Source organism: Balaenoptera borealis (assembly GCF_965194805.1).
Source record: "Balaenoptera borealis genome assembly, chromosome: 7".
NCBI lineage: Eukaryota > Metazoa > Chordata > Mammalia > Artiodactyla > Balaenopteridae > Balaenoptera > Balaenoptera borealis.
In genome coordinates, this window is record NC_138864.1 from 27,235,470 (window position 1) to 27,367,622 (window position 132,153).

The 132,153-nt window shown below is 37.0% G+C and overlaps 1 protein-coding gene across 1 annotated transcript; it reads right to left on the bottom strand.

The window, feature by feature from the left end:
- Positions 1–49,567: 49,567 nt before the first annotated feature.
- Positions 49,568–121,598, bottom strand: LOC309632661 (guanine nucleotide-binding protein G(t) subunit alpha-3-like). Its single transcript, XM_082400420.1, is given in 11 exon segments — positions 49,568–52,120; positions 52,123–52,269; positions 54,039–54,081; positions 54,442–54,552; positions 54,749–54,808; positions 54,812–54,828; positions 54,831–54,877; positions 64,467–64,595; positions 68,811–68,968; positions 106,378–120,742; positions 121,052–121,598. Coding segments are annotated over 10 exon segments (897 nt in total). The 5' UTR covers positions 106,528–120,742; positions 121,052–121,598; the 3' UTR covers positions 49,568–52,085.
- Between the last annotated feature and the right edge of the window lie 10,555 nt (positions 121,599–132,153).

Consider the following 132,153-nt stretch of genomic DNA (forward strand, 5'->3'; position numbering starts at 1 on the left):
TGCCTTTTCATCTTGTTTATCTTTCTGTGAATGTGGTTTTTGTCCACAGGCTGCAAGATTGTAGTTCTTCTTGCTTCTGTTATCTGCCCTCTGGTGGATGAGGCTATCTAAGAGGCTTGTGCAAGTTTCCTGATGGGAGGGACTGGTGGTAGGTAGAGCTGCGTGTTGCTCTGGTGGGCAGAGCTCAATAAAACTTATTCTGCTTGTCTGCTTATGGTTGGGACTGGGTTCCCTCCCTGTTGGTTGTTTGAGTTGAGGCGACCCAACACTGGAACCTACCCAGGCTCTTTGCTGGGGCTAATGGCAGACTGTGGGAAGGCTCACACCAAGGACTACTTTCCAGAACTTCTGCTGCTGGTGTCCTTGTCCTCACAGTGAGCCACAGCCACCCTTTGCCTTTGCAGGAGACCCTCCAACACTAGCATGTAGGTCTGGTTCAGTCTCCTATAGGGTGACTGCTCCTTCCCCTGGGTCCCAATGTGCACATTACTTTGTGTGTGCCCTCTAAGAGTGGAGTCTCTGTTTCCCCAGTCCTGTCGAAGTCCTGTAGTCAAGTACTGCTAGCCTTTAAAGTTTCATTCTCTAGGAATTCCTCCTCCTGTTGCTGGACCCCTAGGTTGGAAAGCCTGACGTGGAGCTCAGAACATTTACTCCAGTCGGTGCATTCTGGGGTATAAGTGTGCTCCAGTTTGGTAGTCACCCACCCAGTAGTTATGGGATTTGATTTTATTTTTATTGCACCCCTCCTACCATCTCATTGTGGCTTTTCCTTTGTTTTTGAATGTGGGGTATCTTTTTTGGTGAGTTCCAGTGTCTTCCTTTTGATTATTGTTCAGCCGTTAGTTGTGATTCCAGTGCTCTCACAAGAGGGAGTCCAAATTCACAAAGATTTATACCTATGTTTTCTTCTAAGTGTTTAGAAGATGCAAGAAGCATTCTTATATTTAGACATTTGACCGTTTTTGAGTTAATTTTTTACATATGATGTGAAGAAGAGATACCCCTTTATTCTTTTGGTTGTGGCTATTTCATTGTCCTAGCACCTTTTGTTGAAAAGATTATTTTTCCTCATTTAATTTTCTTCGCCTCTTTGTCAGAAATTGAGTCTTTAGAAATTTGGAGGCATTGATATAGTATTGTCGATTCTAGTGTAAACCTTCAGAATTCCCACACCACTTTTATATTCTATATTTTATATTTGGTTTTTTTTTCCCCTTCCAGAAACTTCTGAAATATATATAAATATTAAATGTTTTGAAATTTTACTATCAATGCTTTGGTGTAGGAAATTTTACACTCCTTATGCAAGGCCTTTATTCTGACATTCAAGCACGTGGCAGTTTTATCTGCAAATCTTTGACACACCTCTAAGAGAGAAGTGGGGATCTGTGTCTCATCTTCATGAATCTGGGCTAGATTTAGTCTCTTGTTTATAACCAATAGCTGCATTGGAAATGATGTGTGACCTTCCAAGGTTATGTCACAAAAGGTGATGGATCTTCTATATTGCATGCTGAAGTGCTCAGACTGGTGGCTTGAGCAACCATATAAGAAATTTCATTACCTTGTAACTTCCATTCTGTGTGAGAGGCCTCTCTACCTGGAGAGGCCAGATGTAGTTCATATGGACTCAGCTGAGGTCACAGGTGTTAAGCCAGCACCAGTCGCCAGATATATGCATGAAAATGGCTCCAAATGATTCCAGCACACGACCATTCAGTCACCCCAAGCCATCAAGTGTTCCCCAGGAGAGGGTCCAGGAACTGTGGAAAAGAGACAGGACATTCTCACTGTTCCTGTCGAAATTCATAATCCCTGAAGCCATGAGCACAATTAAACGGTTATTTAAAGCAGCTAAATGCTAGGGTATTTTGTTGACAATAGTATCCAGAACATAAGTCTTTCAATTCCAGAGAATAATAATTTTTTGCCTTTCTTCTCTCTTTCTGAAACTGTTTTTAGTTGGATGTTGGCCCACCTGGAATGATCCTCTAATTTTCTTACCTGTTTTTCTCCAATGATACATTGCTTTGTCTTTTTTTGGTGGTGGTGGTTTTCTCTCTGTGTGTTTGTGTATAGGGAGATTTTCCCTATATTTGTCAAAATTTTTGTTGAATTTTTAAAATATCTGCTATCTTATTATTAATTTGCAACAGCTTTTTCCTGTTCTTTTCTGCCTTTTTACTATATCTTCATTTTTTTGCCTTCGTATATTATTCTGTGTTCCTTTCCTAAGGGTATTAATTTTGGAATTTTTATATTCTCTCTGGCTTCCTCAATTCCTTTTCTTCTCCTTGTTTAGTTTGGTCTTTTTTTTTTCCAGGTTGGAAGCATACTTCATTTTCCTGCTGACCCTTGGCTATCTGTTTATATTTGAGTGAATTTGAAGCTACATGCGCATAGTAGTGTTTGCTGACTTCTGGGCTTCCAGTTAGATAATGTTTTTATTTGGGTACCACCTAATCCCTATATTCATATATCACATTTTCTGGTGCCATTCCATTTTCCTAGAGAAGAATCTATGACCTCCTGCCTATAGAACAGGTTCAGGTAGTGTCCACTTTACTGGAGCTCATACTAGAAATCGTCTAGGAATGGGGCCTTTAACGGTTTCGGCATTCAATTAGTTCCCCTAATTTTAGCCTCTTACCTCCTGCTACTCTCCTATTTCTCCTACACTAGTCTAGAAGCTCTGATTCAATTATTCTGTACAATGGAACCTTAGGGTCTTTGGGGGTCATTGGAGGAATGTAGTCATTTGCGGACCAGATCTGGAGACTAACTACATTAATGTAGAATTTCAATAAATCTCCTTGTATCTACTCCATATCTCACATTACCTTTTTCAATATTTTGCACTCCTAGGATCTATGAAAAAATGAAACCCTTTTTCGCCAGGACGTTCCTCTAAAGGGGCCCAGGTTTTAGCTTTCTCTGCTCTAAAATGTCAGTTTCCCACTTATCTGCATGCTTTCAATCTTCCAAAATGTGTTGAAATTTCTCATCTCTATTGTTTCCTTTTCTTTCCTCTTTGTGATTGTTCTGTTATATATATATATTAAAAATATTTTTATTCTTATTTTACTAGCATTTGGCAAGAAATAGTTTTAGCCATGTTTAAAATTTTACAATTAAAAAAATTAGTAAATTAGTTTTTAGAACACAGAGCACGTTATATAGTAGTAATAATGATTGTTTATAGTAATATAAATATGATATATTTAATATAATGGAACTTCTGTGACATCCGGAATTGTATTGTAACATCTATGGGTGCTTTTATTTTCTTTGCACCATATTCTTCGGAAAAATATAATGTACACATTTCTCCAAATCACATTTCATGTTTTAAATCACACCTCTATTTCAGAATATGTGAAGGTAGGTTTTCATGTTTCCTAGAGAGGTTGGAATCTAGCTGTTGATAAAGGAGGAATTGGGCAGTTGTTTCAGTCACAATGCTTTGGGCATGACTAGCCAATTAATTACAGCATTTTCTGTCTCCAGCACACTTGGGGAATTTATTTAGATCTACTCTCAGAGCTGACTTCCCAAGAGGATGCAAGTCAATTATGGTTCGAGTTCTTCCTGTCTCATTAGTTATTTGAATAATAATATATTTGAATGATGGCCCAGGAGACTAGAATTAGGAACTGCTTGTCTCAGTCCCAAATGAGTTGCTTAGTCTGATAATCCTAAGTGTCCATTATTAGTTCAAGCTGTGCCATATGACTGACTCTGGGATGTTCTACTGACTTCCAGAAAAACTGGTGGGGTATATAGCTTTATATTCTTTTTAATATATAAAGATCCAATTGTACTAGACATCTGTAGCTTGGCAAATTACTTTTCAAGTCACCAAAACTGCTTCTAAATCAAGAGATCTAAATAGTGTGTCAGTTTTGCTTATTTTCCACTTATTAAAAAAATGTAAGTATTGTGTTATAAAAGAGTTAAGTTTTTAAGATTTTTAAAAAAATGGCTGTGTAATTGTAACCAAAAATAACACCCAGTGCAAAATTATGTTGTTTTACTCTCATGGTCAGCCATCCTTTGATGCATAGAGTGTAAATAAGATGTGGACCAATCTATAAAATTCCACAAATGATCATAACCTTGGTCATTATTTAAGAAAAATTATTATTATGAACTGTTTTCCAAATGTTTGAAAAAATAAGGGTGAAGTATTATAAATACAGTATGACTGAAGTAAGAATATATAAAGGAAAAACATAAACCATGTGATAACAATGAACAACAGTCCCAGGAAAAATATGATTGTTCTTTTACAAGTTTTATTTTTAAGTGTCTGTGTATGTGAAACTAAAAATATCAGTTAGCCTTTGAGCTAATCTTTATAACAACCTAGGGACCGTCATATAGAAGGTCAAAACCCAGCACTGCTTCTCAGACCTGAAGGAAAAGGTATTTCCTGTGTGATTAGTGCTTCACTTTGATAATGTATTTAGCTGATCTGAAGTGTCATTCCTTACTTGTGGTAATAACTCATCTCTCATCCTATGAAATACTGATCCTAACTATTTGGAACATTAATGTTTTTTCCTTAGAAACCTCAGAATTTACAGGTAACATGAACATGATAGTTCTCTAATTCTATCAAAATTCTGTTTTATTATTAAATCCTTCCTATTGTATATTAATACAAGACCTTCTCTTACATAGACAGTAATACTAGAAAGGCCTGGACTTCTTACAAGGATTTCTTCTTACTTTTTGTCCACAGATTTCGTACATGTTTTATATATGTTATGTACATTTTCTTACATAGTATCTCATATTGACTGTATAGTTGATTTTATGACTTGATAGATTGCTCCATGAATGTGAAATGACTACATTATGGGTGAGGCAAAAATTTATATTGGTTCTCTGTAGATAGGTGAGGATTACCACATAAGCGGTTACCTGTGGTGACCAACATTGATCAGCAAAAAAACAAGGAATTTAACATGCATTTTTGCATATTCAGTGACCAAATGAAAACCTAACTTCAATGAACACATCTCATTTTAGGCATAAAGATCCCAACTAAAATGGAGAAAAGATTACTTAATAAAGGATTATCATCCTTCTATGATGAAATATATTTAACTCATCTTCCTGGTTGCCTGCCTTGGGGGATAATATTTGTAGGCAAATTGGGCTTACTACAACTATTATTAAAAAATGAAGAAACTTTCCTAATAAATGTTTTAAGTAGATCCCTAATAGTAAACATCCCAACATAGCAGATAGCCCTCCTCCACTAATCTGTTTCTTTTCATAGTTGGAAAACAAAGATCTTGGTCTATGGAACTGAATGTGTTCTCATATTAATATAAGGATCTAACTATTTTCATTAGAGAAAAAAATTTGCCATATGTATTATTCCTGGACTTCTGCTCACTTGACTACTCTGAAAGCATGCTGCATATTCTTCAAAGTATGATGACAATTCTTTGTAATTGGATTAGACAGTTGCTATGAACTGTCCCTGCAAAATTTATATGTTAAAGCCCTAACATGTAATGTGACTGTATTAAAGATAGGGTCTTTAGGACATAATTAAGGTTAAATGAGGTCATAAGAGTGGGGCCTTAATCTGATAGGACTGTAGCCTTAGAAGGCAGCTGTCTGCAAGCCAGAAAGACAGCTGTCACCAGAAGCTGAACACTGTCAGACCTTGATTTTGGACTTTCCAGCATCTCTAACTCTGAGAAAATAAATGTCTGTTTAAGGTACTCGGTCTACATTTTCTTTAGGTAGTCCAAGCTGACTAATACAGCAGTTTATAATTAGTGTGCTTTGATAGAAGGGCTTCTGGTGTATTGAACAAGCTTCACTCCAGATTTTAAAACAAACTGATTACTTATGAATTGTATTTAATTGGACAATAGCCTCAGGCAAAAATCAACACTTTTTCTTAGAATTATAAGGCAAAAAAATATTTTATAATGTCACTGCTTATTTAATAAAGGCTCTAAAATAGTACACTTATTATATGTATGTCTACAAGAATCTTGTAATACTTGTAACAGCAGTTACAAATCCTAAGTTTGATAGTATATAATACTAAAGATACCTTCTATTTATTGAGCACTTATTATGTTGTAGGAGACATATTATTTAAACCTCACAGTATATGTTAGATACTGTTATTTTTCCCATTTCACAGATGATGAAATTGACCACAGGCCTGTAAATAATGAGAATACTGGGGTTTCACTGGATGCTGTCAATGCTTCATTAAACTTGGATGCTGTTAATGCTTCATTAAACCATGGTACCCAATGGTACACTTTCACTATATATATATATATATATATATATATATATATATATATATATATATATATATATATATGCCATATAGAATGTCTATGGGACAAGGTACCCCTGAAAAGATGCTGGCAATATCATGCCAGTTTTCTCTTTTTGTAGATGGGTTTTAGAAAAATTTCCTTTCATGAACACATTTCTTAATTCAGACAGAGAAAAAAATTGACCAAGATAAGAACTTCTTCATTTACAATCACTTTTCAGTCTTGCATCCTTGAGCTTATACTCAGGATTGGTTTTATTGAATTCTTATGTCATCTCTTGAAAAGGCTAAACCTACTTTTTACATGTTGAATCTTTCTAATTTATTCTCAGAGTAACCATATTTTCAGTTTTGACAGTACCTTATTCTTTGTCTATAGAGAAAAAGCAAAAATAATAATAATAATAAAAAACAGGGAGAGGTCCATCTGTGTCTCCCTATTTCAGGCAATATACAGAATGAATCAAATATTTCCCCTTTTCTTAGATTCTCTTTCTCCATTGGTCCAGGCCCACAGAAAGTTTCTGAAAATTTATAGAAGCCACTGAATAGGTACATCAATGACTTATAGAAATGCTTATCGGGATAACCTCCTGTCTATCCAGCTTCCCCTAGACCATCAAAATGAAGGGAGGGAGATGAGTCACGCACCGAGAAAATTTTCCCATGGACCCAAGAAAAAGGAGGACCAACTTGCTAATAAATACATTAGCAGGAAGAAAATGTTGAAATGGTAGCACTTCCCTGTGCTTCCTGCCATGAACCTCTATTAGGAGGATCAGTACCACCTGGTCCCTCTGTATCCAGACATCAGTGTCTTAACCAAAACAGGCTGTTAACACATTTCTCCAAGGCTAATATTTATGTATGTCACAGAACAGACATTAAACAAATAAAAACAAAAGCTCATTATATAAGGAAATAGATGTATAGCATCCAATGATAAAACATCTACATCGAGGGAATAATTTTCCCTATGAGAAAAAACCTGTTATTGTTAAGGGCTGGTTATTACAGGGACTTGTGGAAACCATTCCTTGAAAGGATAGGATATCCATTTAGAGATTTAGAGCAGTAGCTGCATGGACAGCTGAGTCAGAGGAGGCTTCCCAGTTCCCTGACTTGTGGTGTGGACTTTATCCATTTGCCTAACCTATGGCCATAATCACTGTGACTATCATAAAACAATGTATTTAAAACATTGGGAGAAAAAATAAATATGGAAAGTTGAACTAAATTAACAAATGGAAAGCAGATAGTAAAAAGGGATGAAAACTGAGAAATAGGTACAAATAATAAAAGCGTATTTAAAGAAGTAATATGTGATTTAAAAATGAAAGAACTGGAATCAGAAAAATAAAAATCTATTTGTAAAAAATAGAAATACATTAATACAATATAAAGAATGCTGGAAGATAAAAAGTTTATAATGTATAAAAATAAAACATCTCACAGAAAGTTATAAACATACAAATAGTTTGGATTGTAGAATGAGAGTAAAAATTAAGACCTAAAAATATTGAGTGTAGGTTACAATACGTAAATTAGGACAATAAACACGGTGAAGAAAGACTGCAAGAAAAAAGTTAATGATGATTAGACAACTAGATAATGAAATTTAAGAGTTGTACAAAAACCAAATGAAACATCATAGATCAAGACAATAACTAAAAGCATTTCAAGGTATTAATCTAAATTCCAGCAAAGTGTGAAGCCTTGCCAGTGTTCTGATAGGGATCAACAAACACAATGGCATGAGTGTAGTTTGGCAGTCAAAAAATTACAGCAGAAATTAATCAGCCTATGAAGAAAGAAACAAGTCTACACCGGTCTCAATACACTTACCAGTCTATATTTGAGAGACTAGCATTTTGGACTACATAGAAAAAACATTATGAACTGTTTCTAATAGGTGGAAGGGAAAACATTTCCATTTTAGTATAAGCTGAAGTACGTATGTATGATTATCCATGTCAAGATAAGCTCTTAGGTTGGGCATATTTCTTTGTGAATCTGTTTTGGAATCCAAGAATAATCTTTAAGAGACAGAATAATGAACTCTATGAATCAGATAGTTCAGCAATTTTACCAAGTGGTGGCCTTTTAAAGTCTGTTTGGTGTTGATAGTGGTGTGATGCCCTTTTCTGGATAAAGAATAAATAGACCTGCTCGGTAGTTTTTGAATTCCATATTTAGCCTTCCTTTGGTTTGGAGTTCACTAGTAGAGCATGATGTGGCAAATAGCCCTGAGACGGTAGGGTAATGAGGCTGCATGAGCTAGTGATGCCTACATTAGTTTGTCCATACAAAAGAGAGTTGAAACCAGAGAGAAAGCAAGGGGAACAGTAGGTTGAGTCACAGGTGAAGCAGCTCTGGGCTGTTGTGAAGGGCAGAGGATGAGAAGATGTCTGAAAGATGAGATGCATAGATCTAAGAACTGTAATTGGGAAACTTTAATATTGTCCTATAAAAGTAGAAAGGTTGTAGATTAAGATGCTTTTTCTTATACCTTACTCGTCCCATCAAAGACAAATCCCTTAGAGAGACATCAGTGAGGACAGAGTTTGGCTTCGGCATCATCCCTATTTCCCTTGGCTCAGGCCAGCTGAGGGTGCGCTCTCTCCTGTGCTCCTGGCTCAGTGTCCTCTTACTGTCCAACACCCCTGAGGCACCAAGAACCCACACATGACCACCTTCTGTGCTCCCTTTAAAGCACCCTGTGCTAAACCTTTTAGCTCCATTCAGATTGGCAATCTCATATTGAATCTGATGTCAGCTGGATCTGAAAAGAAAGCAATTAGATTATACTAACTGATACCCAAAGTATGAATAGCTGATAACCCACATCCACTTCCAAATCCTTTGAGAAAAATTTGAATTTTAAAATAAGACACTTTAACCTCAATAAATATTCAGTTGATGATAATTCAGTCACTATGAGAAAGTGAAAAAAGGGAAGGAAATAAAGGGGACGGTGAGAAACTTTGGGGGGAGAGGGCATATTTAATGACTTCTGTAAGGCTCACAATATAATTTGGGGTTTGGACATAAAGTACATAGCCATTCTTGAAACACTGGTATTTGCTAATTAGTGCCTGATCACGTTTCCTGTGATTGTGCCCACTTTTGCATATATTAATTCATGTAATGTTTTAGGCACAAGATTCGTCTTGGTTATTTACTTGATGAAATTTCTGGTGTTTATTGGCAACACAAATTATAAGCATAATCCTTGTCATGCTCTAGTTTCTTTCCAGGCCATGATAATTGAATTTCTGTTCATTAGAGTAGTGAGTTTTTGTTTTTGGTAGAACACGTTCTATTTTGTTGAAAGGACAGCTATAAACAGAAGCAAAATGACCTCTGTAGATAAAACAACAAAAATCAACAGAGCTACCAGCACAGTCAGAAAGAGATCTGCTTATATATCTTCCATTGACTAAAGGTTATGATGTACAGGTATTTAATACACGTATTTATTCCTTGTCTTTTCCATGACCTTGAACATCTCCCATTAAATTATGAAGAAACTGTGTGTAGGTAGCAGAACTGTGCTATGGAGATTTGTATGTTTTTTGCTAGCATTTCTTGTTCTCCAAGTTTCTCTTCTTTTTGCTGTCTGTAAAGGCACAGTCTAGAGTGTCAAGTCCAAGGAAAGTGACAAAAAAATTGGGAAGTTGCCATTTTCTGAGTTTGAAGTGCATCTGGGAAAAAAAGCCCTGTAGAGAAAAAGTGAGACTGGGCAAAGAGATAATGGAAGTAGTCTGAAGAGAATCCCAGCAGCAGAGAGCTGTAGATTCAAAGTGAACAGTACACATTTCCCACATGGTTCTTTGTTTCTGTGAGTATATCAGAGAAAATAAAAGAAGATGAATCACTGACTCTGACAGACTTAGGCCTGAATTCTAATTCTGGTCCTTATTCAAATGTGAATTTGGATGAGTAATTTTTAACTCTCTATGGCTTGATTTCCTAATGTGTAAAAATAGGGTTAAATATGTCTACTCTGTTAATTTTACATTGTCGCTGGAAGAATCAAAAAGATAGTAGATGTGAAACTTCTTTATGCTATTAACTTATTTAAGACCAAGGTTGTCATTCCTTCATAGAATTTCTCTCAAGAAACAAATTTTAATAGCAATAATACTTAAATTAATAAATGTTCATACTTGACAGTATAGTTTTCTATATCAATAGGAACTGCCAACTCAAGCACAAATGATACATAATAGAATATTCATTTTAGTAATAATTCAATAAATATGATTTACTGAATCCATTTGGTAGATGAATATATGGTCATTCAGTTAATGAAATAGCATGCTTGTACTAACAAGGAATATTTTACAAATATACTTTTCTGCAAACTGTTTTTATAAATTATATGTTGTCATTATGGACTGAATGTTTGTGTCCCCCCAAAATTCATATGTCGAAGCCCTAACCCCCAATGTGGTGGAATTTGTAGATGGGGTCTTCGGGAGGTAATCAGGGTTAGATGAGGTCATGAGGGTGGGTGGGGTCCTCATGAGGGGATTAGTGTCCTTTAAGAAGTGACATCAGAGAGCTTGCTCTCTCTTTCCCCATGGGTGCCCGAAGAAGAGGTCATGAGGAGCCCATAGGGAGATGGTGGTTGCCTATAAGCCAAGAGAAGAGGCCTCAGAACAAAACCTAACTTGCAGGTATCTTGATCTTAGACTTCCCATCCTCCAGACGTGAAAAATAAATTTCTATTGTTGAAGACACCTAGTCCATGGTATTTTGTTATGGCAGCCTGAGCTAAGATAGTTATATAAACCTATTTTGTTAAAAATCCTAATATGTGTATAAGGGAAGAAAATGAAAGAAGAGGCAGCAAACACTTAACAGTAGGTAGCACTGGAATTTAAAATTTGGGGTTTCTCATGTTTCACTGTATAAATTTGTACATTATCTGACTGTTTTCTAATGTGTGTGTATTATCCTTCTGATTTGAAAAAAGAAAAAGAAAGATTCTTTTATCTAAAAAGTAAATCATAATTAAAATTTTAGGAGGAATACTTGAGTTTAGCATCAAAAGAACTGATATTATTCCCGATCATGTTAATTATTAAGCACATACCTTAGGCAAGCTTTCTGCTTACTCAAGCTTTCTAAACCTCAGTCCCTTCATTTGTAAACTATGTATAGTAATGTATGCCCTACCCAAGATCTGGAAATTTTGTAGGGGGAAAATGGAGATGAAGCATAGGAAAACTTTGAGAAATCAAAAAATACTTTTCATGTGTACAGTATATCATAAGTAACTTTGTCATTAAATACATTAAGAAAACATATTTCTGAATAAGAAGGAAGGAGAAAAATATTTAGACATAAGAACTTTAAGAATTAGCAATATACAAAGATTCTTTTTTTAAAAAGTTAATCATATAAAAGGGAGTGAAAATTGAAACTGTTACCATCACCAACCATATCAGGGAAAAAAGAACACTTTTCCTATTATTCTGAGATGTCACATATTTCCAGTGATATGGTTCTTATCTTTTTTAAAAAAAATTTTTAATTTAATTTTATTTATCTTTTTATACAGTAGGTTCTCATTAGTCATCAATTTTATACACATCAGTGTATACATGTCAATTCCAATCACCCAATTAATCACACCACCACCCCCCCCCCACAACTTTCCCCCTTTGGTGTCCATACATTTGTTCTCTACATCTGTGTCTCAATTTCTGCCCTGAAAACCGGTTCATCTGTACCATTTTTCTAGGTTCCATGTATATGCGTTAATATACGATATTTTTATTTCTCTTTCTGACTTACTTCACTCTGTATGACAGTCTCTAGATCCATCCACGTCTCAACAAATGACTCAGTTTCGTTCCTTTTTATGGCTGAGTAATATTCCATTGTATATATGTACCACATCTTCTTTATCCATTCGTCTGTCGATGGGCATTTAGGTTGCTTCCATGACCTGGCTATTGTAAATAGTGAGGCAATGAACATTGGGGTGTATGTGTCTTTTTGAATTATGGTTTTCTCTGGGTATATGTCCAGTAGTGGGATTGCTGGGTCATATGGTAATTCTATTTTTAGTTTTTAAAGGAACCTCCATACTGTTCTCCATAGTGGCTATATCAATTTACATTCCCACCAACAGTGCAAGAGGGTTCCATTTTCTCCACACCCTCTCTAGCATTTGTTGTTTGTAGATTTCCTGATGATGCCTATTCTAACTGGTGTGAGGTGACACCTCATTGTAGTTTGATTTGCATTTCTCTAATAATTAGTGATGTTGAGCAGATTTTCATGTGCTTCTTGGCAATCTGTATGTCTTCTTTGGAGAAACGTCTATTTAGGTCTTCTGCCCATTTTGGATTGGGTTGTTTGTTTCTTAAGATTGAGCTGCATGAGCTGTTAATATATTTTGGAGATTAATCCTTTGTCTGTTGATTTCTTTGCAAATATTTTCTCCCATTCTGAGGGTTGTCTTTTCATCTTGTTTATGGTCTCCTTTGCTGTGGAAAAGCTTTTAAGTTTCATTAGGCCCCATTTGTTTATTTTTGTTTTTATTTCCATTACTTTAGGAGGTGGATCAAAAGAGATCTTGCTGTGATTTATTTCAAAGAGTGTTCTTCCTAAGTTTTCCTCTAAGAGTTTTATAGTGTCTGGTCTTACATTTAGGTCTCTAATCCATTTTGAGTTTATTTTTGTGTATGGTGTTAGGGAGTGTTCTAATTTCATTCTTTTACATGTAGCTGTCCAGTTTTCCCAGCACCACATATTGAAGAGACTGTCTTTCCTCCATTGTATATCCTTGCCTCCTTTGTCATAGATTAGTTGACCATAAGTGCGTGGATTTATCTCTGGGGTTTCTATCTTGTTCCATTGATCTATGTTTCTGTTTTTTGTTCCAATACCATAGTGGCTTGATTACTGTAGCTTTATAGTATAGTCTGAAGTCATGGAGTCTGATTCCTCCAGCTCCATTTTTTTCCCTCAAGACTGCTTTGGCTCTTCAGGATCTTTTGTGTCTCCATACAAATTTTAAGATTTTTTGTTCTAGTTCTGTAAAAAATGTCATTGGTAATTTGATAGGGATTGCATCAAATCTGTAGATTGCTTTGGATAGTATACTCATTTTCACAATATTGATTCTTCCAATCCAAGAACATGGTATATCTCTCCATCTGTTGGTATCATCTTTAATTTCTTTCATCAGTGGCTTATAGTTTCCTGCATACACGTCTTTTGTCTCCCTACGTAGGTTTATTCCTAGGTATTTTATTCTATTTGTTGCAATGGTAAATGGGAGTGTTTCCTTAATTTCTGTTTCAGATTTTTCATCCTTAGTGCATAGGAATGCAAGAGATTTGTCTGCATTAATTTTGTATCCTGCAACTTTACCAAATTCATTGATTAGCTCTAGTAGTTTTCTGGTGGCATTTTTAGGGTTCTCTATGTATGTTATCATGTCATCTGTAAACAGTGACAGTTTTACTTCTTCTTCTCCAATTTGTATTCCTTTTATTTCTTTTTCCTTTTCTGATTGCCATGGCTAGGACTTCCAAAATTATGTTGAATAATAGTGGTGAGAGTGGACATCCTTGTCTTGTTCCTGATCTTAGAGGAAATACTTTCAGTTTTTCACCATTGAGAATGATGTTTGCTGTGGGTTTGTCATATATGGCCTTTATTATATTGAGGTAGGTTCCCCCTATGCCCACTTTCTGGAGAGTTTTTATCATAAATGGGTGTTGAATTTTGTCAAAAGCTTTTTCTGCATCTATTGAGATGATCATATGGTTTTTATTCTTCAGTTTGTTAATATGGTGTATCACATTGATTGATTTGCATATATTGAAGAATCCTTGCACCCCTGGGATAAATCCCAATTGATCATGGTGTATGATCCTTTTAATATATTGTTGGATTCTGTTTGCTAGTATTTTCTTGAGGATTTTTGCATCTATATTCATCAGTGATATTGCTCTGTAATTTTCTTTTTTTCTAGTGTCTTTGTCTGGTTCTGGTTTCAGGGTGATGGTGGCTTCATAGAATGAGTTTGGGAGTGTTCCTTCCTCTGCAATTTTTTGGAAGAGTTTGAGAAGGATGGGTGTTAGCTCTTCTCTAAATGTTTAATAGAATTCACCTGTGAAGCCATCTGGTCCTGGACTTTTGTTTGTTGGAAGATTTTTAATCACAGTTTCAATTTCATTACTTGTGATTGATCTGTTCATATTTTCAATTTCTTCCTGGTTCAGTCTTGGAAGGTTATACCTTTCTAAGAATTTGTCCATTTCTTCCAGGTTGTCCATTTATTGGCATAGAGTTGCTTGTAGTAGTCTCTTAGGATGCTTTGTATTTCTGTGGGGTCTTTTGTACCTTCTCCTTTTTCATTTCTAATTTTATGGATTTGAGTCCTCTCCCTCTTTTTCTTGATGATTCTGACTAATGGTTTATCAATTTTGTTTATCTTCTCAAAGAACCAGCTTTTAGTTTCATTGATGTTTGCTGTTGTTTTCTTTGTTTCTATTTCATTTATTTCTGCTCTGATCTTTATGATTTCTTTCCTTCTGCTAACTTTGAGTTTTGTTTGTTCTTCTTTCTCTAGTTCCTTTAAGTGTAAGGTTAGATTGTTTATTTGAGATTTTTCTTGTTTCTTGAGGTAGGCTTGTATAGCTATAAACTTCCCTCTTAGAACTGCTTTTGCTACATCCCATAGGTTTTGGATCGTCGTGTTTTCATTGTCATTTGTCTCTAGGTATTTTTTGATTTCCTCTTTGATTTCTTCAGTGATCTCTTGGTTATTTAGTAACGTATTGTTTAGTCTCCATGTGTTTGTGTTTCTTACGTTTTTTTCCCTGTAATTGATTTCTAATCTCATAACGTTGTGGTCAGAAAAGATGCTTGATATGATTTCAATTTTCTTAAATTTGCTGAGGCTTGATTTGTGACCCAAGATGTGATCTATCCTGGAGAATGTTCCATGTGCACTTGAGAAGAAAGTGTAATCTGTTTTTGGATGGAATGTCCTATAAATATCAATTAAATCTATCTGGTCTATTGTGTCATTTAAAGCTTCTGTTTCCTTATTTATTTTCATTTTGGATGATCTGTCCATTGGTGTAAGTGAGGTGATAAAATCCCCCACTATTATTGTGTTACTGTCGATTTCCTCTTTTATAGCTGTTAGCAGTTGCCTTATGTATTGAGGTGCTCCTATGTTGGGTGCATATATGTTTATAATTGTTATATCTTCTTCTTGGATTGATCCCATGATCATTATGTAGTGTCCTTGCTTGTCTCTTGTAACATTCTTTATTTTAAAGTCTATTTTATCTCATATGAGTATTGCTACTCCAGCTTTATTTTGATTTCCATTTGCATGGAATATCTTTTTCCATCCCCTTACTTTCAGTCTGTATGTGTCCCTAGGTCTGAAGTGGGTCTCTTGTAGACCGCATATATATGGGTCTTGTTTTTGTATATATTCAGCAAGCCTATGTCTTTTGGTTGGAGCATTTCATCCATTCACGTTTAAGGTAATTATCGATATGTATGTTCCTATGATTATTATCTTAATTGTTTTGGGTTTGTTTTTGTACGTCCTTTTCTTCTCTTGTGTTTCCCACTTATAGAAGTTCCTTTAGCATTTGTTGTAGAGCTGGTTTGGTGGTGCTGAATTCTCTTAGCTTTTGCTTGTCTGTAAAGCTTTTGATTTCTCCATCGAATCTGAATGAGATCATTGCTGGGTAGGGTAACCTTGGTTGTAGGTTCTTCCCTTTCATCACTTTAAGTATATCATGCCACTCCCTTCTGGCTTGTAGAGTTTCTGCTGAGAAATCAGCTGTTAACCCTATGGGAGTTCCCTTGTATGTTATTTGTTGTTTTTCCCTTGCTGATTTCAATAATTTTTCTTTGTCTTTAATTTTTGCCAATTTGATTACTATGTATCTTGGCATGTTACTCCTTGGGTTTATCCTGTATGGGATCTGTGCGCTCCCTGGACTTGGGTGGCTATTTCCTTTCCCATGTTAGGGAAGTTTTCGACTATAATCTCTTCAAATATTTTCTCTGGTCCTTTCTCTCTCTCTTCTCCTTCTGGGACCCCCAAAATGCGAATGTTGTTGTGTTTAATGTTGTCCCAGAAGTCTCTTAGGCTGTCTTCATTTCTTTTCATTCTTTTTTCTTTCTTCTGTTCCACCACAGTGAATTCCACCATTCTGCCTTCCAGGTCACTTATCCGTTCTTCTGCCTCAGTTATTCTGCTATTGATTCCTTCTAGTGTAGTTTTCATTTCAGTTATTGTATTGTTTATCTCTGTTTGTTTGTTCTTTAATTCTTCTAGGTCTTTGTTAAACATTTCTTGCATCTTCTCGATCTTTGCCTCCATTCTTTTTACAAGGTCCTGGATCATCTTCACTATCATTATTCTGAATTCTTTTTCTGGAAGGTTGCCTATCTCCATTTCATTTAATTGTTTTTCTGGGGTTTTATCCTGTTCCTTCATCTGGTACATAGCCCTCTGCCTTTTCATCTTGTCTGTCTTTCTTTGAATGTGGTTTTTGTTCCACAGGCTGCAGGATTGTAGTTCTTCTTGCTTCTGCTGTCTGCCCTATGGTGGATGAGGCTATCTAAGAGGCTTGTGTAAGTTTCCTGATGGGAGGGATTGGTGGTGGGTAGAACTGACTGTTGCCTGAGTGGGCAGAGCTCAGTAAAACTTTAATCTGCTTCTCTGCTGATGGGTGGGGCTGGGTTCCCTCCCTGTTAGTTGTTTGGCCTGAGGCAACCCAACTCTGGAGCCTACCTGGGCTCTTTGGTGGGGCTAATGACAGACTCTGGGAGGGCTCACACCAGGGAGTACCTCCCATAACCTCAGCTGCCAGTGTCCCTGTCCCCATGGTGAGCTACAGCCACCCCCTGCCTCTGCAGGAGACCCTCAAACACCAGCAGGTACGTCTGGTTCAGTCTCCCCTGGGGTCGCTGCTTCTTCCCCTTGGTCCCGATGCGCACACTACTTTCTGTGTGCCCTCCAAGAGTGGAGTCTCTGTTTCCCCCAGTCCTGTCGAAGTCCTGCAATCAAATGCCACTAGCCTTCAATGTCTGATCTCTAAGAGTTCCTCCTCCCGTTGCTGGACCACCAGGTTGGGAAGCCTGACGTGGGGCTCAGAACCTTCACTCCAGTGGGTAGACTTCTGTGGTATAAGTGTTCTCCAGTCTGTGAGTCACCCACCTAGCAGTTATGGGATTTGGTTTTACTGTGATTGCTCCCCTCCTACCGTCTCATTGTGGCTTCTCCTTTGTCTTTGGATGTGGGGTATCTTTTTTGGTGAGTTCCAGTGTCTTCCTCTCGACACTTGTCCAGCAGCTAGTTGTGATGCTGTCGTTCTCACAAGAGGGAGTGAGAGCACGTCCTTCTACACCGCCATCTTCTCGTTGCTAATCTTCTTTTTTTTTTTTTTAAGATAAGTTATTCTCTGTCTGCTAAGCTTGTCTTACTTTCTCCCTTTGAATCTCTCTGCATTTCAGTCTTTCAATGTGTATTTCAAGAAACAGAGTTAACATTCTTAGTTCTAATCTGATTACATTAATCAAGATCTGTGAATCCTCATCACCTTCAATAGTTCAATAGGATCAAGTAACAGAAAACAATACTGTGGATTTTCCTATGAAAAGTAATATGTGCATTAAAAAAGCCAAAAAACCCCAGACCTGTCCTTTCTATCTTGAGTGATGCTGAATTAACTTGAGCAGTGGGTATAGTAAGATATTAAAAACAAGCTAAGTTTGATGTTGATCATCTTCACTTTGTGTTTGACAGATAATTCACTCTGAAAAAAGTGGCCCCATTTTCCTGTCACTTATTTTCATTTGATTGCAGGAGTAAAACACTTGGTGAAACAAAGGTCATACATGGCATAAAAAAAAAAAAAAAAAAACCAAAAAAACCCCTGACTTTGCTTCCTTAGAGGACAAATTTTCTGCAGAATAACTGCCATCCACAGCTAAAAATAATCTGTCCTTAGTATCATGTTTTACTCAACAACTAGATACATGACCTTGTTGGAAGACATATGGATACTCCATATGTATGTAGTCATAGACATCCAAAACGTCATATTTTCCATTTGCAAATTAGAAGGATTGAAAATTTAGCAATAAAGAAAACTCAAGGTTACAGGCTTTGAGTTGTCACTGCAGATTGAAAAAAATTATGCACTGTTTCCACATTAAGTAGAATGAATCTGGTATTCTATTAATTTCCTTAGTCTGTGCTTTCTTAGAAAACAGTAAATAAAGATAGAATTCTCTCTCTAGGTTCAAAGACTGCCTGATTAACTAGATAAGAAATAGATACATAAAACACAGGAAGATGTGATAATGGAATTAATTCAGAAACACTTTCAAAATGAAAATGCTTTATTCTAAGGAAAAACAAGTTTCTAAAAGGTCACTTGGATGCTTATTAGTGATTTACTTGTGTGTGTATTTAACTTCAGTAGCTTTATTGAGACATAATTCACATACCAAACAAGTCACCCATGTAAAGAGTACGCTACAGTATTTTTAGAATATTCACATGATTGTGCAGCCATTACCACGATCTAATTTTAGTATATTTTCTTCTCTCCTAAAAGAAGCTATGGACTCATTAGCAGTTAATCAGCTCTTGCATTCCCCAACTCTGATCAACTGTTAATCTGCATTCTGTCTCCATAGATTTGCCGAGTCTAAATGTGTCATACGTAAGGAATGATATGTGGCCTTTTGTGACTGACTTCTTTCACTTAGCGTAATGTTTTCAATGTTTGTCTATATTGTTGCATGTATCAATACTTCAGTTCTTTTTATTGTGAAATAATACTCCGTTGTATGGATTTTATATTTTATTTTCATATTAGCATTATATGGTATCATATTTTATTTATACATTCATCAGTTGTTGGATATTTGGTTTGTTTATACTTTTTGGCTATTATGAATAATGCTGCTGTGACCATATATGTTCCAGTTTTTGTGTGGATGCATGTTTTCTCTTGGGTATACAAATAGGAGTAGAATTGTTGAGTTATATGGTATGTGTGATGAAATATTGCTGGGAATGGTGGATTTGAGACTCATTCACGGAGGGATGATGAGTGATAAGAGAATATGAAAATAAAGATAAGATCATTCACATTACAGAGCAAAAAGGAAAGAGGCAAAATGCTGATTCAAGGACATGTCCACAATTCAGCAGTCAATGGGTTGGTGAAATTGAAGAAAAGGAGTAAAACAGAGCTGTGTTCTGAAACTGAAGAAGAAACCATGTCAGTGCTACAAATAGTTCATGCAGAGCAAGAATAGGGATATGGATACTTGGATACTAAATGTGGCAAAAAGGAGATCAAACATTGGTGACCTTGCAGAGAAGAGTTTTGGTAGGTTGTGAAAAGTAGTACTGTACAACGAAGGTTTAAGGAGTAACAGGGAGGTGGCCAATATAGAGTAATATTTAGTAATTTTGATTTGAAAGGGAAGACTCTGATAAGGTTATAGGTCAAAGTAGGAAAGCATGTTTTTAATCGGAGAAGAAAACTCAGTACAAAGAAAAGAAACTCTAAGACAGGGAATCATTAATGGAGAAAAGCAGCAAGTGAAGTGATAGAGCATAAGACAAAGAATACTAGTGTAGGGTGGAACCTTTGACAGAAGGAAACACCTTTCTAATTGATAGATGTTGAGGTAGGGAGGGAAGTTGCTTTTGGAGAAATTTTTTAGTTGCAGAAAATGCGCAGCTCATTAAATGATTGTCGTTCTTTGGCATTTATTAAGCATGTATTTTTTCTCAGAAACTCTGTTAGGTGCTTTATGTGTGGAATTTAATTCTAACAGCGATGTTATGGAGTAACATTATTAATCACAATTTACAGATGCTAAAACTGAGTTTTAACATGTAGGATCAGGTCACAGAACAATGATGGTATGATTTAGACCCAGGCTTGTATAACTCTGCTTCTAACAAGTATATCAGCCTTTCTATTATGTTGGCCTTAATCTTTTCCGTAAATTGGAAGAGGCTATCAATTGCTGGCATTCTGAGTGTGATGTGTGTTTGACTAGATACATGGCCTGTTTTAATGACTAGGAATATAAATCTAGAGTGGACATGAAATATGAAAGCTTAAGTAAGTGTTCTGATTCCTAAATGTCTATTGTTACTGAACCCAGGTTTGGCTGTTTGTTGCTCATAAGCCAGTAATTGGAGAGGCAAGTGCCAGTAGAAAAAGAAAAAGGTGATCTGGTTAGGAAAGCTAGCAATCTGGGAGAAGGTGGACTCATGTCCGGAGGCCAACTCCAAAGATTCTGCTCAACCATGACAGTTTTTAAAGGGAAAAATGGGCATTGCGGTGACAGAGAATCTCAGTGAATCATCAAGGCAGGAGGTTGGGTTCTGCATCATTGTCCAGTGAGTGCACACCGGCTGACTCTTTATTCAGATGTTATACTGCCCACATGATCTGCCTTCAGGATTGCTAAAGGAGCTGTTGGGAGTAGAGAGCTAGTCATTTTCTAACTGCTTAATTCTTCATTCTTCTTTTTATGTAGGAAAAGAATCAACAGGTTAGGCAAGGCGTGGTGTGCATTCAGGGGAGAGTAAGTCAGGAGTTAGTTTCAATTGCTTAGTGACCTCATTCCTATAATTAGGTTCTTTTAAAGTTAGAGGGGAACAGAAATGGGCAAACAGGAAAGGAGCAAAAGAGCTGCTTTCACTGTCTTTATCAGAGGTGAGAAAACAATGATACGTAGGCTTCTTGAGGCAATACCCCATTCCTGAATACACAGCTTTGCCCTTCTCCTGTAGGGCGCAGCACACAGCAACACACACAGACATTCACTGTCCCGGCAAGCAAACATTACAAGTAAGACAAAGACCTTCCCACTGTACAAAGGTAGTGAAAAACTGAACCTATAACAATAAGGTCCTACCTTGAGAAGGCAGTTTGTGACATACATAAATTAGCGTTTTGCTCCTTATTATATTATATATTCATTAGTTAAAGGAGTTGTGTTGTCAATTCTGTTTGAGAGTCATGAAAAAGCTTCTTAGAAATAGAACTGATTATAAATAAAATCAAGATCAAAAAAATTTTAATTTAAAATTGAACATAAACATAAATTCTGAACTCAGAATAATAAGAGAAATTTTACAAAATAAATGCTTGGAAACTGATGCATTTAAGATTTTCCAGCACCTAAAATTTTGGGGTATGAGTAAGAAAGTAATATCAGTTACTGCCTGTAGGAAAGAGAACATGATGCTACTACAAGATGGAATTTACTTCCGTATTTAGAAGGCCACTTGAATAGTTGGGTTTTTGTTATAAGTATGACATATCCTTTGTTTGCTATTTTATTAATTGGGTTCAAATCTGCTATTTCATCAGATGCTTTGTTTTAAAAAATTGTTTTTTGAGTTTGATGGTATAATTATTAAATGTACAGAAGAAAGATCGTGATTGTTTGCTGAGGACACAGGAATTTTAGAAATAGAAGAGAAATTCAAACCACCTAGTGAGTAATCTTTTTGGTTAAAGATAAAGAAATATTATGTTTCAAGGCAATCTTTTATATTTACCTTAATAAACACAAAATTTTATTTTATTTTATTTTTTATTTATTTGTTTTTTTGGCTGTGTTGGGTCTTCATTGCTGCGTGCGGGCTTTCTCTAGTTGCGGTGAGCAGGGGCTACTTTTTGTTGCGGTGCACGAGCTTCTCATTTTGGTGGCTTCTCTTGTTGTGGAGCATGGGTTCTAGGCATGCAGGCTTCAGTTGTTGTGGCACGTGGGCTCAGTAGTTGTGGCTTGCGGGCTCTAGAGCGCAGGCTCAGTAGTTGTGGCACACGGGCTTAGTTGCTCTGTGGCATGCGGGATCTTCCCAGACCAGGGCTCGAACCCGTGTCCTCTGCATTGGCAGGCAGATTCTCAACCACTGCGCCACCAGGGAAGCCCCTGATTTTTTTTTTGAAAGCCTCTAGATAACTACAGGATAGGGGCTGGTTATCAAGGGAACCAACTGTGTAATCAGAGGGTTGAAACTTTCAACCCTGTCCCTACCTTCAAGATGAGGAGAGGGGCTGGAGGTTGACCATTAATACCAGTTGTCAGTGATTCAATTAGTTATTACTATGTAATAAAGCCTTCATAAAAACCCAAAAGGATGAGATGGAGAGAGATGCCGGGTTGGTGAACATGTGGAGGTGCGGGGAGAGTGGTGTGTGTGGAGAGGGCATGGAAGCTCGTACCCCTTCCCACATCCCTCGCCCTAGGCATCTCTCCCATATGGCTGTTCCTGAGTTGTGTCCTTTTATAATAATCTGATAAGTAAATGGTTTTCCTGAGCTACGTGAGCCATTCTAGCAAATGATGGAACTGGAGAAAGGGGATCAGGAGCCTCTGGTTTATACTGGGCTGGTCAGAAGCATAGACCGCAGCCTGGGAATTGCAATTGGCATCTGAAGTGGGGGGAGTCTTGTGGGACTGAGCCCTTAACCTATGGGATCTGATGCTCTCTCCAGATAGTTACTGTCAGAATTGAATTAAGTTATAGGACACTCAGCTGGTGTCCAGAGAACCAGAGAGTTGCACAGTGTGGCAAAAAACTGACATCTGGTGTCAGAAGTGAAGTGTTGAGAACAGTAATAGAGTAGTAGACAGAAAACAGGGGTTGTTTTTTTACACCCTTGCAATCCATCTGTTACTCCATTCCTGTCCCCAGGCAACCGTTGATTTACTTTTGGTCAATATAGATTTGTTTATAAGATCTTGAATTTATATTAATGGAATTATACTATTGTAGATACTATATGAATGATCAATAAAAGTATGAAAAGATGTTCAACCTTTCTTCATCAGGGAAAAGTAAATGAAAACTATAGTGATTTACTGATACATATTTATTTGGCTAAAATGAATAAGATTAGTCTTTTCAAGTGTTGGCAAGGATGTAAAGCAACTGGAACTCTTTATACTGGCAAGAGGATATAAAATGGTACAACCACTGTGGAAAAGCAGCTTGACAGTTTCTTAAAGTTGAGCTATATGATCCAGCCATTCTATCTCTAGGTATTTACCCAAGAGAACTGAAGGCATATGTCCACACCAAGACTTGTACATGTTCACTCAAAGCAGCTTTATTTGTAACAGCCCCAGACTTGAAAAACAACTCAAGGGTTCCTCACTATGTGGGTGGATAAACAAATTATGGTATATCTATACAGTGGAATATCACTTGGCAATAAAAAGAATGAACTGTTGATATATGCAACAACATGGCATTTATATGGGGTTACATTTTTGAAGGCACTGTCTGCCTTTGAGGGATTCTCAGTAAAGAAGAGAGAAAGGGAGAAGGGAGATCTGGCCTTAATTTAATCATCTGAAGATTTTTTTTTTCCCCCTTAAATATCCACATGAGATAGCTTCCTTGGAGTGTATCAGACAAGGTGTGGGGTTCAAGGTGGCGAGTGGAAGAGAAGTTAAAATGTTAACGACACCTTTCTCTGTCTCCCCTGTCTCTGTTTTTCAGGGAAATTTCAAACATGATAATAGTATTGAACTTTCTTGGCATGTTTTTAGTCAAACTACATAGCCTCAGATTTTCTCAGGCAGAGTTAACTTCATTATCAACAGTGTGAAAATATCTGTCATTTTAAAGCCTTTCCCCCCAAAAAACATAGGTTTATGAGGAATGACAGACATATAGGGAAAGCCACTGGAGCATTTAGATCTACTTGAGTTTCCAAGGCTCAGGTAAAGACTCAGCAAAATCCTGAGAGCAAGGGTGCATTTTATTTGAGTAATACTACTTCAGATTTGTTCTACTTTGAGGAAGCACATCATGAGTTAAAACATAATATGAGTTATTTAAGAGGTTAGCACAATCACTCTATTCCTTTTAAGGCTCTTACTTCCCCATAGCCTAATTTATTTTATAGTTTGTCAGCCGTTCATAAAGCTCTTCTCATTTGATAACCTCTTACTATGTATTCAGCCATAAGCTCTCTTTGTATTATTCATATTGAATCAAATGGCTGCTTTCCATGTTATGAAAAATTCTTCATTGTGGATTTTGGTATGGTCTGTTTGTCTAGAGGCTTCCAGTTGGCTCATGGGTACTGGACATTTGTTTGTTCTCCTTAAGAGTAATCCCCTACTCCTCTCTTAGGTTTTCAATTAGAGATGTTAAAAAAGCTTAGTTTTTTCTTTACCCTTTAATTTCTTTTGCTTTGTTCCAGTAGACAAACCATATGCTTATTTCTCAAGCTGTTAGAATGGTACATATTCAGTGAATCCCACGTCTCTATACATGACCCTGGCCAGGGTCACCTTGCTTCAAACTGATTTGTCACATTTGCATGCATCCTATGTGTCCAGTTTCTACATTTTTCTTTTCTCTGGTTTTGTAATTGCTCTCATCCTCTCTTGCACAGGAAGACTCTGTCATATTAATTGAAAGCAATCTTCTACTAGGATCAGCTATGCCAATATATGATAGGGGAAAGTCTCCTAGATAACAACAGGATCAGAATCTTCATCGAAACTTAGAGAAGGTGGATGATTCGTAAAGCCTTGATCGGCCTGCACCTGTCACAAACTGAAAGGCATGCTAGTAACTGTAAAATTTTTACTAAAAGTAAAGGGAAAATAGACAACTTCACAAACTTTCCAATTGATAAGAATATAATTACATCCTGCATTCTTTTTAATATGGTAAACATTTTTAATCTGATTGAGACTGTTTACTTCTGTTCAAACATATCCTCCCACAAAATTGTAATTTAGAGTTCAAAATATAATCATTAAGTTTTTAAATATCTGTAATCAAATCAAATGCACTTCAGATTAAAGAATTTAAATATGTTTCACATACAGTTTGTCTTAAACTGAGTTTCTCAGAGAGCAGACCCTCAAAGAAAGGATTCATTATAGGTGATGAATTTGGGAAGTGGCCCCGGGGAGCAGGGATGAGAGATAGGAGAAGTGAGAACTGGCACGAGAGAAACTCAATGCAAGGACGCACCTTTGAGTTGATTGTTGCGAGGTGCTCCATCCCTTGGGATTTTTGAGGAGTTGTCTCTCCAGAGAGGACAAAAGCAGAAAGCATTATCAATAAGCTTCTGATCTCCTTTGATGGTACTTGGCCCTGTGGGTGTGTTAACTACCCCGACTTCCTGGTTGCACTTGTCTGAATGCCCACTGGGCTCCTGAGGGTGTCCCCACGCCACAGGATTGGAGGAGGTCCTGATCAGGGAAAGCACGTTGCATGGCCCAGACTAGGCACTGTAGAGATTCACCGGAGTAACGTTGTTGAAACACTGGCTGACGTAAGAGAGAAGGCCAAGAGATGTGAGGAGGGGTGATGCATAGCCATTGATGTAAATGTCAGTATTACTGTTAGCAGATAATAGAGTTTAATAGCTATTTGCCTAAAATGTAAATGCTAGAAGGTAGAATTGCTAGTGATTACAATATAAGCTAGTTTGTAGGAACTCCATAAATTCAATTAGTCAAATCCCTATGAACTCAAGGCCACCAGATTCAGTCTCTGCCATTTTCTTGCTTTTTCTCAAAATGTGAATCAAATGTCAGGTGGTTCAAAAAATACTGATTCCTTAACATTTTATTTATTATACAAGTAATATTATAATGACATTAGTGAGATTCCAGCTGGTGCAGAAATTGAACCACCTTACCAGATCTCCTAAATTGTTACATATAGCTTTCTGGTCTTTATACTAGCACATTTTTACCATACTTGTATTAGTGTTAGGAGTTATTTTTAAATTATTGTTGAATTAACAGCTGATACTAATTCTTGACATTATACCTTGTTGCTTTACATTTCACATCTTTGAATATTGCAGAAAATATTTTGACTTTGCTCATTGTATTAGCTCCTTATTCCTAAAAATAACAACAAACTTAGTGACTTGAAACAATACAATTTTATTATCTTAAAATTTCTCGGGCTTCCCTGGTGGTGCAGTGGTTGAGAGTCTGCCTGCCGATGCAGGGGACACGGGTTCGAGCCCTGGTCTGGGAGGATCCCACATGCCGCGGAGCAACTGGGCCCGTGAGCCACAATTACTGAGCCTGCGCGACTGGAGCCTGTGCTCCGCAACAAGAGAGGCCGCAACAGTGAGAGGCCCGCGCACCGCGATGAAGAGTGGCCCCCACTTGCCGCAACTAGAGAAAAGCCCTCGCACAGAAACGAAGACCCAACACAGCCAAAATAAATAAATAAATTTATTTAAAAAAAAAAAAAAAAAATTTCTCTGGATCAGGAGTCCAGGTATTGGTGAGATGGCTTTTCTACTCAGTGTCTCACCAGGTTGAAATCAAGGTATCAGCCAGGATTCCAATCTCATCTAAGGCTTGGGGTGTTCTCTTGCAAACTCAGATAGTTTTTGGCAGAATTCAGCCCCTAATGGCTGTGTGACTGAGGTCCTTGTTTTCCTGCTGGCTGTCAGCTCCTAGAGACCATAGATCCCTGACCCACCCATAGGTCCCCTCACAACGCTATAATTCACTTCATCTTTGGGGCCCACAGGAGAGCTCACCTGATTAGGACAGGCCCACCGAGTATCCTATCCCTTTTGATTAATTCAAAATCTAATCACAGGAGTGATAGCCTATCATATTCACGGTCTTGCTCACACTTGAAGGGAGGAGATTTTACGAGATGTGTACACCAGTGGGCAGGAATCTTGGGGCCATCTTAGATTTCCACCTACTACACTGAGATAACTTTGGGACATAAAATAATGTATTAACTAGGTACAGTATCTAGGTCAGTAGATTAATGTTTCAAGTAAAGTGGAAGACAAGCAGAATTATATTAAGAATAAGCAAAGAAACATTCCAACCTGTTACATGAATGTTAAGGATAATTACCTTATTTTTCACATGAATTTGAAATGTCTTAAAATGTTGAATAAAAGTTGCCAAAGAACTACCCATTTTCATTCACTGAAAACCACATTGATGATAGACATGCTTGTCCAGATAATTACTTTAAAGTACAACTTAAAGTATAAGAGCAATAGCAACATTGTAAAAACTTTAGAAAAATGAGAAAAGAAAAAAAAAAAAAAAGAATTCCTCCTAAGGTCAACCCCAGGCCTCTCCACCTTGTCTTCCTGACCTCCCTGACTTGCCTGGATGACTTGCTCAGGACGTTCATCCTCACCTACTACCCCCATTGCTCCCCCGCCACTGTCCTCTGCCAGCACATTCATTCACTTTTTCTCTAATAGCATCCCTTTGACTCCAGCTTATTACCCATGTCAATTCCTGCCACTTCTCATTATGCTGCATGTATATGGAGTCCCTTCTGTCTTCCACCCTTCACCTTGTACCATTTCAGAGGCTTTTCTTTTTATCTTTTTTTTTTTTTTTAATTTTTATTTATTTATTTATTTATTTTTGGCTGTGTTGGGTCTTCGTTTCTGTGCGAGGGCTTTCTCTAGTTGCGGCAAGCGGGGGCCACTCTTCATCGCGGTGCGCGGGCCTCTCACTGTCGCGGCTTCTCTTGTTGCGGAGCACAGGCTCCAGACGCGCAGGCTCAGTAATTGTGGCTCACGGGCCTAGTTGCTCTGCGGCATGTGGGATCTTGCCAGACCAGGGCTCGAACCCGTGTCCCCTGCGTTGGCAGGCAGATTCTCAACCACTGCGCCACCAGGCAAGCCCCAGAGGCTTTTCAAGGTGGTTTTTATGTACGAATCCTCTAGGTCATGTCCATTGTGGTTTTATATTGATATAAGTGAAAAAAATCTTATATTAATTTTTCCTTGTGAATTAGCTGACGTAGATATAGGTCTTGGTAGCCTCTGATACAACTTGGATACTTTCTTTTGATTAACAAGGTCATCACTTGTGTATTTCTTAGAAGGCTACAATCAGAATAGTAACAACCAGCATTTATCTGTTTAATATTCCCTAGGCACTGTGCTATGTGCTTTATATACATTACTTACTTCTTATATCAACTCATTGAATTAGGAAATCATTATCATCACCACCTTTATAGACTAAATGCTTGTGTCTGCCTAAAATCCACATGTTGAAATCCCAACCCCCAATGTGATGGTAGTAGGAGGTGAGGTGTTTGGTAGGTGATTAGGTCCTGAGGCTGGAGCACTCAAGAATGGGATTAGCGCTGCTTCCTCCTGACCTGTGAGGACTCAGTGAGGAGACAAGCTTCTACGAACTAGGAAATTTGCTCTCATGGGACACCAAGTTTGCTGGCACCTTGATCCTGGATGTCCCAGCCTCCAGGACTATGAGAATAAATTCTGTTCCTTATAAGCCACCCAATTTGTGGTATTCTTTTATAGAAGCATGAAAGGACTAACACGTTAAGGACAGAGAATCTGAAGCTCAGAGTTGAAGTCACATAGTTAGCAAATAGCAGAGCTGGGGTTTGAACTCAGATTCTGAGTCTTTCATTTGAACTTGAGCTCTTACAGTCCTAAGCACTAGGCTGAGTTGACTACGGTCACTTGGCATCTTGCCTTCAAAAGCTGCGGTCTGGGAGTGTGAGGGAGGGAGTATGTAAGAGGGTTTCTCCCACTCCCAGACCGCAAGTATCTATGGTTCCCTCTCAGCATTCCACTGAATGTAGGTGCCTCTCCTGCAGAAAGTCGTGATTTATTCACTGTAAGCACAATCTCATTAAAGTTTCTCTCCTTTTCTTATTTAGGTCATGTTCTATTAATCAATAGTGTATTAAAATCCTGTGCCTTTATAGTGCTGCTGTCAATTTTTTTCTTCTGGAATCATTGCTTCCACCTTAGAAACTTTCTAATTTTATATCAGAAAATAAATGAGAGTGTATAGAGACATTCCTTTTGCTCCTACTCACTTTGTTAGATCACCTGCTTCTAGTTTAGGTTTGTTTGAGACCTCAAAGATGTATTACTCACACAAAGGAAAACAAATGCATGCATGTTAAATCCATGATTTTCCATCATCCTTTGGTAAATTGGCTCTTAGATTTTTTTCTCCCTTGCCATTCTTCTCCTCCTCCAAATACGTATGCTTATTTTTCCTTCTTGATTTACAAACTCAAGGGAGTGAGTGGAAATTATATCTCCACTCCCACATGTAGAATATGTTTGTCCATCCCTACTATTAAAATGGAAAGTCATGAAAGTAAATTATAAATGTTGATTTTTTTCAAATCTATAAATTTATAAAGAAATTCTCCTTAAATTCAAAAGAGTATAAACTACAGTATGAGAAAAATTATTTAAAAATCAACCTTTTAATCTCTCAGTAAATAATGATAGGGATGTTGTTGTACATTACTTGAACTAAACTACCTTCAGTTTGTAGGTTTTTTAAATGCTTGGAATGAAGTAGCACATTAAGTATCTATTTTAAAGTAATGTGATGATAACGATTATGAAGTTTAGAGGAATATGTCTTTCATGATTCAACCTAATCTGAATTGCTATTTAAATGTTAATTTTCTCAACAATATTTTGTAAGATTCTTGTTCATTTTTACATGTAGTTTCTGATTGAAAACTGGTGTTTAAAAACAAAATTCAACTGAGTAAATTTTACATTTTAAAGATCTTATTGGCTTTATTCAATGATTCATGAATCAGGCAGCATTCAATCTAGCACATAGAAAACTGTACAAAATGAGAGACTTTCACAGGCAGAAAGGAGCAGGAACAAGGAAGTTATAGTAGGCCAAAAAGCAGGTTGCTTATTGCAAGATTACTTTCCCTTAGGGTATGGTTGGGTCTGCCAGGCAGATGACTTCACTGGTGCTGGCCAGGTGATTTCTGATTGACTGGTTTAAGGTTCCGTTTCTGGGGAAGCTGAAACTGTAACTAAGTTAAGTCCCGGTTTGGTGAAATGGGGCTTAACATAAGTGACTCCATTTTGAGCCTATAGTCTTCTTTTTAACACTGGATAAAACACATCATGCACATGAGTCAAATTCAGCTGATAATCATTGAGATCTACAGTGATCAGGAAATGTAATGAGCAATTTGGACTCACTATCTCACTCCACTTTCATCGACACCTTGACATAAGGGTGAGTCTTCCCTTTCAGTTGAGCAAACTAAGTTTTAAAAAGTTATATTATTTACTGAAGTTTAGATTAGCTAAATAATAGAACTAGGGTGGATCTTCTCATGAAATTAACTCACATGCTCATGTGGGCAGAGGGGAAAGAGGGTCAGAGTACTAGAGACTGTTTCAACCTGCTGAAGGATGAGATGGGATCACTGAAGTCTTGATAGAGGGTGTGTGTTAGAGCAACATTACTAGCTTCAGTGATAGAGAGGTGCATGGTTTATTTAGTAGAAAAGAAATGTGAAAGGAAATTAAAAGGGTGAGTAAGAAAGTAAACATGATGTTTTTATTGGGCAATATTGTATTTGAAATCAGCATTGCCTTATCCTTCCTCTTTATGGTCAAACTTCTAAAAAAAAAAAAAAAAAAAAGACTGTCATTACTTATTGTCACCATTTATCCTTTCATTCCCTAACCCATAACTATCTGACTTTGCCAAATGTCACTTTGCCAAAATGTCATCAGTCACACCAGCGTCCCTAAATGCAATGGATACTTAAAACTATTGATTGCTTTTTTCCATTTTTGAAAAATTCTCCCACGTTGTCTTATTCCTGCATACTCCCTGGTCTGAATCCTACTTCTTTTATTTTCCTTTCCTTTTCAGTGTCCTTTACAATCTCCTCCTCTTTGCCAAAAAACTTCTACAGTTCTTGAAGGCTATATCCCAAACTCTTTTTTCTTCCTACTCCATATTATTAATCTCATTCGTACCCACAGTTTCTATTACTATCTTTTTCTTGATGATTCACAAATGACTATCTCTAGTCCATACTTCTCCTCTATCCTCTGGATCAGAATTTCTAATTACCTACTCGACAGGGATATCTTCAGGGCCCCTCAAATTCATCATGTTCAAAATCATTTTCATCTATTCCCTCTTCCTTCCTCAAACCTGGTGGTCTTCTACCGTTCCCTACCTCAGTAAGTCACCACCATCCCTGAAATTTCCTCCCCTTTCCTACCCACTAGCCCCTACCATATCTGACGGTGATGAATTAATCACCAAGGTCTGTTGGTTTGGCCTCCAGAATACTTTATAAGTGTGTCTGCCCTTTTATTCTCCATCTCTGTTGTCCGAGTTTAGGTTGTTATTATCTCCTTTTGGAACATTTTGAATAGCTGCCCACTCATCTGTACAAACCTAGTCTTCCGTCCTCTAGTCATTTTTCCAGAGCACAGACAGCCAAGATGATCTTTTCAAATTGCAAATCTTATCATGCCATTCTATTTCTGAACACTTGTATTTAAAATAAGGACAAAAATCCTGGATGTATCTTAACATCCTATGTAGTCTGATCTTTTTAGCCTTTTCCCCCCTTCCTCTTAGACCTTCAGCCACCACAGTCTTTTACATGCACATGATTTCTCTTACCCCAGGGCCTTTGCACATGTACTTACTGTGGCCTGGAAGAGCTTTCTTCCTCCCTTCATCTCATTACTGCTTCCTTATCCTCAGTTCAAGTTTATTTAGTAAGAAAAAACTTCCTGACCCCTCTGACTAGATCACTATTTGCATGCTATGTGCCAATGAGGTCTTATTCACTGCTTTCATAACATATACTGCATTTTATACTTATAATGTTATTAGTTTGTGTAGTGGCATTCTCCCTCCTAAACTAGAAGTTCCATGAAGGCAGGACTTGTGCTTGTTTTTGCTCACTATTGTAGCTCCCTAATTTGACACAATGCCTATTCTTTAATAAGTGGATAATATATATTTACTAAGTAAAATAATGAGTAAGTGAATGAGTTAATAAATGCAAGATTGGAGATCCTACCTTTGTTATATGATTCTTCTTGAGATACATAGCTTATCTCCCTTACTAGAATAGTCTATTTGAAAGTGGACACTAATCTTATCCACTCACACTTCCCTCATATGTCTAAGTTGGAATATAGTAAGTGCTTCATTAATATTTAAATTGAAAAAATACAAGTGAAAATAAAACTAAATTCAAATCAGTGTTTTATTTTTGATGTTTTAAGCCATGTTTCTCCTACTGCCTATTCATAACTATCACAAATGCTTGGGTGTTTTTCAAAGCAACAGAATCAGAATATGAATCCGTGAATCTATATTTTTAAACAATCAAGTTTGGTGTTAGCAAGAAAAGTTTGTGAAACATCAATTTAATACAGTTAATACATTTATATTTATAATAGACAAAGTGATAAGGAAAAACCAATGACATCATGCAGACATGTCTTAAGGAAAAACTATATTCTTCCTACTTTCCTTTCTTTCTTCCATCTATATGTTAATATTGATGTAGTCCAAAATCAGAGTCAAGTTTATTTACAATAGACTTACAAATCTTTCCTTTTTTCTTTTCCTGCTTCATAAGTACACTTTGGATTTCATCTGACCAATTTTTTGCTAAGGGCAGAAACATCTTTGTCCTGTGTGATAAAGAAATTGTTACTTGTGTCTTGAGGTCAGAGATAGGCTAGTTAAAGTTAGATGCTGAACATGTGGTTGTACCTAATAATGTGTAATTTATCCTAATTTACAATGATGTCTCATACATTTTACTGTGTATTGGGAAGTCTCAACCTAACTGTTAACATTTTTCTAGGTTCAACTGTGTGGGCTAAATCATCTGGAAAAAAGCTAGGTTGAGAGAGCCGTCTTAAGATTATTTCAACAGTGTTTTAGTGAAAAATTAGTGTCAAGGAAGAGTTGTATTCAGATGAAAGACCTCATATTGATTTTATGCAAAGGAACAAGTGGTTTCCTAGGGAAGAGAGAGAGGATCTTCTCTTTGATTCATCATTTTACAATGATAACAAATCAGATTAATGACCTTCTAATGGTTCCAATTTTGGAACAATTAAGATTTCTGCCAGGGTAGGATTTGTGTTTCAGCATTACAATTTCATAACTTAAAGATGGTGCTCAGTTCACTTTGGAGAGTCAGGATGAAAGTCAAGTCCCTGGAGAACTCCCAGGGCTTCTCCTTATCCAGGGCTTTTTGTTTTTTAAAGAAAATTGCTGCACCAAATAGTATCTGAGCTCCATTCAGAAAAAAGCAGTGCTGGCTTCTAGCATAAAACCATTATCCACAAGATGACCTCACCAGGCGCAGGACATTGCTCCCTCTCCTGCAACCTGGACTTTGTCAGTCATCAAAACTGCCTTTTACTGTGCTGAATTCTGTTTTCCATGTGCATGATCTAAAGGAATACAGAAAGCACCTTTATTATTTCATTGAGATTGAATGTGTAGCCTCATCACCATATGCTGAACAGAACTGAAAACCAGGAAGTAAGTAGAAAAGGCTTTTGTCCCAAAAACCTATCCCAAAGTCTGTGCAGTAATGCAGTTGCTGTATATTTATAACCCAATATTTCCCAAAACACTAGCTGCAAAAATAAGGGTTCCAAAAAGGAGTTCTTGTACTGTGTCTCCATCTCAAAGATGCACAGTGTTAAAGAAATGTTTAACTTGGTTAAAAAAATTACTGCCAATCACAAAGAACAGATATCTCAGCTTAATAATTGTAGGGCTTTTCTGTGATGTATGGGAAGATGGAAGAATCCAGGGTCATTGAAATACTTCTGGAGATACGCATCTTAACTATCTGGGGGGCCCGTTTATCCAAAGCACACGGTGCTTCCTCCTGTTTTCTTCATCCTGAAATCTGCAATGGGTTGCAGCTTGACCCTTGTGTAGCTGGATGACGAATGACACTCTATGTGCTTTTTGTTTACACCTTGTATGTCAAAAATGTGTTTGACAAAGCTAATCCCTCACTTTTGCTGAAGTTGCCCAATGTGGGAAGTTCTGTTCTATTAATTTGAAAGTATCTTGGTGACAGAGGCTTCACATTGAACTTTAAGGATTCTGCAGTAACTTTCAAATTTCCTATGCATGGTAGCTCTTCGTTGAAAAATTGAATAAATAAATGAATAGGTTAGTGTAGGGATGGACATATAGATGGAAGGATGAACAAGTAAATAAATTAATAAAAATAATTCTTAGGCCTAACACAATGAATGCAATTATTAAAAATAGTTATTTTTAAGATGAAATATGGGTTGCTGAAGTTGAATGCTACCAGTGAGACAAACCAATACTTGTAAGATACATAGAAAAATCCTTTAACATCATCCTTTTAATCAATGTATTAACCTTTTAGGGGATACTTCTAAATATTTTCCTCTTTTAACCTCCACCTTCTGCAAATCCCTTCCTCCCTCCCAACCAGGGGCTCTGTTGTACCATGAACCCTCTTTATATTTCTCTATACAACTTCACAACTGCATGTTAACTTTTCTGCCCCCTCTGCTAATAACCAGTCATCTCTAACATCTATCAGGCACTCTTCTAAGCACTCCACACGTATTAGCTCATTTATTCCTGGGATCTGACCTGTAGCTGTTGTTATTTTCCTCGCTGTATGGATGTGGATACTGAGGAGCTAACGACCTTACTCCACGCTGTGCAGCTAATCAGTGGCAGAACCAAGGTGTCAGCCCAGATGACTAAGAACCCTTAGGCAGCATTGTTCTTCTCTGTCTATATTCTGTCCACACTAGAGAGCAGGTTTCTCTTGCATGTTTCTCTTTAAAGGCATGCACTTTTTATCCTGGTGACTCATATCATCTTCTCACATATATGAGTCCCTATGACAATAAAATGAAACCCACACGCCTACATTGTAACTCAGAGTATCATTGCATTACAATATAGTAATTACTGTTCATCATAATGGTTATGGGACATTAAGGAAAGGGTAAAATATGTCAAATATAGTCTACCTCAGAAGACAGATAGTTGATAATACAGTTGAACTATTCATTATGGTTTAAAATACCAGGGTTTGAAAGGAGCAAATCCTCTACTAGTTGGAAAGCATCCTATTTAGTAAGAAGTCTCCCGTATAGACAGATGATCAAAAATAAATGCCCTTTGATTTCTAGATTGCACAGTTTTATCATATACTACTTACACAACTTAGATAACAGAACAGAACATTTTCTTTCAAAATTCATGCTCAGCTATACTATTCTTGCTTCTTGCCACTCCTTGTTGGTATAGTAATAAGATACGGCACCACATGGGTTACTTGGTGAAGTGATTTAGAACTGCAACATGTTTTTAATACAGCTCTAACCTCCATAGTCAGCTGATGGCTGGAGATTAATGTCACAATTAGTATGTGGATGTTTGATATGCCAGCCTACTCGGTTTAGAACACTTGTAAAATGCTGTGGGCTCAGCTGGGCATTTTGTTGTCAGAGCTCACAAAGGTAATATAAACAGACATCTGATGGGCCTCTGCTGAGATGGGGTTTGAAGGTAGGCGTCTCATGGAGTAAGACTCGGTTTAACTTAGAAAAGAAAAAAGACTTTCAAAGTGAAAATATTATTTTCAGAACGTAAGTATCACAACACATTTTGTACACTGTTACATGATCATCAGAAAGTCAAATTGTGTGCATTCACCATTCACATGGTGTGAGTTTAATAGATTGCAAGCTGGTTGTAATTTCCTCTGGTCATTATGCATGAGGGAAAATTTGCCTCTTCAAATCTTTTTAAAAATTGACACTGTTGCTAGTTATATTTTTAGCATTGAAACACAACGGAGAGATAGCACAGACTAGTCCATGGACAGTAGAAATTCATTGAATCTTTAAGCTTTTTCAATGTTCTCATCAAAAAAATTCCCATGAATTGTATAGGAAAAATTTACAATCCTCATCTGGCGGACTTAAATTTCTGAGTTCAAGAAGGACTGACAGGTTTCATTAGTTTAAAAAACACTTTAAAAGCTGTATTTAGGGCTTCCCTGGTGGCACAGTGGTTAAGAATCTGCCTGCCGATGCGGGCGACACGGGTTCGAGCCCTGGTCCGGGAAGATGCCACGTGCCGCGGAGCAGCTAAGCCCGTGCACCACAGTTACTGAAGCCCGTGTGCCTAGAGCCCATGCTCCACAACAAGAGAAGCCACCACAATGAGAAGCCTGCTCACCTCAATGAAGAGTAGCCCCCGCTCGCCGCAACTAGAGAAAGCCCACGCACAGCAACAAAGACCAATGCAGCCAAAAATAAATAAAATAAATAAATTTACAAAAAGAAACAAAAACTATATTTAGCAAAGGTATGTTAGGTCTTCATGAAGCATGAGGTGTTGAGGGCAATTGTATTCAGCAACTTGGCTCTATAATTTACAGCCAAAAAAAAAAAAAAAGATTTAAGATTTGCTAGATTTGTTGGGTTTATAAATTTAAGGAAGGTCATTAGAAGAAATCTAAAAACTTTATGATTTTTCCCTGTTATACATATACACCTACACACCCACGTGATTAATGGAAATTACCTAACACCTAAATCTGTATCAAAGATCACAATTACCTCATCAATATTGTGTTTATTGCCTTCCCACTGAAATCTATCACCAATATTCTTATACATCTCAGTGAAAGCAGTATTTTTTATATAAACATATTTTAAAATATGAGAAATTTTAAAGAAAACAATATATTCAGATTATGGAAAACATACAAATAAGAGTTCCACTATTATCTACTTATATTTATAAACATTAAAGGGTCATTAATCTATTGACTAATTCTCCAAGTTACATTGCAAGTTTTGAAGTGTAAGCATTTTGAAGAGCTGTAATAGAACTTTGATCAAGTATGTTTTGTAATCTTCTGGAGTGTTCCAGGTAGGGGTTATTTATATACAGAAGGAACTAGCTTTAAAAGGTACTGATACTTTGATAAAAATATGATTTGTTGGTAAAGTGGTAGCATACAGAGCAAGTTCAGAGTCTGTCCTGTTAAGGGGATAAAAGTTGCTTTTGAAAGACTTGAAGAGACTTGACAACAGCAAGAAAGAATATCAAAATATCAGCAGTAAATTTAAACCTTCTAATTATTGTTAAAAAAATCATAAAAAGTTATGAAGCAAAATGTTTAAAGATTCTGAAGCTTAATTCTTTTATTGTTGGGTTTTGCTCTTCTAAGGATAGTGCTTTGTATGATGTAATTCTACCTTTACAAACAATTAGATAAAAGAAATGCTCACATTTTAAGGCTTATTTTATTTTTATACAAATGGACTAATTATTACAGGCCTTTGTGATGTGCTGCTGTTCATTATCCAAAACCTCAAAAAAATCCATGTGGCTTATATGTCTGCTCTGGATCAAAAATCTCGTTTCAAACCTCTGGGACATTTAGATGTGTCTGTGTTTACAGAGGCATCAGGCTGGCAGCAAAGCCAAGACTGGTGTTGCTTTCTTTCAAATGTTTTTAAGGTTGGACTAGCTATAACTTCTTCGAATAGTGGTGGGTTTGACTTCTTCTCGAGAAGCTCGTTTATTCCTATTGATACTAATAGGATGTGGTAAATGGCTTTGGGGAAACAGATTGCTGACATATTTATGTAGCCTTATTTGGAATATAATATTAGTGTATAAGATTTACCAATTGGAAATTTTGCCAAATGCATTCACGATTTTTTGCAAGTCTGAATTGAGTAGAAACAAATGATGTCCTTTTACTCATGTTACATCATTTTCTTTAAACATTTTTATTATTTCTTTCTATCCTACTAGGAATATTAAAATAGAGTTGGAAACTTTAAAACACACACACACACACACACACACACACACAGTAATAGAGCATACACACAACTATCCCTATCCTAAAGTAGATTGTCTGCTTTTTGTAATCTTCACAGGGGATGAAATGAATTTACTTGACTTCCTTATCATGATAAGGTTTACAAAGAAGGAGATACAGGTGGTCAAGGAGCACATAGGACAGACAGGTAACCAAGACGTGGCAGGTGAGGAGAACATTTCTGAAAAAAATCAAAGTCTAAAGGTTGATTTAATCAGTCAACGAATCAGAAGGAAGAATGTTCTAAGAGAGAGCACATTTGCAAGTGGATTTAGATAGAAGAATGGCAAAAGATGGGCTAGAGAGGTAAAAAGGTACCAGATCATGGAGAACATGTAAACATTATGGCAGGTTGACTTTATGACACTGGAGAGCCATGGCAGCATTTGAAGTCATGTAATGTAATTGTTCTGCATTTCAGAAAGGTCATCCTGTCAGTTGGATGGAAAATAGATGGGAAGTGGCAAGAATGGATGGTGGGCGGACAGTTTAAGGAGCTGTGCCAGGAATCTCTGCAAGAGAGAAACTTGAAGTAGACAAGGGGTAGTTATGATGGAAAAAAAGCAAATAATTAAAGAAATATTTAGGATGTAGCCCAATAGGCCTTGCTGAATAATTTGAGATGGGTAACAGGTGAAAGAAAAGAAGGGTAAAACCTGAGGTCTGGACTAAACAACTGAGAGATCACAGGAGGAGGGATAGATTTTTTGAGATTAATTAAACTTATTAAATCATGAGTTTAATTTTTTAATGTTATTTTATTAGTCTGCATATGTCCCCAAAGGCAGTTAAAATGTACATCCAGGGATCAGGAGACTGAAGCTGCCTAAAGAAAAATAAAGGTGTGTAAGTACTTCGGATTTCTAATAGAGAATATGTGGAGTAAGAAGAGAAGATGGTCTAGATAAGTATCTTCAGTAAAAGTAACATTTATAGGAAAATCAGAGGAGTTTGAGAAGAAGCAAGAGAGACAGGAGAAAAATCAGGGAAGTATGGCATTCTGAAAGCTAAAAGAAAAGCATCTTTCCAGGAGAACTTGGTGAACAATCATTGGTGTATTGGTTGATTAATTCACAAATATTCTTTAAGTTCCCACTTTGCATCAAACACAACTATGGAAAACCCACATATGGGCTCCACCCTCAGGGAACTAACAGTAATGTGGAGAAACAAATACACATCAAACAAGCACACACATAAATATTTCATTGTAAATGTCAGTAAGTTATAAAGAGTAAATTTATTATAAACAGCTATAAAAGGATGTAGCCTGTGATCTTGTATCTGTGAGGTCTGGGAACCCCTGTCTCAAGACTTGAACACAGACTTAAAATTTGAAGAATAAGTAGGAGCCAGTAGGGCCTGGAGTAGGAGAGGGCAGTCCTGACAACAAAACAGCAAGAGCAAAGGACCTACTGAGTGAGGGACCAGGGCCATGTGCCCTGGGCACTAGGACTTATCCTGAAACTATATTTTAGCATGAGAATGATCTAAGCTTTTAGGAATTTTAAAAAAGTAAAACTAATTTATTACTCTTAGGCAACCAACCATACAGGGAGGGCAGACCTAGCTAGACAGCAATATTGGAGTTTAGAACTTGTCTGTTTTAGGCAGAGAGGTCATTATGGGGAATGTGACCTTATTGCTTATTAATTTATTAAATACTTATTAATTCCATTACATGTGTGAGATACTATTGGGAAGGATGGGTGCCATATTATTTTTAAAAATTATCAATATTGTTTTGATTTGAGGTATAATTTATATGTTCATCCATTTTAAGTATGTAATTCAATGTTTGGTAACTTTGTAAGTTGTTACATTAGTCTTTAATAATTTTTTTGCATTAATCAGTGCAGTTTTCCTCCCTTGAATGGCGAGGGATGATCTACCTGGCTGCACTAGGAAATGTTCTCCTTGTGAATCCTTAACTAGGGGCAGTGCTGGGTGCTAGATTCTTCTTCCCAGGACTAAATAACACTTCTAGCCCTCAACTGAACACTGAAAAGAGAAAAAAGTCACAAGTTTTACTAAGTCACATTTTAAGTGTTAATTAAAAATCCTTTACACATCATTCCTCTTCCTATTTTCATTTTCTTTTAATTCTCAATTAAGACAAGCTTACTCTGGTATCAGTATCCAAAGATGTTGCTGACTCAGAAGCTCAGGCTGGATTGGTTTGTGAGGATTGTTTACTCCGTTCATCTATAGATAAGAAAAGTAGCCGCCTGGAAAAAATTAAGTGTTCGATGTCCCACGCGGGGACAATTGGTGATAGAACTGAGATTTAAATGCAAGTTCTCAAGCACAGCCCAGGGTTTCCTACAGTGACCATGGCACCTGTCTTGGGGGAAAATGTAGTTCAGGGGGACTCGTGCCACAGATTCACAGTGAAATACCTGACGAGTAATTTGCTGTTGGAATCTCTGAGTTTAATGAAGGCTTCCATGTGTGGTAGTCCAGAATACAATTACCCGGATACTTCCTCTGCTGCTTTAGAGCCAAACACTATGGCTATTGCTTTAGATTATGCAGCAGTACTTCTTTTTATATTTACCAAAGTATAGAATTATGAAAAATGAATATGCATTTGTGTCTGTTTTAGATGTAATATATATGGTTTGTATATTTTTTATAAAATTTTCTACCTTTTGGTTCAAAAGGTGTAGATGATTATGCACGCATTATTGGGGAGCACATCATATATGTGAATAACAATGTGAAGTGGTTCTTTCTCGGATGTAATAGAGACTAAGTAAGCAGTTGTGGACTCACAATGATGAATAACTTGACTGTAACTCTAACGGAAATAAAATTCTTTTGCTGGTAAACTATCTCACCTAATTTGTGCTATATATAAATGTACACTTGTACATTAGTATTTTAAAAATGTAATTAAATATTCAGATTTTAACTGGATAAGATCATCATAGCATAGATTGTCTTTTTCTTCAGTATTCTGCGTGGGGTGCTTTTTGTGCTAAACTTTCATATGCTAACTATAAGTACAATCATGTAGTATTTTCTCCAATGTAAGGCTTTTAATATTTTAAAAGAGAAACGGTTTCCATTGGTTTTGATATTATACTGACATTTCATGTTTGACCATTTTTGTTTTTCAGAAAAGAAAACTCACAGTAATATACATTGAAAAAAATGATTTTCCATTAAGTGTATGTGCTAGGTTTGTTTTAATCTGACCAATTTAGAAAATATGAATGTCTTGCAAATAATTACTGTGTTTGTGTGTCACATATATTCTTTTTTTTTTCCTTTATCTGAAAGGTATAATAATTAAGGGCTATTACTGTTCCTGTGAAGTAAATTAGGGTCTTTTTATTTCTTTTTTCTTTCTTGTGACTCTATTTCTTAACTAGTGGGACAAATATGGCTTAAAAAACAATTGTACTATTACTAACGAAAAATGTGTTGGCAGTGGCAGTACTGGTAATAGCAAAATGTCACAGAGCACTCATTTTCCTCTTGATGTGGTGGAGTGGTGGTTACAGAAAAAGTTGCAATAAACAGAATAATGGAATGGCTAATATTATAGCAGAATGGAATTTTACTCTGATTTACTGAAAAGATACACATTAATAGGCATCTAATTGATAACTATTCACAGAACATAAATGTTAGGTATCAAATTATTCTTTCACTGTAAGCTAATCAAGATTTTAGACACAATGCAGATTAATGGAAAACACACACTTTACAAAATTAATGGTTACTTAGATTTAAATAACAGTTTGAAAATGGCAGAAAATAAAAGCACGCAGAGACTAAATATCTGTATAATATCAAACAAATTTGGAGCTGTTTTAGTAGTGGTTACTCACAAATTTGACTAAGATAGTGCATATTATAATTATCAGAAAATTATCATGTTCTACTGAGCTGGAAGCACAAAATGAAGTATGATTCTTAATAGGATTTATTATTTGTTTCATTAACGTTATTGATCATCCAAATTCATTATGTTTGCAACATTTGTGTGGGAAAAAACACATGATGTAAGTGTGCCCCCAAGTGGCTATAGACTAGTTTGTAAAAATACAGAAAAGACCCGAATGTTTTGAATAAGGGCCTTAGCTGGTTATATTCTCCAGTGAATCCTGGCTCCATCTCAGGCAGAGGGTTCTCTCTCCTATTTTTAAAGTTATTCCAAATTAGAGGATTCACAATTTCTCCTATAGTTTTTACAAATAATTTATTTTTAGCAGATACACATGTTAACCAACGCTTCTACCTCTGATTCTGATGTAACACAGTGAAAACACATAAATCAACACAAAAGATTTATTTTTTCCTCATATATATAGTGCTTGATTATGTTAAGCCTAACTAATTCTCTGCAAGTATTTTAAAATACATTTTGTGTTTAAAATAGGATATTGGATGAAGCAAGAAAATGTGTATTAGGACAGGCTCATAGCCTGAAAAAGTAATTTGCCCATTTGTGTGATACACATGAAAACTATTTGTTTATAAATGTTGTTAATCAGTAGGATATTAGATATCTATAAAATATGTTGTAGATTCCTCAGAATTTGAAACCCCCTTTCCATAGAGCTTCTTCACAGAGTTGTCAACTTTTTGTATTTTGACACAAAGATATTGCCCAGTTAGTACTCTTCTTCATTTAAATCTCTAGCCACTAGTCCCAAGCTGCAAACACTTAACTTGATCAGTTCATGCTTCTGGAAAAACTCTGCAAGAACTAGTTGTTAGTGACCCCATTAGATGTAAGTCTGCACCAAATCTCTGAGGTAGTGCAATGTGTCCACAATTGGGCAAATCTTAGAAAATAATGAGTTAAGAGGATTAAAAATCTAAGGCAAGCAGGATTGTGAAACATTCTCAGTCAGGAAGAGAAGCTTCAAATAAGAGAAAAGGAAAATATCAGTATCATCACATTTGACCTTTGAATGACAAAGACTATTTCCTTGAGATACTATGAAAGAACACCAATAACTGTATAGTAAAAAGGTTGAATTTTCAATTGAAACAGATTTTTTTTTAACATCTTTATTGGAGTATAATTGCTTTACACTGTTGTGTTACTTTCTACTGTATAACAGAGTGAATCTGCTCTATGCATATGTATATCCCCATGTCCCCTCCCTCTTGAGTCTCCCTCCCACCCTCCTTATCCCACCCCTCTATGTGGTCGCAAAGCACCGAGCTGATCTCCCTGTGCCATGCAGCTGCTTCCCATTAGCTATCTATTTTACATTTGGTAGTGTATATATGTCCATGTTACTCTCTCACTTCGTCGCAGCTTACCCTTCCCCCTCCCCATTTCCTCAAGTCCATTCTCTACGTCTGTGTCTTTATTCCTGTCCTGCCCCAAGGTTCATCAGAACCTTTTTTTTTTTTTTTAGATTCCATATGTATGTGTTAGCATACAGTATTTGTTTTTCTCTTTCTGACTTATTTCACTCTGTATGACAGACTCAAGGTCCATTCACCTCACTACAAATAACTCAATTTCGTTTCTTTTTATGGCTAAGTAATATTCCATTGTATATATATGCCACATCTTCTTTATCCATTTGTCTGTTGATGGACATTTAGGTTGCTTCCAGATCCTGGCTATTGTAAATAGTGCTGCAATGAACACTGTGGTACATAATTCTTTTTGAACTATGGTTTTCTCAGGGTATATGCCCAGTAGTGGGATTGCTGGGTCATATTGTAGTTCTATTTTTAGTTTTTTAAGGAACCTCCATACTGTTCTCCATAGTGGCTGTAGCAGTTTACATTCTCACCAACAGTGCAAGAGAGTTCCCTTTTCTGCACACCCTCTCCAGCATTTGTTGTTTGTAGATTTTTTGATGATGGCCATTCTGACCATTGTGAGGTGATACCTCATTGTAGTTTTGATTTGCATGTCCCTAATGATTAGTGATGTTGAGCATCCTTCCTGTGTTTGTTGGCGATCTGTATATCTGCTTTGGAAAAATGTCTGTTTAGGTCTTCTGCCTATTTTTGGATTGGGTTGTTTGTTTTTTTGATATTGAGCTGGATGAGCTGCTTGTATATTTTGGAGATTAATCCTTTGTCCGTTGCTTCGTTGGCAAATATTTTCTCCCATTCTGAGGGTTGTCTTTTCATCTTTTTTATGATTTCCTTTGCTGTGCAAAAGCTATTAAGTTTCATTAGGTCCCATTTGTTTATTTTTGTTTTTATTTCCATTTCTCTAGGAGGTGGGTCAAAAAGGATCTTGCTGTGATTTATGTCACAGAGTGTTCTACCTATGTTTTCCTCTAAGAGTTTTATAGTGTCTGGCCTAACATTTAGGTCTTTAATCCATTTTTGTGTATTGTGTCAGGTAGCGTTTTAGTTTCATTCTTTTACACGTAGCTGTCCAGTTTTCCCAGCACCACTTATTGAAGAGGCTGTTTTTTCTCCATTGTATACTCTTGTCTCCTTTATCAAAGATAAGGTGACCATATGTGCGTGGGTTTATCTCTGGGCTTTCTGTCCTGTTCCATTGATCTATATTTCTGGTTTTGTGCCAGTACCATACTGTCTGGATTACTGTAGCTTTGTAGTATAGTCTGAAGTCCAGGAGCCTGATTCCTCCACCTCCGTTTTTCTTTCCCAAGATTGCTTTGGCTATTTGGGGTCTTTTGTGTTTCCATACAAATTGTGAAATTTTTTGTTCTAATTCTGTGAAAAATGTCATTGGTAATTTGATAGGGATTGCATTGAATCTGTAGATTGCTTTGTGTGCTATAGTCATTTTCACAATATTGATTCTTCCAATCAAAGAACGTATATCTCTGCACCTGCTTGTATCATGTTTAATTTCTTTCATCAGTGTCTTATAGTTTTCTGCATACAGCTCTTTTGTCTCCTGGGTAGGTTTATTCCTAGGTATTTTATTCTTTCAGTTACAGTGGTAAATGGGAGTGTTTCCTTAATTTCTCTTTCAGATTTTCATCAATAGTGTATAGGAATGCAAGAGATTTCTGTGCATTAATTTTGTATCCTTCTATCTACCAAATTTGTTGATTATATCTAGTAGTTTTCTGGTAGCATTTTTAGGATTCTCTGTGTATAGTATCATGTCATCTGCAAACAGTGAAAGTTTTGATTCTTTTCTGATTTGGATTCCTTTTATTTCTTTTTCTTCTGTGATTGCTGTGGCTAAAACTTCCAAAACTATGTTGAATAATAGGGGTGAGAGTGGGCAACCTTGTCTTGTTCCTGATCTTAGAGGAAATGGTTTCAGTTTTTCACTACTGAGAATGATGTTGGCTGTGGATTTGTCATATATGGCCTTTATTATGTTGAGGTAGGTTCCGTCTATGCCTATTTTGTGGAGAGTTTTTATCATAAATGGGTGTTGAATGTTGTCGAAAGCTTTTTCTGCATCTATTGAGATTATCATATGGTTTTTCTCCTTCAGTTTGTTAATATGGTTTATCACATTGACTGATTTGCATATATTGAAGAATCCTTGCATTCCTGGGATAAACCCCACTTGATCATGGTGTATGATCCTTTTAATGTGCTATTGGATTCTGTTTGTTAGTATTTTGTTGAGGAGTTTTGCATCTATATTCATCAGTGATACTGGTCTCTAATTTTCTTTTTTTGTAGTGTAGTTGTCTGGTTTTGGTATCAGGGTGAAGGTGGCCTCGTAGAATGAGTTTGGGAGTGTTCCTTCCTCTGCAATTTTTTGGAAGAGTTTGAGAAGGATGGGTGTTAGCTCTTCTCTAAATGTTTGATAGAATTCACCTGTGAAGCCATCTGGTCCTGGACTTTTGTTTGTTGGAAGATTTTTAATCACAGTTTCAATTTCATTACTTGTGATTGATCTGTTCATATTTTCTATTTCTTCCTGGTTCAGTCTTGGAAGGTTATATCTTTCTAAGAATTTGTCCATTTCTTCCAGGTTGTCCATTTTATTGGCATAGAGTTGCTTGTAGTAGTCTCTTAGGATGCTCTGTATTTCTGTGGTGTCTGTTGTAACTTCTCCATTTTCATTTCTAATTTTACTGATTTGAGTCCTCTCCCTCTTTTTCTTGATGAGTCTGGCTAATGGTTTATCAATTTTGTTTATCCTCTCAAAGAACCAGCTTTTAGTTTTATTGATGTTTGCTATTGTTTTCTTTGTTTCTATTTCATTTATTTCTGCTCTGATCTTTATGATTTCTTTCCTTCTGCTCACTTTGGGGTTTTTTTGTTCTTCTTTCTCTAATTGCTTTAGGTGTAAGGTTAGCTTGTTTATTTGAGATGTTTCTTGTTTCTTGAGGTAAGATTGTATTGCTATAAACTTCCCTGTTAGAACTGCTCTTGCTGCATCCCATAGGTTTTGGGTCGTCATGTTTTCATTGTCATTTGTTTCTAGGTTATTTTTGATTTCCTTTTGATTTCTTCAGTGATCTCTTGGTTATTTAGTAGCGTATTGTTTAGCCTCCATGTGTTTGTATTTTGTACAGTTTTTTTCCTGTAATTGATACCTAGTCTCACAGCATTGTGGTCGGAAAAGATACTTGATATGATTTCAATTTTGTTAAATTTACCAAGGCTTGATTTGTGACCCAAGATATGGTCTATCCTGTAGAATGTTCCATGAGCACTTGAGAAGAAAGTGTATTCTGTCCTATAAATATCAATTAAGTCCATCTTGTTTAATGTGTCATATAAAGCTTGTGTTTTCTTATTTGTTTTCATTTTGGATGATCTGTCCATTGGTGAAAGTGGGGTGTTAAAGTTCCCTACTATGATTGTGTTACTGTCGATTCCCCCTTTTGTCACTGTTAGCATTTTCCTTATGTATTGAGGTGCTCCTATGTTGGGTGCATATTTACAATTGTCATATCTTCTTCTTGGATTGATCCCTTGGTCATTATATAGTGTCCTTCTTTGTCTCTTGTAATAGTCTTTATTTTAAAGTGTATTTTGTCTGATATGAGTATTGCTACTCCAGCTTTCTTTTGATTTCCATTTGAATGGAATATCTTTTTCCATCCCCTCACTTTCAGTCTGTATGTGTCCCTAGGTCTGAAGTGGGTCTCTTTTAGACAGCATATATATGGGTCTTGTTTTTCTATCCATTCAGCGAGACTGCGTCTTTTGTTTGGAGCATTTAATCCATTCACGTTTAAGTTAATTATCGATATGTATGTTCCTATTAACATTTTCTTAATTGTTTTGGGTTTGTTTTTGTAGGTCCTTTTCTTCTCTTGTGTTTCCCACTTAGGTAAATTCCTTTAGCATTTGTTGTAGAGCTGGTTTGGTGGTGCTGAATTCTCTTAGCTTTTGCTTGTCTGTAAAGGTTTTAATTTCTCTGTCGAATCTGAATAAGATCCTTGCTGGGTAGAGTAATCTTGGTTTTAAGTTTTTCCCTTTCATCACTTTAAATATGTCCTGCCACTCCCTTCTGGCTTGCAGAGTTTCTGCTGGAAGATCAGCTGTTAACCTTATGGGGATTCCCTTGTATGTTATTTGTCGCTTTTCTCTTGTTGCTTTTAATATTTTTTCTTTGTATTTAATTTTTGATAGTTTGATTAATATGTGTCTTGGCGTGTTTCTCTTTGGGTTTATCCTGTATGGTACTCTCTGTCCTTCCTGGACTTGATTGACTATTTCCTTTCCCATGTTAGGGGAGTTTTCGACTATAAGCTCTTCAAATATTTTCTCAGACCCTTTCTTTTTCTCTTCTTCTTCTGGGACCCCTATAATTCGAATATTGGTGTGTTTAATGTTGTCCCAGACACCTCTGAGACTGTCCTCAATTCTTTTCATTCTTTTTTCTTTATTCTGCTCCCTGGCAGTTATTTCCAACATTTTATCTTCCAGGTTACTTATCTGTTCTTCTGCCTCAGTTATTCTGTTATTGATTCCTTCCAGAGTATTTTTAATTTCAGTAATTGTGTTGTTCCTCACTGTTTGTTTGTTCTTTAGTTCTTGTAGATCCTTGTTAAATGTTTCTTGTATTTTCTGCCTTCTCTTTCTGAGATTTTGGATCATCTTTACTGTCATTACTCTGAATTCTTTTTTAGGTAGGTTGCCTATTTCATCTTCATTTATTTGGTCTTGTAGGTTTTTACCTTGCTCCTTCATCTGTAACAAATTTTTTTGTTGTTTCATTTTTTTTTTTTTTGATGGGTGGTGCTGTATTTCTGTCTTACTGGTTGTTTGGCCTGAGATATGCAGCACTGGAGTTTGCAGGCAGTTCGATAGAGCTGGGTCCTTGGTGCTGAGATGAGGACATCTGGGAGGCCTCACTCTGATTGATATTCCCTGTGGTCTGAGGTTTTGTTAGTCCAGTGGTTTGGACTCAGAGTTCCCACCACAGGAGCTTGGGCCTGACCTCCGGCCTGGGAACCAAGATCCTGCAAACTCTGTGGCACAGTAAAAAAAAAAAAAAAAAAAAAAAAAAAAAAGAAGAAGAAGGAGCAGTACAGTATCAAAGAATAAAAAACAAAATAAAATTAGAAAGATAAAGAATATATTAGGAAAAATAAAACTATAATTGAAACAACTGCAACAAGGTTAAATAAAACCACGACAGAAAAAAGAAAACAAGGGTGGGGAGAGAGCAAGCCAAAAGGAGAGATCACTAACAAAATATAAAGAATAAAATAAAATTAGAAAAATAAAAGATTTGTTAGGAAAAATAAAAATATAAAAGTATCAGCAATAATGAATCAACAAAGTAAAACAGACCCCCAATCTAAAAGAGGAAAAAAGAAAAAAAAAAGCCTTGGCTATGGGGGCGGGACCTAGGCGGGTAGGGGGGGTGATGTTTGAGCATAGTGTGGGGCCTAGGTGGGGCCACATGCAAGCGTGGGGTGGGGCCTCTGCTTAGGACCTGTGCAGAAGGGGAAAGGAGGGCCTCTGGAGTGTGGGGTTCCAGAGTGTGGAGGTGTAGGGCTCTGAGTGAGGGTGTGTGGGTGGGGTTTAGGCCCAGCTCATTGGAGGGGGTCTCACAGGGGGGTCTCCGAGTGTAGAGATAGGGCCCTGCGTGGGGGTGTAGGGGTGGGGCTTGGGTTCTGTGCAGCAGGAGGGAGGCTCAAGGGCAGAGGATTAGGCCCAGGAGCCCAACAGGCTCCCTGATGCCTATGTGGACAGGGAAAGCACTGGCTTCGTTCCCTTCCGTTCCTTCATGCCCCTCCTCCACTGTCTCCCCCAGAGTCTCCCCGTCGCTGCTGCCGCTGGACCCCTAACCATGGATGGGTCCCGCTGGGTGTAAGAACTCTTCCCCTCCCCCAGCCTCCCCTCAGGGGTGCTGTCTTGGAGGTCCGGCCTTTACTTTTGCTCCGCCTTCCCTCCCTCCCACTCCTTCAGGACCTGCTGGCTGGAGGGGGCCTAGGTGGGCAGAGGATCAGGCCCGGGATCTCAACAAGTTCCTGGGGGTCCAAGTGGGCAGGGGAAACCTGGCCACGCTACCTTTTGATCCTCTGCCCTCCCAATGGTCCCCCCACCATCCCCCTTCGGGCGTGGGATCCCTTCCCCTCCCCCAGCTGCCCCTCAGGGGTGCCAGTCTCGTCCCACCTCCACTTCTCCTCCCCCCTCACTCCCCACGCCCCACGTCCTATCCGGTCACTGGGGGTTCCTCCCATCCCCTTAGGTGCCCTAGTTGTGAGAAGACGCACATTCTGCGTCCTCCTAGTACGCCATCTTGACTCCACCCCCAGAAACAGATGCTTTGATTCTAACCAACTTTAACATTTCTGGTCTCAGGGTGAGTTTCTTCCAGCTGAAGTGTATCTTCCCATATTTCCCATTTTGCTGCTTTCTTTAATTAACCCAAAATGCTGTGTATCTACTCCAACCCCTTTTTTATTAAAAAATTTAAAAAGTAAAATCAGAAATAGACTCAATTTTTAAGGAGTGTAATCATTAAATAATGGAAACATTTATTTTATATTTTCCAACTAAAAATTTCTCTTAATTAAAGTTGTCATTTAGCATAGCAACTATTTTTGATTGTGAAGAAAAGTTTTTTAAAGTTCAATTCTAGGATTGGAAGGAATTGAACAGGTTTTTTTTTGTTATTAATAATCCAAACTGACCTCTACTTTTAGTTTGGTAATTTAATATTTTTTAAAGTTCTCAGAGAACAATATTCATAAATACATACTGATGCCTGTTAATTTTTGCAAAGATTGAAATGAGTTATGTATTTTTAAAAGACCATTTCAGACCTCACCCTTTCTACCTATGTTATCTAAAAGAGGAACCCTAAAGGTAAGTCAGAGTCAAAATCTAAGTTATAATAGTAGTATTTCAAAAAATATTCTTTTCTGGAACATTCTTTTCACACTGTTAGAGGAAAACAGATTAAAGCAGGAGAACAAAAACAAAGCAATGGATGAAATGACAGAATTTCTAATCTTAATTTAAGATCTCAAAGCATTGACTAGCTCCTAGCAAAATGTTGGGTTGTTGTCATATAGATAATGGGTCTTAGCCAGAAAAATTTATTGAATACCTGAACTAAATATTTTCTCGTACACTTTTTGTCTTTGGTATCTTAGGCTCCTTAATAACTTATATTTTGCAAAGAAATTTCAAATTAATTGTTCTTACTATAGTAACGTTTTTATTTGACTGTATTTGTTAATAACTCCTGTGTTCTTGAAAATAAAGCCAAAAACACTCTAGTTAAGGTTACTGATTGAATAGTGATCATTCTTGCATGTTTAGAATGGAAATGTGTTACAGAACAGTGAAATAGTGACACTGAGACAGGGCTACCTAAATCCGCCTGAGCTACAGATTCGCAAATTGCTTAATTTATGTTCCTTTCATCTCATCTAGTTACACTAACCTAATTAGCTCTCTTTTCAAAGAAGTTATAGATCTTAAGCACTGATCTCCTATTCTGATTTATATATCACCTTCTGCAAGTGGAGAGAGTAAATGATATGAGACGTGCTTAAAAAGTATATGTTGTAAATAGTGCACACTTTAAAAAAAGAAAAAGTCATCTTTTCTGTTTATAAATAATGATTTCATTTGTAAAGCACCAAATTAGCTTTTAAAGAGTAGGCTTTGACCACTAGCATCCAGTGTAACATTTAGACAAAACAATACACTACTAACAAGAAGTTCAATGTTTCTCTTTTAAAAAAGTCTCCTAATTACTCACTCTTACTTCCTACTTCTTATTCATAAAGCTAAAACACACTAGTGCTAAGACGTTGAATTATTTTTTTCTCTTGAGGTCTCGATGTATTGTCCCCAAACCATCAATTACAATAACGTTTCATGCTGCTCTGGAATAAAATGTAGGAAACGAGTTCTCCATTGAGGACTTTGTTCAGCCTGAGCAGCCTTACGCTGTGTTCTTGACCACACGTGGTCCCCTATTTTCAGTCAGATTGGTACAAAAATACATTATTGAAATCCTCAATTCTAAAGGTAAATTCAGCATTAATGATTTTTTCCCTAAGGAAAAGTAACAAATAAAAATTGGATGCATTTCTTTTGCATATGTAATTTCCATCAACAGGTACATGTATAGTGAACATTGCATTTGCAGGTGGCTGAATAGGAGTCTTCAATAAAATAAACACCAGTAAAACACCACATGTATCATCTTTGAATAGTTTCTACAGTTACAGGCATGGTTACATTATCAGCAAAAACGAATGCCTCTCAAATTCTGGCCCGTGGAAGTAATATGGAATACCTTGCTTTTTTTCCCATTGCTCTATCATTAAAAATAGGCCACAGTGCAGAATCTACTTCCAAGCAAATTCAGTGTCACTGATATGTACAGTTATCGTGTTACCAAAAGGTATCAGTTTTCAGAACTGAGGACATCAAAGACACCCCAATCCTCAATATCTCAGAGAAATCAAAACTTATCCACATGCAGGTGACAACACATTAAAATTTTTGTGTGAAAAATTTTACCATACAACACTAGTCATACAAGTTAATATCTATTAAAACTAAACACATCACACAACACCTTTTATGTATTGAAAAGTGTACATGAGCAAGAGTGGAAGAAAAAAGGATTGATTAGAAGAGCCCACAGTCTTTCAGATTCTCTTTATTATATCTGTAACGGTGTCAAACGCGAACTTGACATTTTGAGTATCTGTAGCACAGGTCATGTGGGAATAAATTTCCTTATCTTTTTTTAAATTCAGGTCTAGAAACTGGTTCTTGATGTAGTTCCTTGCATCTTCAAATGTATTTGGACCTTGTTAAAAAAAAATAAAGAAGTAAACTTTAACTGCATTTAAAAAGCGTAAAATTATTAGTAATTTCAATAAGTTTTAGGATTTTACTTTGTGTGCTATTTGATGTTCTCAGGATTGAAAAATCAAAATGGCAATGGTTGATTATCAGAGGTTTACACAACATCTACTTTGTGCTGGGAACTGTGCTTACCTCCCTGGGGGCTTCAGGTGGCTAAAATGTAACCTCTGCATCAAAAAGCTCACAATAGAGTAGAAACACTAATATATTTATATAACAAAGTGAGTGAGTAAAAAAACCCATATATATGTCAAAGATTAGGCATGTAAATGTGTGCATGTGTTGTGTGCATGGGTATTAATATGAAATAAAAGAAGAAAAGAATGGAAATTATAGATGAGTGGACTACATAATTAGTTGGTATTTGAGCTGGACCTTGAGGGATAGCTAGGAGAGACGAAGAATTGTGTGAATGAAAGCCAAAAAGTGAGAGGCGCTTACTGTATGATTTCAGCTCTATGACATTCTGGGAAGGGCAAAACTACAGAAATAGTAAAAAGATGAATGGTTTCAAGGGTTGAGGGCAGGGAAGATGTGGAGCACAGGCATTTTTAGGGCAGTGAAACTATTTTGTATAACGCTGTAATGGTGGGTACATTGACATGACTTTGGCATAACCCATTGAACTGTGCAACACAAAGAGTTAACCCTAACCTAAAATACGGACTTCAGTTAATAATACAACAATATCTGTTCATCAATTGTAGCAAATGTACCACACCACTTCCGGATGTTTATAATAGGGGAAATTGTGGGAGCTGGCCAGGGAGGGAGTATGTAGAAACTGTTTTTTCTGTTTATTTTTTTCATAAACTAAAAATTGCTCTGAGAAATAAAGATGCTTACTTAAAAGAAAACATACAGCCCTGAATTATGATTCTATATTTAATTGGTAACATTCAGTACAGAAGCATGATTATATTCAATCATATGATAAATATGTAAACATAATTAATGTTTGCAAATAAGAAAAATATAAGTACTCATTATAGATGAGCACAAACAGCTACTTTGACACAATTCAACACCCCTGGCATATCTGGGCTACCCACATATCTTAAGTGGTGACATTGGGTTTATATTTGTGTTTAAATCATAACTATTTCCATCTTACACAATTTCATTAACAACAGGGCATATAACTATTTACCAAAAAGAAAAAAAAAAGTCTCCGAAAGAAACACAACCCTTTTAGAGAAACTGACATTTATAGTCATTGGCTAAGAGGGTCAGTACTAAAACTCTAGGAGCTAGGAAAATTGGAAAAATAGATGTCACTCTTCTCATTCATTAAAGCTATTCCTCCGGAAACTTAATTCTGACTTTGAAGAACCACTGAGGTCTAGTGCAACATTCCAAGGTTTCATTAGGAAATATATAAAAAAATGCCAATTTGGAATACAATTTACACTCCTATTATAATGTTTAAGATAATACAGTTTGCAATGTCATTATACATTACATAGAGTAGCAACCCTGGTCTATCTAACCACCTCCCCTTTATTCATTAAAGCTTTGCTTTAATGCAGGCAGTGTAGAGAGGGTTTCCTCTTTATTTGTAAGATTCTTCCCAGGTTGGATCATATACATGACTCAAAAAAGTATAATAAGCCTCAACCTCCTAAATATTACACATCAAGATCCAGATAGAAAAAAATGTATCTCTATACAAAATTTTACTACTATGGAATTAAAAGAAAAGTATCTTACCACTGTACTCCGGAAAGCAGATACTAAGAGGCACTTTGGTTACTTTTTCTTTTCCTTTTTTTTTTTTTTTTTTATAGAATCCACATCACAGTCTTCATGATAGAATGTATATATTTTTTTAATTTATTTATTTTTGGCTGTGTTGGGTCTTTGTTTCTGTGCAAGGGCTTTCTCTAGTTGTGGCAAGCGGGGGCCACTCTTCATCGCGGTGCGCGGGCCTCTCACTATCGCGGCCTCTCTTGTTGCGGAGCACAGGCTCTAGACGCGCAGGCTCAGCAATTGTGGCTCACGGGCCCAGTTACTCCGCGGCATGTGGGATCTTCCCAGACCAGGTCTCGAACCTGTGTCCCCTGCTTTGGCAGGCAGATTCTCAACCACTGCACCACCAGGGAAGCCCGGTTACTTTTTCTTGAAAGAGATCTTTTTTATTGAGAAACAGGACACTGGAGGTGGTTGCAAAGTACTTGTGATTACAGATACTGTTGAAAAGGTGAAGGCTTTCATGCATTCTGTTCTGTTCTGTTAGGTATAAAAGATGAAAATGTGTAGGATTGTTATTTGCAAGATATTAATGGTGGGCATTATGAACAAGGATCTAGAAATAACATCTGTCTTTGGAAGGTCTTAACTGAGTTGGGAAATGGGGTATTCATATTGGAAAGCACAACTGCTTATTTTTTACCTTGACCGTGTTTTCCTTTTACACTTACCACTTCTTCATCTTCCACCAAGACCATGTCATAGGCACTGAGTGCAGCACAAAATATAATTCATGTAACTCCTTCAAGTAGTGAATCCATTTCTTTCTCTCAGATCTCTGTCCACCTACATCAAATATTCTTTAAAAAAACAAAAATAACAGAATAAAGAATCATACAAATATCCTCCAAAATTTACATTAAGATGAACATTTGGACTTATAAACGAATGCTCCCATCTGTTGAAAATGTAGTCTTTCAGTTTTTACTGATTATAAAGTAAGACTTGTTTGGCCAATTTGCAGCTCAAGGACTAGAGAAAAAGAGAACATTTATTTATTTTTTTGGTATTCATGCAGGCTGGAGCAAAATAATTCACATACTGACTTTGAGCAACTGGAAAATTTACAGCAGTTTAGAGTTTTAGTAAGACATCTATTGGTCTTAGGGATTTTGATCAAAATCTATGCATATTCTTAAATATCCAGATCCCACAAGAAGATTGGAAGCTACCATAGTTCTGATACTACGATTCTTCCCTGTTCTCTTAGCTCCTCTTACCCCCATTCATTCATTCAATTATCATTTGTGTTCTATGTACTAGACACTGTGCTAGGCCTACCGACACAAGGATAAAAGGACATGGTCACTCTGTCCCCCATAAGCTGGGTAACCTTGGGCAAGTTACTTAACCTCTCTGCACCTTAGGTTCCTGATGAATAAATGATAATAACAGTACCTATATTGTGAGGTTGCTTTAATGATTGAGTAAATACAGCATTTGTCTCATAAGTGTTAAAAGCTTACAACATCATTTGAACTCCTTTCTGTAAGGTTCTTGGACTTTTCCTAACATAAAATAAGGTAATTAACTTTTTGTCCATGTTTTCACAATTTATCTATGTATTCCCTGTGTGTTGTCACTTGCTATTGCGTATGGTGGTTTTTTCCATATACTTTTATTTTTCTATAATTTTATTTCTAAATGTTCTTTTCTCCGTTATGGCTTCTGAATTTTGAATTGTTACTAAAACTGCCTTTCCCACTTAAAAAAAAAAAGGACTGGTCACTATCTTCAAAGAGCTTGCTGTCTTGTAAAGAGAAAAATACATTATCATAATATTATGTAATTTTCTAATATATAAGGTGAAATGTGCGCCCAGAGGAAGATTTAAATCAGCCTGAGGGACCATATAACAGTTCCTTTAATATAAATCTAACTTTTTGCTATCTCAGGACTTTTGTGTAGTCCATCTCCTTTCCACGTGACACAGTTCCTTTCTTCCTTCCATAAGGCTGCATCTTTCTCAACTTTCAGGTCTTAATGTCAATATCTCCTTCACAAGTAACCACCTTGAGTGTCCATGTAAATTCTTAACTCTTTCCATTGCCCATTTACTTTCTATTGTATCACTCTCTTTATTTCTTTTGTAGTAGCTGTCACAATCAATAAATAAGTGGTTTATTTTTTCACATGTTTAATAGCTATCATCTCCCTAATAGAATAGTGGCCTCATGAGGGCAGGGACCTTATCTATATTAGTGATGGCTATATTCTCAGTACCAGGCACTGTGCCTGACACATAATAGACATAAAATAAATACTTGCAAATAAATGAATAGAATCCATGTTAATGGAATGGAGGGAGGATTTTTACATAAAGTGCATGTACAAGTCATCAAGGAATGAGAGAACATGGCATGCTTGGGACAAATAATTATATTTTTAGAAATGTGAAGATTAAGGTAAAAACATTGAGGTATATGGCCTGATATGTATTCATTTATTCAGCAAATATTTATTTATTGAGCATTTATTATATTTCAGGTGCCAGAGATGATTCAGTCTTGAGAACCTTGTAAGTGGATGATGGTGGTGTTTATGTGCATGTGTGTTTGTGTGTGGGTGTGTGAATACACTTAGGATGTCAGTATCTGATAGGAAGTGTAGAGGGTGGGTTGTAATTTGAAATGGAGTGATCAGAAACTGCAGAAGATGATAGTTGTGTAAAAAGAATTGAGGCAGCAAGAGCAAAAGTTTTGAGCAGGCAGGAGTAAGCCTGAGGTGTTAGGCCAGAAATAGATTTACTGTGTCTTTTACATTACTTGAGAAGATTAGTTTTTATATTGTAGTCAATGGGGATCTATAGGAGATTTGGGGGTAGGGAATTAACATTTGTTTGTTTTTGTTTGCCTATTGTTATGGTAAGTCACTTTGATCTGAGTTCAGGAGACAGATTTGATGAGGAAGAGACCAGAGGCAAAGGAAAAATTATGTGGCTTTCATAATAGCTTAATCCTAAGATATTAAGTACCAGGGAGCAACCTAGCTGTACAGAGATTTCAAAGGTAATAACTATGTTGGGGTATTAAATGTCAACCAGCTGACTTACTGAAGATAATCAAAAGTACAACACATTGTAGTGCTAGTACTTTACCTTTCACATAACCAAGTGGAGAACAGATATATAGAACTAAAATTCCTCAAATATATATATGTACCAATGCAAAATCACTCCATTTAATAGTAGATTGAAAGAGAAGTTGCTCACAATATTGAAGACAACATTTAGGAATTCAATCGCTATGTGGTTTGGAAATTTAAATTCAGTGACAATAGAGGCTATTATAAGTGCTGCTAATTACCAAATCCTCTGCAGTTTCAGACTTGTGATAAAAGTGGAGGAAGAGGACGGTATTGACTTTAGGTTATATTATGTAAAAATTAGCCAACAAATTTAATTTTTAAAATTCAGTAAGCATTCTTATGGAAGCAAGGATAATAAATATGCATTCAGACTTTTAAACTTTTAACCAACACTTATTTAAACTTCTCCATAAACTTATAAGATAGGAACAGTTATTATTCTTATTTTTTTATGAGCCCTTTAAGCAACTTGCCCGAGGTTTATTAATTCAACTGATATTTGAGGCTGCTGGGTACCAGGCGCCATGATAGGTTCTTTGTGTATGATAGTTACGCTGTGAACGTTGTTAAGCTTTGTTGTGAAGCTCGTTAAGTCTACTTACTTAGACTAGAGGTGTCTAACTAGTACTACATAGTGTCTACTGTTAGCTCTCAAACCCTCACCAAGTAGATTGGAATTATCTTTGTTGGGGAGTCTTCTTTCCCCAGGTTAGACAGTAACTCTTTGTCTTATCGAACAGGTGACTGGGCAAAACTTTAAAACTTTCCCCTTCCCAATGGTTTTGTTGCATTCTTTAAATGGACCATCTGGCTATCTCCTGAGTTTGATAATTCAGCTTCTCTGTGGCCTGCTGTTGATATTAACACCTATGTGTAAGAGATAGCTATTCTCCTCTTTAGTCAAATATACACAGTTGGTAAGGGGTATAAGTTATGTAATATGACCCTTAACCCACTGTTCTCTCAACACATCTTATAGCCTCTAATAAACATGTTTAAATATGCTTAGCTCTCTCCCAAGGAAGGGAGGACAAAGATTACTCAGTCTTTGGGTTTTATTCATGTTGGTAAAATGGCTTCTGAAAGTCTATCTTAGATTGCATGCTAATAATTCTCTCATTTTATGACTCACTTGATAAATAGTTGTTTTTTTTTTCTGTGCAGATTGACGTTAGGACATAGGTCCAGGGAGCATTGACCGTTTCTCTAATGCTATCTGCTATTATTGAACTGAAATGCTTATATAGCAAATTAGACCAGTGGCTGGAGTTTTGCTTTTATATTGATTCTCCTGGATATTACGTTAGCTCTAAGAAAGGTTACATTTTGTCTTGCTGCTGTTGTAATTTGTTTTTTACACTTCTCTTTTCATGTTTAGCTCTTCATCTAAATTTTAATTTGGGGCTTATTTTAGAGGTGTAAGGCATTATAACCACTGAAAAAATTTGGAGATTCCCAAAGTGGAGCACGGAAGAAATGTAAATATACACTCCATCATAACTATTCTGAGAAAAACAGTAATAGAAATCAGAGGAAAACCTGTATACTTGCTGACTGAATATCTGGATTGGTCAAATCTACTGGGATAATTAATGAGATGAATGGATATGTGATATAGCTTGAATAACCTTAATTTCCTGAATAGTTAAGATAACTAGAGCTTTAGAGACTTTAAATGGAACTTGGAATTCTCATTTTGGAAAGGTTTTATTTATTTATTTACTTATGTATGTATGTATGTATGTATGTATGTAATACCTGTTTCCTTAAGTCTGACATTTAAGTAAGGATTCTTAAATAGTAAAGAAAACGGGTTTAAATGCCTGAAATATATGATGTAACTAAAAATTCACAGGCTAGGCTTTTAAGTGACAACTGAACATCAATTATTTGTTAAACTGCCCATGATATTAATATATTGCAAGCCATCAGAGTTTTATGGCTTTATATTAAACAGTTGGCTAAACAGTTGAGTTTTATAGTCCATTTTAAACAGTTGGGAAAGTTATTGAGTTTTATTAGTTTATGTTAAACAGTTGGCTAAATATTTGGCCACACAAGATTATTTACATTTCATATCAGAATAGACTATTATGGAATAATATGCCCTTTATAGTGTTTGCAAACTCATTGAATAGTCTAGGATAGCTAAAAATTAATAATGTTACTGCAGCTAATTTATTTGTGAGATGTCTTTGCTCATCCTATAAGCATGTGACTCTCTTGGAAAAATAACAATTTCTGACATCATTTATACATTTGACCACAGAAAAATAGGATCTAATCAGAGTAGAAATTTATTTTAAACTATTCTGTTGAATGGGATTTATTCAACATATTGGACTATATCAGAAATGGTATAACTTCAAAATTTTTTAATTGAAGTATAGTTGACATACAAAATTATATTATTTCAGGTGTACAGCACAGTGATTTGACATTTATATACATTATAAATTGATCAGCACAACAAGTCTAGGTATAAAATCCTAAGGTGGCTATCTATGTCAACAGATCTGTGTCACCACTACACAGCCACTGCAAAACGGCTTAACCAAGTCTTTCCCTGGTACCCAGTTCTGAAAATAGATTAGGGCAGATGCTTGCAGATAAAAAGTATATGCACAGAGGTCATTCTAAATCCCTTAATTGCTTGTTATTAAAAACAGAATCAAAAGGATTTACAACCATAAGGGAACCTGGGTCTCTAGACTCCCATAATTGTTAATACCATCATGTATTTCCTACTAAATGTGTGTGTGTAACTTAAAATGCCCACTAGATAATTCTCTGATTATTGAATAATATAATTTTTAAAGTCATTAAAGTGAATTCTATCATGAGAATAAGTTAGACATCATCTTATATAGCTTATAATTTTGGTAACATTAACCGTGAACATACCTGAAACAATGGTGTAGTTATACATGAGTTACTGCTCTGTGAGATCTAATAGAGAATAACAAAGCGAAGTTGGGATATAGCTGCTGGGTAGACAACCAGACTCACTCCTAAGCTGTCTCATACTCCCACAGAAATGACCATAGTGCACATGATTCAACTTTAAATTCAAAACAATTATAATTTATTTCATATCATAGATCCACTAAACACTGTTGCAAATAGTTATGTCACAGGTACAAAATCTAAAGCTCTATGTTGCAATGGTTGCTGACCTCTTTTCCCTAGCTTCCGTATAGTTTTATGTCCTTTCATTTCTATTTTTTAATCATAAAGCAATTAGGAAGAAAGGACTTCTCTACAACTGATAAATCCTTGTAAATATGTAAGTTCTTTGCCCTGCGGAATTATTTTATAGCAATAAAAGGGCTCACATTTGCATTACATTTTCTGTTTACTTAGTAACTTCTGTAAAGAGAATTAATTTTACCAGTTTGACAGTTGGAGTTCTGGTTTGATAAGAGCTCTAAGGAAATTTGCATTAAATTAGGTGATACATGAGGATGATACAATACTTTGACAGAGAGAATTTTTTCATTTTGATGTTCCTGTTTAAAATTCTACAGTTCTTGAATTTAATATGTAAATTAAGTCTTTAGTTTTAAATAGTCTTAGGATGATTTATGCTATGTGAATACAAATCAATGCTAATGTGAGTACCTGGGCACTTACTGAAACGAAGTTGGAAGGTACCTTATTTTTACAATTCCTATTTTGAAATACTATGAAATTTTACACTGCCAAAGCCTATGTGCTTTAGGATAATCCTATTTAGCACTTGAAAAAATGTGATTTAGCTGTGAGAAATTATTAAGGGATTAATATATCTCAATTGCTGTGACTAAACTTAAAAATGTATTTAAATGATTAAAATAATTCCTTAAAAGTATGCATAGCTGTGTTTTTTACGTTTTATAGTAAAATTTAAGTATTTTCAAAATTTTATTGTTCAAATATTTGTTTTTAGAGAAATTCTCTGTGACTAAACTTAAAAATGTATTTAAATGATTAAAATAGTTCCTTAAAAGTATGCATAGCTATGTTTTTTACATTTTATAGTAAAATTTAAGTATTTTCAAAATTTTATTGTTCAAATATTTGTTTTTAGAGAAATTCTCCGCATTCTGTTCCTCATAGACAGTGCCTTTAATAACACACCCTCTTAAGCCAGAGAGAAAGCAAGACCTATTAAGAAAACAAGAGCTCAAAACCTGTTTTAGTGGGTGCGAAAGAGGTAATAGTTGCATAGTATAGAAAATGTTATGTCAAAATAAGTCTTAACTGAGCTTCACAATCCAATTCACAAGTATCTTACATTTTAGCATCAATACTGTAATAGAGAATTAGCAAGACCTTTCTCATTCCTTCATAAGGGCCGGTGATATACAAAAGTAGAATAGATCACTTATACAACTTAAAATGCTTTACAAAATTAACCAAAGAATTACAAAAGGACAGGAAAATGATGATGCACTGATGAAAGCCTAGCATCCTAATGCAAATGCTGTATAATATTCAAAAATGATTTAAAAAAATGTATGAATATGATATTACTTGGTACTGAGTGAACTTGATGTTTCCGGAAATGAACATGATTTTCTGAGGTTTTGTGTGTTCATTGCCAATTGTCGCATCTACCCTCGTTTTAGAAGCACAGACTGGTGAAGTACCACAGAGCCCTGACCACTGAAAGATACCTCCCCAATAGGCTGTCGTTTTATTCCCCCTTCCCTCTTCTCTCTGAAGGGAATTGTGATTGACCAACAACACTGGAGGAAGCACGTACTGTACAGAAAAAGAATGGTTTCCAGCCCAATTTACCTTATAGCCCATCAGTGATAAGCAGTGTAAGAAGTGTGATATTTGAAGTTAGGAAGATAAGCATTTTAATCACATTTCTAGCACTTCTGTGTATGATCTTGGGGAAACCTTTTACTTTGTTTTAGCCTCCATTTCTTGACCGTTTATCCTACATAAGGATAGCAATGCCCATTCATCGTGTTACAGTAAGGGTGTGAAGGTAGTGTTCATAGTTGCCTGGCATAGTACATTTATTCCTCCAGCCGGGATTGACTGTGTGCCTGCTCTGGGTTAGTCAGTGTGAGAATCACAGGAAATAGAGTTGTAAGCAAATATGGCCCCTGGCCTTCTGGAGCTCAGAGCACGTGATGCAGAAACAGAAGCAAAAAGAACAAACTGATAAAGAAACAAGGCAATTTCATATATTGGTATGTTTAAAAAGAGAAAAATAGTGTGATATTATCAATTGTGTAATGGTACTGGCTCAACATTGGCGCGGCTAGAAAGAACTGTTTGTTCGTATTTCTTCCCGACTCTACATTTAGTGACATCATGTTGGTAGGTTGAAATTGGCTATTGTCAGGGTGTTTACACCCGGGGACTCATCAAGGGCCAAAAATCAGGCTGCCCTCCCTCCCCCCACTCCTGAGAGCTTGTTCTTATGTGCTTACCCACACTCTGCAGGGTATAGTAGTGACAGGGATATTAAGGGATGGTTAGTAGATAGGATGGTCAAGGCTCCATGAGGAGACAGCCTTTGATTTGGAAACTTAACGATAAGAAGAGGCCAGTCCTTGCAGAGATCCAGGGTCAGAGCATTTTAGGCAAGGAGAACCGTAAGTGTGAAGACTCTAAGTCTTGGAATGTTCAAGGAACAGATATATTAAAAAGACAATTCATGCTAGTGACTATTTCTGACAAGATACTAAATTGGTTGATGTTGTAGAGAATGACCAGGATTGGGAGCTTCTAGGTGTTCAATGTGCAGCATTAAGTGTTAAAAGTGGCTTCTTATGATCCAGACAGTCTAGGATCCAGAAAATTCCATTAGCTTATGTAAGGTAGGAGAACACCAAGTTATAACTCTGTGCTGGTACTTCATTTCAAATAATCTTCACAACAACCTCATGAGGCAAGTAAAGAAAAAGTAGCTTTATTCCTCAAAGACTGCTGCTAATTAATGGAGAACCTGGGATTGGGACCTTGGTAGGATTAGCCCCAAGGCCTACACTCAGCTTCTAGTCTGTGTTTCAGTGAGAAATTTGGAGAGGAGAAAGGAGAGTAAGAGAGAAAAGTGAGTGTGCCACAAATGCTTGGACAGGCTTAGGAGGGGCCGAGAGGAGGAATTGGACTTGGGTTCTCAAAGGAAAACTCTGAAAACTGGACCAAAGATCAGGAGTCTGGAGAAAGCAGTTGCTAAAGAGGAACTGTACCACAGTGATGACAAGCCCGAAGACAAACAGCTTACATTTGCCAAGAGAGACGTCCATCCCAGTCTTTGCAGTTCCTTTATCCTGGTTTGATCTTTGGTTCATCTTTCAGAAGATTAACTATTTGTGGGCCTGAAAATGAGGGGTAAATTTTGAAGGGCTTTCTTCCATATTAACTTGAAAACATCCTGGCCATCCAAATAATAACTATTCTAATGAGATATTATGTGTCAGTAGTTTTAATACTTAAAAAATATTAAACTTTGATCCCACTGAAACAAATTTTCCTCATAAATGGATACAAATAATTCATGTCACCTTTTTTTTTCATTTTTTATACTTTTTAAAAATATTCCCATTATCGCGTACATGAATGACTGAACTATGTTTTTACTGACGTCTTTTCATTACCAAGGGATACATCTAGAACATGGTTTTAATGTTGAATACTCCATCTCATCTGCAATCATAGGGAGAAGTACTTAAGTGTCAAGGGCCATTTTCTAACACTCTGGTATGGATTTCTATTTCTCGGTATAGTAAATGAGTAATTTTACAATAGAATTTCTAGGAGTGTCTTGATAATGCAACAGCAATGAAAATAATGGACTCATTTTTATACCCAAACCATGCTTATAAAATAGGCCTTGTTATTCCAGTAAATAGCATCACATTCAAATAATTCTCAATTATTTGCATTTTTTTTAATTAAGAAAAACAAATTAAGAATATTTCAAGCAAATGGGAGAGTAGGAAGGCACAGGAAATACGATCCCTGGCACCTGTTGGTTAAATGTTATTTAAATATATTTCCTTTTTTATTTTTTCAAAGTAGGATATCAGTTTCAACTATGAGGAAAATAAAATCTAGCTCCCACCTGCTCAAGACAGAGGCATTTTTACTGGAGGGAAAGGATGAGGCTCAGGATGAGGGTTGGCATGTAGAGCTACAGGAGGGCAATGAAAGACAGCGGTGCTGAAAGTACCTGAGGCCTAGTGAACATGCCCAAGGACTCACTCACTTGACCATGGGTTAGAGCTCTTCTCTATGAAGAAATATTGTGTCTGATGCATATTTCTGTTGAGAGTTCGAAAAGACATTGGATCATACCTGAAATGCAAGTCTTTAAAGGAGAATTGAGTTTCAGTGATTCTAGTTGTTTTCACTCGAGAATGTAGAACATCTTGCTCATTTGGGACGTAGCCAGGAGCTGCTATTCTGTCCAAATTGTTCAGGTAGCTAATAAGAAAAACAAACAAAATAGCATATATAATTTTAACTTTGTACTAGAAGATATCAGTATTGAGTACAAATGAATTTTTAGTTTAGAGTCCATTAAAATTATTAAACTCCAGACTGGTGTTTTCAAACTCTGCTCCTCAGAATTACAAGAACATGGTGGCTGGGATGTCACAGAGCACTGAGTGTGACACACAGCTGACCTGTGGGACCTTTTTTTATAGGCAAGTGGATGAATGCTGCCTTAGCTTGTATTTTATAAGGATGAGGTGATGGATTCACTGGCGTCTGAATAGACATTTGAGAAGAAAGCTCTCCTTATAGGACTTAGATCATCCCCAAAAATGCTACCTTGTAATGATGGTCACTAGACTAGTCTCAAAGGGCTGTTGTTTGTATGTAGGCACTTCAAATTTTGAGAGTGTGACTGGTTTTAATATCATAATTTGATGGTGGTTGTGTTGTTTCTCCTGGATTGTTTAGTTTAAGAGTCGGAATAGTTTTCATTAAGAACCATGACTATATCCAGTTAGCTCAGTAACAGAAGAAACTTTTGACTTTCTTGCTGGTTCATGCTGGAACTAGTTCATGAAATTGCTGACCCACGCCCGAATCACACTCCTGGGGATAGCAAGCTGAATTTCCACACTGTTTCCTCTCCAACCTCCTCTTCGCTTCCATCAGTGCCTCAGTGTGTCCTTCACTCTTCACCGGAGGCCATATTTAAAAACCCTACGGTTACCAGGAGAAATACTGTCCTCCTTCTGCGCACAGGATCTCTCACAGGTGGTGAGAGGCAGCAGTGAATCTGATTAAGCTGTGTGCTCTAGAAGAGTCTGTTAGATTAGAGGAAGCAAACTGTTCTCAGCTTCATCCTTCAAACCAGATCATGTCCTTGGACTAAAACAAACTGTTTTACTGCTTTAAAAACTGTTGAAAATCACTTATTATACACTTTTGATACTAAGGCTTTAGGAGCTTAGCAATATGGCTATTTCTATAAAATTGTTAAATAGAGATAGCAAGAGCCTGGTAAGGTTTTTATGACAAAATTGTCCATTATATTGAACCAAGTTTATACATATAACCTAAATAGAAAGATCATAATGGGCATGCATCCATCTAGACAGAATTTGAGAGGTATAATCTAACTGAATATTAGTTATTACTCGGCAGTTGAAGTTTTCAGGGACTAAGCTGAAGAGCTTTATGCGTTAGCACCTAGCACAATGCCTTGAAAGCCAATGCTATTTTATTTTATTTTTTAATAAATTCAACAGCAATATAGATAATTTATTCTTGGAGGATCTTTCTGATTTTAAGCTGAAATAAACTAAGAATTGCCAAGTGCCTCAAAGGGATTTTGGCCAAGGACCAATAGACAATCACACTTCAGAAACACATATATGTATAATGTGAAAATTTATCACCATGTTTTATTCTAATAAAGTTTAATTTTATTAAAAAAGACAAATCAAGATAGAAATATCAGAAGAAAGTATTGGAAAAATGTTCTAGTTTATCTATTTTCGATTTTTGAAGCCAGGCCCTTGGTGAATTTCCTGTTAACTCAGGCTGCATATGTGGTAGTATATTACTGCTCAGCTGGTTCATGCAGGAGCAAAAACCAAACCAAACCAAACAAAAACATACCTTCCATGATAGAGATTAAATTCATTTTAATGATAGCTAAATGAATGCTTTGGTAAAGACACATTTTAATGTACTTTTATTTGCATGCATAAATGATCTCAAGCAAAGCAGAAGCAGTAGCAGAGTGACAAATTTGCATTTAAGACGTTCATTTTAATAAACAAATATAGAATTTGGGTGCTCAAGCCTGTGGTCTAAAACTTAAACCAGAGGCCCTGAATACATATAGCTCAAATCACTTAAAAAATACCTGATTCTTTTTCTAATCATATAAAAATAGTATTCTCCTAGTAAAGTCCATGTTGAATCTTAAAATGTGGAGTTTAAGTCACACACTGGACAGCCCAATCAGCAAACCATGAAGTATTAATTAAAATTTTTCCCACTGTCATGACCCTTTTCTTTCAGTTTGCTAGTACTGATTAGGGGAGGGTTGTTATGTTGCCAACAAACAACATTCTCTGATTAGGACTCACCTCTTTGCTGGCCTCAACTTAAAGGGTTGCTAGGTTTGAGAGAATAACAAATATCTCACTTTCACAAAAAAAATGGATGGATGGATGGACGGGTGGATGAATAAATAGACAGAAGGAAGGAAAGGAAGGAAAAGAGGGAGGGGAGGTAGAGAGGAATAGAGGAGAAGGAAAAGAAAGACCCCTTCCCTATATAATGCATATGAAATAAAATGGATGTGTTATCAATCTGAGAGTGTATTTAATTTTAAAACGTGAATGTAATTAAGTATTTGAAAGAAAAAAATCGGCTGTTAATTTTTGGAAGAAAGCAATGGCCATTCAACTATTTTTCTTAGCAAGCTTTTACTTAATCTCCCCTTTAAGAATCCCTGAGGGAAAAGAAAGTTAACATTTAAATTTTAAGATTTTAAATGAAAACTTTCTTTTTCCTGTAGTTATTCTACGGCTCTTTGCAAATCGATGTGGGTGGTTAAAAATCATTACATTACTGGCGACGTTCACAAAAATGGGTGCAAATAGATGTTGTGTAGATTTGTTAAACTTGAAGAACAGACAAATGCTTTTAATATGAATCTGAAATGTGATAGTCCCAGTGAAAAATATTTTTTATGTGTCAAAACAAAGAAAAATGCTAAAATTAAAAATTAAAAGTCTAGGAAAAATAATAAAATGTCATTCTATTTGCCCATTTTGGGTATACAATATGTAAAATTTTTTTGTTATCAAAGAGCAAAGAATTTGGTAAACGTAATGATAATAAAATTGCAAATACAAGTTACATTATTTTAAGGGAAAATGTTTACCCAGTAATGTGTATCTGAAACTAAATGTATGAATTACAAGTACTGAACTATCCTTCTCTTCTTCTCTCCCCAGAACATTGCTAAGCAACATTTTATGAGAATATTCCATAATTCAGTTTCTGATTGTGACTGCCTTTATCAATGATTCATATCAAAAAGCAATGTTTTATACTATAGAGTAGTATTAAAACATTGTTGATGTAATCACAGGCTGATATCCATTCTCTAGGTCATCAGAGAGATAAGAGTAGGACTTTCCTCCAAGGGCAATATGTCCATTGGATTTTGGAATTTAAAATGAAAACGAATGAGCAATCACAGAAGCCTGTTGTTATGTTTTCCTAGAATTTATATGGTTTGTTTTCTCTCCATAATCCTCCTACTCGTTATGCTTAAAAATCTGAAGCATCATGCAAATTTTACTGTTCTGTCCTCAAATAATCTTTCATTTGTTTAACTTTTACTTAACTGTTTTTTAAAGTACTGCTAGCATGTTCTGTTGGGAGCCTCAGAAGAACTGTTATTTGTACCCTTTTACACATTCATATGCATGGACAGAAATATAGAATAAGTATTTACATTATATTTACATGCATGTGCACACATGCTTATAAGCATGTAACCATGGGACAGGTCAAGGACTACTTACTAAAATGGAAATTAAAAATCATTTAGATAATGAAATTATAAACATTGTTACAACATCCTAATTTCCTTATGGCTAAACATTGCTAGCTGGTTGATATTAGTTGTGAAAATTATATAATCTTGCTTGAGACTCAAAAAGAATCCCACAATATACAAATGTTTTTCAAATCAATACATAACTTTCTTCTAAAATGCTATATCATGCCCATCAAACCAGTGGAGCCAAAGCATGTATCATTAATAAGGTTATTTTAGAAGATGATTTTAGTAACTTGAATAGAGATGAAGTGAATAGCCCAAGACCTCAGTGTGCATGTTACCAGTCTGTGTTCATGTTGAACTTAGTGTGTAAGGATTAAATCTTTTTAATTGGGAGAAAATATTTACAACATATATATCTTCTCAGACATATAGGTTCAAAATTAGTTATTTAAAATGATCCTGTGGTTATGTTTTTTACATCTTATTTACATCATCTTGATCTTTTTTTCTTTCTCTTCACTTGCTTTTTAGTATGATAAAATGTAAAGCCATTTACTTTCATCATTTGTGATTACAAATGTAGAGCATACAGAGTTACAATTCTTAAATGTAAATGTTTCAACTACAGTTCCTGTCAAAATGCATTCACTTACTAAGCTGCTGAGTCGTTGAGCTGATATTCAGATACCCTTTCAAAGCAGGCCTGAATTCCTGGATCTCTCCACAGTCGTTTTATTACCTCAGCCAATTCAGGCGTCATGCTGCCATCTTCCAGGGTATTTGTTATCACATAAAGTTGTCTTTGGTCTTCCTATAGCATTGTTTTTGTGAGAAGGATAAAAATACGTTGTTATTTGGGATCACATATTCTTCTTTTTCCAATAGAGCATTTCAATTTGGTGAGTCTTATTTCATTCAGTAATAATTTCATTGAGCATCCAGTCACTATATTTTCAGGTTAATACATTAGAACTCAAGTTCCTTATAATGATTGGCTCATGTCCAGAAAAGTTTTTCATTGCAAAAACTGTGAACTATTACATGGAGAAATTAGGATATTTGGGTATATATCACTGACTTCTAAATGTGATGTAAAAAGGGATAACAATATTTTAATGTGAGTCCACTGAGCTTCTAGACGACCAAAATGCTAGTGTCAAAGTGTAATGAACCTGATCTAGTCAGACACATTATTGATCATGGCCGTATATTTTCCAGGAAACAAAAATACCAAGGAAGAATTAGAGTAAAAAAGGAAATTAAAACTCAGTACTCTAAAATTATGTATTGATATACAGTATTATTTGCCATCACGTACCTCTTTGTAATCATAAAAATTAACAATGGTAAACTTTTTTTGTAAATTAATTAATTAATTTTATTTTTGGCTGCGTTGAGTCTTCGTTGCTGCGAGCGGGCTTTCTCTAGTTGCGGAGAGCGGGGGCTACTCTTCGTTGAGGTGCGCGGGCTTCTCATCGCGGTGGCTTCTTCTGTTGCGGAGATCAGGCTCTAGGTGAGCGGGCTTCAGTAGTTGCAGCACACGGGCTCAGAAGTTGTGGTGCACGGGCTTAGTTGCTCTGTGACATGTGGGATCTTCCCGGACCAGGGCTCAAAGCTGTGTCCCCTGCACCTGCATTTGCAGGCGGATTCTCAACCACTGTGCCACCAGGGAAGCCCAGCAATGGTAAACATTTTGATCCACCCAGTTTTTGAACATCCTTATAGGTGTTGTCACTTGTGTGCCTTTGGGGCAAATCGATAGGGCAGAGTTGAGACTTCATTAGGAAAAGAGATGGGAAGGAAGTAAAGTAAAAAGAGGAAAAGGAGAAAAGTAAAAGCAAGCATTGTGTTACTCCTGATGGGATATTTGGAAGTGACAAGGGCAGAAGGAAATAAAAGTTTGAGTAAATAATGTAGTCCACAGTTTACTTAAACTAATAATCAAAAAATGGTTTATGACAAAAAAATTTTTGATTAAGAATGTGGATTTCAGAATAATTCAGTTATTGACCATGATGCTAGGCCAAGCAAATGAAGAAATCTGGGCTCAAATCTTGGTTGTCAGACTCCAAATCTCATGCTCTTTCTTGCTCTAACTCTTTTGAGTGCATATTATTATAACAACTCACATGACATTTAGCACTTGTAATATTTTGCATAATCCTGACAACAGTAGTCACACAGACACAATATTTTCTCCATCTTACAAATGACGAATCTAAAACTTGGAGGTAAGTTTGCCAAATCAGTGAAGACAATAAGCATTGAAGAGTCAAACCCAAACGTATTTTCTGCAAAATCAGGTGGATACTAGTGAAGTATGTCCAATAAGAACCTGATGACTTTCTGATATAATTCAATTTATTATTATTTGAAATCTATGACAGGCTTCTGTCACCATTTTACTAAAAATCTGCTCTTTGCATGAAGATCTAAGGGTATATCTCTCATTGTTAAAGAAAGGCTCTGTTGAGACTAAAAACCTTATTTCATCTTTCTTCACAATCGGATTTTATTGCCAAACCAAACTGATCAGATGACCACTAGGCCACAAACTTTAACTGGCCCAAATCAAGGGCTTTGATCCTATTTTATTGCATCAACAAAAGGTGAACTTTAAAATCCTTCTTCCCGATTCGTTTGATGTGATAGAAAAGTGCAAATTAGTGAACTATGATCCGATCACTTTGCTGGCATCATCCTATTTGCCTCCTTCCACACTAAAGTGCCATTTAGGACAAATGATGCAGTGCAACAGCTGCTCAAACAGTATTGTCCCTAAAGGGAAAAAAATCACATGCCTTGTAAGCTTTACAAAACAAGCTATTATACACTCTTTCATTCTTTTAAATAGTTACCATTTTAAATTTACATATACTTTATTTGTAGAGGTATCAAAAATACAGTCTCACCTTGAGCATTTAAATGTCATAAAGTCCTCTTTGATCATCATTTATTATTAGCTTCCTCAAGGGCAAGCCATCCTATCAGTTTGGTTTTGTCTTTCAAGACCTTTTATATTTTAGTGTACTGCATGCAGAGGTAAAGTCAATGGTGGTGATTTTCAAACCAGGCTGCACATTGTGAACATGTGGGGTACTTTTTTAAAAATATCGATACTAGGACCCCAACCCAAACAAAATGAGTCTGAATCTCCAGGTGTCACGGTCTGCAAAGGTAGTTTTTAAAATCTCCCAGGTGTCTCAAATGTGCAGCCTGAGTTGAGAATCCCTGGCAACATATTTTTTAACCATAAATAATATCGTATTAGACATACTGCAATTCAATTCTTGAAGTTCTTCTACAGTTATCAAAGGGTTGATGATAATTAAAGAGTCCAAATTGATATTGTTTAAGGGATTGGGTCCACCAATGAAATTTGAATTTTTGAAATACATCACACCAAAATTAACAGCTATTATGAACAGTCTTCTATATAACAGCCAAACTGATTGAACATCAAACTCCTACCTATTATCTTACTTCCAGATTAAAAAAAAAACAAAAAAAACCCAGTAATTTCCCATCAAACTCAGAATAAAATTCCAAATTCCTTACTGTGGCTCACAAGGCTCTACATTTTTAGCCATGTCTTCCTTTCTAATTTTATTTCCTGCCTCCCCCCTACCCCTGCACTTTTGTCCCTCTTTCCTCAAGACACACTGGACTCCTTACTATTCCTTGAACTCACCAAGCCCCCATTTCAGAGCTTTTGAGAATGGCTGATCTCTTCATGTGTTTCCTGTGGCTCACTTCCTACTTCACTGAAATCTTCCCAAATCTTCATCTCTTCCCAAATACCACCTCCTCAAGAATGCCTTCCCTACCACCCTTTCTTTCATTCTTTCTTCACTTTCTAGCCCCTTAACCTCCTTGATGTTTCTCCATAGCACTTATTGCTACCTATATAGTACACAGTTCTTTATATCTTTTATATTAGACTATAAGCATATGAAGGCAGAGATTTTATTGTTTTGTTCATTTCTATATCCTTAAAACCAAGAACAGACCCTAACACTAGTACATGTCCCTGAAATATTGTTGAATGGATGAATCAGTAAAATGAATATACTAATTAGCTCAGACCTCATGTTCTAGAGAAGTTTTAAGGGATGTATAATAATTTTCCATAAGTTTCAAATAATTCACAGTGGGTATGAGTGGCATCCTAAAGAAATTTTATTTCCCTATCATGTATTTGGAAAAGCTTGGGAATTATGGTGGTTCTAGAATAGCTCATTCTCTTAATGTTGGATAGTTCTAGAATTATGTTGCATAGAAAGTGAAATATATGTTTCCTCAGCAAGTTACTCAGACTTTGTTCATCAATATTAGGGACCTCACATGATCCTAGAAACTTGTGGAACTCATTCTGAACCCTAGAATCATACTTCAAAAGGTTGTAGAAAAAAATATTGATATATCAATGGAAGGAAAGGATATTATAGCCTAATAATTTGCATAACTGCCAGGTTCAGAATACCAAGTTTTAACTACAGGATTTTCAGAGCCTTTGCTTACAAACACTGTTGGTAAATTTCCAATAAGTTGTTATAGTACATATGTATCCCAAACTTATTTGATTACAGAACTTTTATTATAGAACATCTTGAGAAATCAGTGTTCTTTAGTTGAAATTATAGGATTCACTTCATAGGGTGCTATGTCAAAGATGGTCACAACACCCAAAATGTGTAATTAAAGGGTTGTTAATTTTCAGCATCCTTTTATGTTGGTCTAGTGATTGCTTTAGATGCTCTAAAATAGAATATAGTAATATTCAGAGAGAGTAAGTAAATGCCTTTATTATTTCCCCCTTTTGTTTCTTCACCTTTACCCTCTTTAAAAGTTATATACTCATGAAATTAGTTTATCAAACATTAAACCAAAAGAAACAAGAATGACCCCCCTTTAGCTGTATTCCCCTTCAACTACAGATTCTCTCTCTCTCATACTCCTCAGCGATAGTTCTTTAAACTCTGTTCTCATATCTACTCATTTCTGAACACACTTCATTGGATTCTGCATTCACAACTTTTCTGAAACCTCTCCCATAATCTCTACATTATTAAATCCATTAGATTCTTTTAAATATACTACCTTCTTGACCTCTTAAGACCTTTCAATTTAGATCACCTTCCTTTGGAGCACTTCACTCAAATTCCGTGATTCCATATTCTCCTGGTTTTCTTCTTACTGTTCCATCATTTTCTCCAAAGTTTCCTATTCCTCTCAAATGACCGGAAAACGTTGTAGTTTTTCAACATTGTTACCTAAGTCTCCATTCTCCTTAGTGCCCTTCTCTTCTCAATCTAAGCCCTTGATCTCTTCCATCCCATCCCCTTCCTTAGTGTAAATTATATGCCTTAGTGTAAGGGTATGGCAGTAACACTGAGACTTAAGTCTCTAACCAAATATCCCCTTTGAACTTCAAATGCACATTTTCAACTGTTCATACATGTGGATAGCTCACAGAATTACAAACTCAGCATTTCTGAAGGGAAATTTATTAGTTCCACCCCATCCTCATTAGTGATAGTCTTCCCTTTCTCAGTAATTCTCTCTACACATGAGGAGGATTTAGCTCCATATCCAGCTATGCTGCTCTTTTGAAATAGCTCATGCTTTGTAATTACTTGTTCAACACCAACTTTTCTTCTCTAGAGGGCAAATACTATTTCCGTCTCATTTACTGCTGATTCCTCAGTATATTCCTAGTGTCCAGTCAGATGTCTGCCATATAAATAATAGTTTAATGAAAAAAAAACATTTTTGAATGGTATTGGATGTATAGACTTCAATACATAAGTGTTAATGAGCCTACATTCAATGTGATTATTGGAAAGTAAAAATTCCTAATATTTACTGGGAGCTTACATTCTTCAATACTTTGTGTTTATGTGGGTTTCTTATGGTTTTGCTTCCTCCTGTAATAGTCATTGTAATTTAATGATGAAAGCACTAACACTTTGTGGATGAAAAATCTGAACCTTAAGTAACTTGTCCAGACTTACAGGACCAGTGACTAATAAAGTTCATGTATATTTTCGGTTAGGATACTTTCTCTCTTTGAATGGCAATCTGTGTGATGATGTACAAACTGTATAAAATAAATTGAAATATATAAACTGTGTAAGTAAATTGAAAGCTAAATTGAAAGCCATAGGACACCAGATCTCTGAAAGCCACACATAAGCAAAGTGCTTAGCAATTATCTGTTGAATAAACAGTTTAAGCCAGGTAGAGAGTGTATTAATCTTAAAATCAAATACTGAAGAATGTGATTGAAACTGCTATAATCTACATTAATCAAAATCAAAATATGAGCTATGTAGTACCTGACAACCGTGATGCTTGATACTTGAGGACATAAGTACTCCTAAGAAGTTATGTCAATTGCTTAGTGCTGCTTAAGTTACTCTGTTTACACCATTTAATGTAGGGTTTGAATAAATGACATTTATTTCTATTTTGTAGTTAGCATAATGGCAGCAATGTACAGAGTCTATTTTCACTCCACCTGCATGCCAGATCATTAAGACTCTTAACCAACACATTTCAGGTATTTAGTGATGACTGGCATCACTGATTTGCAAACATTGGGCTGCATGAAACAAAAAATATATTTAAGTAGCCGTGGGCAAGGTTGTGATGCAAATAAATGGAATATTACACATGCAAATTCAAACATTGCTAAATCATCCTCAAAGGATTGCAGAAGGAAAGCCTGTTTGAGGAACTATTATTGCTTAGAAGAAAGAAAATAAAAGAAATAATCCTAATTGTTAAAAATATTTTTACAAAAATCCTCGTATAGGGAAAAGCACTATAATGGAAGCCAGGAAAAGTGGGTTTTGCCCTAAACTCTGGCTATTTAATGCAGGTCAACTTGCTAATCCTCTCTGGCCCTTCTTTTTTTTACATCTTTAAATAAGGGGATTATACTAGGTTGTCTCTTAAGGATCAGTAATTAGCTTTTTACTTAGCAAGGTTATTTCTTTTCAAGAGAAAGATTTCAAGATTCCGAGGACAAAGATATACACAGAGTTCTGAAACTTTTTGTAGTGTTTATAACATGATGTCCAGAGGAAATGAAGTAATTTAGCATAACATTCACATCTTGTCCTATCACTTAAGACACACTGGAAAATAGGAGTGCCCATTTTCTATTTATAACGGTAACAAAGGCACCCTCTTTAATGGCGGTAATTACCCTCTGTTAAATCCATTGTCACTGTTCCATGTGTGTACGTGCCACTGAGTTCTCAAAGTTGAAATGCCTAGACATTTAATTTAGCTGAACTCTTCTTTCCCTTCCACTCATTCAATCAGAACTCAAAGTTTTACTACTAGTTTTGGAATACACACCTATTGAAAGTTAAGGTCTTTGTGTACGTTAATCACTTTTTTGCATAATATGTTCTGGTTCCTTTCTGTTTTTTTTTTTTTTTTTTTTCTTATTGCTTTTAAAAGTGCTTGTGTGTTCATTAGGCATCATTTGAATGACATATTGCTAAGGATTTGTGTTGCATGCATACACATAGAGGCTTTAGCATAGGGGGAAAAAACAACACAAATGCCTCCCAAGATATTAAAACCTTCAAATACAAGGACTCTTAGTGAAAGGAGTAAAGGCAGTACCTATACCTATTATTTATTGTTTTTAATATTTGATTGCCAGTAATGGCTGTATTTCTACTTCAAAAATGGCCATGTTTGTCCTGCTGTAGCAAACAATTAAATAACTTAAATAAGTGAATAAAACAGTCAATTAAAGGCTGTAGAAAAAAAGAAACAGTAAAATGTCTTTATGGATAGATCAGGAATAAGTTCATTAAAGAAATCCCAGTTCTCTGGCAAAAATTGAAATTAGAATATTACTGTAATTATTAAATTTAAATGGCAATTATAAATAAACTTGGGGGCATTTAGGTTTTCTTCCTGGACCCAGATTCTGATCAATATCCTTTTTTCAGAGGATGAGGAAATATCTATCACCAAGCAAATTGACAAAAGCACAGTTAACAAAATCCAGTTGTAGTGGGACTTAAGCAATATTGCTTTTCTAAGGACTGCAATTGCTGTGAGGCAGAGCTCTCTACCTGGAAGTTCATTCCTAGATCTGTTCAAATTAATAAGCAAGCATTCACTGGGCATTTTCAGTAACATATTTCATGCACTGAAGAGAATGAATGAATTATAAAAGTCCCTCCTCCCTAAAAACAGACTAGTGCTCCATTGTCTCATACAGTAGCCACCAGACATGTTAAATAAAATTAAGTAAAATTAAAAGTTTAGTTCCTCAATCACACTAGCCACATATGGAGAGCACAGGTGTAACATTCCTGTCACTGCAGAAAGTTCTATTGGAGAGTAGTAGATTATAGGAAGGTAGGGCATGAAATCCTATTTTTGTACAGTGTGATAATGTATAGCAAAAATACTGGCAGGTGGTATGATGAACTAGAAAACTAGTGATCAACTCTATTGGGAGTGGTTGTAAGGGATCAAGGAGACTGCCTGGCAGCAGTGATGATCAGTTGATTTTTCAAGGATGAATAGTTATTTCCAGATAGTCAAAAGGAAAAAGAACATTTTAGGCAGAAGGATCAGTGTGACCAAATAGATGCTTACAATTATCAAGCTTTCAGTATGTGCCAAACATTGTTTTAAGTGCTTTCTATGTCTTATTTCTTACAATAAGCCCTAATTTAAAGTAGGTAAAATTATCACCTACATTTTACAGGTAAGAAACATAGGCATAGATACATTAAGACACTATCCCTGACTTACAATGTCAGTGTGTAGTACAGCTGTTCAACAAACACAGTCTGCTTTTAGAGCCTGTGATCTTAGCCGCTAAGCTGTATTGCCACCCATAGCATGCTAGTCCATAGAACTGTTTAAGTCCAGCATTTCTGAAGCAGAAAGTAGGAAGGAGGAAGTTATGGGATGTTAGGATGAAGAGATAGGCAGGAGCTGGATTCTGAACTGTTGATTTACCACGTCTAGGAGTTTCATCTTTATAGAATAGGTGAAGCGTTAAATTTATGAAGGAGATACAATCATTTTTTCAGAGATCAGTTGGTGGCAGTGTGGATAATGCAGTGGAAGGAAGAGAGGGGGAAGTAGAAACAACACAGCAAGATGCCTTTATTAATCCAGGTCAGAAATGCTGAGGTTTTGAAATGAGGCAGTGACAGTAGGGTTAAGTGACATGTTGGGAAACATACCTTACGTAGATGTAGCATAACTTGGTAAAAGAGTGAGGGGTCAGTATAACTACACCTAGATTTATTTCTTTAGAGGCTGCTGTTACTGTGATTCATTGTAGGGGACTACAGGCCAGAGGGGCAGATAAGTTTAATGTTGTTTATTCTGATTTAGACCTATCCATAGAATGTAGAGGTAGATATTATCTGCTTCCCTAGTTCAGACAAAGTGTCTGAGTTTGGAAGAAATATTCTGGGACAGTCCCCTTGAAGATGATTGTGAAAATCAGTGGACTTCAGCGATTTTCATGTGATGAAGGCGTAGAGTAAGCAGAGAAGAGGGCCTGATACAGTAGAGACACCAACAATGAAGATGTAGTCAAAGAATCAGGGAGGATGGTAGAGTTTGGAGGTGAACTGGGAAAGGGAGTGATCCTAGAAGCCAGGGTAAAGTTTTAAGAGGGAAAAACTCAACGAAGTCAAGTGGAATTAAAATAAGGACTCATGATCACTTCCTAAAAAATGGCAATTAGGAAATCATAACTGACATTTATAAGGGCAATTTCTGTGACGTGCCAGAAGCAAGAGCGATGGAAATGGTTGAAGGACAGATGGAAAATGGAAGAAGAGAGCTAGTGTTGACTATTCTTTTTTTTTTTTTTAAAACATCTTTATTGAAGTATAATTGCCTTACAATGGTGTGTTAGCTTCTGCTTTATAACAAAGTGAATCAGTTATACATATACAATATGTTCCCATTTCTCTTCCCTCTTGCATCTCCCTCCCTCCCACCCTCCCCATCCCACCCCTCTAGGTGGTCACAAAGCACCGAGCTGATATCCCTGTGCTATGTGGCTGCTTCCCACTAGCTATCTATTTTACATTTGGTAGTGGATATATGTCCATGACACTCTCTTACCCTGTCACATCTCACCCCACCCCCTCCCCATATCCTCAAGTCCATTCTCTAGTAGGTCTGTGTCTTTATTCCCGTCTTGCCACTAGGTTCTTCATGGCCTTTTTTTTTTTTTCCTTAGATTCCGTATATATGTGTTAGCATACTGTATTTGTTTTTCTCTTTCTGACTTACTTCACTCTGTATGACAGACTCTAACTCCATCCACCTCATTACAAATACCTCCATTTCATTTCTTTTTATGGCTGAGTAATATTCCATTGTATATATGTGCCACATCTTCTTTATCCATTCATCTGTCGATGGACATTTAGGTTGCTTCCATGTCCTGGCTATTGTAAATAGAGCTGCAATGAACATTTTGGTACATGACTCTTTTTGACCTATGGTTTTCTCAGGGTATATGCCCAGTAGTGGGATTGCTGGGTCGTATGGTAGTTCTATTTGTAGTTTTTTAAGGAACCTCCATACTGTTCTCCATAGTGGCTGTATCAATTTACATTCCCACCAACAGTGCAAGAGTGTTCCCTTTCCTCCACACCCTCTCCAGCATTTATTGTTTCTAGATTTTTTGATGATGGCCATTCTGACTGGTGTGAGATGATATCTCATTGTAGTTTTGATTTGCATTTCTCTAATGATTAATGATGTTGAGCATTCTTTCATGTGTCTGTAGGCCATCTGTATATCTTCTTTGGAGAAATGTCTATTTAGGTCTTCTGCCCATTTTTGGATTGGGTTGTTCGTTTTTTTGTTATTGAGCTGCATGAGCTGCTTGTAAATCTTGGAGATTAATCCTTTGTCAGTTGCTTCATTTGCCAATATTTTCTCCCATTCTGATGGTTGTCTTTTGGTCTTGTTTATGGTTTCCTTTGCTGTGCAAAAGCTTTTAAGTTTCATTAGGTCCCATTTGTTTATTTGTGTTCTTATTTCCATTTCTCTGGGAGCTGGGTCAAAATGAATCTTGCTGTGATGTATGTCATAGAGTGTTCTGCCTATGTTTTCCTCTAAGAGTTTGATAGTGTCTGCCCTTACACTTAGGTCTTTAATCCATTTTGAGTTTATTTTTGTGCATGGTGTCAGGGAGTGTTCTAATTTCATACTTTTACATGTATCTGTCCAATTTTCCCAGCACCACTTATTGAAGAGGCTGTCTTTTCTCCACTGTATATGCTTGCCTCCTTTATCAAAGATAAGGTGACCATATGTGTGTGGGTTTATCTCTGGGCTTTCTATCCTGTTCCATTGATCTATATTTCTGTTTTTGTGCCAGTACCAAACTGTCTTGATTACTGAAGCTTTGTAATATAGTCTGAAGTCAGGGAGCCTGATTCCCCCAGCTCCATTTTTCGTTCTCAAGATTGCTTTGGCTATTTGGGGTCTTTTGTGTTTCCATACAAATTGTGAAATTTTTTGTTCTAGTTCTGTGAAAAATGCCAGTGGTAGTTTGATAGGGATTGCATTGAATCTGTAGATTGCTTTGGGTAGTAGAGTCATTTTCACAATGTTGATTCTTCCAATCCAGGAACATGGTATATCTCTCCATCTATTTGTATCATCTTTAATTTCTTTCATCAGTGTCTTATAATTTTCTGCATACAGGTCTTTTGTCTCCTTGGGTAGGTTTATTCCTAGATATTTTATTCTTTTTGTTGCAATGGTAAACGGGAGTGTTTTCTTAATTTCACTTTCAGATTTTTCGTCATTAGTGTATAGAAATGCAAGAGATTTCTGTGCATTAATTTTGTATCCTGCTACTTTACCAAATTCATTGATTAGCTCTAGGAGTTTTCTGGTAGCATCTTTAGGATTCTCTATGTATAGTATCATGTCATCTGCAAATAGTGACAGCTTTACTTCTTCTTTTCCGATTTGGATTCCTTTTATTTCTTTGTCTTCTCTGATTGCTGTGGCTAACACTTCCAAAACTATGTTGAATAATAGTGGTGAGAGTGGGCAACCTTGTCTTGTTCCTGATCTTAGTGGAAATGGTTTCAGTTTTTCACCATTGAGGACAATGTTGGCTGTGGGTTTGTCATATATGGCCTTTATTATGTTGAGGAAAGTTCCCTCTATGCCTACTTTCTGCAGGGCTTTTATCAGAAATGGGTGTTGAATTTTGTCGGAAGCTTTCTCTGCATCTATTGAGATGATCATATGGTTTTTCTCCTTCAATTTGTTAATATGGTGTATCACATTGATTGATTTGCGTATATTGAAGAATCCTTGCATTCCAGGGATAAACCCCACTTGATCATGGTGTATGATCCTTTTAATGTGCTGTTGGATTCTGTTTGCGAGTATTTTGTTGAGGATTTTTGCATCTATGTTCATCAGTGATATTGGCCTGTAGTTTTCCTTCTTTGTGACATCTTTGTCTGGTTTTGGTATCAGGGTGATGGTGGCCTCGTAGAATGAGTTTGGGAGTGTTCCTCCCTCTGCAATATTTTGGAAGAGTTTGAGAAGGATAGGTGTTAGCGCTTCTCTAAATGTTTGATAGAATTCACCTGTGAAGCCATCTGGTCCTGGGCTTTTGTTTGTTGGAAGGTTTTTAATCACAGTTTCAATTTCAGTGCTTGTGATTGGTCTGTTCATATTTTCTATTTCTTCCTGGTTCAGTCACGGCAGTTTGTGCATTTCTAAGAATCTGTCCATTTCTTCCAGGTTGTCCATTTTATTGGCATAGAGTTGCTTGTAGTAATCTCTCATGATCTTTTGTATTTCTGCAGTGTCAGTGGTTACTTCTCCTTTTTCATTTCTAATTCTATTGATCTGAGTCTTCTCCCTTTTTCTCTTGATGAGTCTGGCTAATGGTTTATCAATTTTGTTTATCTTCTCAAAGAACCAGCTTTTAGTTTCATTGATTTTTGCTATTGTTTCCTTCATTTCTTTTTCATTTATTTCTGACCTGATCTTTATAATTTCTTTCCTTCTGCTAGCTTTGGGGTTTTTTTGTTCTTCTTTCTCTAATTGCTTTAGGTGCAAGGTTAGGTTGTTTATTCGAGATGTTTCCTGTTTCTTGAGGTAGGCTTGTATTGCTATAAACTTCCCTCTTAGCACTGCTTTTGCTGCGTCCCATAGGTTTTGGGTCGTCGTATCTCCATTGTCATTTGTTTCTAGGTATTTTTTGATTTCCCCTTTGATTTCTTCAGTGATCACTTCGTTATTAAGTAGTGTATTGTGTAGCCTCCATGTGTTTGTATTTTTTACAGATCTTTTCCTGTAATTGATATCTAGTCTCATAGCGTTGTGGTCAGAAAAGATACTTGATACTATTTCAGTTTTCTTAAATTTACCAAGGCTTGATCTGTGACCCAAGATATGATCTATCCTGGAGAATGTTCCATGAGCACTTGAGAAAAATGTGTATTCTGTTGTTTTTGGGTGGAATGTCCTATAAATATCAATTAAGTCCATCTTGTTTAATGTATCATTTAAAGCTTGTGTTTCCTTATTGATTTTCATTTTGGATGATCTGTCCATTGGTGAAAGTGGGGTGTTAAAGTCCCCTACTATGATTGTGTTGCTGTCGATTTCCCCTTTTATGGCTGTTAGTATTTGCCTTATGTATTGAGGTGCTCCTATGTTGGGTGCATAAATATTTACAATTGTTATACCTTCCTCTTGGATCGATCCCTTGATCATTATATAGTGTCCTTCTTTGTCTCTTGTAATAGTCTTTATTTTAAAGTCTCTTGTGTCTGATATGAGAATTGCTACTCCAGCTTTCTTTTGATTTCCATTTGCATGGAATATCTTTTTCCATCCCCTCACTTTCAGTCTGTATGTGTCCCTTGGTCTGAAGTGGGTCTTTTGTAGACAGCATATATATGGGTCTTGTTTTTGTATCCATTCAGCCAGCCTGTGTCTTTTGGTGGGAGCATTTAATCCATTTACATTCAAGGTAATTATCAATATGTATGTTCCTATTCCCATTTTCTTAAATGTTTTGGGTTTGTTATTGCAGGTGTTTTCCTTCTCTTGTGTTTCTTGCCTAGAGAAGTTCCTTTAGCATTTGTTGTAAAGCTGGTTTGGTGGTGCTGAACTCTCTCAGCTTTTGCTTGTCTGTAAAGGTTTTAATTTCTCCATCACATCTGAATGAGATCCTTGCTGGGTAGAGTAATCTTGGTTGTAGGTTTTTCTCCTTCATCACTTTAAGTATATCCTGCCACTCCCTTCTGGCTTGCAGAGTTTCTGCTGAAAGATCAGATGTTAACCTTATGGGGATTCCCTTGTGTGTTATTTGTTTTTTTTCCCTTGCTGCCTTTAATATGTTTTCCTTATATTTAATTTTTGACAGTTTGATTAATATGTGTCTTGGCGTGTTTCTCCTTGGATTTATCCTGTATGGGACTCTCTGTGCTTCCAGGACTTGATTAACTATTTCCTTTGCCATATTCGGGAAGTTTTCAACTATAATCTCTTCAAATATTTTCTCAGTCCCTTTCTTTTTCTCTTCTTCTTCTGGGACCCCTATAATTCGAATGTTGGTGCGTTTAATATTGTCCCAGAGGTCTCTGAGACTGTCCTCAGTTCTTTTCATTCTTTTTTCTTTATCCTGCTCTGCAGTAGTTATTTCCACCATTTTATCTTCCAGGTCACTTATCCTTTCTTCTGCCTCAGTTATTCTGCTATTGATCCCATCTAGAGTATTTTTAATTTCATTTATTGTGTTTTTCATCGTTGCTTGGTTCCTCTTTAGTTCTTCTACGTCCTTGTTAAATGTTTCTTGCATTTTGTCTATTCTATTTCCAAGATTTTGGATCATCCTTACTATCATTATTCTGAATTCTTTTTCAGGTAGACTACCTATTTCCTCTTCATTTGTTAAGTCTAGTGTGTTTTGACCCTGCTCCTTCATCTGCTGTGTGTTTTTCTGTCGTCTCATTTTGCTTATCTTACTGTGTTTGGAGTCTCCTTATCACAGGTTGCAGGTTCGTAGTTCTCGTTGTTTTTGATATCTGTCCCCAGTGGCTAAGGTTGGTTCAGTGGGTTGTGTAGGCTTCCTGGTGGAGGGAACTAGTGCCTGAGCTCTGGTAGATGAGGCTGGATCTTGTCTTTCTGGTGGACACGTCCACGTCTGGTGGTGTGTTTTGGGGTGTCTGTGGCCTTATTATGATTTTAGGCAGCCTCTCTGCTAATGGATGGGGCTGTGTTCCTGTCTTGCTAGTTGTTTGGCATAGGGTGTTCAGCACTGTAGCTTGCTGGTCATTGAGTGATGCTGGGTCTTGATGTTGAGATGGAGATCTCTGAGAGATTTTCGCCATTTGGTATTAAGTGGAGCTGGGAGGTCTCTTGTGGACCAGTGTCCTGAAGTTGGCTCTCCCACCTCCGAGGTACGGCCCTGATGCCTGGCTGAAGCACCAAGAGCCTTTCGTCCACATGGCTCAGAGTAAAAGGGAGAAAAAATAGAAAGAAAGAAAGAAAGAAAGAGGCTATAATATAGTGAAGTAAAATAAAGCTATTATAAAGCAAAGCTATACAGACAAAATCTCCCCCAGAAGCATATACATATACACTCACACAAAAAAAGGAAAAGGGGAAAAATTAATATATCCTGCTCCCAAAGTCCACCTCCTGAATTTGGGATGATTCGTTGTCTATTCAGGTATTCAACAGATGCAGGCACATCAAGTTGTTTGTGGAGTTTTAATCCGCTGCTTCTGAGGCTGCTGGGAGACATTTCCCCTTCTCTTCCCTGTTCGCACAGCTCCTGGGGATCAGCTTTGGATTTGGACCCGCCTCTGTGTGTAGGTCGCCTGAGGGCGTCTGTTCCCCGCCCAGACAGGTCGGGGTTAAAGGAGCAGCTGCTTCGAGGGCTCTGGCTCACTCAGGCCGCGGGGAGGGAGGGGTACAGAGGAGGCGGGGTGAGCCTGCGGCGTCAGAGGCCGGCGTGACGTTGCACCAGCCTGAGGTGCGCAGTGCGTTCTCCCGGGGGATGTTGTCCCTGGATCACGGGACGCTGGCAGTGGCGGGCTGCACAGGCTCCCGGGAGGGGCGGTGTGGAGAGTGACCTGTGCTTCGCACACAGACTTTTTGGAGGCGGCAGCAGCAGCCCCAGCATCTCACACCCGTCTCTGGGGTCCGCGCTGATAGCCGCGGCTCGCGCCAGTCTCTGGAGTTCGTTTAGGCGGCGCTCTGAATCCCCTCTCCTTGCGCGCCGCGAAACAAAGAGGCAAGAAAAAGTCTCTTGCCTCTTCGGCAGCTGCAGACTTTTTCCCGGTCTCCCTCCCAGCCAGCTGTGGCGCGCTAACCCCTTCAGGCTGTGTTCACGCCGCCAACCCCAGTCCTCTCCCTGCGATCCGACCGAAGCCCGAGCCTCAGCTCCCAGCCCCGCCCGCCCCGGCGGCTGAGCAGACGAGCCTCTCGGGCTGGTGAGTGCTGGTCAGCGCCGAGCCTCCGTGCGGGAAGTGCGGGAATCTCTCCGCTTTGCCCTCCACACCCCTGTGGCTGCGCTCTCTTCTGTGGCTCCGAAGGTTCTCCCCTCTGCCACCCACAGTCTCTGCCCGCGAAGGGGCTTCCTAGTGCGTGGAAATCTTTCCTCCTTCACAGCTCCCTCCCACTGGTGCAGGTGCCGTCCCTATTCTTTTGTCTCTGTTATTTCTTTTTTCTTTTGCCCTACCCAAGTACGGGGGGAGTTTCTTGCCTTTTGGGAGGTCTGACGTTTTCTGCCAGCGTTCAGTGGGTGTTCTGTAGGAGCAGTTCCACGTGTAGATGTATTTCTACTGTTTCTGTGGGAAGGAAGGTGATCTAGGCGTCTTACTCTTCCGCCATCTTCTCTCCTCCCCCGACTATTCTTAATGGAGACTCTACTGAGACAAGAAAAGAGGGATGAGGCAGAAGGAGGAGAATGATGCTTTTTTAATAATAGAAGTAATATTTGCTCATTGTAGAAAATGTGAAAAGGTCAGCAATATTCAAAATAAAAGTGCAATGTTACTTTAAATCCTACTACTGACAGAAAATATTTTCAATATCGGTATGTGTTTTCCCACTTTAAAAAATTATCTATTTTATCATAAATAGATAAGATAAAGATTTCTGTGCAATGTTGTATCTTGGTTTTTCACTTAATGTAAGTATTTTCTTTTATTAGGAGTTTCTCACCTACATATAACTTGTAATGAATGTAAAATATTAATTGAAGAGTAAATAGTCCTATAATTTCACAATCTATTTGCTTGTGTTTTATTTTAAGGTAGTTTATTCTTTCCCATATTTAATTGTTTTAAATAAGACTGATATAAATATCTTTGTACATAAAATTCCATATTTACATTATTTTATTTTTATACATTTTAACATTTAAATTATTTCATTATTAAAATGATCAGAAATGTATTTAGAAGATCAATAATTATTTTCCCAGCTTACGGTATATATTACAAAAATTATTTCTACAACTTTGCTGTAGCATATAATTTAACAGGTAGTCATGAGAAATATTCACTTCTCAAAACTTCACCCTATTGGGTAATATTATTTTTAAATTATTGTTCACTAATTTACTAAGATGAAAAATAACTCATTATTGCTTTAATTTTTATTTATTTTTTTTTAGTGAAGTTAAACTAAAAAATATATGTATATTTAATAGATATTTGAATTTTGTCTTTGAACTGTTGATTCATAGTCTCATCCTATTTCTATATATTGGGCAGCTTATTGTTGTTCTTAATCTGTATATTCATCATTTATCTATCATATGTATTATAGATATTTTTCTAGTTTTCTATTTTTTCTTTGTTTTAATTTTTATATAGCCAAATAGTTGTGGTTGTTGCTTTAACTGCATTTAACCCCATAGAGAATAGAGAGGTAAGAAGGGTAAGAGGGATCCAAGCATGATTACAACCTGAAGGAAAAGAACAGGTGAACACAGCCGTGGTGTTATAAGGGAATGTGAGATGACCTGGGGGCAGGATGGAGCTGAGACCCCCCAAAGCAGTGTGATCGGGGGTCATGATCAAGAAGTCCTGTTCTTCAAAGACAGGAAAAAAGGTCAAAAATTTGTTGCAGATAGAGGTGACAGAAGATTTCAAAAGTGGGACTTAAATACTGGTTGTTATGGAACTTACATGACATTATTACCTAGGAAGAAGAAAAAAAAACCTGGTTTAGATTACAAACAGATAATTTCATCATTAACTAGGATCATCCCCTCACAGGATATGTTCCAAAGAACAAGATCCTCAAACATAATCATTTTTGAGCTTATTTTTCATTATCTTCTTCTCCTCTAGCAATAATGTTCCTTTAAAATTCTCCAGCAGTGACAGAGCCATGAGATTTCACATATTCATCTCCCCTTATCAATGCCATTTTACTCATTTAGACATCGCATTCTTGAATTACAGCATTTTTGTGTTCATAATGTCCTTATTAAGAAATTCAGGTCTACGTATTTTATTAGAAAGAGAAAAAAAATGTAGAGAAAATAAATGCAAAAATAAATTGAAATCCGTGATGGTAAAAACTTTAAATATGCATTTCATTCCCAGGTATACCAACTGCCAATTAAGTTAAAAATATTGTTTCCTCCTAAATTCAAATGGATCACTGACATATTTTGAAATGTTTATGGCGTATGCTCACAATATTAAGACCATAAATCATACCTATACTAATATATTTAAAACATAATTGCTATTAAGTTTGAGAGGCAAAATGCAAAAGAAAAATGGAAATTACAATATTACTCATCTGTTAGGCTTTCTGCTGAAGGATAGGAGGAATATTTGCACAGGAAATGTGACAGCTCTGCCACTACCTGTGATTTAGAGACTATCCATCAGATTTTCCAAAAGTATTTATTTTAGTAATGGGCAAATACACGGACAGACAGAAATCAAATATTAAACGTTTAAAATACCTACTTCATTTGTTTCACAATGCTACTTTTTCCAGATTCTCCTGCTCTTGCAACAGAAAGATAGGAGTGTTATCAACTGATACACCAAGTTCATATAGATATTAAAACCTGTGACTATCACTTTCTTGTGAGTAAATCTTTTACAGACACCTCTCCTACGTAAAGAAGGAGAGTAATCTGCCAAGTCTTGAAAGGTATTATTAGTTATCTACTTTCAAAGATAGTAGCAACCCCTCTTTTGATATTAGATTCAGATATAGGTCTGGCTCCAAGGTGGAGTGTATTTTCTAAAACAAGAAGTGTATACCATCAGGAAAAAATTCTATTGCATTCAAACATAATTTGGAACACTTCTATCTCCTGGGTTTGCAACTCTCCCCCAAAATGGTCCCAACTTCATAGTCTCTAGATCACTCTCATTCTCTCAGAATGTCTCCTCCTATATCCTATTTGATTAAATAGCAAGGAAAAAAAAAAAAAAACCTGAGACAATAATCTTTTATTTCCAGAAGAGTTCAAAGACTATTTTGATTGAAGGATGGGCTCTTGTTTTTGTCATCATGTTTACCTTGTTATACAGGCACTTTCTCTTTGATTTAAGCATAGGAAAGTTGTTAATAATACTAAGCAAAACTAAAAAGCATGTGGGATGACAGTGATATAGGAATGTCTCAAAATGGATTACACGTTCCTGGGGGAGGGGCGGGGTGGCGGTAATGTCATAGAGAACCAGTTGCATTTATCTGGGACATCTATTTAGTTGATGATATGCAATGTACAACTTTATTTTGATATGGTTGGCAAACATGTAGAAGGATACAAAATTCACATGATTTAAAAAATTTAAAACATGAACTTTTAATGAAAAGATCAGTGATTATTTCAGGCTATGCTTCAAGGCCTTTTGAGCATATTTCTTGAGTCTCCTTTACCCATAAAGCGTATTTATTTGGGAAGTGAAAACCAAGAAGCACTGAAATAAAGTGTGATTACTTAGATTTGAGGATATGGCTCTGTGCTTGTATGTGTGCTCATGTGTGTGTGTGTGTGTGTGTGTGCGTGCGTGTGTGTGTGTGTGTGAGAGAGAGATCTTCAGTAAATCCTTTAACCTCTTAGTTTCCTCATCTATAAACTGAGAATACTTACCTCAAGATTATTAGAAGACCATAATGACATAATACGCATGAAATCGTTTGCAAACTACAACACAGAATAAAACATAAAGTGATGTTATCTGAGAATCAAGGTCATAAGAAACATTGCAGTGTTTTGTAAAACAGAACAGTCTAAAGATACCCTACATGTATTACACAAATGATGTGGGAGCAACTGAATGTCCATGTGGAAAAAGAACATTGACTCTTAAATGACAACAAACCAAAATCAATTTGAAGTGATTTGTAAGGATAAATGCAATGGGACTCAGGAGAATTCATATAAGGATGTTCAAAATGATTAATAGAATAAAAATGGCAACTGTATGAAAAGAGACTAAAAAGGAATATGACTCTTGAGAGTGAAAATGATGACAGAATTTGATTAAAACTACTGTAATATGTAGGGTATGGATAGACCATAAAAACAAACTTTCAATTTTTTTACTCATCTATGAGTCCTAAACATGTAAGGGATGTGGGTGGGGAAGGAGCAAATTCAGGCAACTTTTTTTTAATTGAAGTATAGTTGATTTACAGTGTTGTGTTAATTACTTTTGTAGTGAAAAGTGACCCATTTATATATATATATATATATATATATATATACACACACATACACACATACATACATATATACACACACATATCCTTTTACATATTCTTTTCCATTATGGTTTATCACAGGATATTGAATATAGTTCCCTGTGCTATACAGTAGGACCTTGTTGTTTATCCATTCTAAATATAATAGTTTGCATCTGCTAATCCCAAACTCCAATCCATCCCTCTCCCACCCCCATTCCCTTGGCAGCCACCAGTCTGTTCCTTATGTCCCTGATTCTGTTTCTGTTTCATAGATAGGTTCATTTGTGTCATATTTTAGATTCCACACATAAGTGATATCATACGGTATTTGTCTTTCTCTTTCTGACTTACTTCACTTAGTATGATCATCTCTAGTTGCATCCATGTTGCTGCAAATGGCATTATTTCGTTCTCTTTTATGGCTGAGTAATATTCCATTGTACATATGTGCCACATCTTCTTTATCCATTCATCTGTCGATGGACAGTTAGGTTCTTTCCATGTCTTGGCTACTGTGAGCAGTGCTGCTATGAACATAGGGGTGCATGTATCTTTTTGAATTAGAGTTTTGTCTGAATATATGCCCAGGAATGGGATTGCTGGATCATATGGTAATTCTATTTTTAGTTTTCTGAGGAACCTGCATGCTGTTTTCCACAGTGTACAAGGGCTCTCTTTTCTCTACACCCTCTCCAGCATTTGTTATTTGTAGACTTTTTAGTGATGTCAGGCAATTTCTTGAAGTTTGGACGTTCTGGTTTTATAGATGGGAGAAAATCAGGGAGTCACCATGAGTTGGTAAAACCTGATAATACACATTTGTTCATAAAAGTTTTATATAGAATCACTAAACTTTAAAGCATTGAGGAAAACTCAGTGTTTTATAATTGATATGAAATCATATCTTTTAAAATGTATCCTCAGGTTATAATTACCATTCATCAATGAAATATGTGAAATATGTGGATATCATTGAAATATGATATTGACCAAGGACCTGATATAACATGCCAATGAGTAAATTTTTAGTCTTATACTAATTTCTGTATCCTTAAGAGAAGCAAAGGCCTTGATACATTACTGTGAAATTGGGTCACAGAACATCTTCAAAGTCTGTGTGCTTGTTAATTTTGGACAAATTTCAAAGTAGCACAACTAAGGCAATTTAAAGAATTTCCAGGAGAAACCCAAATTCAGAAAGACTAATTAACAGACATAAACATATCCCTTACCAGCATGGCAATCAACTGCCTTGTTTTACCAAAACTCGTATGACTTTATGTGAGCAAAAATAATATGACTTCTGGTAACCCTGAATCTCAGAATTTTATTCAAATTATATGAAAATCCATATTGAATCAGAGGACCCTGACTACCCTATTTAAACTTTTAACCCCACTGTCACCCACTATCTTCCTTTCCTTACCCCACTTTTTTCCCAGCATTTATCTCATTCTACAAAGTTACAAATTATTCACATGCTGTTTTTAACTTTTCCTGTCTGTCTTCCAAGACTGCAAGGTAAATTCAACAAGGGCAGGGAAATTAGCCTGTTTTGTTCACTTACGTATCTGAAGCACCTAGAACAGTGTCTAATAGTAGAATCTCAATGAAACAAATACATTCTTTAAACTCATATTGAATGCTTGAAAAATAAAATTTTGTCCTCTGTGTTTTGTATCAGTTTCTTCACATAGAATCATTTCTGCCTGTCTCCATGTTTTCTTAAGCTGTGATGAACAGACATAACGACACCTCAATCTAATTCTACTTCACAGCAAAGTTTTTTTTCTTAGGCATATTAAATATGTCCAGTTTCCGCACTTATCTGAAAGAGCTGCCCACCTTACAGGATATTGAGGGAAGCAGAACGGTGAAGCTATGGGAAATAAGATTTTATTGCCAGTGATGATTTATCGATTCCTGCTCTTAGGTAAACCTCCAGCATACTTGGCTTTATGGTTTTAGGGTAGTGTGGTCCATACCACACAGTGTGAAATTCAGCAACAAAGTTGATAAATGCAAAATCAGTCTCAGCAATTTGCTAATCTTTCTTCATAGACTTTTAATGTAATCAAACAGGAACTCACAGATTGGGCATAACTGTTTCATTTAACAGAGGCTGCCATGTCCAAGAATGAAACATTTGAGATTAAAATGAAAATCGTATTAAAATCTCACCTCATGTTTTCGGAAGACAACTAGCTGTATTATTTTGCATGGCTGAGCGTTATTTGTTTGTGACAGTGACAAGAGTAAATCAAGGAGCTTTGCACAGTATCTTGGTTTGCTGGCTTTATATAATTTGCTATTTTGCTCCAGGCTGTGCGTCACTTTGAAAGAAAAGTTGTCCAATAAGATTATAAAACTGTTCTTGGTAGTTTTTTTAAAAAACTCCAACAGTACAAGTGGACATTAGAAATTGTAGCATCATCCTACACAGCTGAAAGATTTGTAGAATATCTTCTCTAAATATATGTTTTCAATTTTGCTGTATGGAAAATTTCAGAGTTATGGTGAAGTGGGAGGAAAACCAATAGGTCCAATAGGAATTCCAGTACTTGCCCATTCAGGTGTGTTTAATACTGCATTTTCTTCAACTAGAGTGGAAATACTGGGGGAAAAAACTTTGGAGAAAATGTGAGAATGAGAAAAGAATGTCTCATTTCTGATTATCAAGTACATTTCCTTACATAATGCTATAATATCTATGATTTCTACAATGAAGTAAAAATAATTTAGATAATTTTCATTTAATTTCAGTTATCTACCATGAGAATAATTTAAAAAGTGTGTAAAGAATTTTCCAGAATTGTACCAGCATATGTATCATGGACAAATACAGTATCAATTAAGAACCACTGTTGGACACACAAAATTTTTAAATAATCACAACCAAATTTCATTATATTAACTTTGTATTACTTAGTCAAAAATTTATTATAAATTTGGGAAAAAAGTGATTTTTAGACTGAGAGAGTTAATATACATTTAAAATGGTCTTTTATACTTCATAAATATGGCCAATTGGTAATCATACTGATGACACTAAGACCTGGCAAGTTTCCAGAATTATTTCTGACACTAGTGGGTATGCTATTATCCAAAGATTGTTGGTAACTAATCTTTCATGATGTGTGTGAAATAAATAATCGCTTTTGAAAAATAGTATGTACTCATCAATGAAACTCCGTATGAAACATTAATATTTTCTTTTGGAAAACTTTTAAAAAAGGTACCTGGATCATTTCTTCCTCTATATGGTGACTTCAGGCTTCCATATGAAGGTCCAGTATAGGCAACTACAACATTAACAGGAAAATTCCTGAAGAAAAGCCCATCTGTCCAAAATCTCATCTATTATTTGGAACCCCACTGCAAAGTTAATAAAGTATTGAGTCCCTTTCTTACAGCGTTTCTATGTCTTAGTTCACAATAATCATTCCATTCTTGTAAGATTAGACCATGTTAGAGAGCCAAATATAGAAATCACAATAGCATGTTTACACAGGCCAAGGGCATCCTGAAATAATCTCTTCCTTCCTGTTTGTGGTCATCACTAAGGGGTCAAGGGGTATCAAGGGAATTTTAACGAGATATGCATTTATTTCTTAGAAGTAGAAAGTGTTTCAAATAATTAAATATTTAAATTTATACTTAATTCATACTTTGATACTCACAAATTATTTTATTCTTAATAGGTATAAATTAGAGATTTTATTCCACATTTTCATTTGCAAATACCAAAAAATTTTTAAAGCTACATGATATTTATACCTGTAACTGAATTTCACCTGAACACACTTGAGGCCTGATCACTCATTTCATACAACTTGTTAAAACAGGCAAAATGAAAATAAACTCTGACTTATAATCAATCATGCAGAAGCTTTTTTGTAGACGGTCTTAAAATCACATAATTGTGCAGAAGAATGAAACCCTAGAAATCAACCAGCTGTGCACGTATCTTCCTTCTATGCATGAGAAAAATGAGTCTAGTAGAGATTATGATACTCATCCAAAGTCCCAGACCTACTTTAAAACAAAGAAATTAAGTCTCCTGGCTCGCATATTAATGCTATAATGTTGCCTTTTAAAAAAATTATTTTATTTATTTATTTTTGGCTGTGTTGGGTCTTCACTGCTGCACGCGTGCTTTCTCTAGTTGCGGCGAGCGGGGGCTACTCTTCCATTGCGGTGCGCGGGCTTCTCATTGCAGTGGCTTCTCTTGTTGCAGAGCACGGGCTCTAGGCACATGGGCTTCAGTAGTTGTGACATGAGGGCTCAGTAGTTGTGGCTCGTGGGCTCTAGAACGCAGGCTCAGTAGTTGTGGTGCATGGGCTTAGTTGCTCCACGGCATGTGGGATCTTCCTGGACCAGGGCTCGAACCCATGTCCCCTGCATTGGCAGGTGGATTCTTAACCACTGTGCCACCAGGAAAGCCCTGTTGCTTTCTTTTTAGGTGTGCACTGGTAATGTCAATATCAAAATGATGTCAAAACATAAATTATTTTAAAATCACTTATTTTAAATTAATATGGAAGAAGTGAACTTTCATAGACATATGGGTTTGCAGTGTCTGCTTGTCATCTGTTGGTGGACTGTTGGCATAAAAGATTTTTAGGGTAACCCTTTTTGAAGCAACTTGATTTTATTACACTCACTATTCCTCTTTCTTATTGAGCAACAACAAACTTATCTGTCTCTTCCACATTACAACCCTTCAAATAGCCTAGACAGAGAGTAGAACAATGTAATAAGCAAACTCATGCTTTGGAATTAAATAAAAGTGAGCGTGTACTCATTGCTGACTTTGGGTGTCTTGATCAAAATTAATTTCTCAGAGTATCCTCTTTCATTAAATTGGCTTATTAATATCTACCTCTTAGGATTTGGGTAGATTAACATATAAAGTACCTGGTACATACTCTAACTTACAGTGAGCTCTCAACATTCTCTAATATTTGAAGCATGCTCCACCTCTTTTCCAAGAGACTTTTCAAGTATAATATGTTCCACTCCTTTAATCCTTTCTGGTGGAACATGAGTTTTAGATTCCTTACCCTCTGAACCACACTCCACGCAAGAGCCAATGTCCTTTTGAAACACTGTCCTACTGAAAATGGTGCCACAGATATCAGGTGATTTTATTGAGAGCACTGATATTCTGATGTAGTAAGATAGGGGTGCAACATAGGTCTGCCTCAATCCTGGTACTTATTTCTAAATAGAACACTTTTCTTAATAGAGACCATGATTAGTTTGCCTCTTTTCTTCTTCTTTTCTTTTTTGTTTGTTGGGGTTTTTTTGTAGCTTTATTACTTTTTTTTTTTTTACCTATATTGAGCTTGTAGCAGTTAATTTGTTGCTACTTTTTTCACATCACCTCTTAGCAAACAGATTCTCCCACATACTACATGTGTATACTGCATGAGTATAGTTGATTTTGAGCCTCAGTTGAAGATACCTGTTAAATTCCATTTTGCTCATTTGGGCCAAGCATTTCTGCTAGTTGAGATCACTTGGAATATTGACTTTCCTGTCACTATATCCTTCCAAATTCTGAATCTTACTCAAGTGAAATGTTGCCGTATCTATCTTTACCCAAATCCCTGATAAGAGCATTGAAGAGGAGAAGGTCAAGGGCAGGAAACTGTCAGGCCCATTCATCATCATAAGTCCTTGTTCACTATCTGTAGTTAATTATGCTAAATGTTACCCATTAAATATGACAATCACTGCAGGTTTTTGTACATACTATTTATCCTGTTTAAGGAATTGTCTTCTATTCCTAGTGTGATAAAAGTTTTTATCTGGAATGGATAAAAAGAAGTTTATTTAGTGTGTGTGTGTGTGTGTGTGTGCACGCGCACATGCGTGTGTGTACATGCGCACATGCGTGTATCTCCTGTCATAATCATGATCTTTCTCCTTTGATAATGTGAATATATTAATCTTCTAATAGTATTTCAACAAGGCATTCTTGAGATAACACCCTTCCCACCTCTGGCTTTTTTTTTTTTTTTTAAGTACATTTTATACATTGTTGGACTCAGTTTTCTAATATTTTGGTTTGGTGTTTGGATCTGTGTTTGTCAAGAAGATTGGCCAAATTTTGTTGTCACAGTTATCAAATAATGCATTGAGAAGAATTTCCTTAAAAAGTTTATGTGATTTTAAAGTGATATGCTCATGAGATATCTCATAGAATTCATTTGTAAGGAAATGTACATGAATTTACAGATATATTCGCATATTTTCTTTTGCCAAAAAAATGCAATTATTTTTCCCAAATTTTAATAATCTTATAAACCTATGGAAGTTTGAGAAAATAATACATTAGAAACCTATATTTTATACCTTTTATACCCTTCACCTTACCAAACACTTTGTCATTTGTCTTGTTTCATATATATATATATATATATATATATATATATATATATAAATTTACACAACACGTGTGTGTGTGTATATAGATATATATATATACACATATTTATGCTTTGTTTTACATAGAGCTGCAATGAACATTTTGGCACATGACTCTTTTTGAATTATGGTTTTCTCAGGGTATATGCCCAGTAGTGGGATTGCTGGGTCGTATGGTAGTTCTATTTGTAGTTGTTTAAGGAACCTCCATACTGTTCTCCATAGTGGCTGTATCAATTTACATTCCCACTGACAGTGCAAGAGTGTTCCCTTTTCTACACACCCTCTCCAGCATTTATTGTTTCTAGATTTTTTGATGATGGCCATTCTGACCAGTGTGAGATGATATCTCATTGTAGTTTTGATTTGCATTTCTCTAATGATTAATGATGTTGAGCATTCTTTCATCTGTCTGTTGGCAATCTGTATATCTTCTTTGGAGACATGTCTATTTAGGTCTTCTGCCCGTTTTTGTATTGGGTTGTTCATTTTTTTGTTATTGAGCTGCATGAGCTGCTTGTAAATCTTGGAGATTAATCCTTTGTCAGTTGCTTCATTTGCAAATATTTTCTCCCATCCTGAGGGTTGTCTTTTCGTCTTGTTTATGGTTTCCTTTGCTGTGCAAAAGCTTTTAAGTTTCATTAGGTCCCATTTGTTTATTTGTGTTTTTATTTCCATTTCTCTAGGAGTTGGGTCAAAAAGGATATTGCTGTGATTTATGTCATAGAGTGTTCTGGCTATGTTTTCCTCTAAGAGTTTGATAGTGTCTGACCTTACATTTAGGTCTTTAATCTATTTTGAGTTTATTTTTGTGTATGGTGTTAGGGAGTGTTCTAATTTCATACTTTTACATGTAGCTGTCCAGTTTTCCCAGCACCACTTATTGAAGAGGCTGTCCTTTCTCCAGTGTATATGCTTGCCTCCTTTATCAAAGATAAGGTGACCATATGTGCATGGGCTTATCTCTGGGCTTTCTATCCTGTTCCATTGATCTATGTTTCTCTTTTTGTGCCAGTTCCAAACTGTCTTGATTACTGTAGCTTTGTAATATAGTCTGAAGTCAGGGAGTCTGATTCCTCCAGCTCCATTTTTCGTTCTCAAGATTGCTTTGGCTATTCGGGGTCTTTTGTGTTTCCATACAAATTGTGAAATTTTTTGCTCTAGTTCTGTGAAAAGTGCCAGTGGTAGTTTGATAGGGATTGCATTGAATCTGTAGATTGCTTTGGGTAGTAGAGTCATTTTCACAATGTTGAGTCTTCCAATCTAAGAAAATGGTATATCTCTCCATCTATTTGTATCATCTTTAATTTCTTTCATCAGTGTCTTATAATTTTCTGCATACAGGTCTTTTGTCTCCTTAGGTAGGTTTCTTCCTAGATATTTTATTCGTTTTGTTGCAGTGGTAAATGGGAGTGTTTTCTTAATTTCACTTTCAGATTTGTCATCATTAGTGTATAGGAATGCAAGAGATTTCTGTGCATTAATTTTGTATCCTGCTACTTTACCAAATTCATTGATTAGCTCTAGGAGTTTTCTGGTAGCATCTTTAGGATTCTCTATGTATAGTATCATGTCATCTGCAAACAGTGACAGCTTTACTTCTTCTTTTCCGATTTGGATTCCTTTTATTTCTTTTTCTTCTCTGATTGCTGTGGCTAACACTTCCAATAATATGTTGAATAATAGTGGTGAGAGTGGGCAACCTTGTCTTGTTCCTGATCTTAGTGGAAATGGTTTCAGTTTTTCACCATTGAGGACAATGTTGGCTGTGGGTTTGTCATATATGGCCTTTATTATGTTGAGGAAAGTTCCCTCTATGCCTACTTTCTGCAGTGTTTTTATCATAAATGAGTATTGAATTTTGTTGAAACCTTTCTCTGCATCTATTGAGATGATCATATGGTTTTTCTCCTTCAATTTGTTAATATGATGTATCACGTTGATTGATTTGCATATATTGAAGAATCCTTGCATTCCTGGCATAAACCCCACTTGATCATGGTGTATGATCCTTTTAATGTGCTGTTGGATTCTGTTTGCTAGTATTTTGTTGAGGATTTTTGCATCTATGTTCATCAGTGATATTGGCCTGTAGTTTTCTTTCTTTGTGGCATCTTTGTCTGGTTTTGGTATCAGGGTGATCGTGGCCTTGTAGAATGAGTTGGGGAGTGTTCCTCTCTCTGCAGTATTTTGGAAGAGTTTGAGAAGGATAGGTGTTAGCTCTTCTCTAAATGTTTGATAGAATTCGCCTGTGAAGCCATCTGGTCCTGGGTTTTTGTTTGTTGGAAGATTTTTAATCACAGTTTCAATTTCAGTGCTTGTGATTGGTCTGTTCATATTTTCTATTTCTTCCTGGTTCAGTCTCGGCAGGTTGTGCATTTCTAAGAATTTGTCCATTTCTTCTAGGTTGTCCATTTCATTGGCATAGAATTGCTTGTAGTAATCTCTCATGATCGTTTGTATTTCTGCAGTGTCAGTTGTTACTTCTCCTTTTTCATTTCTGATTCTATTGATTTGAGTCTTCTCCCTTTTTCTCTTGATGAGTCTGGCTAATGGTTTATCAATTTTGTTTATCTTCTCAAAGAACCAGCTTTTAGTTTTATTGATCTTTGCTATTGTCTCCTTCATTTCTTTTTCATTTATTTCTGATCTGATCTTTATGATTTCTTTCCTTCTGCTAGCTTTGGGGTTTTTTTGTTCTTCTTTCTCTAATTGCTTTAGGTGCAAGGTTAGGTTGTTTATTCGAGATGTTTCCTGTTTCTTGATGTAGGCTTGTATTGCTATAAAATTCCCTCTTAGAACTGCTTTTGCTGCATCCCATAGGTTTTGGGTCGTCACGTCTCCATTGTCATTTGTTTCTAGGTATTTTTTGATTTCCCCTTTGATTTCTTCAGTGATCACTTCGTTATTAAGTAGTATATTGTGTTGCCTCCATGTGTTTGTATTTTTTACAGATCTTTTCCTGTAATTGATATCTAGTCTCATAGTGTTGTGGTCAGAAAAGATACCTGATACGATTTCAATTTTCTTAGATATACCCAGGCTTGATTTGTCACCCAAGATATGACCTATCCTGGAGAATGTTCCATGAGCACTTGAGAAAAATGTGTATTCTGTTGTTTTGGGGTGAAATGTCCTATAAATATCAATTAAGTCCATCTTGTTTAATGTATCATTTAAAGCTTGTGTTTCCTTATTGATTTTCATTTTGGATGATCTGTCCATTGGTGAAAGTGGGATGTTAAAGTCCCCTACTATGATTGTGTTACTGTCGATTTCCCCTTTTATGGCTGTTAGTATTTGTCTTATGTATTGAGGTGCTCCTATGTTGGGTGCATAAATATTTACAATTGTCATATCTTCTTCTTGGATTGATCCCTTGATCATTATATAGTGTCCTTCTTTGTCTCTTGTAATAGTCTTTATTTTAAAGTCTATTTTTTCTGATATGAGAATTGCTACTCCAGCTTTCTTTTGATTTCCATTTGCATGGCATATCTTTTTCCATCCCCTCACTTTCAGTCTGTATGTGTCCCTTGGTCTGAAGTGGGTCTCTTGTAGACAGCCTATATACGGGTCTTGTTTTTGTATCCATTCAGCCAGTCTGTGTCTTTTGGTAGGAGCATTTAATCCATTTACATTCAAGGTAATTATCAATAGGTATGTTCCTATTCCCATTTTCTTAAATGTTTTGGGTTTGTTATTGTAGGTGTTTTCCTTCTCTTGTGTTTCTTGCCTAGAGAAGTTCCTTTAGCATTTGTTGTAAAGCTGGTTTGGTGGTGCTGAACTCTCTCAGCTTTTGCTTGTCTGTAAAGGTTTTAATTTCTCCATCACATCTGAATGAGATCCTTGCTGGGTAGAGTAATCTTGGTTGTAGGTTTTTCTCCTTCGTCACTTTAAGTATATCCTGCCACTCCCTTCTGGCTTGCAGAGTTTCTGCTGAAAGATCAGCTGTTAACCTTATGGGGATTCCCTTGTGTGTTATTTATTGTTTTTCCCTTGCTGCTTTTAATAAGTTTTCTTTATATTTAATTTTTGATAGTTTGTGTCTTGGCGTGTTTCTCCTTGGATTTATCCTGTATGGGACTCTCTGTGCTTCCAGGACTTGATTAACTATTTCCTTTCCCATATTCGGGAAGTTTTCAACTATAATCTCTTCAAATCTTTTCTCAGTCCCTTTCTTTTTCTCTTCTTCTTCTGGGACCCCTATAATTCGAATGTTGGTGCATTTAATGTTATCCCAGAGGTCTCTGAGACTGTCCTCAGTTCTTTTCATTCTTTTTTCTTTATTCTGCTCTGCAGTAGTTATTTCCACTATTTTATCTTCCAGGTCCCTTACCCGTTCTTCTGCCTCAGTTATTCTGCTATTGATCCCTTCTAGAGTATTTTTAATTTCATTTATTGTGCTTTTCATCATTGCTTTGTTCCTCTTTAGTTCTTCTACGTCCTTGTTAAATGTTTCTTGAATTTTGTCTATGCTACTTCCAAGATTTTGGATCATCTTTACTATCATTATTCTGAATTCTTTTTTAGGTAGACTGCCTATTTCCTCTTCACTTGTTAGGTCTGGTATGTTTTGACCCTGCTCCTTCATCTGCTGTGTCTTTTTCTGTCTTCTCATTTTGCTTATCTTACTGTGTTTGGGGTCTCCTTTTCACAGGCTGCAGGTTTGTAGTTCCCATTGTTTTTGGTATCTGTCCCCAGTGGCTAAGGTTGGTTCAGTGGGTTGTGTAGGCTTCCTGGTGGAGGGGACTAGTGCCTGTGTTCTGGTGGATGAGGTTGGATCTTGTCTTTCTGGTGGGCAGGTCCACATCTGGTGGTGTGTTTTGGGGTGTCTGTGGCCTTATTATGATTTTAGGCAGCCTCTCTGCTAATGGATGGGGCTGTGTTCCTCTTTTGCTAGTTGTTTGGCATAGGGTGTCCAGCACTGTAGCTTGCTGGTCGTTGAGTGAAGCTGGGTCTTGATGTTGAGATGGAGATCTCTGAGAGATTTTTGCCGTTTGGTATTACGTGGAGCTGTGAGGTCTCTTGTGGACCAGTGTCCTGAAGTTGGCTCTCCCACCTCAGAGGCACAGCCCTGATGCCTGGCTGGAGCACCAAGAGCCTTTCATCCACACGGCTTGGAATAAAAGGGAGAAAAAATGGAAAGAAAGAAAGAGGATAAAATAAAATAAAGTAAAGCTATTATAATAAAAAATAAGAAAAAAAATTATTAAGAAAAAATTTTATTAAGAAAAAATTTTTAATTTTTAAAAATAAATTTATTAATTTTTTATAATAAAAAATAAAGAAATTATTAAGAAAAAAATTTATTAAGAAAAAAATTTTTTTAAGTAAAAAAAAACAAAAAACGGACGGACTGAACCCTCGGACAAATGGTGAAAGCAAAGCTATACAGACAAAATCTCACCCAGAAGCATACACATATACACTCACAAAAAAAGGAAAAGGGGAAAAATTAATAGATCCTGCTCCCAAAGTCCACCTCCTGAATTTGGAATGCTTTGTTGTCTATTCAGGTATTCAACAGATGCAGGTAAATCAAGTTGGTTGTGGAGCTTTAATCCGCTGCTCCTGAGGCTGGTGGGAGAGATTTCCCTTTCTCTTCTTTGTTCGCACAGTCCCCGGGGTTCAGCTTTGGATTTGGACCCACCTCTGTGTGTAGGTCGCTTGACGGTGTCTGTTCTTCCCTCACACAGGACAGGGTTAAAGGAGCAGCTGCTTCGGGGGCTCTGGCTCACTCAGGCCGGGCGAAGGGAGGGGTATGAATGCCGGGTGAGCCTGCGGCGGCAGAGGCCGGCGTGACGTTGCACCAGCCTGAGGCACGCCGTGCGTTCTCCCGGGGAAGTTGTCCCCGGATCACGGGAGCCTGCCCATGGCGGGCTGCACCGGCTCCCAGGAGGGGCAGTGTGGAGAGTGACCTGTGCTCGCACACAGGCTTCCTGGTGACGGCAGCAGCAGCCTTAGCGTCTCCTGCCCGTCTCTGTGGTCCGCGCTGATAGCCGCGGCTCGCACCCATCTCTGGAGCTTGTTTAGGCGGCGCTCTGAATCCCCTCTCCTCGCGCACCAGGAAACAAGGAGGTAAGAAAAAGTCTCTTGCCTCTTCGGCAGCTCCAGACCTTTTCCCGGACTCCCTCCCGGCTAGCCGTGGTGCACTAGCCTCCTTCAGGCTGTGTTCACGCCGCCAACCCCAGTCCTCTCCCTGCGAGCCGACCGAAGCCCGAGCCTCAGCTCCCAGCCCCCGCCCGCCCCGGCGGGTGAGCAGACAAGCCTCTCGGGCTGGTGAGTGCTGCTCGGCGCCGAGCCTCTGTGCAGGAATCTCACCGCTTTGCCCTCCGCACCCTTGTGGCTGCACTCTCCTCCGTGGCTCCGAAGCTTCCCCCCTCCGCCACCCACAGTCTCCGCCCGCGAAAGGCCTTCCTAGTGTGTGGAAAACTTTCCTCCTTCACAGCTCCCTCCCACTGGCGCAGGTCCCGTCCCTATTCTTTTGTCTCTGTTATTTCTTTTTTCTTTTGCCCTACCCAAGTACGTGGGGATTTTCTTGCCTTTTGGGAGGTCTGACGTCTTTTGCCAGCGTTCAGTGGGTGTTCTGTAGGAGCAGTTCCACGTGTAGATGTATTTCTAATGTATCTGTGGCAAGGAAGGTGATCTCCGCGTCTTACTCTTCCGCCATCTTGCCCAGACCACCCCCCCCATTCTTTATAAATAAATACAACTGCAAATATTTGGCTTTTCCTCTGGAACTTTCAAATTGCTATGGTGCAAATAGTTCATTGCTTTGAGATGATTTGAAACTCTCCAAGTAGACCTTTTCTGCTTGTTTTCTCTCCATTTACTGAAAAACAATTTTAAACATTTGTATTAAAAATATTTGTGCACCCACAAGATTGATATTTTTAGAAACAAAATAAAATATTGTAAAATATTTTAAAACAAAAATGTATTGATATTACAGAAAGGAAAGAATGACTTTAATTTAAAAAATTGGAAACCTTATTCAGGAATAAGTTCTACATGTTGTTCACAAGATTCTTATCACTAGTGATGAGAAAGAATTTTTTTTCTTTCTAATTCTGCTAATTCTTCTTTGCAAGTTTTAAGTGTAACATAATTATTCCAGGGGATCTGTGTATGTGATCACATCCACAGATAGGCATTGACTCTATTGGTGTAATAGAAATTCAAAACAGAACTTCTTAAACTTGTTGAATTTATACTCTAACCAGTGACTCAAGAACACCTCCAGTTTTCTGCATCCACTGCCACTCATATATAGAAATACTTTTTAAAAATAAAGACCTATTTAAACAAATAAAATATAAATAACAACTTTGATATGAATCTTATGTCCTCTTTCCTCCTGATGTACATAAAAGGAAGAAAACCTGTATACATTTACTGACATTCAATTTATTTCAGATCTAGGAATCTATTATACAGTAAGAGTTAAACCACGTTTGTCTGGATTTTTACAATTCACCAAATGCTTTGACACCCATCATTTCTCTGAGGCTATGTGTCTAGCTGAGGTCATTCAGGGAAGTGAAAAAAGCATAACACTTGATGAAAATATTAACAAATCAATTTTACCTCAAATGGCTTAAAAACACATTCTACTCTACCAGAATTGTAAATTGTATTCTCTCTACTCTGCCAGGTGGATAAACCTATTTAGCTAATTCTGCTTTGCAAGTTTTATTTTATCAATGATTTTCTAACAGGCTTTTACATAGTGTCAGAATTATTATAATTCTCCTACTGTCATACTAAAACAATGGAACATCTTCTAAAACATCCACTTGTTGAATAAGTGGGCCAATTTGGAAAATTTGATGTTGATTAGTAAGTAAATGTAAACATATTTAAAGTAAATTAAGAAATTTTAGACTCCATCCAGGTTCATGTTTCTAAGAGCCAGATGACTAGAATAATATTTTAAAATGATAAAACTCAGATAGCACCATTAAAAAAATGATAGTGTGATGCTTATAAGATAGCACATAAAAAAATTAAAAATAAATGGTTTTAGAACTAAAGGAATAGAACACCAGTGATGAACAGTCCATGACAATGTTGGGAATCACTGGCTAAAAGCTCATTACAATATCATAACTAAAAATTGTAGAGTGAATGAGGCAAGGTTTCAGATATGAAGAAAGAATGAAACTAATTTTTTCCCTATACTTCACAGCTTTGAATCTAACTAGCTCATGTGATAGAAATTTGTAAAAGTAAAAAAAAAAAAGTAATGTGGTAAATAAATAACTTTGAACTGAAATTTGAAATAATAAATATAAAGAAAGGAGACAGGAAAAACAAACATGATCCACATTGATTTCACAATCAAATGACATGTATTTCTTTTGAATAGAATACAAGTTTAATCAAACATTTGTAAATTAAGGTTTAAAAAAAACTAACATAGGAAGTTTACAAAAGAGAACAGCTTATTCATTAACATTTGTTTTTCTTATTAAAATGCACTCTTCCTGGGGCAGCTTTACAGGCTAATTTTTTTTTTTTTAAGTATATGACATTATTGTCTTGATAGCAGTTATCAAATAAGCCAGGAATGTATGTCATCTCCAGTGTTTCCTAGAAGCCTGCTTCTAGGAACAGATTTTGCATCTCTTCTATAATTTTACTGAACATCTGAAAGGTACAATAAAAGGGAATCTGTCTGCAAGGTGATCCTTTAGTTGTAAAGTGCACTTTGATATAGGTAGCTCTTCAGATTAAGTGAAATCTTGTGTCCAGTAATACAAATGGTATATCTACAGCACATGTTAAATTTGGAAAGTTGTGTTAAAGCACATAGAAATTCGTTGGATAAAAAGAGGATCAACATAAAGAATGAATTCTGTTGAAAATTTTTACAGATTTTTAATTTTTATAAAAATAGAGCTAGACTCAGGGACTGATTACTACCAATGCTTACCTGGTTAGTCCCACATGACATCCGCTCACTGATAAACTTAAAAACAGTTGTTCAGACCAGACTGATGAGTGAGAATCATTGTCTCAATGATGGGAGAAATTAGATGGATTTCATTAGTGAGGGGATTTGAGGGTGGGAAGGTTCTGTTTAGTTCCACTGAATGCTTTTATGATAATGAGGCCAAATTGAATGTAAAGATTATAAGTTAGAGAATTTGCTCTCAATTCAAAACATGAGAATTGAAGCAGAGTTGTTACAAAACTTTAACAAAACTTTATTGTTTTGAACTTTGACAACTTAATCATTAGATATAGAACTCATATAGAGTCCAGAAGGAAAAATTTAGTCAAGTGTTTGGACATTGAAATGTGAAAAGTTAAAGAGAATTTGATTCATTTTGTGTAAATAAGATGTGACAGAAAAGTTCGGTGACATATTGTTGGAACCAGATGAATCCAAGCTTATTGTATGGTAACATTGGAAATGAATTTGTGCAATTGTGATTGTTTTAGGAAAGTTAAAGATGTAATAGTACCACTAAGATTCTTTGATATCTCTTTTATTTATTTATTTATTTATTTATTTATTTATTTATTTATTTATTTATTTAATTTATTTTTGGCTGTGTTGGGTCTTCATTGCTGCGCGCGGGCTCTCTCTAGTTGCGGCGAGCAGGGGCTACTCTTATATTTCTTATAAAATGTTACCCTTTCCTCTTTATCTAGCCCACCACTTTAATCTAAAAATAATTGGTATATTGAAAATGTCTCTTCTTTTGCAATTTTATTCAAACATAGGGATTCTTAAAGTATTGTATCACTATTCCTGTGCCATTGTTCTTAGTACAAGAAGGACGCAGAATGCATTTGCAGAAATGCTTGGTTTTCCCTCTCATCTTTTGTTTTCTCTGTGTCCACTTATTACTTTGACTCTTGAGCAAAGCCTCGGAGAATACTCTGGAGTGTTAGGGAAGGTCTATTTTCTGATTTCATAAGAGCTGACCCCTACATCTTTCCAACTTATCTGCCTCTCTTGGTGGTTACTTGCAAGTGCCGTGGGCAAGTGTGAGGCCTCAGGACTTGGGCATAAAGGGAGAAAACATTTCCTTTCCTTGGAGGAGCAAGTGCTGGGAATGCTATAGTTCGTTTTTGAGATACTCTTGCTACTGGGAGCAAATTAGACACAGTTAAGAGACACACACACACACACACATACACACAAATGAGAGCATTTTGTTGTGTGAAAGGTTCACAATTCTGAAATAAAATGAAGTCCTTTTGTGTATAACTAAGAGTAGGAGAAAACATACAACTATGATTAAATTAAAGCTGTTTTGTATTCTTTTCATAGGTCTTTATTTTATTTCAAAAATATAGTTATCTTCTAGTGACTATAACATGTTAAAATTTTTAGAAAAATGTGTGGCATCTAGATTATTTTTATTCTTTCAATTCAGTAAACATTTATTAAGTTTATAGTTGTGGTAAAATATTGTGCTGAATTTTGAGGGAATAAAAGATAGAAGAGATGTAACTCCTGACCTGAATGAATATTTAAATAACCTAAAAGGATTTAAATGGAGTATTTTTCAATCATACAGACAATATTACAGGCAGTATTCAGAAGCCTAAATAATATTATTCATATAATTTAAAGTACTTTATCATTACTCTCCAAATAACTTGAGACTAATTGGTTTTAACAGTACAAGTAATTAAATAACATATTAGTGTTCATATCAAACAACTCAACATATTTTCAAACAAAGTGACATAAATCTTTATAACTTGTAATTAAAGGGTTGTTTTCCATATAAAAAGTTGGTATTCAGGAAATGACTAGGGTACAATAAAATAATAAATGTCTATGATTTTTTTAAAAAATAATAAAAGATTATTGACATAGAGAAATTGAACCGTCTAGTAAATATTTGTCTCTGTGCTTAACAAAAGACGTGTAATAAAATGCTAAACAAACAAGTAAATATTTATAGAGCACACAAAGTCAAGTTCCAAACACATTTTGATAATAAATCTCCCATATGGTAGTACCCTTGAAATTAAAGTTTGAGAAAAGTAAATAAATCACAATTGAAAAGAAAATCAGGGTTTTAAAGGCAAAAGAAAAAAAAAGGTATTACCTAATAACAGCAACTTTACAGTTCTTGAATCTCGCTCAGCATCTTCCTGAAGCTTTTTCTCCAGTTCTTTTGATCTTTTGGCTGACTCCATGCTCTCTGAACTAATTCCACTTCCCATCTTGTAGTGTTTGATACTTGTCAGTTTATTTGCTCAAACTTTTTGAAATGTAGAGCACAGCTCTGGTTTGGACATAGGATGTAAGAGCAATGCTCTGCTGAAATACCCAATAGCCCATTCCCTCATTTTCTAAGACTCTGCTTTGACTAAGGAGATGCTTTCGAGCTGTCACCTGATCAAAGAGTAAAACCATACAACCCTATGGCAGCTAAAGAGAAAATTCTTTATGCTTTCAGATTAAATGGTTACTTCTGACACATCTTCAAACCTGCTCTTCTTCCTTAAAGAATAGCATACAATAATGTAGAAAGTTGTCAAAATCTGTACACTAAAGATAATCTGAAATGAACAGTTCAAATAGAATGTTTCTGACTAATAAGCAATCTTTATTACATGATTTAAAGTTATAATTACTAATGAACAAGCTTGTGTCTTGTCTTTAGATATATGAGTCTTGAAATTCTTCATAATCACTCTAATATCACTATCAGAATATTTATATTGGATCATCCAAATTTATAGCCTCGCTATGCTTAGATTATGACTCAAAATGACTGACACTTAGTATCTGTCAGCCAACTAGAAAACAGCTTTTTATTTAAAAAATGGAAATAAATACATGTAGTTCTTACATCTATACACATTGCTGTGTTGCCAAACATAGCATTCAACACACAGTGCTCTTAAATTATTTATTTTCATCTCTTAGGATCGATTTCTATACATAGAGCTTTTACTGCTTGTGAGAAAGTCAATCCATCAACATTAATTGAGGATCTGCTTGGTGTAGACACAGAAATGTGTTTGATTCAGGCAGTACATTAACTCTTTGGGGCCATTAAGCAACAGCTGCTGTGCTGGAAGGACTTTGATTGATTTGGTACCGAGGGAATAAAAAACAATATTCTTTGTAACACTAGGTCATTTGGATTCTCCTGAAAAGTAAGAACAGTAAATACACCTAAATATGTTCCATGCCTTTTGACTACCCCAATAGATGCCATGTCCTTCTTGACGATCTGCAAGCTTGGGGACAGAGATTCTGTTGTATGATTTTTTGTTTATATGAAACATAAAGTGCTTAGGTAGCCAAGTGATGTTTTCCTTATAAACAGAGTTGGCTACCTGTGGCAGCAGGCAAATCTCTCAGTGCACATTTTGGGACTTGTGAACGTGCCTAACCGGCAAATGTTAGAATATCGTCAGTCCATCAGCATGTTGGTGCTGTTCTTGTGGGACCATGGGCAAAGTCTGAACAGGTGAATTTTTGCATATTCATAGAACAAGGTAACAGACTGTCAAATTCAATACATAGTCCTGCTTTGTTTACTTTTTCACAAAAAATATTAGGCTGTCAATACATAAGTGTAGTCAAAACTTTCTGGATTTCATCCATCCAAAGCCATGTTATGATAGTGTAAGGATGTGGAAAGGTAGGTATGTGAGGGTCCATGCAAATCACGTGGTGTTGCTTTTACAATGCAAAGGGCCTGCCCCAAGGGAACAAGATTTGCAATGACTGCTTTATTTATACTCACCCATGAACACAGAGTCCATGCTAACTGCAACACAAGATCACAAACGTTAAAATCTTTTATTTATTTTTCTTATAAATTTATTTATTTTATTTATTTATTTTTGGCTGCATTGGGTCTTCCTTGCCGCGCACAGGCTTTCTCTAGTTGCAGCGAGCGGGGGCTACTTCTCGTTGCAGTGCGCGGGCTTCTCATTGCGGTGGCTTCTTTCGTTGTGGAACACGGGTTCTAGGTGCACGGGCTTCAGTAGTTGCAGCACGCAGGCTCAGTAGTTGTGACTTGCGGGCTCTAGAGCGCAGGCTCAGTAGTTATGGCGCACGGGCTTAGTTGCTCTGCGGCATGTGGGGTCTTCCTGGACCAGGGATCGAACCCGTGTCCCTTGCATTGGCAGGCGGATTCTCAACCACTGCGCCACCAGGGAAGCCCCCGTTAAAATCTTTTTGCCTTTTGTTTTTACATAAAAATTGAATGTAAAGTACCTTGAATATAAGAGACTCTTGCATGTTCCATAGCAATTATGAACGGATAAGGTACTTCGTATAATTGCATACAGGTAAATATACCCCATAGCTTTTTGGTGGAGACATACCCTGGCTTTGAAAGGGTATGCATTTTAGTAGGACTTCCGAAGGGGGTTACTGACGAAAACGGACCAGCTCTTTCAGGAGTAGAATTGTGCATTTTCTGCACTGTATAAAATTACGAATTTCCACTTTTCTGTGTAACCCAGAATGTTTAGTCATCAACTTTATGAGATTATTATGTGATTTTTTTCATCAGTGACTAAAATAATCTTGACATAAAGTTCAACATGTGTCTATATTTAAGGGAGGGAGGCTGGAGAAAGCCAGAGAAAAGAGAAAGGCTTCTTTCCCATCCCTCTCCCCTGGGTGCCTGGGACACAGCTTCAATAATGAGCTGAGGTTAATACAGCTATTAATCTTTGTTGCTTCACTTGGGATTATGGCTTTCTGGACCCAAGAAAATGATGACAATAAAACAGTAAATTCTGCTAGAGTGAGCACAACATCTTATTAGCTTGGATGTCCTCCATAGTATTTGGCACAGTGCTAACCAGAGGAAATGTTCAAAAATTATTTCTTTTCAATAAATTGATAGAGACCTGGGGCCTTTTTTGTGTGTGCTCTGCTGAGGTGATAGTATGGTTAACATTTCTTTCCAAGGTTCAACGTCATAGTGGGTCTATCTCAACACCCTAGAAATTTTAGAGTGACTCAAAAAGTCAACAAAAAAGCCCAATTTTAGTCAGAAATTATGTCAATATCTATTGATACAATGACAACTGTTAGCCCAATATTTACCCCCTTTTTTTTTCTCAGCCTTAAAAATAACACCAGCACACTCCCTTTCTATTGTTAAACCTTGCTCCATAGTGAGGGAAAATTTATAGACGATGACAATAGGAAAAGGTAACTAAATTCAGTGTTTTTGTTCAAGGAAAAATGTGGCCATAAATTTTATTCTTTAAAACAGAAACATAAAACTATTCAAGACCATATCATGTTAGAGTTTTATATATTGACAAGCTAAAAAAAGCAGATTACTTTGTGTACACACATACACACACACACATACAGATACACACCTATGTGCATGCACAACCCAAACATACACACAAAGCAAAACACACTGTTGGAGCATCATGGTCTTTTAAAATAGTCATTCAAAAATGACTTCTAAGAACATTGTTGCCTTTAAAAAAAGAGTCACAAACCTGATTGGCAACATCTTCTTTGGGCAACAGGCTGTGCAAGAAAGAAAATTGAGGAGGTAAAATACAGGGAGTGAGTCCTCAGCGCTAAAGGTCACTGAAATACTGCAAGCTTATATGGTGTCATAATTTTTCCTCTGGCTGTTTTTGGTCAGGTTCTCTGTTGAATCTTCAGACTGGGACATTAGCCTTTAAACAGTTTGAATAATCACCATTTTACATTTATATTTCAACATCTAGCTTGAGATAATGTGCGATTATTTACCATTTGCTTTTAATATTGAGATGTCAACCTACGTTTTTAGAGATGTCTCTTTTGCTGGTATTACCGGATCTAAAACAGTCATCAAGCTGGATTTCCCCTGAGATTGTGACATGTGGCTGACTTCAATAAGTGGCTTCAGTGGCTCAGCTCCTTCTGAAAATTGTCAAATCAGGTTGCCATCTGTATTATTCTTTATTTTGTTTCCATATCTAATAGGAGGTGTTGACTTCAGGCATTGGGTCCCTGGGCGGTTTGAGTCCTGGCTCCCTTAGCAATGACCTTTATCCTTGTGTATTCCCATGATATTTGAGGCGAACTATCCCTTCTTTGCTAATTGTACTCAGATGTGCACTTCTGGGAGCTCTGTGCATGGTATTTCCTCCAGAGAGCTCATGTCTTTGGGGACTTCCTGAGAGCAGTCTTTCCATCTTGAGGGAATAGGGCAAAACTTGGTGTTTCAAGTTAGCACATTCAGATGGTGCAATAAGTTTACAGTGCCAGCCTTAAGCAGCTCTTATATCTTAAGAGGTAGTGCAAATACTTATTTGTATTCATTGCAGTTGATTTCTACCTTTATTTTTCTACATACTCCTCTTTATGGATTAGGATGTAATTATATACAATGATTACTGGAAATAAAAAATGTTACAAGCCTAACTAACAAAGGAGATAATTATTTCCTGAGGGACCTCTTCCTGTCCCAAATTCAGTCTCTTTAAAAAAAAAAAAACTTTTATATTTCTTTAATGTAACATTTCCACTACATACTCCCTTAATCTTACTCATCAGTAACTTCAGTCCTGATAATTTGTAACCACCTCTTATTTAGCTTTCCTGATTCTAGTCTCTACACTATCCCAGTCTAACCTGTCTGCTTGTGCCATGTTAAATTACCTCAAACTCAAGTGTCATCATACTACTTTTCGTGTTGAAAAAGAACTTCTTATTTATCACTGTCTCCTATATTAATCCTACCACCATGCACCCAGTAATATAGTCAGCACCACCCAACTCTCCAAATGTACTTCCCATGACTTCTCATAACACATTCTCTGTTAGAGCTGGGCTTTTACCTCCTTCCTAATTAGGTGTCACAACTTAGCTTTCACTCATGCTTTTTATTCTCACTAGGAATATCTTGCTCTTCCATGGCTGACTTTTTCTCATATAATCATCCTTTAAGAGAGAACCTAATCTGTATATTCTCCAATATGCTTCACATCTACTATCCCCCATTAGGTGATTCTTTACTTTTCAAATCCCTAAGAAGAATCTGTTGCCGATCAGTTTGTCCATCCTCATTAACTAGGCAGAGTATTTTGCAGTGACCATGCCCTCTGGTACCTCTCTTCTGTTTGTAAGCTCCAAACTGAGAGTACATAGAAGAAAATCTTGTTTATTGAAATAATTAGTAAATAGTGAGTGATCAGTAGATATATGCTGTTTGACAGCTCTTTGCTCCATCTTGGAAAGGCATGATTCTCCTTCCCAAATGATTGCAAATGTGAAATATTCCTCTAGAATGGCAGGAATTCATTTATTCAACAATTGATGTATTTAACCATTGTTACGTACCAGGCATGGGAGATTCAGCAGTAAACAAATTAGATGCCTCCTCTCACAGAGCTCAAATTCTAGTGTGTGAGTGTGTAGGGGGGTTCACACAGACAATAAACACACTAAATATTTCAAGGATATAGAATTATAGATGGTGACAAGTGTTTAAAAAAAAAAAAAACAGAGAATGGACATAAGGAGTATGGGGGTAGTGGTAAGGATGAGCGATTCGAATTTTATGTAATACATCCAAGAAAGACCAAACTGAAAAGGTAATTATTTCAGGTCAAGTTCCATAAAAACTGACTTTTATATGAAAAAGGCATGCAGAAAGTTTACTGGAAAGTGTTCTTTGGAATCATCCATGTGAGTGAGTGAAGGAAGCAATATTGGCAAAAGGAGAAATTGGAGTGCAGTGGAGTTGCAACAGGGAACTTAGCCAACCCTCTGGGGAGCTTCAAAGCTGAGATGGTCCTTCAGCTTTATACTGAAATGGAGCACAAAGCCTGGGGCGCTCCACTCCATTTAAGGACCATGACAGCTGGGGACTGGGTGGGGACAGTAACAGAGGCTCCCATCTGACGTTCCTCACCATGCTAACTCTTACTGTACAAGCCAAAAAAGCAAAATGGGGAGTCTGCCATGCACATTCATTCCAACTGCGATATATACTCATTCCAATTATACATTCAGGGAATTGAGAAATAACTACTGGCTGGGTCTGTGAATCCACTGGGCCCACTGTGACATTGATGTGGTCCAGGATACACTTATTACCTGGTTCCCATATGTCTCCACTCTAACATGAGGGCCGCAATGCTACTGCTGGCCCCCACGTATCAAAGTCCAATCAAACCTCCTAGGATTTGCTTAGTGAATCTTCATTCTATACATTTGTCATGGTGTTGAAGATTTCTCCTTCATGAGGATCTTTCAGTATCTGGGATCTGGCTCTGAGAAATAGATCAGTTCTGGAAGCAGGATAAGGGATTAAGACATTTTTTGACATTATTCCTCTAATAATTATCCTTGACGCTTGGGGTTGTTTAAATTCAGCAGTACTCGTATGGCCTGTTCATTTATTTTGGTTTTAAGAACACTCTGTTCTATTAACTATTTCCATAGGTCTCTGCATATCAGGCTCTGCTGGCTGCCACTCTGACCTTTACTCTCCTTATAATATTACACCTGCTTGGGTGCTCATAATTAAATGCTGGTACCTGGTTTCTATTATTTTGGGGTCTTATAATTCCCATTGCTTTGAGGAAACCTAGGTCTGTAATTGCATTTTCTGTCTTCAACCCCTGCCTATAAAGAACCATCTCAATAATGCTGAAACTCCCCCCCCCACTAGTGCATTCCTTACTATTTTAATACATGGGAAATCTGTTTGATCATTTCCTAAAGTCATTATTTTTCCAATCTAGGAAACCAACTTCTCTGAGACTTTTGTTGCCTTCCTCTACCATTTGCCCTGGGACAGCACTGTATCTAAGAGCCATCCTAGAAAATATGTTGGTACTGTCTCCTAGGGGGTCGGCATCCTGTATCATAGGAAAGGGCTTCTGTATGATACTTCTCCTTTATCCAACTTTATGTTCCACCTTCCTTTGATCTAGCACCCTTAAAATCCAAATATATATAGGAATGTATATAAATACACATATACACTCATCTAGCTCCTGCAAGTACATGTTGGTTAGTTTCTGGAGCTCTTTTGGTTTGTGAGCTCTTTCTTCTGGTAACAGGTCCAGAACTTCCCTGGTCAGGTTATGTCAGAAGTAGATTATAGTTATTAACCTGGTCTCCTGAAGCAGTGGGTATAGGTCCTCATTAGATTGAATATTATGTTATAAGACAAAGGACTCTGCATTGTCTTCATGCAAGAGGGGGTGTTATCTTTAAAAGGGAATTGTGTAACACTTTTGCTAGCTCAGAAGGTCCAAGTAGAATCTAAGGATTCAAGATTTTTTGATGCATCAACTCAGGCGTCGCTATTCTAATTATCTAGGTCCCATTCCTTTCCATGAAGACCTTGACTTTGGTGTTACAGTCTTGCCAAGGTTGAAAATTCAATCTTCTGTTGGACTCTCCTATCCTTATAATTAAGTCTTATGCCTGATGATTACTTTTTCCACCTTCATCTCTACAGGAGATCCTCTGACTTTTGGACTTTGCATTAAGTTTCTGATTAATCACCCTTGGCCTTCCATTGTCATTTTTCAGTGAATTGATATCTCCCAGCAACAGCCATGATGCTACCGTCCTTATAATTTCTACTTGCCCTAACTCTTTCAAACACTGAGATTTTTCTTACTTATATATCGTCTCTCATTGATCTCCAGTCTCAGATTACTACCAGTGAAATTTTTAAAAACTTAACTGCTATTGCAAGCCGGGGGCTATCAGTCATAAACCTACCACCAGTAATGGGGCCCTAATTGCCCAGCTGGCTGAAGGTTGAGGGTGGGCGGTGGGTAATCTAGCTCCAATATCCCATTTACAGTCTGCTTCTAAGGGACCACTCCTGGTACCAACTCTCTCAGATTAAGTTTCCTGGAAACAGAATCTGAGGCAGATTTGCATGAAGAAGAGGGGTGGAAAACACCTTTGGCAGATATACCTGTACGGAAGGAGGGAGGCAGAACTCGGCAGTAGGAAAGGGTGAACTATATGCATTTGTAACAAGGGCTTCAACGGTTCCTTTGGGGAGTCTGTAACTGGAATGATTCTTCAAAGTTGTCCTTGAGAAGGGAGATTAACGTTTATACTCCCAAGTTGCCAGTCATTGGATGAGGGTTGCTTTCAGGTGGGAGTTATAACCTTGGGCAAGGCAGCTCCTTTTTGTCAAGGACCCCTCCCTGGAGAGGTATTCAGCTGCCAACACTGCCAGTAGCTGGAAGAATAAGTGTTTCAGTCGTGAAAGGAGCTCTTAGTGGTGCAGCAGAATGTTCACTTCAGTAACATTTGGGCAAAGACATCAAAGAGATGAGGAATGAAAACACAGACATCTAGAGAAAGACAAATCTGAGCAAAGGGAATAGTAATTGTGAAGGCTTTGAGGCAGGCATTGGCCTAGTGTGAATGAAGAATCACAGGGACCCAGGGTGGCTGGAGTAGAGTGAGTGCAGGGACAGTAATAGAAGAAGAAAAGAGTGAGTGAGCATGGGGTGGGTCCTTCAGATTATTGAGGGACTCTTTAATTAGCTCAGGACTTAACCCTGTGAGAGTTTGGAAAACACTGCAGGGATTTGACCAGGGGAATAAATTGATAGAACCAACATGTTAACAGGAGAATTATGGATAACATGTTGAAAATTAGGAAGATTGCGCAGTAGTCCGGGTAAAAGGCAACGTGATTTAGGCTGGATTGTTGCCATGGTAACAAATGGACAGATTTCAGACACATGTTACAGGTAGAACTGGCAGGGTTTGAGATGCAGTGTTTAAGAGAAAGAAAGGGGCTTGAGTAATTGTAAGAATGGAGTTTCTACATATTGAGATGAGGAATACTATGGAACAAGCAGATTTGGAGGAGAAAGATCAGGAGCTCAATTCTGAATATCACATTTGAAAAATTATTAGCCACATTAAGTGTTCAAGCAGGCTACCCATACATGCGTTTCAATGTCAGAATTTTGGCTAGAATATAACTTTTTAAACTGAGGTATAGTTAATTTACAATGTTGTGTTTGTTTCAAGTGTACAGCAAAGTGATTCAGTTATACATAGATACACATATGTATGTATTCTTTTTCAGATAATTTTCCATGATAAGTTATTACAAGATATTGAGTGTAGTTCCCTGTACTATACAGTAGATCTTTGCTGTTTACCTATTTTATATATAGTAGTGTGTATATGTTAATCCCATACTCCTAATTTATCCCTCCCCCTATCCCCCTACAGCTTTCCCCATTGATAACCATAAGTTTGTTTTCTTTGTCTGGGAGTCTGTTTCTGTTTTGAAAATAAGTTAGTTTGTATCATTTTTTTCAGATTCCACATATAAGTAATATCATACGAGGGCTAGAATGTAATTTGAAAGTCATCAGCAGATAATGACATTGAAAGCTACAAAAGTAGATGAAATAATCAAGGGAACATGTAAAGAGAGAAAAGAGGTTCAGGGACTGTGCCCAAGGTCATTTAAAGAAGTCTGAGAAGTTGCTGCTAACGTGGAAGGAGAAGAGTCTGGAGAATAGATTGTCCTCCTAGAAGCCAAGGGAAGAAAGGGTCTTAAGAAAATGGAGTGACTAACTCTGTCAAAAGCTACTGACTGGTCAAGCAAAAAATATACTGAGAATTAATCATTGAGTCCAATAAGGCCTACATCTAACATTTCCAGGGCCAGAGTATCATTCAAAGCATGCGTACTAGACATCTAAATATTTATGTTATAAATCAAGCTTACAAACTTAAAAGAAAAATTCTTTCCTCTTACTTAAAAAAGTAACTTGATAATGCTATGAAAAGACATGTTCAAATTTAACACAGTTTGCCTCCTTTTCATTAGTGAAATATGAAAGTGTAAGGATCCTACCCCCTTCTCTTCCCACTATCCACTCAGTGCTCTGTCATGAGAACTCTTGCACAGGCAAGCCCTGGCCAAGCTCTGTTAACAGCCGACAGACAGGCTGCCTTTTGGCAAGCCCTCTGGCCTAGGGATAAGTATGTCAGTGGTGTGATCTACTCCTGAGTGGTCAGACTCACAGAAGAGGCCCATGCAGATCCTGAAGTGGGTTTAAGTGATCTTAGCAGGAAGTTATGGGGTTCTGGTTGCCTGGAGTGTGGGCTACAAGAGGAGTGTAGGCTCCAGGTGGGCATTTCCCCTTGGCCTCCTGAATTCCACTGGGGAGAAGCTCAGCCTGTGAAGGGCCAGAGCAGAAATTTCCAAGTTGCAGGGCCCAGGGAAATGTCCCCTGTTGACTGATTCTAGAGGTGGTACAGAATTTAGAAACATTGACCTGGACAGTAGTGGTTTCAAGGCATTGTCAAGAGTGGAAAAAAAACCCAAAAGAACAAAAAAAGGGGGGGTAAGGGAGAAAAATTAGAGACTGCAATGGACATTGCTTTCAAGGTGCTTTCCTGTACAGGAAATGAGAGGACTAGCATGGTAACTGGTAGGGGAAGTTGATCAAAAGAGGCTGCTTTAATCTTGAGAAAGAAAAATGGAGCTGGAGGAATCAGGCTCCCTGACTTCAGACTATACTACAAAGCTACAGTCATCAAGACCGTATGGTACTGACACAAAAACAGAAATATAGATCAATGGAACAGGATAGAAAGCCCAGAGATAAACCCACGCACATATGGTCACCTTATCTTTGATAAAGGAGGCAAGAATATACACTGGAGAAAAGACAGCCTCTTCAATAAGTGGTGCTGGGAAAATGGGACAGCCACATGTAAAAGAATGAAATTAGAACACTTTCTAACACCATACACAAAAATAAACCCAAAATGAATTAAAAACCTAAATGTAAGGCCAGACACTATCATATTCTTAGAGGAAAACATAGGAAGAACACTCTTTGACATAAATCACAACAAGATCCTTTTTGACCCACCTCCTAGAGAAATGGGAATAAAAACAAAAATACAGTGGGGCCTAATGAAACTTAAAAGCTTTTGCACAGCAAAGGAAACCATAAACACGATGAAAAGACAACCCTCAGAATGAGAGAAAATATTTGCAAATGAAGCAACTGACAAAGGATTAATCCCCCAAATATACAAGCAACTCATGCAGCTTAATATCAAAAAATCAAACAAGCCAATTGAAAAATGGGCAGAATACTTAAATAGACATTTCTCCAAAGAAGATATACAGATTGCCAACAAACACATGAAAGGATGCTCAACATCACTAATCATTAGAGAAATGCAAATCGAAACTACAATGAGGTATCACCTTGCACCAGTCAGAATGGCCATCATCAAAAAATCTAGAAACAATACATGCTGGAGAAGGTGTGGAGAAAAGGGAACCCTCTTACCCTGTTGGTGGGAATGTAAACTGATACAGCCACTATGGAGAACAGTATGGAGGTTCCTTAAAAAACTAAAAATAAAACTACCATATGACCCAGCAATCCCACTACTGGGCATATACCCTGAGAAAACCATAATTCAAAAAGAGTCATGTACCACAATGGTCATTGCAGCTCTATTTACAATAGCCAGGACATGGAAGCAGCCTAAGTGTCCATCAACAAATGGATAAAGAAGATGTGGCACATATATACAATGGAATATTAGCCATAAAAAGAAATGAAATTGAGTTATTTGTAATGAGGTGGATGGACCTAGAGTCTGTCATACAGAGTGAAGTAAGTCAGAAAGAGAAAAACGTACCGTATGCTAACACATATATATGGAATCTAAAAAAAAAAAAAAAAGGTTCTGAAGAATCTAGGGGCAGGACAGGAATAAAGACGCAGACGTAGAGAATGGACTTCAGGACACGGGGAGGGAGAAGGATAAGCTGGGATGAAGTGAGAGAGTAGCATTGACATATATACACTACCAAATGTAAAATAGATAGCTAGTGGGAAGCAGCCACATAGCACAGGGAGATCAGCTCAGTGGTTTGTGACCACCTAGAGGGGTGGGATAGGGAGGGTGGGAGGGAGATGCAAGAGGAAGGGGATATGGGGATATATGTATACATATAGCTGACTCACTTTGTTATACAGCAGAAACTAATACAACATTGTAAAGCAATCATACTCCAATGAAGATGTTGAAAAAAAAAGAGGCTGCTTTTGGTCCATCTATGTCATACAGAGTGAAGTAAGTCAGAAGGAGAAAAACAAATATCGTATATTAATGCATATATGTTGAATTTAGAAAAATGGTACCGATGAACCTATTCGCGGGGCAGGAATAGAGACGCAGATGTAGAGAAAGGATGTGTGGACACAGGGCAGGGGGAAGGGAGGGATGAATTGGGACATTGGGATTGACATATATACACTACCATGTGTAAAACAGATAGCTTAGCTAGTGGGAACCTGCTGTATAGTGCAGGGACCTCAGCTCGGTGCTCTGTGGTGACCTAGGTGGGAGAATGGGGGCAGAGGGGGTGGGAGGGAGGTCCAAGAGGGAGGGGATATATGTATACATGTAGCTGATTCACTTTGTTGTACAGTAGAAAATAACACACCATTATAAAGCAACTATACCCCAATTAAAAAAAAAAAGGATGGTTTTGTATATGCTGACGAGAAAGACACAGTGGAGAGGAAAAATGTTAAAATTTGACAATGCATAATAGAGAAGGGATGGTATTGTCAAAGTGATATCCTTCAGTAGGTGATGAGGAATGGGATGTAGTGCACCATGGATGGTTGTTTTCTATTAGAACACCAGACAGTTCATTCACAGTAACAAGAGAGAAGGAAAAGTAACTAAATACAGAAGCAGATAGAGGTTAGGTGTGATGGTGGAAGGGTTTAAATATCTCTTCTGGTTGCTTCTCTTTTCTCAGTGAAATAGTAAGCAAGAGTGGGAACATGTGTTGGAGATATAAGAAAAAAAGAAAAAGAATAAAATAGTGACCTACTTCCTTATCAGCTCTTATTTAAATAACTCCTTGTATCAGTCATGCAACCCCACCCATCCGGCTCTACCAAAGATGTCTCAACAGCCATTCACGTTCTCCAGATCATCCAATCCTTTTCCTTTTAGGAGTTGTCCTTGAATTCTTTGCAAATCTGGAGATTGCTAACCACTCATTCCTCTGAAGCCTCTCTCACTAGGGCTTTCATGCTAGGGCTTTTCTCCTTTTCTGCCTTCACACCTTGTCTTTGCTAAATTCTTTCTCTCTTACTCATTTCTAAAGCCAGGTTTTTTCATGTTTCTGTCTTTTAAATCCCCTGTTCCTTCTCCAGGCAATCTCATTTCCTCTTTAGGGTTCAACGATCACGAGATGAAGTTGTTTACCCCAAATGTTTACCGCCACATAGACCACCCCCGCTTCAGTTTGTGGCTAGTCCTACAGCACTTCAAAGTGAAAGTGTTTGAAAGTGAACTCACCGTAGTTCCTGATGAACCCTCCCCCATTCCCTTGAGCAGCAGCATAATTCTTTCATTCCTCACACTTGAAATCTGAGCCATTTCTGATTCTTCCTTTCTTCCTATGTTTAATATAGTTCGATAGCACTCAAAAGCACTTTCAAATCCTTTTCTCCCTTTCCACTTCCTTTGCCAACTCCCTTATCCAGACACATAGTTCCCTCTCTCTCCCTGATTATTGGAGCAGTCCCTTAAAGAATCTCACTTCCTCTTTTCTTTTAATGACACGCTTATTCAGTCTGGCATCATGGGGCTGGAAGATTTATATTCCCAAGGAGCAAATGGCAACGTCTCTTACGACACATCCATTGTTTAAATTTAAGACAAACTTTTAAGCCTACACTAGTTGATCTCAATCCACCTTTCTCCTAAATTTTACATTTCTTTCCCATGTTTATTCTAAATCCTAATCAAAAGGAATCACATACTATTTCCCACACATTTTGTGAAACTTCATGCCTTTCATCATTAACCTTGGGCTCTTCTTGTTGCCACACTGCCCTTTCTAAACTTAAAAAATATGTTAATGCCGAATTCAAACGCAACTGCATCGAGTACTTTCAACTCCATCCTAACTTGAAAGTAATATTCTGTGAAAAATAGAAAATTTTACTGACACCACTTTTATAGTACTAATTGAACTTACTGCAATTTATTTAAATTATGTATCCAACTTACTACTCATACTAATTGACACGCTGTAGGCTTTGGAAACAAAAATCTGAAATACTATATGTTATTGGTACTTAAGTCAGAACTCTTCTGCGATGAAAGGAAATGTTCCGTATCTGCACAGCCCAGTTCAGCATCCCCTAGCTGTGTGTGGCTAGTGAACACTTGAAGTGTGGCTAGTACAACTAAGGAACAAAATTCTAAATTTTATTTAATTTTAATCATTTTTATTTAAATAACTGCAAGTGGCTTTTCGATATTACATGTTTGGCCTGCATATGGACTCTAAGATTTCCTGGGGTACCTCCCTCTGCAAAATCCATTCATCTCACCCCGTTCAAACCCTTGCTGTGAACGCTGCGTTAAGATTCAGACCTCGGGGCTTCCCTGGTGGCGCAGTGGTTGAGAATCTGCCTGCCAATGCAGGGGACACGGGTTCGAGCCCTGGTCTGGGAAGATCCCACGTGCCGCGGAGCGACTGGGCCCGTGAGCCACAACTACTGAGCCTGCGCGTCTGGAGCCTGTGCTCCGCAACGGGAGAGGCCACGATAGTGAGAGGCCCGCGCACCGCGATGAAGAGTGGTCCCCACTTGCCGCACCTAGAGAAAGCCCTCACACAGAAACGAAGACCCAACACAGCCATAAATAAATAAATAAATAAATAAATAAAAAAAAGATTCAGACCTCACCCGGCTATTGCAGAACTTCACTGTATGTACCAACTTTGGCCCCCTTTCTATGACTCACGCTACGTGAATCCTAATCTGGTTATTTCCTCCTTTTCCCGTACCACCGGAAGCACGTGAAAGCCTGAAAGCAGTCACAAAAACGCTAACCCCTGTTCCTGTATTTTCATTCTTGTTTGTTGTCATTTCTATATTCCACCCACATATGGGTTAGAGAGACATTACTGGCTGCTTGATGGGAGCAGGAAGAGAAATGAACCTGTTTCAATGACTGTGCCTTTTTCTCGCCCTTCATTGTGCTAGCTAAAGAATAATTTCACGTCCTCATTGAATTATCCTTTCCCTGGCAAATCGCCAAGTGATTTATCTGCCTATTCAACCCTACTTATATTTCTGCCGAAGTTCTGAACTGTAGTCACAATGAAAAATGATACTCTTGAAGAATATAAAATATAGTTAGGGCAATACTACAGGTATACATGAAAAGAGAACTATGGTACATGAGGTTTATAGTTAATGTCAAAAGAATTGTACACACACACACACACACACACACACACACACACACACACAAGATTTAAGGAGTTCAGATGAGAGACCTATGGTTTTTACATGCTTTTATATATAAGAAATGTGATATGAAGAAGTTATGATTTTAGCTATACTTTTAATTATAGATAAAATTTAAAATAAAAGAAAAGGCATTCAGAACACAGTGTAGAATACTGAAAGGACATGTAATTTGTAGGCAGACATGCCATTTTCTTAGTAATTGTGTCATCTTGTACAAATTCCTTAGTATTTAAGGAGTGAGAGGCTTAGTGTTCTTTTTCTTCAGTTTTAATTTTTTTATTGACGTATACTTGATTTACAATGTTGTGTTAATTTCTGCTGTATAGTGAAGTGATTCAGTTATACATATATATACATTCTTTTTTAAAATATTCTTTCCATTATGGTTTATCACAGGATACTGAATATAGTTCTCTGTGCTATACAGTAGGACCTTGTTGTTTATCCATTCTATATGTAAAAGCTTACATCTGCTAACCCCTAATTCCCACTCCATTCTTCTCCCAACCCCCTCCCCCTTGGCAACCGCCAGTCTGTTCTCTAGGTCCGTGAGTCTGTTTCTGTTTCATGGGTAGGTTCATTTGTGTCATATTTTAGATTCCACATGTAAATGATATATCATATGGTATTTGTCTTTCTCCTTCTGACTTACTTCACTTAGTATGATTGTCTCTAGTTGCATCCCTTTTGCTGCAAATGGCATTATTTCATTCTTTTTATGGCTGAGTAGTATTCCATTGTATACATATATACCACATCTTCTTTACCCATTCATCTGTCAGTGGACATTTAGGTTGTTTACATGTTTGGGCTATTGTGAATAGCGCTGCTATGAACGTAGGAGTGCGTGCATCTTTTTAAATTATAGTTTTGTCGGGATGTATGTCCAAGAGTAGGATTGCTGGATAATATAATTCTATTTTTAGTCTTATGAGGAACCTCCACACTGTTTTCCACAGTGGCTGCATCAACTAACATTCCCACCAACAGTATAGGAGAGTTGCCTTTTCTCCACACCCTCTCCAGCATTTGTTATTTGTAGAATTTTTCATGATGGCCATTCTGACCAGTGTGAGGTGGTACCTCATGGAGGTTTTGATTTGCGTTTCTCTAATAATTAGTGACGTTGAACATCTTTTTCATGTGCCTATTGGCCATCTGTATTTCTTCTTTGGAGAAATGTCTGTTTAGATCTTCTACCCATTTTTCATTTGGGTTGTTTGTTTTTTGTTTACAATGTTCTTTTGAATATTAGAAATAATGTCTGTAAAACTCCTAGCATGGTTCCTGGAGGATCATAGGAATTCAGTACAGAGTAGCATTTATGGCTTTTCCAGATGAAGAAAATGGCATGTCCTGAGAACCAGAGACAGGAATCCCTATAGACACAGGTAAGTTTAAGAGACAGCATGGTGAGTTGCCATGAACAGATCAGTTTGGCTCAAGGACTGTGTGTATTTGGGAAAAATGGGAGATATACTTAGAAAAATAGATTGAAACAAGATGGTGAAGGGAATTGTATTCCAAGGTAGAAAGTTTACTAGAAAGATTGGAAGGAGCCAATAAATATTTTTGAGTAAGGGAGTAGCCAAGTAGAAGTGATGTCTTAAGAATATAAACCCACCAGTACCATGTCAGCTGGCTGGGAAGAAAGGGAATAGAAATAGATTATCAAGTCAGGAGTCTATTACAGTAATTAAAACATTAGAAAATAAGGATGAGAATTAGGGTATTAAATGTGGAAAAGTAATTTTTAAAATAATGTACAAACGTAAGAACTAGTATCTAGAAAAAGCTAATAGATGCTTGATGAAAAGAGGAGCATAAAATGAAAACTCGATGCGGTGAAAGGAATACCTTTTTTTGGAGTCAGAGAGTTGGGCTCAAAAACCTGCCTTCACTCTTTCTGTCATTTTAATCATATATCCAATCTCCATGAGCCTCAGTTAATCTGTAAAATAAAAATAGTGATACCATTGAATTTGCTCTGTGATTATAATATGACGGGGTACTAAGGCAATTTAAATTCTGAATTGAGATTATGATAGCATCAATAAACAGGATTTGAAATAGAAAATAAGAACAAGATAGCTGAAAAAAACAACATATTTGAAATAGAAAATAAGACGACTAACATTTTATTTGCCTGATTTGCTATAACAACAGGTCTCCTTTAGGCAACATATAATACACATTTGAAAATACATAATTAGTACTTAAGAGAGACACAGTTATTTTATTTTGAAAATGGAGGTTATTTTAGAAGTATGAGAAAGAAATCTAAACCTGGGATGACACCACCTTGTGAGTTTTTTTTTAACATCATTATTGGAGTATAATTGCTTTACAATGGTGTGTTAGTTTCTGCTTTATAACAAAGTGAATCAGCTATATGTATACATATATCCCAATATCTCCTCCCTCTTGAGTCTCCCTCCCATCCTCCCTATCCCACCCCTCTACATGGTCACAAAGCACCGAGCTGATCTCCCTGTGCTATGCGGCTGCTTCCCACAAGGTACCTGTTTTACATTTGGTAGTGTATATATGGCCTTGCCACTCTCTCACTTCGTCCCAGCTTACCCTCCCCCTCCCCGTGTCCTCAAGTCCATTCTCTACGGCCGCGTCTTTATTCCTGTGCTGTCCCTACGTTCTTCAAAACCCTTTTTTTTTTTTTTTTTAGATTCCATATATATGTGTTAGTATATGGTATTTGTTTTTCTCTTTATGACTTACTTCACTCTCTATGACAGTCTCTAGGTCCATCCACCTCACTACAAATAACTCTATTTCGTTTCTTTTTATGGCTGAGTAATATTCCATTGTATATATGTGCCACATTTCTTTATCCATTCATCTGTCGATGGACACTTAGGTTGCTTCCATGTCCTGGCTATTGTAAATAGAGCTGCAATGAACATTGTGGTACATGACTCTTTTTGAATTATGGTTTTCTCGGGGTATATGCCCAGTTGTGGGACTGCTGGGTCGTGTGGTAGTCCTATTTTTAGTTTTTTAAGGGACCTCCATACTGTTCTCCATAGTGGCTGTATCAATTTACATTCCCACCAACAGTGCAAGAGGGTTCCCTTTTCTCCACACCCTCTCTAGCATGTATTGTTTCTAGATTTTTTGATGATAGCCATTCTGCCTACTGTGAGATGTTACCTCACTGTAGTTTTGATTTGCATTTCTCTAATGATTAGTAATGTTGAGCATCCTTTCATGTGTTTGTTGGCAATCTGTCTATCTTCTTTGGAGAAATGTCTATTGAGGTCTTCTGCCCATTTTTGGATTGAGTTGTTTGTTCTTCTAATACTGAGCTGCATGAGCTGCTTGTAAGTTTTGGAGATTAATCCTTTGTCAGTTGCTTCATTTGCAAATATTTTCTTCCATTCTGAGGGTTGTCTTTTCAACTTGTTTATGGTTTCCTTTGCTGTGCAAAAGCTTTTACGTTTCATTAGGTCCCATTTGTTTATTTGTGTTTTTATTTCCATTTCTCTAGGAGGTGGGTCAAAAAGGATATTTCTGTGATTTATGTCATAGAGTGTTCTGCCTATGTTATCCTCTAAGAGGATAGTGTAGTGTCTGGCCTTACATTTAGGTCTTTAATCCATTTTGAGTTTATTTTTGTGTATGGTGTTAGGGAGTCTTCTAATTTCATTCTTCTACATGTACCTGTCCAGTTTTCCCAGCACCACTTATTGAAGAGGTTGTCTTTTCTCCATTGTATGTTCTTGACTCCTTTATCAAAGATAAGGTGACCATATATGTGTGAATTTATCTCTGGGCTTTCTATCCTGTTCCATTGATCAATATTTCTGTTTTTGTCTCAGTACCATACTGTCTTGATTACTGTAGCTTTGTAGTATAGTCTGAAGTCCAGGAGCCTGATTTTTCCAGCTCCGTTTTTCTTTCTCAAGATTGCTTTGGCTATTTGGGATCGTTTGTGTTTCCATACAAATTGTGAAATTTTTTGTTCTAGTTCTGTGAAAAGTGCCATAGGTGGTTTGATAGGTATTGCATTGAATCTGTAGATTGCTTTGGGTACTACAGTCATTTTCACAATGTTGATTCTTCCAATCCAAGAACATGGTATATCTCCCAATCTGTTTGTATGGTCTTTAATTTCTTTCATCAGTGTCTTATAGTTTTCTGCATACAGGTCTTTTGTCTCCTGAGGTAGTTTTATTCCTAGGTTATTTTATTCTTGTTGCAGTGGGAGTGTTTCCTTAATTTCTCTTTCAGATATTTCATCATTAGTGTATAGGAATGCAAAAGATTTCTGTGAATTAATTTTGTATCCTGCTACTTTACCAAATTCATTGATTAGCTCTGGTAGTTTTCTGGTAGCATATTTAGGATTCTCTATGTATAGTATCAGGTCATCTGCAAACAGTGACAGCTTTACATTTTGTTTTCTGATTTGGATTCCTTTTATTTCTTTTTCTTCTCTGACTTCTGTGTCTAAATCTTCCAAAATTATGTTGACTAATAGTGACAAGAGTAGATGACCTTGTCTTGTTCCTGATCTTAGAGAAAATGATTCCAGTTTTTCACCATTGAGAATGATGTTGGCTGTGGGTTTGTCATATATGGCCTTTATTATGTTGAGGTAGGTTCCCTCTATGCCTATTTTCTGGAGAGTTTTTATCATAAATGGTTTTTAAATTTTGTCAGAAGCTTTTTCTGCATCTATTGAGATTATCATATGGTTTTTCTCCTTCAGTTTGTTAATATGGTTTATCACATTGATTGATTTGCATGTATTGAAGAATCCCTGCATTCCTGGGATAAACCCCACTTGATCATGGTGTATGATCCTTTTAATGTGCTCTTGGATTCTGTTTGCTAGTATTTTGTTGAGGATTTTTGCATCTATATTCATCAGAGATATTGGTGTGTAATTTTCTTTTTTTGTAGTATATTTGTCTGCTTTTGGTATCAGGGTGATGGTGACCTCGTAGAATGAGTTTGGGAGTGTTCCTCCCTCTGCTATATTTTGTAAGAGTTTGAGAAGGATAGGTGTAAGCTCTTCTCTAAATGTTTGATAGAATTCGCCTGTGAAGCCATCTGGTCCTGGGCTTTTGTTTGTTGGAAGTTTTCTAATCACAGTCTCAATTTCTTGTGATTGGTACTTGTGATTGGTCTATTTATATTTTCTATTTCTTCCTGGTTCAGTCTCAGAAGGTTGTGCTTTTCTAAGAATTTGTCCATTTCTTCTAGGTTGTCCATTTTATTAGACATTTATTAGAGTTGCTTTTAGTAATCTTTCATGATCCTTCGTATTTCTGCAGTGTCAGTTGTTACTTCACCTTTTCATTTCTAATTCTATTGATTTGAGTCTTCTTCCTTTATTGCTTGATGAGTCTGGCTAATGGGTTATCAATTTTGTTTATCTTCTCAGAGAACCAGCTTTTAGTTTTATTGATCTTTGCTATCATTTCCTTCATTTCTTTTTCATTTATTTCTGATCTGATTTTATGATTTCTTTCCTTCTGCTAACATTGGGGTTTTTTTTGTTCTTCCTTCTGTAATTGGTTTAGGTTTAAGGTTAGGTTGTTTATTTGAGATGTTTGTTGTTTCTTGAGATAGAATTGTATTGCTATAAACATCTCTCTTAGCACTGCTTTTGCTGCATCCCATAGGTTTTGGGTCCTCTTGTTTTCATTGTCATTTGTTTCTAGGTGTTTTTTGATTTCCTCTTTGATTTCTTCAGTGATCTCTTGGTTATTAAGAAGTGTATTGTTTAGCCTCCATGTGTTTGTATTTTTTACAGATTTTTTCCTGTCATTGATATCTATTCTCATAGCATTGTGGTCAGAAAAGATACTTGATATGATTTCAACTTTTTAAAATTTACTATGGCTTGATTTGTGACCCAAGATGTGATCTATCCTGGAGAATGTTCCATGAGCACTTGAGAAGAAAGTGTATTCTGTTGTTTCTGAATGGAATGTCCTATAAATATCAATTAAGTCCATCTTGTTTAATGTATCATTTAAAGCTTTGTTTCCTTATTTATTTTCATTTTGGGTGATCTGTCCATTGGTGAAAGTGGGCTGTTAAAGTCCCCTACTATGATTGCGTTACTGTCGATTTCCCCTTTTATGGCTGTTAGCATTTGCCTTATGTATTGAGGCGCTCCTATGTTTGGTGTATAAGTATTTACAATTGTTATATCTTCTTCTTGAATTGATCCCTTGATCATTTTGTAGTGTTCTTCCTTGTCTCTTGTAATAGTCTTTATTTTAAAGTCTATTTTGTCTGATATGAGAATTGCTACTCCAGATTTCTTTTGATTTCCATTTGTATGGAATATCTTTTTCTATCCCCACACTTTCACTCTGTATGTGTCCGTAGGTCTAAAGTGGGTCTCTTGCTGTCAGCATATATATGGGTCTTGTTTTTGTATCCATTCAGCCAGTCTATGTCTTTTGGTTGGAGCATTTAATCCATTTACATTTAAGGTAGTTATTCAATATGTATGTTCCTATTACCGTTTTCTTAATTGTTTTGGGTTTGTTATTGTAGATCTTTTCCTTCTCTTGTGTTTCTTGCCTAGAGAAGTTCCTTTAACATTTGTTGTAAAGCTGGTTTGGTGGTGCTTATTTCTCTTAGCTTTTGCTTGTCTGTAAAGGTTTTAATTTCTCCATTGAATCTGAATGAGAATCTTGCTGGGTAGAGTAATCTTGGTTGTAGGTTTTTCCCTTTCATCACTTTAAATATGTCCTGCCACTCCCTTCTGGCTTGCAGAGTTTCTGCTGAAAGATCAGCTGTTAACCTTATGGGGATTCCCTTGTATGTTATTTGTTGTTTTTCCCTTACTGCTTTTAATATTTTTTCTTTGTATTTAATTTTTGATAGTTTGGTTAATATGTGTCTTGGCATGTTTCTCCTTGGATTTATCCTGTATGGGCCTCTCTGTCCTTCTTGGAGTTGATTGACTATTTCCTTTCGCATATTAGGGAAGTTTTCAATTATAATCTCTTCAAATATTTTCTCAGTACTTTTTTTTTTCTCTTCTTCTTCTGGGACCCCTATAATTCGAATATTGGTGCGTTTAATGTTGTCCCAGAGGTCTGTGAGACTGTCCTCAATTCGTTTCATTCTTTTTTCTTTATTCTGCTCTGTGATAGTTATTTCCACTATTTTTTCTTCCAGTTGACTTATCCGTTCTTCTGCCTCAATTATTCTGCTATTGATTCCTTCTACAGAATTTTAAATTTCATTTATTGTCGTGTTCATCATTGTTTGTTCACTCTTTAGTTCTTCTAAATCCTTGTTAAGTGTTTCTTGTATTTTCTCCATTCTATTTCCAAGATTTTGGATCATCTTTACTATGATTTCTCTGAATTCTTTTTCAGGTAGACTGCCTACTTCCTTTTCATTTGTTTGGTCTGGTGGGTTTTTACCTTGCTCCTTCACCTGCTGTGTGTTTCTCTGTCTTCTCATTTTGCTTAACTTACTGTGTTTGGGGTCTCCTTTTTGCAGTGTACAGATTCGTAGTTCCCATTGTTTTTGGTGTCTGCCCCCAGTGGGTGAGGTTGGTTCAGTGGGTTGTGTAGGCTTCCTGGTGGAGGGGACTGGTGCCTGTGTTTTGGTGGATGAGGCTGGGTCTTGTCTTTCTGGTGGGCAGGGACACGTCTGGTGGTGTGTTTTGGGGTGTCTGTGACATTATGATTTTAGGCAGCCACTCTGCTAATGGGTGGGGTTGTGTTCCTTTCTTGCTAGTTGTTTGGCTTAGGGTGTACAGCACTGTAGCTTGCTGGTCATTGAGTGGAGCCGGGCCTTAGCGTTGAGATGGAGATCTCTGGGAGAGCTTTCGCTGTTTGATATTACATGGAGTCGGGAGGTCTCTGGTGGACCAGTATCCTGATCTTGGCTCTCCCCTCTCAGAGGCACAAGCCTGACACCTGACCAGAGCACTAAGACCCTCTCAGCCACACAGCTCAGAAGAAAAGGGAGAAAAAAAGAAAAAAAGAAAGAAAAAATAATAAAATCAAATAAAGTTATTAAAATTTTAAAAATTATTTAAAATAAAAAATTTAAAAGTAATAAAAAAAAACCGGACAGACAGAACCCTAGGACAAATGGTAAAAGCAAAGCTCTACAGACAAAATCACACAAAGAACCATACACTCACACATTCACAAAAAGCAAGAAAGGAAAGTAATATATATCTATATATAAAAAAAGAAAACAAAAAAGCAAGAGAGCAACCAAATCAATAAAAAAAAATCTACCAATGATAATATACTCTAAATACTAAACTAAGATAAACATAAAACCAGAAACAAATTAGATGCATAAAGCAAACCCCAATTCTACCTTTGCTCCCAAAGTCTACCACCTCAATTTTGGGATGATTCGTTGTCTATTCTTGTATTCCACAGATGGAGGGTACATCAAGTTTATTGTGGAGTTTGAATCCACTGCTTCTGAGGCTGCTGGGAGAGATTTCCCTTTCTCTTCTTTGTTCGCACAGCTTTGGGGATTCAGCTTTGGATTTGGCCCTGCCTCTGCCTGTAGGTCGCCTTAGGGCGTCTGTTCCCGCACAGACAGGACGGGGTTAAAGGAGCAGCTGATTTGGAGGCTCTGGCTCACTCAGGCCGGGGTTGGGGGGAGGACAGGGTACAGAATGGGAGAGCCTGTGGCGGTAGAGGCCAGCGTGACGTTGCAACAGCCTGAGGATCACGGGACCCTGGCAGTGGTGGGCTGCACAGGCTCCTGGGAGGGGAGGTGTGGTTAGTGACCTGTGCTTGCACACAGGCTTCTTGGTGGTCGCAGCAGCAGCCCTAGCATTTCATGCCCGTTTCTGGTGTCTGCACGGATAGCTGCAGCTCGCGCCCATCTCTGGTGCTCGTTTAGGCGTTATTCTGAATTCCCTCTCCTCACGAACCCCGAAACAATGGTCTCTTGCCTGTTAGGCAGGTCCAGACTTTTCCCCAGACTCCCTCCCGGCTAGCTGTGGCGCACTAGCCCCCTTCAGGCTGTGTTCACACAGCCAACCCCAGTCCTCTCCCTGGGATCTGACCTCCAAAGCCCGAGCCTCAGCTCCCAGCCTCCACCCATCCCAATGGGTGAGCAGACAAGCCTCTCGGGCTGGTGAGTGCTGGTCAGCACTGATCCTCTGTGCGGGAATCTCTCCACTTTGCCCTCTGCACCCCTGTTGCTGCACTCTCCTCCGTGGCTCTGAAGCTTCCCCCCCACCACCCCACGTCTCCATCAGTGAAGGGGTTTCCTAGTGTGTGGAAACTTTTCCTCCTTCACAGCTCCCTCCCAGTGATAGAGGTCCCATCCCTATTCTTTGGTCTCTGTTTTTTCTTTTTTCTTTTGCCCTACCCTGGTACATGGGGGAGTTTCTTGCCTTTTGGGAAGTCTGAGGTTTTCTGCCAGCGTTCAGTAGGTATTCTGTAGGAGTTGTTCCACATGTAGATGTATTTGTGGGGAGGAAGGTGATCTTCATGTATTACTCCTCTGCCATCTTGAAGGTCTCCCCCTTGTGAGGTTTTTGAACGTACACTCCTCCTTCCTTGAGTTCAGACCATGAAGAAATCTTACTTAGACCTTGGTAATACGTTTCCTAGACTGCCGCTCTTACCCCTCCCATTCGGTTTCCACAACATGGCTAAATATATTCTCCTAAGCCCAGTTTGAAAATCTCCACTGATTTGGGGGGCTTGACATTCTCATCTTTCTGCTGTATGGATCCAATGAACCAATTTAGTCTCATAACTCACCACATTGCCAATAAGTTCATTGTTGTTCTAGTTAAAGTCTCCCAGGACTTTTCAGTGTTCCTCACAACAAGCTTTATCTCTCTGTGTGCTGAAGTTATTTCTATGTGAAATGTTATCATGAATCCCATACATGTCCAGGATATCAGGGCTGCACTCATTTTAAAACTGAAAATATGTTCTATGTAAGTTAGAAAATTTCTTTTAGGTAAGTTTAGATCTGGCAGTCAGGGTATTGGATTTATATTGTTAGGTGTTGACTCAAATAACTTGGGTCACATGCAAAATAAGTGAGAATCAGGTTGTCCTTCCTCTTTCTTAGCTTTAAAAATACTGCAAACCCAAAGATTTCTCATTAAGGGCAGTAATGGACCATTGACAGAATATAGAAAAGGCTTTATTACTCACCATAGTGTTTGCCTAGAATGGGCAGCTGACATAACTGAATAATCATTGACTTATTTTTATTTGACCTGAGGCCAGTCCTTTTAAAGAGAGTTGCCCTAGTTTGAAGTGAATGATATCATTATTTGCACCATCCTACCTCCCCTCTGAGAGTTATCTCTTCTGTCTTTTGGTACATTCTTCCTTAAAAGCTCAGAGACCTCCCAAGACTTCCCATTTTCCAAATGTCACATTTCCTTCAGAGCCACCCACTAAACAGAAATGTCATAATTCAGGCCTAGTCTACCCTCTGAAGATCAAGTTGTCAAATCTGTCTTAGTAAGCAGTGTAGGGAAACAGAAAGTCAAGCAACTCAACGAGCTTAAATCTTCTTACCTAAAAA